The following is a 144,179-nucleotide window of genomic DNA, read 5'->3' on the forward strand; positions in this document are numbered from 1 at the left end:
CATACTATAACACACAGTGACATCATACTATAATACACAGTGATGTCATACTATAACACACAGTGACATCATACTATAACACACACAGTGATGTCATACTATAACATACAGTGACGTCATATTATAACACACAGTGATGTTATACTATACTACGCACAGTGACATCATACTATAACAGAGTGACATCATACTATAATATGCAGTGATGTCATACTATAACAGTGACGTCATACTATAACAGTGACGTCATACTATAACACACAGTGAAGTCATACTATAACACACAGTGACGTCATACTATAACACAGTGACGTCATACTATAACACACACACTGACGTCATACTATAACTCAGTGACGTCAAACTATAACACTCAAAGTGACGTCATACTATAACACAGTGACGTCATAATATAACACACAGTGACGTCATACAAGATTCAAAGAAGCTTTATTGGCAGGACCAAATACACATCAGTTTTGCCAAAGCAAGTGTATAAAGGCAATAGGGATAGGGACTGTGGGGATGTTGGGTAGGAGCTGTAGGGATGGTGGATGGGGGCAGATCCAGGGTGGGGGTTATAGTCCATGGCATAGGGGAGGTGGATGGGGCAGGTCCATTGTGGGGGTTATAGTCCATGGCATAGGGGAGGTGGATGGGGGCGGATCCATTGTGGGGGCTATAGTCCATGGCAAAGGAGAGGTGGATGGGGCAGATCCAGGGTGGGGGCTATAGTCCATGTTATAGGGGAGGTGGATGGGGCAGATCCAGGGTGGGGGCTATAGTCCATGGCATAGGGGAGGTGGATGGGGCAGGTCCAGGTTGGGGGCTATAGTCCATGGCATAGGGGAGGTGGATGGGGCAGGTCCAGGTTGGGGGCTATAGTCCATGGCATCATAGTTCTCTTTCTCGCAGTCTATGACATTCGCTCACCACCACTCTCTCTTCTCCCAGCAGGATATATGTTTTCTCTTCCTCCTTCATGGTGATGAAGTCTGGGAAGAGATGTGAGAGTCTCCTGAAGTGAGTGTCCCTCACTGCTGAGTATTTGAAGCAGTGTAGCAGGAAGTGGGTTTCGTCCTCTATGGCCTCCTGATCACAGTGTTGGCAGTCTTTCCTCCCTGGGCTTGTAGCTCTGCCTGTGTCGGCCACATTCGATGGCCAGACTGTGGGCACTGAGTCTATATCGGCTCAGGATCTGGCGGTCTCTGGGGTCCGGGAGTTTCTCCAGATATGGCGCCAGTCTGTAGTCTCTCTGTAGGCTCCGGAACATGGTCAGTTTCTGTGAGGTGATGATATCATTCTTCCAGTCACTGACATACCTCTCCTGGCCTTCGTCTGCCATCTTCCTAATTCCGGCTTTTGTCAGGTTGTTGTGATTGGTGTTCTGGTCCGGTTGGGTTTGGCTGGGCTGTTCCGAGGGTTCTGTTTTTTCTGTTTCACCTACATGTATCAGGGTTTTATGGTGATGGGAGCTTGGATTGCTCCTATGCAGGTGAGCCCGAAATGACAGCGCCCTCTTTAGAACTGTTAGGTGTAGAGGGAATCTGCCCAGCTCGGCCCGACAGGCACTGTTGGAGGTGCTCCGATGGACCTGGAGAAGGTGCTTGCAGAATTCCAGGTGGAATATTTCTGTTGGACTGGAATCCCACTTTGACCAGTCTGGGTAGGTGTGAGGACCCCAGACTTCGCTGCCATACAGGAGGATTGGGGCGAAGATTTTTAGCCAGACCCTCACTGGTGGCTTCAGATGGTAGAGTGTCCTTCGGATGGCATAGAAGGTTTTGCAGGCCTTGTCTTTCAGGGTCTCTATGGCTTGTTTGAAGCTCCCTGACCGGTGAATCTCTAGGCCCAGGTAGGTATATTTGTCAGTTCCTGTGAGGTCGCAGTTGTTGAGGACGAATGGTGGGTGTTGGTCTGATCTTCTCTTTCTCCTCTGGAACACCATGGTGTTGGTTTTCTTTAGGTTGACCGGTAGAGCCCAGGTGGAGCTGAATTTCTCTAGGATTTTCAGGTTGTCCTGGAGGCCTTTCTCGGTTGGTGACAGCAGCAGCAGGTCATCTGCGTACAGCAGGAATTTCACCTGGGCGTCGTGGACGTCATACTATAACACACACAGTGGCGTCATACTATAACACAGTGACGTCATACTACAACACACAGTGACGTCATACTATAACACAGTGACGTCATACAACACACAGTGACGTCATACAACACACAGTGACGTCATACTATAACACAGTGACGTCATACTATAACACAGTGACGTCATACTACAACACACAGTGACGTCATACTATAACACAGTGACGTCATACTATAACACAGTGACGTCATACTACAACACAAAGTGGCGTCATACTACAACACACACTGACATCATACTATAACACACTGACGTCATGCTATAACACACGGTGACGTCATACTATAACACATGGTGATGTCATACTATAACACACAATGACGTCATGCTATAACACACGGTGACGTCATACTATAACACATGGTGATGTCATACTATAACACACGGTGACGTCATACTATAACACACACAGTGACATCATACTATACCTCGCAGTGATGTCATACTATAACAAGCACAGTGACGTCATATTACTATAACACAGAGTGACGTCGTACTACGACAATGCACTGATTCACTACAGTAATATAATACACAGTTGTTACATTATGAACTGTACATTAGGAGCTGACAACCCCACTGTCATCTTCTCAGTGACGCACAATCTGCAATCTTCCATTAATATGTAGTAATCTGAGGTATGAGAAGTGTGAACAGTGACAATTCCCTCACACCCTACCACAACAGCGACAATGGCGACCAGCAGCTGCCTGTTCCCTAGTCCTGAGACTGCCGGTCGCCATCTTCTGATTGGCAGTGCGGCCGCTGGAGGGCGCTGTGTGACGGTGACGTCACGCCCTGTACACAGGAAGAGGTGTTGGTTGTGGACAGTGAGGTTCTCCGCTCCGGTGACTGGATGTGGATGCTCCGTTGTTCCCTGGAGCGGAGATAAGGTGATGTGTGCAGCTGCTGTATACGGAGGGAGCTCTGTACATGGCGGTGACCGACTCCCGGGGAGACCTGCACTGTTCATTCCCGGTGTATCTGTAGTAGGTTGGATGAAGAGCTGCGTTTCGCACGGTTATTGTTGTCGCCGTTTTCTTATACACTGTATGTTCAAGACCAAGTGCAGACCAAAGGGCAGCATTGCAACCAATCAGGTTCCTGCTTTCATTTTTCCAGCAATTGGAAGGTAATGAAAGCTGTGTTCTGATTGGGTTTTGCAGCAGCATTTGGACAAATTGTAACTGAGAAGCCTGTCTATTATATGTGCGGCACGGTGTGTGCTCCGTATAGTGTGCGGCGCCGTGTGTGCTCCGTATAGTGTGCGGCACGGTGTGTGCTCCGTATAGTGTGCGGCGCCGTGTGTGCTCCGTATAGTGTGCGGCACGGTGTGTGCTCCTTATAGTGTGCGGCGCCGTGTGTGCTCCGTATAGTGTGCGGCACGGTGTGTGCTCCGTATAGTGTGCGGCGCCGTGTGTGCTCCGTATAGTGTGTGGCACGGTGCGTGCTCCGCAGTATCGTGTGCGGCACGGTGCGTGCTCCGTATAGTGTGCGGCACGGTGCGTGCTCCGTATAGTGTGCGGCACGGTGCGTGCTCCGTATAGTGTGCGGCACGGTGCGTGCTCCGTATAGTGTGCGGCGCCGTGTGTGCTCCGTATAGTGTGCGGCACGGTGTGTGCTCCGTATAGTGTGCGGCGCCGTGTGTGCTCCGTATAGTGTGCGGCACGGTGTGTGCTCCTTATAGTGTGCGGCGCCGTGTGTGCTCCGTATAGTGTGCGGCACGGTGTGTGCTCCGTATAGTGTGCGGCACGGTGCGTGCTCCGCAGTATCGTGTGCGGCACGGTGCGTGCTCCGCAGTATCGTGTGCGGCACGGTGCGTGCTCCGCAGTATCGTGTGCGGCACGGTGCGTGCTCCGCAGTATCGTGTGCGGCACGGTGCGTGCTCCGCAGTATCGTGTGCGGCACGGTGCGTGCTCCGCAGTATCGTGTGCGGCACGGTGCGTGCTCCGCAGTATCGTGTGCGGCACGGTGCGTGCTCCGCAGTATCGTGTGCGGCACGGTGCGTGCTCCGCAGTATCGTGTGCGGCACGGTGCGTGCTCCGCAGTATCGTGTGCGGCACGGTGCGTGCTCCGCAGTATCGTGTGCGGCACGGTGCGTGCTCCGCAGTATCGTGTGCGGCACGGTGCGTGCTCCGCAGTATCGTGTGCGGCACGGTGCGTGCTCCGCAGTATCGTGTGCGGCACGGTGCGTGCTCCGCAGTATCGTGTGCGGCACGGTGTGTGCTCCTTATAGTGTGCGGCGCCGTGTGTGCTCCGTATAGTGTGCGGCACGGTGTGTGCTCCGTATAGTGTGCGGCACGGTGCGTGCTCTGTATAGTGTGCGGCACGGTGCGTGCTCCGCAGTATCGTGTGCGGCACGGTGCGTGCTCCGCAGTATCGTGTGCGGCACGGTGCGTGCTCCGCAGTATCGTGTGCGGCACGGTGCGTGCTCCGCAGTATCGTGTGCGGCACGGTGCGTGCTCCGCAGTATCGTGTGCGGCACGGTGCGTGCTCCGCAGTATCGTGTGCGGCACGGTGCGTGCTCCGCAGTATCGTGTGCGGCACGGTGCGTGCTCCGCAGTATCGTGTGCGGCACGGTGCGTGCTCCGCAGTATCGTGTGCGGCACGGTGCGTGCTCCGCAGTATCGTGTGCGGCACGGTGCGTGCTCCGCAGTATCGTGTGCGGCACGGTGTTGGAGACATTGTTGCTCTCACTGTTATGTGTTTTATAGTCATGAACTTTTATTGTTTTCCTAAACTAATTTCTTGTAGCGGTCGTCCAGCTGATGAATGTGCTGAACTTCAATCACTTCTCCAAGTCGTAATGACCTTTGTGTGACAGGTGCCCGATCCTTAGCTCCAATCTCTGGCCCCGGCAGCTCCTCATCCAGTTTGTGTGAGGCTGGGCAGCGATTTGTGTGTATATGAAGGGGGCTGGCCGACTGCTCCTGTCAATAGCTGAGCCAGCCCCTTCTCAGACAAAACGCTGCCCTTTCTCAAGTGCAAACCAGAAGATGACCTGCCAGGTCCGGAACTCGCAGCCGAAGATCGGAAATATATTAGTAAGTAAAGTAATCGTATCTAACTACAATTTTGTTAGCGAGACGAGGATGAGGTCGAACTAGGAGGCGCCTGAGCAATGTGATCGGATAGAGGATGTATATGCATCGCCGTGCTCTGTAATGTAATGACCCCCTCCGCTGTGCCGATGTGTATACACATGTAGATCGCACACATCCCCACAAGTGCAGGCTTTTCTATTATTCATTCACTTCTTCTCATACTGAAGTTAGTGGAGGGCGACCTGGGACGTTCCGGTTTCTTACAGCTTTTGAAAATGGAAAATTTACATCACTTTGTGATAAGTGATACACAATGCTAGAAAAGGGGGAGAGAGCAATGTGTCGCAAGTCACACCGGAATGAAGAATTTTTGCACAAATTGTGACATTTTCTGCATGCAAAAAAGTGATTGCAGCCTAAATGTTTTTATTCCATGGCCTTTTATATTTGTAAGGACGGCTCTGGCCTGTCTGGAATATGCTGCTTTTTTTGTGACTTTCATATAGAAATTGTAAACATGTCGTTTTTTTCTTACCAAAAAAGTTAGCCGGGCCTTCTGTTCTCATCATGTTTATGTTTTGCTGCAGATACTGAAAAACCTGGTGTTGATAAAATTGGCCGATTAATTGACGACAATAGAATGTTGAAAAAATGTTGGCACCAATGCAGTGATAAATGTCCACCCTATAGTGTGAGAAATCAACATATCCCCTGCAAAATGGTCGTCAGGATACAGGCTGCTGTTTATAGGGATCGTGCTGCCAAAAATCACTCTGTGCCGCTGCTACAATGCAGCATGATGGGGGCACATTAGGACCTGCATGGTGCCACAAGCAGCTTGCAAAAATTTGGAACCAGTTGGATTTTTTTTCAACATGATCCCGCTCACAAGCATACTGCTGTATGATGATGGACTGGGTGTGATTTCTCCTTTCATCTAGTTTCCTATGTAACTGGAAACCTCCAGTATTGTAATGTAGGAATGCATTGATTCTCCCAGCACAGTCATATCATCCTGCAAGGGCATTTCCTGCTCAAGACCAAACAATTGTAAATGTAACAGTGGCCTCATTAGGCTAAAGTTGATGACAATGGGCGATTTTTAACCAAAACCATGATTTGGTGAGTGAAGGGATGATCTGAATGTTCCATTCATTGGGTGTGTGCCATCACCCTACCTATGTCTAATGTTATGTCACTAAGCGCTGCTCATACGTTTAAATAGGAGCGATCTGCACAACTAAATACAGCCACTATGAAAAGTACGGGAGAAATGTAAGCGATGAAACGCCCACGAAACCCCGCAACAATTGATTACGGTATTATATCAATGGCCTGTCAATTCTGAGATCCCTTTTAAAGGGGATATTATTAACTTTTTAAATTGGAATAATTGCAAAATTCTTGTCAAAACAAGCAACTCTACAATTTACCTCTGGTTAAAAATCCTCTCTGTTCTCTAGAACAGAGGTCCCCAACTCCAGTCCTCAAGGCCCACTAACAGGTCATGTTTTCAGGATTTCCTTTGCATTGCACAGGTGATGCAATTATTACCTGGGCAAGACTAAGGAAATCCTGAAAACATGACATGTTGGTGGGCCTTGAGGACTGGAGTTGGGGACCCATGCTCTAGAACACAGAGATTTTGAATAGTTTAGTTTTCTGCTCGTTACCTAGACAGCAGCGTTGGCTGTAGACCTATCGGAGGTGGCCGGTCTCCTAGGAAAGGCGGGCGCTTGCAATCTCTTTGCTTTACAGCTCTGAAGTTGGAAGGATCGTTGGTTTCACCCAATGTCAGTGACCCTGCGCTCTTCTAACGCTGCGGAGGCAAAGCTGTCTATGCTCGCAGCGTGGCCCAGTGCACAGTTCAAGCTTACGGCAACGTTACCATGCCATTGGCTCGAACTGTCAATCTTCAGGAGCACATAGCTTCCCGGATTTGTAGGAGCACACTTCCCCCCCCCCCCCCCGCTATATTGCTCTTGCTTATGTAACACCAACATATTCCAGAAATGTCATCACTGTCCCCATTGGGGCTCACAATCTAGATTCCCTTTCAGGATGTCTTTGTAGTTTAGGAGGAAACTGGAGAACCCAGAGAAACCCCACGCAAACACGGGGAGAACATATAAACTCTTTGCAGATGTTGTCCTTGGGATTTGAAACCAGGACCTCTGTTTGGCAAAGCAACAGTGCTAACCACTGAGCCTCAGTGCAGTGCTAACCACTGAGCCACTGCACTGCCCAGAGACAACCCCTTTTAAGTTCTGAAAGGCTGCTTTGTCTAGTTGTGCAGTTATACTTTGCTAACTCATTGCTGTATAATTTTAGGCAAGCAGGGTGAGCTATACAGACCTAGTAATACTATATGATGCCTCCATGCAGCACCTCGTTTTTGATAGAAACAAAGAAGAACATCATTGTATACAGCATGTGATAAAAGATGGCACTGTTAATTGTAGGCACAAAGAGGAATGAAATAGACCAATAGATTTCTGAGGATATTACAACGTGGATCAGTAATATAATTTCAGGCCATGATTGTAGAACATGTGTGACCTGTGACGAGCACAAAACTGGAGGCATAATGGCTCTATTGTGAGCATCATGCCGGCTTCCCTCGCCTCTCTGCTCCACTATTTGTGAATGAATAATAGATTAGAGGAAAACTGGTAAAAACTATAGAAAATGTAATCTGCCAATCAGTCAGACTATGATGGTTTCTGTACACTGGCCGAGCATTCATGTATATTCAATATGGCAGGAGCAGACAAGCAGCTACAAGACATTTCTGGTGGAGAGAAACAAAGCGTTGGACACGTTCAAATCCATCAATCTTCTTTTCTCTTGATATCTGCCATCGGGGAATAGTCAGAAGGTCCCCATAAGATAGTGGGTTGCAGAAGCCCCTGACATTAATCTTATTTATAGGCCTCTTTAAAGCTCCACATACACATTAGACTACCATCGGCTGAACCCGCCGATATCGTGGAGATTGGGCAGCTATCTAATCTATATGGGACTCTTGACAGATGATGTTGGAAAAGATAAGAATTGGATTGCTGATCATTTTGTTCCTCAGCAAGATAAGCCGCCACCTGAGGAGTCTGTCGTAGATCGCACATGAGCGCTCAGCCCAAGCGCACACTCCTGTTAATGGAGGAGACTGCTGTTGGCTGAATGATGGTTTGGTTGATGGTGCGGCCGGCGCTATCTAATATGTATGGGGCCCCTTTAAGCCAACTGATGGTCGAGAGAAATGTCGATTATACTCCCTGAGATAAGCCACTGGCCAACATGTCAGTCAGTGGTTTTCTCATAGAGGGTTTGGCCTGAAGCTCCAGTGTATGGGGGAGTTGGATGAGATGGCTGTCGGTTGACAGTCGGCCCAAGCATCATTCATCCAAGAGCCATCTAATGTGTATGGCTGGTTGGAGCCAGTGCTCCTATGTATGGAGGAGTCGGGAGAGAGCTCTTGGCTATACGTTGGTTTGGTCATTGGTTTGGGCGGCAGCTATCTATTGTGTATGAGGATCCTAAGCTCCTACAGACAATAGCACCAGATATTTCCTGCTCAGCAAGTGTGGTGTATCATTGTATTACCACAGCCCCATTCCTTATCAGTAAAACTGTCCCATTGACATCAGGGACAGAACAATGGTTTTCTTGTCCTCTTCCTCCTCCATGCTGTAATGTGGTATTCTGTTATTATGGACTACATTGTGAGGATAGAAGGTGATAAGCTGAGAGAAAACATGGCCTCCCCTATGATTACATAATGTGCATTCAGCTATCTCAAGGTACTTCGCAGATAGTGACACTAACCCTGAGCCGCCATTGTGTTCTATGAACATCTGACATGGAGGGGAACTCTGGAGATCCCGATACGCGTGGGACGGTCGGCCGGTTCTGTATTTTATGTGTATGGCCAGCTTTAGGATAAGGCACCTGAGGTCTATATTAGCTGTGTCCGCATTTGCTGGCTTGACGGTTCAGTTGTTCCACAGGTTTGATGCAGAATATTAATAAGTAATGTTTTATCTCGCTGACATGGTTGGATTTTGTTAGAACTTGTTTGACAAGGACACAAATGGCAGGAGACCTCCTCGAAGTTTAGTGAGGAGCAGAGAGACTGCATTCTCTAATTCCTTCTGAGCTGGTGACATATTGAACTGGACTGTGCGCCTCCTTTATTTCCTATATAGCGGCATATTCCATAGCCGTGTACTCCCCTCTTTATTTCACAAGCAAAACATTTTATTCAAGTTTTGCAAAATACCTAATGACATTTATGCCTCATCAAGACCAACCTTGTCTGTGCTACCTTTTTGGCATTTGGATGGCATAGAAATGGGTTTACATGCGGGGAAGAGAACAGCTGACCGCACTACCGCTACTCCGACCCGAAATGCATAGAACTCACAGACTTCAGCCAGCCGGCAGACCTTAGGTGCTACAGCCAGAACAACGACCATCAACGATGCAGTAATGAAGAAGAAACTTGGCGGCACTCACCGGTCTTCTAAAACAGGTATTTATTTCAAAACTTCATGGCACGGGGGTGTGTACAAAGAATGCAGCAGCCAAACGACGGCCGTTTCGGCCTTCGTTCGGCTGCTGCATTCTTTGTACACACCCCCGTGCCATGAAGTTTTGAAATAAATACCTGTTTTAGAAGACCGGTGAGTGCCGCCAAGTTTCTTCTTCATTACTGCATAGAAATGGGTTTATTTCATTTATTTTACTGACTTGTATAGCGCCATTAATTCCACATCACTTTACTTATCATTATCATCGCTGTCCCCATTGGGGCTCACAATCTAGATTCCTTACCAGTATCTCTATGGAGTGTGGGAGGAAACCGGAGAACCCGAAGGAAACCCACGCAAACACTGGGAGAACATACAAACTCCTTGCAGATGTTGTCCATGTTGAGATTTGAACCCAGGACTTCAGCTCTGGCAACAGTGTTAACCATTGAGATACACAATCAATAACGGTCTCTCTACAGCCATACACAGGATCACTGGGCTCAGCCAATCGTTCCTGTGTTCTCTATGGGGACAACAGAAAAAGCTGCCCACAGAACAAAAAGATTGGGCGATTAAATTCCAACTACCGGATTCCTCTACATCCATTATATGTGTACGGGGGCCTTAAAGAAGTATTCCCATTTCCAAGATCCTATCCCAATATGTAGTAGTTGTAATGATAATAATATTAGTAAATGCCAAGGTCCTGCAATGCCTGCACATGAGGAAAGAGTCATAGCAAATCAGAAAAACTTTACTACATTTCTAATTGGAGGTATTAGCTAATATTATTTATTATTATTGTTGTTATTATTAAATCTACTACATATTGGGATAGGATCTTGGAGATGGGAATACCCCTTTAAGGGCATTGGCGCACAAATGTCTTCTACACGCGGATGAACCGGACATGTTTTCCAAGAGAAAAATGCATCGCGACACATCAACATTTTTTGTTCTAGAAGCATCCTTTTTATTTGTCATTTTAGTCATTTATTAAGCTCTTGTTTGATGTGTTTTTTAGAGTTTTGGGTCATGTTTCTTATTTAAATTTTTGATGTTTTTTTTATTTCCATTCAACATGGAATAGCTAGCGGTTTCGGAGGTAAAAACGTTAGTACAGGCTATAGGGCATCTTCCTGGTGTTTTTTGAGCCTTCCCGTTGACTTCTAAAGTACAGAGCGACTTCTCTATTGAAGCCGCCTGAACGACGGTCAGGTCACTTCTTTTAAACGCTGGTCGTTTTTGGAAACCTGAAGCTGTTAAGTCGCGTAGAAGCATGCAAATGTGCACAGCAAGGCGTTTTTCCAAAGAAAAGCATGTGTACAGTCTTTTAATGTTCTTTTTAGGGCTTTTTCAGGTGGGTTTCTTAGCAAATCCACCTGTTAAATATCGCGTGCACGTACCCTAACAGTGGATCCCACTCTGGCAGCCCATTAAGCCCACCTGAAAGGGCAATTCATTTGAGACCATATTTGCATTCCCAGTTTTCAATTTTTTTAATTTTTATTTCCAAAAAAGCGAACCAGAGTAACCACATATTATAGACTTTTAAGAAAACGTGCTCCAGAATAGATATTTTATACAGTCATTTAGTAAAGTAGAGGAAAGCTGACAAATTCCTATAGTAAGTGTTTGATGAAACATGGGGATTGATCCTAGTTTTTTTTGTTTTCAGTTGAATTAGGAGGAACCTCATCATTCTGATTGATGGTGTCCAACCTTTACAAAACTACCAGTTTCTTACTTTTTCAAACCCCTTTTTAACTCTTGTGTAAAATTGATTATCTGAGTATGTTCTTCTTCATTTTACCTTGCAGGGAGGAGATAGGCTATATTATGCCTAGAGAAGAGTTTCCAGATTAATGAACATGGATTCATGTAGAGAGAAGACCTTCTCATCAAATGCATCCGGCTATCAGAACATATACAGCCCAGAACATAAAGCTTCAGGAGCAAAGCCTACAAGGACAATGTCTGAGGACAGTGATGATCTTCAGCAGGACAGACCAAGATCGAGGACTATTTTAGACTCTTCATGCTCTGCGTGTGATATTTCAGTGGCACATGCTAAGTATAGGCCACATTTAGGGGCATGTAGATCTTTAAAATCTAATTTTAACAATATCAGTTGTTCTGAAAAGTCCCAGACGTTAGCCGAACAATATTGGGCCTGTGCAATTCCAAACACGCTCCCTCCTCGCCCTGACCGAACATCCCCTCACTGGGATCCAAATAAAGAGTATCAGGACCTGTTAGATTATACATATCCCTTGAATCCAAAGTATTTCCTTAATAGAGATGAGGAGGATGAGGCCGATGCTTTTTTACATGACTCTGGCATTGACCTCGATAGTTATAATGCTTCTTGTGACAGTAAGTTTGGCTCTTTCGCTTGTACTTACAGAGACGACCACAAAGTAAAGACTGATCGATACTTACATGCCAATAATCCGAGTTTGCCATTTGCCTTTTCAACACCTTTACTGAAAAGAACTGATTATCATGGATTACAAAACCCACCAGGGTCCTCGAATGTGACTTTGTGTGGGGAGTTCTCACCTTATGCCAGTAAGTTGGATCTTGCCAAGGTGTCCACCACTAGTGTTCCTTCCCCCAAATATGATGTGATTGACAAGATATTCTCTGAAGATGAGTCCTCCAGAGGTCATTCTCACCGGTCAGGACAGTTTTTATCTACAACCAGTGTTCTTCCACTCCACAAAGACCTGGACACTGATGAGGAGTATCTGTCCTTACCACCAACTCTGAAGGAGTTGGAGACTCTAGCTACACATTTGAGGGACCTGTCCATGACTGTAGGTGACAAGGATCAAGAATCTGGTGCCAAAACAAAAAGCAGAGTCTCTGATGATGGCCCCAAAGACCAGAAATATATCTTTGATGTTTTTAACTATGATGAAGTGAAAGTAAATAGGTTTTCTTCTCTGAGAGACATGCTTGATGGAAGAGTGACATCCGAAGTCTTGGACATTTCTGGATGTGCATCAGTCAAGGAAACTAAATCTCTTGTTCAAAGAATTCAGGTAAAAAAAAAAATCTTTACTAGTTTGGTAGTAGTATGTTGCTTTATACTATTGAATTACTATATTAGGCCTCTTTCACACGTATGTCTGATGACGACCGTTTTCACAAGTACCGGAGACACTTACCACACGTAGACCCATTCAAGTGAACGGATCTGTGCACATCTCAGTGCGTTTCCACGGACCGTGCGTCCGTTGGCAAACCACGCTGACATGTCCGTTTTTTACCATCAGCATGGGCTGCAAAACGTCCCACACATGTGCAAACGGATGAAACACTTGGATGTAATCCGTGTGACACGCACCAGGGAAGAAGCAGTACAGTAAGTCCTGTTTCCCAGCGTCGGGTGCTGAAGACGTCTCTCATCATTCTCCCCTGCTCTGCCGATGATCAACGTGAGCAGAGGAGAATGGTGAGAGTTATATTTAAGGGAGAACAATGACAGCAGGCAGCGGCTGTTGGGACTATTGCTCCCATCAGCCTACACCTGTTGCCGCTAATAACAGTGAAAGAAAGAGCGGCTGATGGGAGTATTCATCACCGGCCACCTGTGCAATAAATAAATAAATAATCTGGCGAGGGTCCCCCTGTATTTTCTCTTATCAGCCAGGCATAACGCACAGCTAAGGTCTGCAACTCCTGTCAGCTTCAGCAAGGCTGGTTATCAAGACTAGAGGTTCCCCATGATGTGTTTTTTTTTTTTTAAATCATTTAAATAAAGTAAGGTGGGGTTCCCTACATTTTTGACAACCAGCCTTGCTAAAGCTGACAGCTGGTATGCTCAGGCTGTTAAGAGGCCATGGATATTGACCCACCCCCAGCCTAAAAATAGCACAGCTGCCCAGAAAAGACGAATCTATTAGATGTGCTATTTCTGGCACTTTGCCCGGCTCTTCCCACTTGTCCATTAGCAGTGGCAAGTTGGGTTCATATTTGTGGGATTGTTGTCAGCTTTCTATTGTCAGATGACATCAAGCCCACAGCTTAGTAATGGAGAGGTGTCTATAACACACCTATCCGTTACTAATCTAATAGTTATATGGTAAATAAAGACACAGCAAGAATTAAGTATTTTATTAGAAATAAAACAAAACACAGTTTTTTCCATTTTTATTTAAAAATAACAATTATACTCAATTCCACTGAATCCCTCGTCTCCTGTAACAACAACCCCATTAATAGGGCTTCCACAGACAGAGTTTGAGAAAGCCACTTATCTTGTAAGGTTCTAGTGCAACTTTTGACTTCAGCCTTTAACTCCTATACTGGGATCTGGACTTACAACAGAGCCCTCTGGATTGTGCCAAGGATAAGATGCTGGCTGGAAAAATGAGCTAACAGAGGAAGGATGACTAGCCGGGTCAAAACCAGAGGGGGCAGAGACAGTGAGTGACGAAGTCAGGAGATAGCTTAGGTCAGAACCAGAATGATGGAGTCAGAAGTGACAGGCAAATGGAGGGTAAAAATCAGCCTAGGGTTAGCAATGGGAATCTAGCTAGCAGGATTTGAGAAGATTTACAGGGATATCAACCAGGGTCTGTATAGACTTATAACTGGCAACTTCCAGCAGTAAGCTATAGACCAGTGATATTTCTAAATATCGCCTATGAGCAAAAGTGGTCACAAGAGTCCCTATTTGTTCCCATAAAGGACCCAATATTCTAGCCTTCAGAGTGATCTGTCTCAACCCCATCGCTCACAGTAGGGAGGTGATAACTCCTGCCAATCTGCTGGACTCCACACCCATGTACCCTCTCTGGAGCTGCCCTGGGCATAACACGGGGTGTAAGATTTGCCTGCCATGTCTGTGATGACCTGTGAATTGTGATGGGTGCTGGGACGGACATTTGTAATCTGCTGTTCCCTGTTGTACACAGAGGTTTTGCCAGCATCTGGACCGGCTGATTGAATGGTTGTACAGTGCTGCAGAAGTAACTGACAACTGGACGGCTCCAAAGCCTAATGTGGAGAGCATTCAGCTGGCCCTCAGCCTTTACCTGGTAAGAGACCCTCTGTACATAATCCGGTCACTGCACATTTCCATTCTAAATTATATTTTCAGTTTCACTGCAGCACGATCACGGGAAAAAATAACTTTATAATCTACGGACAAGTCCTGCAATGCGAGGGTTATCCTGGCTAATCGATGACCTTGCTGAGAAAGGGAACCCCCATAGTCATTCAGAATTGCCTAATATATTATGTTGAGTTTACTTTTTTTTTTTTTTTTTTAAAGACCAGACAACCCCTTTAATTCCTTCCTGTCATATGGTGCCGGGTATAAGGAGTTGGCTCAGTGTCTGAGTCTGCTCCATACGAGATAATGGCTCCGATCGCTGCTATTTAACCACTTAAATGCTGCAGTCCATCCCTGGTGCGGGGGCCAGTGGGACATTAGTTTCAGCGTCCATTCCCCTCATATAAAGTGATTGCGTGGTAAGAGGAGTTGTAATGTCAGCTCGGGACGGAGATCAGTTTTGTACTTCCATGAAGCTCAGTCCGTGGCTGTGCTTCATAGGACACCATGATTTTCGCCACATACGAAGACACTGAAGCATTGCAGTATCTAGTAGAGCAAACAGTCACAAGTTCCCTTAGGGGGACAAAAAAAAAGAGAAATGGAAAAATAAAAAATCTAAAGATTTTTGGTAAGTGAAGAAGAAAAAAAAAATGAAATGTAAGAATTGTCATTTTTCGGTCACCAAACCTCTCTCAACAATGCAATAAGAAATTATCAACATCTTGGAAGAAGGTGAAGAAAAAACTTTTTTTTTTTGCCGGAAGAATGTTCTGATACTGCTCTAAATCATATGTGCACACAAAGAGGAGCAATAAAATGACGAGCAGGAAGCAAACCGGAACAGTAAGACAATGGCTTCATTTAAAGGGATAGTACACAGGGCTCTAAGTTCTTTTAAAGGGGGTAAACGGCTGCGTTAGCATCATGTTGTACAGGATCTATAGTCAGATGTGTTTAGCGCTGCCTGTAATATTCCAGTATTGTATATTCAGTTTATCACTTTCCTCCAGAAACTGAAGAAAGATGTAGCGGAGCAGCAGCTTCTCGCCAACACCGTTATAAGGGACGGAGAGTCGCTGGAGAGATGTTTGGCCCTTAATTGCTCAGGTAGGTGCGGGGTCCGCTATCATACTACCCCAGCGCTGCATAGAACTGTGGTGGGCTGGGATGGGGGGTACATGTAATATCCGCACATAAAATAACTGGTCTTTGCTCTTTAACTGTTGTGTAACTACAACTCTCATCGTACAGTTATTGGTCGGAGACCACTTCTATAGACGACTGCCCCTGGAATATACAGCACATGACATATAATGCAAGAAGTATGGACATCCACTTGGACATGGGGCAGTCGTGGTCCAGTCCAGTATGCAAACTGGAGATTAAAAAAATAATAATAATATAGGAATACTTGGAGGTTACGTTCCCATACAGCACCTCCGTATAGCAAAGGGTGGAAAGGGCAATGACATCTGCAAGATAAATAGATGTGCTGCGGATTTCAGATCTACAGCATCGGTCAGGATACACTGGAGCAAGTACATGAGATTTCTTATATGTGTTGGAGCGATATAAGGCCAGTACACAGCGGAAAATCTGCTGCGTTTTTGTTGCATGGGAAGGTACCTTCGAGACTTAATCCGGTGATAACTACTAGATCCGTGATGGCGCCCCATAAATCGCCTGAGTAGGGACTTGCACTTCCCATGTAGATGGAGCAGAGGTCACACAAGCTCCGTGCCGCTCCATTAAAGGGGTGAAACATTGACTATTTGACAGTAGGTCCAAGCCTCTCCTGGTGCGTCACCATTTTGGATGGTCGACAGTAAAGGAATCCACCTGTAGCCCGGCAGGGACTGTTAGTGACTTGCTTCTTTGCAGACTTTCCTGTTTCATTACATTTTTTTTTTTGTAATCTTTTAGCTTTGAAGGACACGCTGACATTAATCTCCAAACAGTCCGGAGAGCTGGAAAGACACGCTGAGCGTCTGTACGCCTCTGTTCTTGAAGCTATGGATACCATCACCGAGGAAAGCTTGGCGAAGAACGGTAACCTAAAACAACATGTTTCCCTGGAGATGGAGTCACATTAGGTAAGAAAGAGGACAGCAGAAGCAGAGGAGGAATGTCGTCTGACACACGCCACCCCAGAGGAAAACACTTCTCGTAGTCAGACGCCTAATGAAGGCGAGGCAGAGGAAGCCTGCTGTTACAGAACACTACTGCATTGTCTGTATAGTCTTGGCTCGGGCTCGCTGCCTGCTTCATGACATGGAGATTGCAGGTCCATGACATATCCAAGGTGACTGACTCCAGCAACAAATCCATCTAGAAAACTCTTATGAGTCCATGTGCCAGTCAGCATGTGGACATGTACCACGCATTTGTGAATGCGGCCTTATCCTGGGAATGACGTGGCCACAGTGCCAAGACCGGCTGTGGGGCTTTCATTCCCAGGATCGGTGGTGGTCCTGGTCCTCTGACCCCCAACAGGTGACATATCCTAGTGATGAAGGGGAAACCTTGCCAGGCTACAACTACACTCACTTTTTGTTGCTTTTTTCTTGGCTAAAACATCATATCAAAGAAGATTTAAAAAAAAAATTTAAATTGATTGTTTTCTGCGCTTTTTTATGGTTTATCTATGAATTACATGACCTGTGAGATGAAAATTCCTAGTTTCTGAGACCCATAACATTTGTATTTCTCCATTGATGGAGCTGTATAAGAGCTTTTTTTTTTCTTCCTCTTTTATTGGTACCATGTTGGCATTGATAGTATGTTTTGGTCGCTTTTTGTTGCATTTATGGCAAGAAGTCTGGCAACTGAAGGAAAAAAAAAAGGCATTTTGGGCGATTCAGTTTATGTTTCTGTCGTGAGTGGGTTAAATAATATTTTAATCGAAGTTTTAAAAACTCGGAAATGCCAAATATGTCTTTTTATATTTCTTTAATTTTTACACAGGGAAATTGGGGGGTTGATTAAAAGTTTAAAATGTTTAAAAACCATTTTGTTTTAATCTATTATTTAAGTCGCCATATGAGCTTGAGCCGGAGATTGTTTGATCGCCTATACTATACTTCATCATGATTTTTCTCTGATCGCCCATGACGGCACCACGGAGAGAGGGGATCCGCCCACCAAGGACAGGAAACCTACGGATAAAAAGGCGGTACCACTCTCCTGCATCAGTTGGTTTCCTGTCCTTGATGGGAGACCTACGGACTTACCGGTTCAACGTTGGAATTCCGGGGCCAACCAGTCCGACTCAGGCAGCTGGGGTCCCTCTGCCTCGGCTGGGGTGGTGACCCGAAGCACCACCGCTGGGGGCTAGTGGGCCTCTAGGGTGAGTGGGGGAGGTGACAAGGAGTTCGCGGTCACCTCCCCAGGTAAGATGCAGCAGCTGCAACATCCAGGGGGGTCCCTCTGTGGTTGCGGGAGGTGCGGCGCGGCCCTCCCCTAGTACGCGTCAGCCTGCACACTGCACTGCCATCGGGCATGCAGAGCCGCGCGGTAGGGTCTGCATAGGACCGGGGGTGCCGGTCAGCAGCGCCATATCTGCACTCCGGGCGGCCATCTTGAGAGTCCGGCGCATGCCCGGAGTTACGCTGGTCTCGCGAGACGCTGGGGCTTGGATCTGCGCAGGCGCCGCTGAAACCCGACTGCGCAGGCGTCGGCGCTCCTCGCCGTCGTCTGGACGCCACTGCGCAGGCGACGCCGATCTGACGCTTGGGCGTTCCAAAGGCGCCGCAGAAGCGTCTGCGCAGGCGCCGGCGTGCAACGCTCCTCGCCGTCGGCTGAGCGCTACTGCGCAGGCGCCGAGAAGAAAAAAAAAAAAAGCGGCGGGAGCTTTAAAAGGGAGAATTTACTTCCTCCCAGTGGCTCTGCAGTATATCGGCAAGAGCCTTAGGAGCCACTAGTTGTCGCAGCATCAGCGCAGCGTTATTGGCAGTGACAGCAGACCAGCAGCAGTATGAGCGACCCGGCATCTCCCTTGCCTGAATCACCTCCACCTATAGCATCGCCGCAGCAGCAGCAGCAGCTAAAAAGGCGACAGCAGAAAGGTCACCAGGACACCAGCAAAGAACGCCAAAGGTCTCAACACAGCAAGGAGTCCAGCACGGCGTCGGGGAAAAAGCCAGAGGCAGAGAATCCCCAACCGGTATTTATGGGTCCTGGAGGTGGTAAGTTGATCTTCGTGAAAGTTAGAGACAGTAAGATTATTATTTGTCTCTTTTAAGGGAGGAAAAGCGTAGGTAAAACAAAGCACAAAATCTGTGCCATCTGTAAAGAGGATCTTCCACCCGCATGGGAGAAGCAGCTATGTAATTCCTGCATACAGCAGACTGTATCCGAAAGCCTGCCCGGGTTTGCAACAGATCTTAAAAACCTGATTAAAGAGCAGGTGGGAGACACCTTTAGATCCCTTAAAAGGGGAAAAAAACGGAGAAGGACCAGACACAGGTCCCCGTCCCCAGTCTCTAAATCTGACAGCGATAGTGAGAGTTCAGTATCCTCGGACTCCTCCTCCTCATCTTCATCATCCACTTCTTCCTCAGGAGGTCACAATTGTTTCCCGCTAGAGGACACCGATGGCCTCATAAAGGCAGTGAGGAGTACTATGGGAGTAGTAGACTCCCACCCTAAAAAGTCAGCACAAGACATCATGTTTGGGGGCTTAGAACAAAAAAAGAGAAGAGCTTTCCCGCTTAATGAAGCAATTGCAGCGTTAATTAAGAAGGAATGGAAAAAACCCATGAAAAAGACTCTCCTAACTCCAAAAAGGAAATACCCCTTCGAGGATGAATCCTGCTCCTTTTGGGAAAAAGCCCCCAAATTAGATGTAGCAATAGCTAAAGCATCAAAGAAATTCGCTCTCCCGTTTGAGGACATGGGGGTCCTAAAAGACCCTATGGACAAGAAGGCGGACGCCTTCCTCAAGGGCTCTTGGGAGTCAGCGGGAGGAGGCCTGAAACCGGCAGTGGCAGCAGCTTGCACATCCCGCTCCCTAATGATCTGGTTAAATCAACTAGAGGGTCAATTAAAGGGGAAAACTTCCCGAGACTCGATGCTGAAGACATTACCTGTAATAAGGGGAGCTGCGGCTTTTCTGGCTGACGCCTCGGCAGACTCTATCAGATTAGCTGCCAGGTCAGCAGTGTTTGCTAATGCGGCCAGGCGTGCCCTCTGGCTTAAGAATTGGCCTGGCGATCTGCAAACAAAAACAAAACTGTACTATCCCCTGCGAAGGAGAGTTTTCGTTCGGTTCCACATTAGACGACATCTTGGAAAAAGCAGGGGACAAGAAAAAGTCCTTTCCCTCTCTAGGTCTCCCCTCTTACCGGAAGCCCTTTCGGAACAAGAGGTTTTTCCGCAAGAACCCTGGGAGAGGCCAGGGAAAGTGGGAGGATAAGAGGAACAAAAACAAGGGGTTCATCTTTAACAAAAACCCCAGCGATAACAAGAAACCTTCTCAATGAAGGTTCACCCCAGGTGGGAGGGAGATTATCTCTCTTTCTCCCAGCCTGGAAAAAGATTACCTCCAGTCAATGGATTCTGAACATTATAGAATCAGGTCTGAGGCTGACATTCAAAAGATGCCCCCGTCCCTCTTTTACGATGACCTCTATAAGATCAGAAGAACAGCTGGCACTGGAAAACGAGGTCATCGGGTTAGTAAAAAAGGGAGTACTCCTGGAGGTTCCCCCACAAGAAAAGGGCAAGGGTACTATTCCCCTCTATTCCTGAGGAAGAAACCAGACGGTTCCTTCAGGACCATTATAAATCTAAAGAAATTAAACGATTACCTGGAGGTTCAAGCATTCAAGATGGAAACGATAAAATCATCTATCAAGATGTTGTTTCCCCAATGCTTCATGGTGGTCCTGGACCTAAAGGACGCATATTATCACGTCCCAATACACAAGGATCACCAGAGATTCCTCAGGATGGCAGTTCACATCAGGGGAGTCCTAAATCACTTCCAATTTGGTCTTGCCATAGCCCCGAGGGTTTTCACAAAGCTGATAGCAGAGGTAATGGCTCACCTCAGGGAAGAAAATACCCTAATCGTTCCATATCTGGACGATTTCTTGGTGATAGGCTCCTCCCCGCAACATTGCGAGGATCAACTGGCAATAGTGATGCATTCTTTGAAGGAATTGAGTTGGCTAATAAACATAGGAAAATCCAGACTAATGCCTTCTCAGGTCCAGGAGTACCTGGGTCTCACTCTAGACTCCAAAAAGATGGAATGTTGGCTCCCGGAGAACAAGATACAAAAACTAAAAAGTTTAGTATCGAGAACCCAATCTCTCCCCTCCATAACACTCCGTCTGGCCATGTCCCTCTTAGGCTCCATGACCTCTTGCATCCCCGCAGTCCAGGGGGCCCAATTACATTCAAGAGATCTTCAATGGCAGATATTGTCGGAGCAAATCCATCTAGGAGGGCATTTAGACGGGCAGTTAACTCTTATCTCCTCGGACCAATCACTCTCTGACATGGTGGAAATCGCAGGAAAATCTTTCCCAGGGAGTCCCGTGGGTAATTCAGATCTCGAAAGTCCTGACTACGGACGCAAGCCCCTCAGGGTGGGGGGCTCATCTGGGCGACCTAGTAGCCCAGGGCATTTGGTCTCTGTCTACAGTAAACAAATCCTCCAACATGAAGGAGCTCCTTGCAGTAAAATTTGCCCTTCAGGAATTCTTGGGGGTCCTTCACTCTCACCATGTAAGAGTAATGTCGGACAATCGGGTGGTAGTATCTTACCTAAATCACCAGGGGGGTACCCGTTCCAAAAATCTAATGGAAGTGACCAACTCAATCCTGCAAATAGCCGAGAGCAACCTCTTATCCCTAACAAGCCTACACATAAGGGGAGTAGACAACTACAAAGCAGACTTCCTCAGCCGGTCCAGTCTAAAACAGGGGTAATGGGAACTAAATCAGGCGATATTCACCCAGATCACAGAAAGATGGGGTGTTCCCAAAATAGATCTCTTTGCGAGTCATCTAAACAAAAAAGTAACCTCCTTTTGCTCCCTATCTCCCCTGGGGAACCCAGTAGCTGTGGACGCTTTCCTGATATCTTGGGGTCACTATCTAGTCTATGCCTTCCCTCCTCTTATTCTGATTCCAGCAGTGCTGAGGAAGATTCGGGAGGACGGGGCGCTGGTCATCTTAATTGCCCCGTTCTGGCCGAAGAGACCTTGGTTCTCATGGATGAGGAAGTTATCAATATCCGACCCTTGGGTATTACCAGATCTCCAAGATCTGTTGTCACAGGGCCCAGTCTGTCATCCGCAGGTCAAGAACTTGCACTTGACAGCTTGGCTCTTGAAAGGAAATTACTAGAAAGCAGGGGGTTCTCTCCGGGCTTAATCTCAACTCTGTTACAAAGTAGGAAGCCGGTTACAACAAAACAATATGGCAAGATATGGAAAAAGTTTCTGTCATCATCAGGTGCAACAATAGGGAAAGAAATTCCCCTTAATTCCATATTAGAGTTCCTACAAAACGGGTTGGAGATGGGTTTAGCCACTAACACCCTAAAAGTTCACGTGGCGGCTTTGGGAGCCCTATTCAATTTTGATTTAGCCTCAAATAGGTGGGTCTCTAGATTCATCAGGGCGGCAGGAAGATCAAGGCCTCTTCCAGTAAAAGTTGTTCCTCAATGGGACTTAAACTTGGTCCTTAAAGCCCTGACTAGTTCTCCATTTGAACCATTACACGAATCTACAATAAAAAACCTATCTCTCAAAACAGCTTTATTAGTCGCCCTTACTTCTGCCCGTAGGGTGAGCGATTTACAGGCTCTCTCAGCTAACCCTCCTTACACACAATTTCTAGAGGATAGGGTCATTTTAAAAATAGACCCAGCATATCTCCTGAAAGTGGCTTCAAAATTTCACAGGTCTCAAGAGATATCTCTCCCCTCCTTCTGTCCCAATCCTAAAAATGAGGAACAAACACTACATACACTAGATGTAAGAAGATGTCTCTTACATTACCTAGAAGTCACTATAGAGAGTAGGGAGGATTCCTCTCTGTTTGTGTGTTTTCAGGGTCCCCGGAAGGGGAAAAAAGCATCTAAAGCCACCATAGCAAGATGGATCACGGACGCCATCAGTCTCTCATACTCGGCAAGTGGGATGTCCGTTCCCGGGGAGGTTAAGGCTCACTCAACAAGGGCAGTAGCGACTTCCTGGGCGGAGAAGGCTGGAGCTTCCATTGACCAGATATGTAGAGCTGCTACCTGGTCCTCACCATCCACATTCTATAGGCACTATAGATTGGACCTAATCTCCTCTTCAGACCTTACTTTTGGTAAAAGGGTTCTGGAGGCGGTGGTCCCCCCCTGAATGTACTATCTATGCAATTCTCTCCGTGGTGCCGTCATGGGCGATCAGAGAAAAATATAGTTCTTACCGATAACGGTATTTCTCTGAGCCCATGACGGCACCCGTACATTCCCTCCCTTCACTTGTGGGTGCTCACATCAAAATAGTGCCATAGTCTACTCATAGTTTTAAAGTCACGCGGTATCTAGTTATGATAAACAGTTAAAATTAACAAATGTTTAGTAGTCTCCCATCGTTCTCTATGTAAAACAACTGATGCAGGAGAGTGGTACCGCCTTTTTATCCGTAGGTTTCCTGTCCTTGGTGGGCGGATCCCCTCTCTCCGTGGTGCCGTCATGGGCTCAGAGAAATACCGTTATCGGTAAGAACTATATTTTTTTTTACTATATAATTTAATACTAATCCATGAAGCCCAGCCAAAGATGTTGGTAACCAGCCCCCGTTTTTTTTTTTATTTTGGCAACTGATCGATCGTGTTATGGGGAAAAACCAATGGTTATCCGAACAGGACAGGTTGCCCAGCTGGATGGTGCCACTTGTATGCCGACGCTGGAGATTAATGGTGCCATTTAAGTAGTTAAATAGCAGCTATTGGAGCTAAATCTGGTCGCTGCTGCTAGAGGCAAGTGTTGCCTGTATGTAATGGTGCCTGCAGGGGACATTTTAATTTTGTTTACGTGATAAGCATCTGCTTTCAGGGATCTGTAGAGTGATCAGGAAATTCACAGCTTTCTCGGAATGATGGGGGTACATCAGAGGGCATCATTAAGCCCCGGAGAAGTGGAGCAAGTGGTCTGTACATCCCCTTCCCTCTATATTCACCAATGCATCGTGTGTATTGTTAGTACCCAGGAGAAGGTGTCCTCACTAGGTTCTCGATCACCAACTGGGGGACAATTATCAAGCTAAATGCCCCATAATTCTGCCGTAATTTACGCCAAGACACTGTCTTTCATGACTTGCACCATATTTATGATGTGTTTTTAGAAACTTTTTATGACTAGTAGGCTCCCTGAATAATCGGAAAGCCGTGGCTTAACATGCGAAACAAAGAGCCAATATTGTGGCACACATTTCTGCCACAAAGTCAACTAATATGTTTGTAAACTTAGCACCCGATTTCATGAAGACCGGTGTTTTGTGCGGGAGTCATGATGAACTCTGCACTACAGGATGCGCCACATTCATTAAGATGGATGCGCCTCTGGCAGGAATTTCACTGCAGACAGAGACTATTAATCATAATTTAGGCCAACTAAAAGAGTTGCCCAAAAGTAGGCAAAACTGGCTGGGAATGGCGAAAACACACTGAAAGTTGCAAAATATATGCACAACTTGGAGTTGCACAAACAATTTTGCAACATTCCGATGTGTTTTAGGCCAGAAAAGTGGAGAAAACACCTTGGATGAATCGGATCTTAGCTACACAGTCTTCAGATTAGGTTTATCAAACAGCATGAACCACTTTGATGAGTCTGGTGCAGTATAAGATTGTCTAGTCTGTCTGCATGTATCCAACGTTGTATCACTTAGACTCCTGGGTGCCGCAGTTCTCACTGTTGTGAATTCTGTGGCTGAATTCACTCCTGTGGTCACAAGTGGTACTGCAGCTTCTGAGCTTCCTCCCTCAGGTGTTCTGGTGAGCTCGTTAGCTGCTTCATTACTTAACTCCGCCTGATGCTGCTATCCTTGCTCCTTGTCAATGTTTCAGTGTTGGATCTGAGCTTCTCCTGATTGTTCCTGTGACCTGCTGCTCTGTATAGCTAAGTGCTTTTTGTTTTTTTGTTGCTTTTTTTCTGTCCAGCTTGTCTTTTGTTTTGCTGGAAGCTCTGAGACGCAAAGGGTGTACCGCCGTGCCGTTAGTTCGGCACGGTGGTTTTTTTTTTGCCCCCTTTGCGTGGTTTTGCTTTAGGGTTTTTTGTAGACTGCAAAGTTCGCTTTACTGTCCTCGCTCTGTCCTAGAATATCGGGCCCCACTTTGCTGAATCTATTTCATCCCTACGTTTTGTCTTTTCATCTTACTCACAGTCATTATATGTGGGGGGCTGCCTTTTCCTTTGGGGAATTTCTCTGGGGCAAGTCAGGCCTATTTTTCTATCTTCAGGCTAGCTAGTTTCTTAGGCTGTGCCGAGTTGCCTAGGTAGTTGTTAGGTGCAATCCACAGCCGCTATTAGTTGTGTTTAGGATAGGATCAGGTGTGCAGTCTACAGAGTTTCCACGTCTCAGAGCTCGTTCTTGTATTTTTGGGTATTTGGCAGATCACTGTGTGTGCTCTGATCGCTAAGCACACTGTGTTTCTGGATTGCCTTCATAACACCTGTCATTAGCAAACATAACATCTCACACAATCAGAGCTTTTAGATTTAGCAATGCAGCAGAGCTTACAAAGTTAACCCCGCCCATGTGCATAATGTATAGACAGTGAGCTGCTTATCACAGGGGGGGGCGGAGTAGGACTTGTAAGCGCGCACCAGCTAGGCACAGCAATGATAATCACCAGGTGATAAAACCATCAGTGTATGTAAATAGCACACAGCCGGACATGTGACACATCATTGTTGTTTTAACGCCTACCTCATGCTCTCTTCAGATAAAATAGCAAAAACCTTAAACGAGATCCAATTGATTAGTTGTTCACCCCTAGTGCAAACAGGCCAACAATCAGTGATGTGTAGAGGACAATGACAAATACAATTATTTGGTCCCCATACAGCATTCTGTGATTGGTAGCACATTCCGTATCTACACCGTACGTACGGTGTGCTCCTGAAAACAATTTTTTTTATTTGTTCATTGTCATGTTTTCACAGGTGGATAATCGGGAATGAACTTTTGCGAACGCTCATTTGCCAATTGTGTAATAAATGCCCCATATAAGCCAAGGTGTCTGTGTTGTCATATATGTAAGGATCAGGCATGCTGAAATCCATTATGCCTGTTCTTTTATTTATCTCCATCATTCAACACTTCTCCATTCATATCAAATTAGCAGAACGATCCTTTTAATATTTCAGAAAGCACAAAAGTGCAGTACAGGTCCTTCTCAAAAAATTAGCATATAGTGTTAAATTTCATTATTTACCATAATGTAATGATTACAATTAAACTTTCATATATTATAGATTCATTATCCACCAACTGAAATTTGTCAGGTCTTTTATTGTTTTAATACTGATGATTTTGGCATACAACTCCTGATAACCCAAAAAACCTGTCTCAATAAATTAGCATATTTCACCCATCCAATCAAATAAAAGTGTTTTTTAATAACAAACAAAAAAACCATCAAATAATAATGTTCAGTTATGCACTCAATACTTGGTCGGGAATCCTTTGGCAGAAATGACTGCTTCAATGCGGCGTGGCATGGAGGCAATCAGCCTGTGACACTGCTGAGATGTTATGGAGGCCCAGGATGCTTCAATAGCGGCCTTAAGCTCATCCAGAGTGTTGGGTCTTGCGTCTCTCAACTTTCTCTTCACAATATCCCACAGATTCTCTATGGGGTTCAGGTCAGGAGAGTTGGCAGGCCAATTGAGCACAGTAATACCATGGTCAGTAAACCATTTACCAGTGGTTTTGGCACTGTGAGCAGGTGCCAGGTCGTGCTGAAAAATGAAATCTTCATCTCCATAAAGCATTTCAGCCGATGGAAGCATGAAGTGCTCCAAAATCTCCTGATAGCTAGCTGCATTGACCCTGCCCTTGATGAAACACAGTGGACCAACACCAGCAGCTGACATGGCACCCCACACCATCACTGACTGTGGGTACTTGACACTGGACTTCAGGCATTTTGGCATTTCCTTCTCCCCAGTCTTCCTCCAGACTCTGGCACCTTGATTTCCGAATGACATGCAAAATTTGCTTTCATCAGAAAAAAGTACTTGGGACCACTTAGCAACAGTCCAGTGCTGCTTCTCTGTAGCCCAGGTCAGGCGCCTCTGCCGCTGTTTATGGTTCAAAAGTTGCTTTACCTGGGGAATGCGGCACCTGTAGCCCATTTCCTGCACACGCCTGTGCACGGTGGCTCTGGATGTTTCCACACCAGACTCAGTCCACTGCTTCCTCAGGTTCCCCAAGGTCTGGAATCGGTCCTTCTCCACAATCTTCCTCAGGGTCCGGTCTCCTCTTCTCGTTGTACAGCGTTTTCTGCCACATTGTTTCCTTCCAACAGACTTACCATTGAGGTGCCTTGATACAGCACTCTGGGAACAGCCTATTTGTTGAGAAATTTCTTTCTGGGTCTTACCCTCTTGCTTGAGGGTGTCAATGATGGCCTTCTTGACATCTGTCAGGTCGCTAGTCTTAGCCATGATGGGGGTTTTGAGTAATGAACCAGGCAGGGAGTTTATAAAAGCCTCAGGTATCTTTTGCATGTGTTTAGAGTTAATAAGTTGATTCAGAAGATTAGGGTAATAGGTCGTTTAGAGAACCTTTTCTTGATATGCTAATTTATTGAGACAGGTTTTTTGGGTTATCAGGAGTTGTATGCCAAAATCATCAGTATTAAAACAATAAAAGACCTGACAAATTTCAGTTGGTGGATAATGAATCTATAATATATGAAAGTTTAATTGTAATCATTACATTATGGTAAATAATGAAATTTAACACTATATGCTAATTTTTTGAGAAGGACCTGTATGAGGTGACCATTATTCCTAGCACGCCAATACTACAGTAATAGGACTGCTAATTCTAAATATGTGACTTCCCATTATCATGGAGCTCATGCCATGCATAGTTTTCTGGGGTCAGGCTGGTATGCCCCTCACACAGCTTCAACCAGGCTGCGAGCCATGTGGTCAGTGACTGACAGCTGCCGTGGTCGGCCATATTGGGCTCATACACACTGAAAGTGGAGCAGTGCTGTAATCTACCGCTCTTATAGGACGTTCTCGCCATTCAACACAGCGGACACGAGTGTCTAAAGTAAAGGCGAGCAGTGTGAAATGGAGTCCACCAAGCTCCCCCGGTACCTCCTGCATCCTCCGGTGCTGTCCCCCGGCCCTTAGCATCTTCTTCTAGGAAGAAAATGGTGGGCGCATGTGCAGTGCACCCTCTGAGTTCTGCGGGACCCGGCAAGGATAGATTTCTCCTATTTGTTCATTTTGATTACTGTGTTAGGGTCTATCACAGTGATCAAAATAAAAAAAAAAATTGGAAATCAACCCCACCCCCTTAGTTAGCTAAAATACGAAAATAAAAAAAAGTATTTTCCAATTTTTCCATTAGAGTTAGGGTTGGAGCTAGGGATAGGGTTATGGTAAGGGTTGGGATTCGGGTTAGGGGTGTGTTGGGGTTAGGGCTGTGTTGAGGTTGGCGTTAGAATTGGGGGGGTTCTCCAAACGTAACATGGCGCCCGCCATCGATTCCAGCCAATTTTGCGTTCAAAAAGTCAAATGGTGCGCCCTCCCTTCTGAGCCCTGCCATGCGCCCAAACAGTGGATTTCCCCCACATACGGGGTATTGGCGTACTCAGGAGAAACTGCACAAGAAATGTGGTCTATTTTCTCCTGATACCCTTGTGAAAATAAAAAAGTTTGGTTCCAAAGTAATTTTTTTGTGGAAAAAGTAAAATGTTAATTCATTTTTTCTTCCACATTCAGTTCTCGTGAAGGGTTAATAAGCTTGTTGAATGTGGTTTTGCGCACCTTGATGGGTTCAGTTTTCAGAATGGTGTCACTTTTGGGTATTTTCTGTTATATTGACCCCCCCCCCCCCCCCCAAATGTGAGGTGGTCCCTAAGAAAAAAAAATGGTTTTGTAAATTTTTGGGAAAACTGAGGAATCGCTGGTCAACTTTTTAACCCTTATAACGTCCTAACAAAAAAAAAAAAATTGTTTCCAAAATTGCGCTGATGTAAAGTTGACATGTGGGAAATGTTCTTTATTAACTATTTTGTGCGATATACCGTATTTTCTGGTGTATAAGACGACTGGGCGTAAAAGACGACCCCCAACTTTTCCATATAAAATATGGAGTTTGGGATATGCCCGCCGTATAAGATGGGGGTCATCTTATACGCCCAGTCATCTTATACGGCGTATGGTTCCCAGGGTCTGGAGGAGAGGAGACTCTCTCTCCTTCAGGCCCTGGGATCCATATTCATGTAAAAAATAAAGAATAAAAATAAAAAATATGGATATACTCACCCCTCCGACGGACCCTGGCTCTCAGCGCTGCTAGCGTCTGCCTCCGTTCCTAAGAATGCAGTGAGTGAAGGACCTTCGATGACGTCACGGTCACCTGACCGCTCACGTGATCGCGACGTCATCGAAGGTCCTTCACTCACTGCATTCTTAGGAACATAGGCAGACGCTTGCAGCGCTGAGAGCCAGGGTCCGTCGGAGGGGTGAGTATATCCATATTTTTTATTTTTATTCTTTATTTTTTACATGAATATGGATCCCAGGGCCTGAAGGAGAGTCTCCTCTCCTCCAGACCCTGGGAACATCCAGGATCGCTCCGTGCACCCGTACCCGGCGTATAAGACGACCCCCGACTTTTGGGCCAATTTTTAGGGGTTAAAAAGTTGTCTTATACCCCGGAAAATACGGTAACTCTGATGTAAGGGCACAAAAATTAAAAGTTTTCTATATTTTTGCCAAATATTTTTTTCATAAATAAACGCAAGTCATATCGAATACATTTTACCACTAACATGAAGTACAATATGTCACGAAAAAACAGTCTCAGAATCAGTGGGATCAGATGAAGCGTTCCAGAGTTATAACTAGGGTTGAGCGAAACGGGTCGTTCATTTTCAAAAGTCGCCGACTTTTGGCAAAGTCGGGTTTCATGAAACCCGATCCGACCCCTGTGCGGGGTCGGCCATGCGGTACGCGACTTTCGCACCAAAGTCGCGTTTCAATGACGCGAAAAGCGCCATTTCTCAGCCAATGAAGGTAAACGCAGAGTGTGGGCAGCGTGATGACATAGGTCCTGGTCCCCACCATCTTAGAGAAGGGCATTGCAGTGATTGGCTTGCTGTCTGCGGCGTCACAGGGGCTATAAAGGGGCGTTCCCGCCGACCGCCATGTTACTGCTGCTGATCTGAGCTTAGGGAGAGGTTGCTGCCGCTTCGTCAGAAGCAGGGATAGCGTTAGGCAGGGTCCAAGAACCACCAAACCGCTTGTGCTGTAGCGATTTCCACTGCCCAACACCACCTTCGGTGTGCAGGGACAGTGGAAGCTACATTTTTTTTTTCCTCAGCGCTGTAGCTCATTGGGCTGCCCTAGAAGGCTCCCTGATAGCTGCATTGCTGTGTGTACGCCGCTGTGCAAACCAACTGCTTTTTTCAAAGCACAAATCCTCTTGTTCCTTCCTTTCTGCACAGCTATCTTTTTTGTTTGTCCACACTTTTTATTTAATTTGTGCATCAGTCCACTCCTTATTGCTGCCTGCCATACCTGGCTGAGATTACTGCAGGGAGATAGTAATTGTTGGACACTCCCTGTTTTTTTGTTTTTTTTTTGTGGGAGATTAAGATTGACATTTCTGCTAGAGTGCCATCCCTGTGTGTGCCATCTCTCACTCAGTGGGCCATAGAAAGCCTATTTATTTTTTTGCTTGATTTGGGTTATAAAATCTACCTGAAAAAATCACTACATCAATCAGTGGGAGAAAAATATTGGCCTCAGGGCTTGTGTGCCACTCTTGACTCCTGTGTGTGCCATCTCTCAGTCAGTGGGCCATAGAAAGCCTATTTATTTTTTTGCTTGATTTGGGTTCTAAAATCTACCTGAAAAAATCACTACATCAATCAGTGGGAGAAAAATATTGGCCTCAGGGCTTGTGTGCCACTCCTGACTCCTGTGTGCATCATCACTCACTCAGTGGGCCATAGAAAGCCCTTTTTTTTTTTTTTTTTTTTTGCTTGATTTGGGTTCTAAATTCTACCTGAAAAAATCAATAAATCAATCAGTGGGAGATTAATATTGGCCTTTGGGCTTGTGTGCCAGTCCTAAGCGTGCCATCTCTCTCTCTCAGATAGTGGGCCATAGAAAGCCTATTTATAATTTTTTTTATTGGGTTTATAAATTTTCCCTGGAACAAAAAAAAAAAAAGTGGGAGATTAATATTGGCCTCTGGGCTTGTGTGCCAGTCCTGAGCGTGCCATCTCTCTCACAAATAGTGGGCCATAGAAAGCCTATTTATTTATTTTTTTTTTGGTTTTATAAATTCTCCCTGAAAAAAAAAAAAGGGAGATTAATATTGGCCTTTGGGCTTGTGTGCCAGTCCTAAGCGTGCCATCTCTCTCTCTCAGATAGTGGGCCATAGAAAGCCTATTTATTTATTTTTTTATTGGGTTTATAAATTTTCCCTGAAAAAAAAATAAAAAATGGGAGATTAATATTGGCCTTTGGGCTTGTGTGCCAGTCCTAAGCGTGCCATCTCTCTCTCACAAATAGTGGGCCATAGAAAGCCTATTTATGTTTTTGGTTGATTTGGTTTCTAAATTCTTCCTGAAAAAATCATTTTATTCTATTATTTTTTTTTCCTAAAGTCTACCTGAAAAAAAAAAAAAATCAAATCAGTGGGAGATTAATATTGCCCTTTCTGCTTGTGTGCCAGTCTTGACTCCTGGGTGTGCCATCTCTCTCTCTCTCTCTCTCCAATTGTGGGCCATAGAAAGCCTATTATTTTTTTTAGCTTGATTTGGGTTCCAAAATCTACCTGAAAAAATCACTACATCAATCAGTGGGAGATAAATATTGGCCTCTGGGCTTGTGTGCCACTCCTGACTCCTGTGTGCGTCATCTCTCACTCAGTGGGCCATAGAAAGCCTTTTTTTGTTTTATTTGTTTTCTAAATTCTCCCTGAAAAAATCATTTTATTTTATTTGGTTTCTAAATTCTTCCTGAAAAAATCATTTTATTCTATTATTTTTTTTTCCTAAAGTCTCTCTGAAAAAAAAAAAAAAATCAAATCAGTGGGAGATTAATATTTACATTTGTGCTTCAGTGACAGTCCTGCGTGTGTGGCATCTCTCTCATTTGTTGCCACCAACAACAGAGTGTGTAACATTGTGCCTGATTTTCGTTGTGGTCTCACTCACCTGTAAAGGGGTAGCTAAATCATACTGAAGTTATAGCTCACCGTGTAAGTTGTGTGACAGCAACAAATACCGTTAGTTTGTTTACGTTTTTAAAACAATGAGGAAGTCTGGTGGAAGAGGTCGTGGCCGGGGGCGTTCATTGTCAGCTGGTAATGAGGGTAGTGGTAGTGGTGGAGCATCAGCTGGTCGTAGGAAAAAAAATATTGCACCTAAGTCTGGAGCTGTGGAGCCAGGTTCGTCGTCTGGCTACACAAGGCCTCGAACGCTCCCTTTTCTGGGAGTAGGAAAACCGCTTTTAAAGCCGGAGCAGCAAGAGCAAGTTTTGGCTTATCTTGCTGACTCAGCCTCTAGCTCTTTTGCCTCCTCTCGTGAAACTGGTAAATGTCAAAGCAGCGCGTCGTTAGTGGATGTTCACTGTCAGGGACAAGTCGCTTCCTTGTCCTCTTCAGCAAAAACAACAACAGAGAAGAATGCAGCAGGCGACACAACGGGTTACTCCATGGAGCTCTTTACACATACCGTCCCTGGCTTAGAAAGTGAAGCAGTTAACAGTCCCTGCCCATTACAAGTTGAATCTGACATGGAGTGCACTGATGCACAGCCACAGCCAGACTACTATGCTGGTCCTTTGACTCAGACCACAACATTGCCCTCGCAGGGTAATGATCAAGAATCAGACCCTGATGAGACTATGTTGCCCCATCACGAACGCTATACCACCGACGGACACGGTGACACAGACGAAGTTGCACACGAGCTACAAGAAGAGGTAATAGATGACCCAGTTCTTGACCCCGATTGGCAGCCATTGGGGGAACGGTGCAGGCGGCAGCAGTTCTGAAGCGGAGGAGGAGGGGCCGCAGCAGGCATCAACATCGCAACAGGTTCCATCTGCCGGGCCCGTATCTTGCCCAAAACGCGTGGCAAAGCCAAAACCTGTTGGAGGACAGCGTGGCCATCCGGTTAAAGCTCAGTCTGCAATGCCTGAAAAGGTATCCGATGCTAGAAAGAGTGCAGTCTGGCATTTTTTTAAACAACATCCAATTGATCAGCGCAAAGTCATCTGTCAAAAATGTTCAACTACCTTAAGCAGAGGACAGAATCTGAAAAGTCTCAATACAAGTTGCATGCATAGACATTTAACCACCATGCATTTGCAAGCCTGGACTAACTACCAAACGTCCCTTAAGGTTGTAGCACCCTCGGCCAATGAAGCTAGTCAGCAACGCAACATCCCTTCCGGCAGTGTAGGGCCACCATTTTCCGCACCACCTGCAGTATCTGTGCAGGTTTCTTTGCCAGGCCAAAGCAGTCAGGGTCAGGGAATCACCAGTTTCGTAGTAGGAAACACTGCATCTAGGGAACCGGCGGCAACAATACCATCTCCCACCGTCTCTCAGTCTGCCATGTCCACCGGCACCCCCGCTAGTTCCACGATCTCCAGCTCTCCAGTCCAGCTCACCCTACATGAGACTATGGTTAGAAAAAGGAAGTACTTGGCCTCGCATCCGCGTACACAGGGTTTGAACGCCCACATAGCTAGACTAATCTCGTTAGAGATGATGCCCTACCGGTTAGTTGAAAGCGAAGCTTTCAAAGCCCTGATGGACTACGCTGTACCACGCTACGAGCTACCCAGTCGACACTTTTTTTCCAGAAAAGCCATCCCAGCCCTCCACCAGCATGTTAAAGAGCGCATCGTCCATGCACTCAGGCAATCTGTGAGCACAAAGGTGCACCTGACAACAGATGCATGGACCAGTAGGCATGGCCAGGGACGTTACGTGTCCATCACGGCACACTGGGTGAATGTTGTGGATGCAGGGTCCACAGGGGACAGCAAGTTTGGGACAGTTCTGCCTAGCCCACGGTCTAGGAAACAGTTGGCTGTAGCCGTTCGCACCCCCTCCTCCTCCTCTTCGTCCTCCTGCAGAAGCGAGAGCTCGTCCACAGACCGCAGTCGCATAACCACTCCATCCGCAGCTGCCACTGTTGCACACCAGGTCTCCCATTATGGGGCAGCTACTGGCAAACGTCAGCAGGCTGTATTGGCTATGAAGTGTTTGGGCGACAACAGACACACCGCTGAAGTTCTGTCCGAGTTCTTGCAGAAAGAAACGCAGTCGTGGCTGGGCACTGTAGATCTTGAGGCAGGCAAGGTAGTGAGTGATAACGGAAGGAATTTCATGGCTGCCATCTCCCTTTCCCAACTGAAACACATTCCTTGCCTGGCTCACACCTTAAACCTGGTGGTGCAGTGCTTCCTGAAATGTTATCCGGGGTTATCCGACCTGCTCCTCAAAGTGCGTGGACTTTGCTCACATATCCGCCGTTCGCCCGTACACTCCAGCCGTATGCAGACCTATCAGCGTTCTTTGAACCTTCCCCAGCATCGCCTAATCATAGACGTTGCAACAAGGTGGAACTCAACATTGCACATGCTTCAGAGACTGTGCGAACAGAGGCGGGCTGTTATGTTTTTGTGGGAGGATACACATACACGGGCAGGCAGTAGGATGGCAGACATGGAGTTGTCAGGTGTGCAGTGGTCGAAGATTCAAGACATGTGTCAAGTCCTTCAGTGTTTTGAGGAATGCACACGGCTGGTTAGTGCAGACAACGCCATAATGAGCATGAGCATCCCCCTAATGCGTCTGCTGATGCAAAGTTTGACGCACATAAAGGATCAGGCGTCTGCAGCTGAGGAAGAGGAAAGCCTTGATGACAGTCAGCCATTGTCTGGCCAGGGCAGTGTACAGGACGAGTTAGCGGGCGAAGAGGACGAGGAGGATGATGGGGATGATTATATTTTTAATGAGGAAGCTTTTCCGGGGCCACTGGAAATTGGTGGCGCGGCAAGGCCGGGTTCTGGTTTTCGGAGGGACACAAGTGACGTGGATTTGCCTGAAACTGCCCCTCAACCAAGCACAACCGCAGATTTGAGAACTGGAACTTTGGCCCACATGGCGGATTATGCCTTACGTATCCTCAAAAGGGACACACGCATAACTAAAATGATGAACGATGACGATTACTGGTTGGCCTGCCTCCTTGATCCTCGCTATAAAGGCAAATTGCAAAATATAATGCCACATGAGAACTTGGAACTAATATTAGCAACCAAACAATCAACTCTTGTTGACCGTTTGCTTCTGGCATTCCCTGCACACAGCGCCCGTGATCGTTCTCACACGAGCTGCAGGGGCCAGCAGACCAGAGGAGTTAGAGGGGCAGAAATCAGAAGTGGCGTTGGCCAGAGGGGTTTTCTGACCAGGTTGTGGAGTGATTTTGCTATGACCGCAGACAGGACAGGTACTGCAGCATCAATTCAAAGTGACAGGAGACAACATTTGTCCAGTATGGTTTCAAACTATTTTTCATCCCTTATCGATGTTCTCCCTCAACCGTCATTCCCATTTGATTACTGGGCATCAAAATTAGACACCTGGCCAGAATTGGCAGAATATGCATTGCAGGAGCTTGCTTGCCCGGCAGCTAGTGTCCTATCAGAAAGAGTATTCAGTGCTGCAGGTTCAATACTAACAGAAAAAAGGACTCGTCTGGCTACCCAAAATGTAGATGATCTAACCTTCATTAAAATGAACCACAACTGGATTTCGAAATCTTTTGCCCCACCTTGCCCGGCCGACACCTAGCTTTCCTATGAAAAGGTCTTGCCTGTGGACTATTCTGAATGCCTTTTCCAATCTCGTAATTTTCTGCACCTGATTGTCCAGCATACGACATGTTTACACCTCACTAAATGGCCAAACTCCCCACACGGGGCCGTGGTATCGACACTTGGCGACAGCACCCGTGAGAGTGCTGTTTGTCTGAAGAGGTGGGTGTGCCCGCTTTTGGTCGACGGCACTGCCACTGGGTCCCTCCTAGTACAATAAAGTGTCTCTGGCGGTGGTGGTGCGCACCCAACGTCAGACACACCGTTGTAATATGAGGGGCCCTGGGCCTGTACCGCCGGCCACAAGACAGTTCCCCCCCCTCCCCCAGCTCAAACAGTGCTCTACCACTTGCAAAATTATCTCACAGCTCCACCAATGTTTAGTCTATGCGCTGACATCCTTCAATGCCTGCCACTGACAATACCATTGTATTGACATTTTTGTTATGTTAGGCCTTCGAAGCCTGTCTGCGGTCACTCCTTCCACTAGGCCTCCACTGACCACACCACTGCTGCCCGTGTACCCCTGGAACCAATTTAAAATTGCGTACAGCCATGTGTTATTATTTTAGGCCTTCGATGCCTGTCTGCGGTCACTCCTTACAATATGCCTCCACTGACCACACCACTGCTGCCCGTGTACCCCTGGAACCAATTTAAAATTGCCTACAGCCTGCCCAATTTTTTTATTTTAGGCCTTCGATGCCTGTCTGCGGTCACTCCTTCCACTAGGCCTCCACTGACCACACCACTGCTGCCCGTGTACCCCTGGAACCAATTTAAAATTGCCTACAGCCAGCCCAATTTTTTTATTTTAGGCCTTCGATGCCTGTCTGCGGTCCGTTCTTTCTACTACTACTACACTGACCAGGCCACTGCTGCCCGTGTACCCCTGGAACCAATTTAAAATTGCCTACAGCCATGTGTTACTATTTTAGGCCTTCGATGCCTGTCTGCGGTCACTCCTTCCACTAGGCCTCCACTGACCACACCACTGCTGCCCGTGTACCCCTGGAACCAATTTAAAATTGCCTACAGCCAGCCCAATTTTTTTATTTTAGGCCTTCGATGCCTGTCTGCGGTCCGTTCTTTCTACTACTACTACACTGACCAGGCCACTGCTGCCCGTGTACCCCTGGAACCAATTTAAAATTGCCTACAGCCATGTGTTATTATTTTAGGCCTTCGATGCCTGTCTGCGGTCACTCCTTCCACTAGGCCTCCACTGACCACACCACTGCTGCCCGTGGACCCCTGGAACCTATTTTTAATTGCATAGAGCATCCTTTTTTTAATAGTAGGCGTACAAAGTCTGTCTGCGGTCCACTATTGAAATTGTCCTCCACTGCCCAGAGCACTGCTGCTTGTGTACCCCTGTAACTTTTTTAAGCTGCAGTGAGCCACATTTTTGGGTTAAGTCCTACTACCTGTGTCTGTCTGCGCCACTCAATTCAGCTGTGTTCCTTTGAAAAAAGCTGAGCGTCAATAGTCTTGTTTTCAGCCTCTAGGAATTTTAAAACTGCATTGGGGGTACAACTTTGGTAGGGCCTACTAACGGTGTCTGCCTCCCCAAGGTGTAACATAGTAACATAGTAACATAGTTAGTAAGGCCGAAAAAAGACATTTGTCCATCCAGTTCAGCCTATATTCCGTCATAATAAATCCCCAGATCTACGTCCTTTTACAGAACCTAATAATTGTATGATACAATATTGTTCTGCTCCAGGAAGACATCCAGGCCTCTCTTGAACCCCTCGACTGAGTTCGCCATCACCACCTCCTCAGGCAAGCAATTCCAGATTCTCACTGCCCTAACAGTAAAGAATCCTCTTCTATGTTGGTGGAAAAACCTTCTCTCCTCCAGACGCAAAGAATGCCCCCTTGTGCCCGTCACCTTCCTTGGTATAAACAGATCCTCAGCGAGATATTTGTATTGTCCCCTTATATACTTATACATGGTTATTAGATCGCCCCTCAGTCGTCTTTTTTCTAGACTAAATAATCCTAATTTCGCTAATCTATCTGGGTATTGTAGTTCTCCCATCCCCTTTATTAATTTTGTTGCCCTCCTTTGTACTCTCTCTAGTTCCATTATATCCTTCCTGAGCACCGGTGCCCAAAACTGGACACAGTACTCCATGTGCGGTCTAACTAGGGATTTGTACAGAGGCAGTATAATGCTCTCATCATGTGTATCCAGACCTCTTTTAATGCACCCCATGATCCTGTTTGCCTTGGCAGCTGCTGCCTGGCACTGGCTGCTCCAGGTAAGTTTATCATTAACTAGGATCCCCAAGTCCTTCTCCCTGTCAGATTTACCCAGTGGTTTCCCGTTCAGTGTGTAATGGTGATATTGATTCCCTCTTCCCATGTGTATAACCTTACATTTATCATTGTTAAACCTCATCTGCCACCTTTCAGCCCAAGTTTCCAACTTATCCAGATCCATCTGTAGCAGAATACTATCTTCTCTTGTATTAACTGCTTTACATAGTTTTGTATCATCTGCAAATATCGATATTTTACTGTGTAAACCTTCTACCAGATCATTAATGAATATGTTGAAGAGAACAGGTCCCAATACTGACCCCTGCGGTACCCCACTGGTCACAGCGACCCAGTTAGAGACTATACCATTTATAACCACCCTCTGCTTTCTATCACTAAGCCAGTTACTAACCCATTTACACACGTTTTCCCCCAGACCAAGCATTCTCATTTTGTGTACCAACCTCTTGTGCGGCACGGTATCAAACGCTTTGGAAAAATCGAGATATACCACGTCCAATGACTCACCGTGGTCCAGTCTATAGCTTACCTCTTCATAAAAACTGATTAGATTGGTTTGACAGGAGCGATTTCTCATAAACCCATGCTGATATGGAGTTAAACAGTTATTCTCATTGAGATAATCCAGAATAACATCCCTCAGAAACCCTTCAAATATTTTACCAACAATAGAGGTTAGACTTACTGGCCTATAATTTCCAGGTTCACTTTTAGAGCCCTTTTTGAATATTGGCACCACATTTGCTATGCGCCAGTCCTGCGGAACAGACCCTGTCGCTATAGAGTCACTAAAAATAAGAAATAATGGTTTATCTATTACATTACTTAGTTCTCTTAGTACTCGTGGGTGTATGCCATCCGGACCCGGAGATTTATCTATTTTAATCTTATTTAGCCGGTTTCGCACCTCTTCTTGGGTTAGATTGGTGACCCTTAATATAGGGTTTTCATTGTTTCTTGGGATTTCACCTAGCATTTCATTTTTCACCGTGAATACCGTGGAGAAGAAGGTGTTTAATATGTTAGCTTTTTCCTCGTCATCTACAACCATTCTTTCCTCACTATTTTTTAAGGGGCCTACATTTTCAGTTTTTATTCTTTTACTATTGATATAGTTGAAGAACAGTTTGGGATTAGTTTTACTCTCCTTAGCAATGTGCTTCTCTGTTTCCTTTTTGGCAGCTTTAATTAGTTTTTTAGATAAAGTATTTTTCTCCCTATAGTTTTTTAGAGCTTCAATGGTGCCATCCTGCTTTAGTAGTGCAAATGCTTTCTTTTTACTGTTAATTGCCTGTCTTACTTCTTTGTTTAGCCACATTGGGTTTTTCCTATTTCTAGTCCTTTTATTCCCACAAGGTATAAACCGCTTACACTGCCTATTTAGGATGTTCTTAAACATTTCCCATTTATTATCTGTATTCTCATTTCTGAGGATATTGTCCCAGTCTACCAGATTAAGGGCATCTCTAAGCTGTTCAAACTTTGCCTTCCTGAAGTTCAATGTTTTTGTGACTCCCTGACAAGTCCCCCTAGTGAAAGACAGGTGAAACTGCACAATATTGTGGTCGCTATTTCCTAAATGCCCAACTACCTGCAGATTTGTTATTCTGTCAGGTCTATTAGATAGTATTAGGTCTAAAAGTGCTGCTCCTCTGGTTGGATTCTGCACCAATTGTGAAAGATAATTTTTCTTGGTTATTAGCAGAAACCTGTTGCCTTTATGGGTTTCACAGGTTTCTGTTTCCCAGTTAATATCCGGGTAGTTAAAGTCCCCCATAACCAGGACCTCATTATGGGTTGCAGCTTCATCTATCTGCTTTAGAAGTAGACTTTCCATGCTTTCTGTTATATTTGGGGGTTTGTAACAGACCCCAATGAGAATTTTGTTACCATTTTTCCCTCCATGAATTTCAACCCATATGGACTCGACATCTTCATTCCCTTCGCTAATATCCTCCCTTAAAGTGGACTTTAGACAAGACTTTACATAGAGACAAACCCCTCCTCCTCTCCGATTTTTACGATCCTTTCTAAACAGACTGTAACCCTGTAAGTTAACTGCCCAGTCATAGCTTTCATCTAACCATGTCTCGGTTATTCCCACTATGTCAAAGTTACCTGTAGATATTTCTGCTTCTAGTTCTTCCATCTTGTTTGTCAGGCTTCTGGCGTTTGCGAGCATGCAGTTTAGAGGATTTTGTTTTGTTCCAATCTCCTCACTGTGGATTGTTTTAGAAATGCTCTTACCTCCCTTCTGAGTATGTTTTCCTGGGTCGTCTTTGTACGAGTCTAATGTTTTTCTTCCCGTCCCCTCTTCTTCTAGTTTAACGCCCTCCTGATGAGTGTAGCGAGTCTTCTGGCGAATGTGTGTTTCCCAGGTTTGTTGAGGTGTAGTCCGTCTCTGGCGAGGAGTCCATCATACCAGTAATTCACACCGTGGTCCAGGAATCCAAATCCTTGTTGTCTGCACCATCGTCTTAGCCAGTTGTTTGCATCAAGGATCCTGTTCCATCTCCTGGTGCCATGCCCATCTACTGGAAGGATAGAAGAAAAAACTACCTGTGCATCCAGTTCCTTTACTTTCTTCCCCAACTCTTCAAAGTCCTTCAGGATTGTCGGTAGGTCCTTCCTTGCCGTGTCATTGGTGCCAACATGTATCAGAAGAAATGGGTGGACGTCCTTGGAGCTGAAGAGCTTTGGTATCCTATCGGTCACATCCTTGATCATCGCACCTGGAAGGCAGCATACTTCTCTTGCAGTTATGTCCAGTCTGCAGATGGCTGCTTCTGTGCCTCTCAGTAGTGAGTCTCCCACCACCACCACTCTTCGTTGCTTCTTGGCTGTACTTTTTGCTGTCACTTGTTGCTGTGTGCCCTTTTCTTTTTTGCTTGCTGGTATTGCTTCATTCTTAGGTGTGCCATCTTCATCCTCTACAAAGATTTGATATCGGTTCTTCAGTTGTGTGGTTGGTGATTTCTCCATGGTCTTCTTGCTTCTTTTGGTCACATGCTTCCACTCATCTGCTTTTGGAGGTTCTCTGACACTTTTTGCACCTTCTGTGACCAGTAGAGATGCTTCTGTTCTGTATAGAAAGTCTTCATTCTCTTTGATGAGTTTCAAAGTTGCTATTCTTTCTTCCAGACCCCGCACCTTTTCTTCTAAAAGGGCCACTAGTCTACACTTCTGACAGGTGAAATTGGATTCTTCTTCTGGTCGATCTGTGAACATGTAGCACATGCTGCAGCTCACCATGTAGGTTGTCACATCTGCCATGTTGCTCCTAGATCCTGCTGACTTGCTGTGTGTTTTCCTTCTTGTGTAATCTACTCAGCCAAGCTCTCTTGCAATAATGTCCTACAGGCAAAAATTCTTGCCTTACGGCGCGCGGTTTGGTGATGCTTTCGAAGCAGCTGGTCCCGGCTGTACCCAACGATCTTCTAGCTTAGGGAGACTTCGCTTCTCCCAGAAGGCACCTGGAATATGCAAATTAGCCTCCTGAAGCTTGAATCCCTGGTTTGGTGATGCTTTCGAAGCAGCTGGTCCCGGCTGTACCCAACGATCTTCTAGCTTAGGGAGACTTCGCTTCTCCCAGAAGGCACCTGGAATATGCAAATTAGCCTCCTGAAGCTTGAATCCCTGGTTTGGTGATGCTTTCGAAGCAGCTGGTCCCGGCTGTACCCAACGATCTTCTAGCTTAGGGAGACTTCGCTTCTCCCAGAAGGCACCTGGAATATGCAAATTAGCCTCCTGAAGCTTGAATCCCTGGTTTGGTGATGCTTTCGAAGCAGCTGGTCCCGGCTGTACCCAACGATCTTCTAGCTTAGGGAGACTTCGCTTCTCCCAGAAGGCACCTGGAATATGCAAATTAGCCTCCTGAAGCTTGAATCCCTGGTGTGCCCCAGGTTTCCTCGCCATTGCTTCGATCTTAATGCTCTCGTTTAGTAGTTGTTGGAAACTACACTGCATTAGGCCTACAAATTGGGTATGGGGTGTAGAGAGATGGTGTGTTCCACTCCAAGGTGTTCTCCAGGTTGCCTTTCCTGAGCTTCGATCTTCCGGCTCTCGTTTAGTAGTTGTTGGAAACTACGCTGCATTAGGCCTACAAATTGGGTATGGGGTGTAGAGAGATGGTGTGTTCCACTCCAAGGTGTTCTCCAGGTTGCCTTTCCTGAGCTTCGATCTTCCGGCTCTCGTTTAGTAGTTGTTGGAAACTACGCTGCATTAGGCCTACAAATTGGGTATGGGGTGTAGAGAGATGGTGTGTTCCACTCCAAGGTGTTCCCCAGGTTTCCTCGCCAATGCTTCGATCTTCATGCTCTCGTTTAGTAGTTGTTGGAAACTACACTGCATTAGGCCTACAAATTGGGTATGGGGTGTAGAGAGATGGTGTGTTCCACTCCAAGGTGTTCTCCAGGTTGCCTTTCCTGAGCTTCGATCTTCCGGCTCTCGTTTATTAGTTGTTGGAAACTACGCTGCATTAGGCCTACAAATTGGGTATGGGGTGTAGAGAGATGGTGTGTTCCACTCCAAGGTGTTCCCCAGGTTTCCTCGCCAATGCTTCGATCTTCATGCTCTCGTTTAGTAGTTGTTGGAAACTACACTGCATTAGGCCTACAAATTGGGTATGGGGTGTAGAGAAATGGTGTGTTCCACTCCAAGGTGTTCTCCAGGTTTCCTCGCCAATGCTTCGATCTTCATGCTCTCGTTTAGTAGTTGTTGGAAACTACACTGCATTAGGCCTACAAATTGGGTATGGGGTGTAGAGAGATGGTGTGTTCCACTCCAAGGTGTTCTCCAGGTTGCCTTTCCTGAGCTTCGATCTTCCGGCTCTCGTTTTGTAGTTCTTGTAAACTACACTGCATTAGGCCTACGAATTGGGTATGGGGTGTAGAGAGATGGTGTGTTCCACTCCAAGGTGTTCTCCAGGTTGCCTTTCCTGAGCTTCGATCTTCCGGCTCTCGTTTAGTAGTTGTTGGAAACTACGCTGCATTAGGCCTACAAATTGGGTATGGGGTGTAGAGAGATGGTGTGTTACACTCCAAGGTGTTCTCCAGGTTGCCTTTCCTGAACTTCTATCTTCAGGCTCTCATTAAATTGTGGTTAAACGGAACAACTGCATTTGGCGTACTAGTTGGTTTGGGGCCTACTATCGGTGTCTGCCACTCCTTGCTGTTCTCCTGGTTTCCTGTCCTGACATTCCATTTTCAGGCTCTCGTTAAGTAGTTGTTAATGTTAGACTGCATTTGGCCTACTAGTTGGGTTGGGGCCTACTATCGGTGTCTGCCACTCCTTGCTGTTCTCCTCCACTGAACAAAGCTGTGCCGCCTGTTTACTACGGTTGCCAATTTTGAACTGCATTTCGACTACTTACTGATTTGGGCCTACTCTCTGTGTCAGCCTCTCATTCCAGTTGTCCTCCACTGCAATGCCCCCTGGTTAGTCCTGTGTTACCAATTTTTAACTGCATTTAGCCCACTTTATTCTTTGGGCCTATATCTGTGTTTCCTCCTCATCCTGCCCATTGCCCAGCCAGTGATAGATGAGTCTGCTGGTACATTGACCCATAACGCAAAATTCCCCGTGCACGCTACACAGCAAGATTGTGACCCTGCTGAAAGTCAGGTTCCTCTTCCCGCATACCATACCACCTTACACGGGGACAAAGAGGAAGGTGCAGATGAAAGTGCAGGTTCCTTCATCAGGTGGGGGGAGGAATACTAGTTGGCGACGTCACTGGCACAGGGCCTCTCATAGTACGCAAAAGTGTTGCTGCCGGTGGGAGGCGCCCCCGCCATGCAAACACACCGCTGTACTTTGAGGGGCCCTGTGCCAGTGCCAATGCCAACGAGTGGGCCCCCCCTGCTTGCTCAGGATCACAGCACTTGCAAAGTTGAAATAGTTACCTCTCCCTGCTCCACTGCCGTGACGTGGTCCAGATTTACTGGGCCCACTAATTACTTGAACCAGCCCTACCCCCCCACAACTTTAGCCAAATGACCCCCAATTTCAAATGCCTTCCAATTATTATAAGGTAAATTACGATTGACAAGCTTCTTTAACAAGAATGGATGTTTTTGCCATTAAAATGGGCAGTGTAGGTGTTTTCCTGGCCTCCACTCACTGCCGACTATGCTCCCCCATTGACTTGCATTGGGTTTCGTGTTTCGGGCGATACCCGACTTTTCGCGATAATCGGCCGATTCCACTCGACTCGACTTCTAAGATAGGCTGCTTTCACACATCAGGTTTTTTGCCGGATGCGGCGTCGCGCCGCATCACCGGATCCGTTTTTTTTTTAAAGAAACCGGATGCAACCGGACGAGCCGGATCCGGTTTTTTAGCCGGATCCGTTGTCCGGATCCGGCAAAAAACCTGATCCGGCTCGTCCGGTCGCATCCGTTTCGTCCGTTTTTCTTTCCGGTTTTTTACGGATCCGGCTTTAAAAAACGCCCCCTGAAAGGCTAAGGTGATTGGCCGGCTGAAAACTATATATACAGTGTTCTTAACATCTGTGACGGGTTGGAGAGGAGCAAGCTACAGAGCAAGATGGAGGGCATTATTGCAAAGATTCTGCAGAACAACGTGGATTTCATCACAGAGGCGAATCGATTAAAAGCTATTGTGATTGAGAAAGAGGAAGAGAGACAGCGTGTCATGCGTCTGCGACGACGCCGTTTGTGGATCCACCCCATTACGGCACAGAGAATGACCCGGGGAGTCTTTTCAACGTTGTATATGGAGCTTCGAGGTGACCCTGAAAAGTTTTTCTGCTATGTTCGGATGAAAGCGGAGAACTTTGATATATTGGTGGAGCGGGTTCAACATCTGATAAGGAGTGATACCTATTGCCGATTCTCCATTACCCCAGCTGAGCGTCTGATGGTGACTCTTCGGTAAGCATTCTTTTTGCATCAACTTTTGTTGTGGACTCTTTATTTGATATTTTGAATTTGTAGTAATTTCTTCCTTCCTTTTCTTCACAGATTCCTAGCAACCGGTGAATCCCTGTCTTCCCTACATTTTCAATTCAGACTGGGCATTTCCACAATATCAGGAATAGTGAGGCACACTTGCCGTGCACTGTGGGACTGTTTGCATGAAGAATACATTCCACATCCCACAATGCAGACATGGTTGGAAGTAGCTGACAGATTCCTGGAAGTGTGCCAGTTTCCCAATTGCTTGGGTGCGGTGGACGGGAAACACATCCGTATCGTGAAACCGGCTGGTTCTGGATCTCAGTATTTCAACTAGAAGAAGTACTTTTCCATCGTGCTGATGGCCATCGCCGATGCGGATTACAAATTTGTAGCGGTGGACATTGGGGCGTATGGTCGTTCTAATGATTCGCAAGTTTTCAAACTGTCTTCTATGGGGCGGCATTTATATGGAAAAACCTTTCAATTTCCCCCCCCCAAGACCACTGCCTCAAACTTCCGATCCACCAATGCCATTTGTATGTGTTGGGGATGAAGCTTTTCAGCTTTCAGAGCATCTTTTGAAACCCTACTCCAGCCGTGGTTTAACCAATACCAAAAAAATTTTCAACTACAGACTCACACGTGCAAGGAGAATGGTGGAGTGTGCGTTTGGGATCCTAACCGCCAAATGGAGAGTTCTCTTGACATCCATAAACTTAAACACAAACACTGTGGATGAGGTGGTGAAAGCGTGTGTTGTCCTCCACAATTATGTTATATCCAAGGAACAGCTTTCCATTGAGGACCATTCTGCCGAAACCACTTTGATGGATTACAGCATCCATACATACAGAAGTTCTGCCACAGTGTCCAGAATACGGGATCACTTTGCAGAATATTTTATTTCACCCCAAGGAAGAATACACTGGCAGGATGATATAGTTTAAACACTTTGTGTATACCTAGTAATAACTTTAAACTTTACCCATGTTGCGTACCTGTTGTTTTTACCTTACCCATGTTGTATACCAGTTTGGTTTTTACCCTCATGTTGCGTACCTGTTTGGGTTTACCTTTTAACCATGTTGGGTACCTGTTTGAGTTTATTTTTAAATCAAGATGTGCATACCCAAAGTTCTACTGTTACCAATAAACCTTTTTTTTTACAAAAGTGTTATTTGTTCCTAATGAATAAATACAAGAGATTTTTCAACCAAAAACTTTTATTAACAATGTAACACACAAAAAAATGGGGTACTAAATGTTTTCATACGTCGGGGTGGAGATACTATCGGAGGCACTGTCTGATAGGGACACTTCGACAGTGGGAGTGTGGAGAGAGGAATGTGATGGTGGTGGAGAATGTTCACCGGTTAGGGGTGAAGGAGTGGAGAAAGCTATTGAGCGGGTGGACAAGAAAGTGGGATTGGGGTTAGAAATTTGGTAGGGTGGAGGGGTGTACGAAATGTTTTGGGAGGACTAGGTGGCAGAATGAGTGGTGTGTAGAAGATGTTTGGGAAGAGGGTGATACAGTCTGTTGGAAGTGGGCAGGGAGAGGAGGTGAGGATGAAGTAGATGGGAAGTTGTATGGGTCTGGATCATCATATGGGTGTGAAGTGGCACGGGAGGGATGCTGATAGTGTGGATGGTGGGAAGGGGCACGGGGCTGGTGGTGTGGCTGGTGGGACGGGGCACGATGTGGATGATGGCGAGTTGGGCGTGATGGGGCAATGTCTGTTTGGCGATACGGGTCAGGAGGATGGTACTGGCTGTAGTGGTGGACAGTGGAGGAAGGGGGGCAAGTTGGAGGATGGTTGGAAGAACTATCTGCTCTAGAGGCAATTAGCGCTAGAGTAGACTGGCAGGATTCCATTACTTGCATCTGCTGAGAAGTAGATAGCGTCTCCATTTGCTCAAGCACCGACTGAAAAAAAAGTGTTGTTCGGGGACTGTTTTGCCTCTGAACGCATCGTTACCAGAAGTGTATGCATCTCGAGCATACTTTAATTTATGAAATTGAATCCTGCAGCCATTTGCTCGGACAAAACTTTCAGACAGTTCTGGAACGATGCGTTCAGGTGCAAGAACTCGGGAGCATAACTATGTATCTGACCCCTCTGGCGAAACCGCCCCGATGCTACAGGTGTACTAGAGGTGGCTGCAGCGGAAGGGTGGGGTACAGGAAACGCTATGTTCTCACCAGCAGCTACATGCAATGGAACCGGCCAGGATGCTCCAGTGCTCGTGGATGGGAAAGAGGGATCGGTAGAGTGGGAAGGTGCAGAGTGGGAAGGTGCAGAGGGTTCCTCACTGTCAAAGTGTCCCTCGGTGGCGGCCTCTTGAGGGATCGCCCCAGAAGTGTTCAATTGTGCTGCAGGCTCCAGAGTGCTCCCAACGGTACTGTGGAAAAAGAGAGAAACAAACAATTAATATACTGTCATTGCATGGCCCTGGCTGAAAGAGCAAAAGAGGTTAGACATGTAAAACATTAGTGCATGTGGTGGGTAATATTTACCTTCGGGTGACCATCGTTGACCTGAGGAACGACAGGGCCCTTGCGTATTTGTACGTGCTCCTGCGTCCTCCAGATCCACTAGATCCACTCCGGGCCTGCATCTCTTTATTGAACTCCTTCTTAAAGCGATCCCTGATCGACCGCCACCTTTTCACAATCCGCTCACCTGTTAAAATAGGAGAAAGACAACTTGGTTAGAAACAGCATATTAGAATGCATCACCAAAACTGAACTGAGGATACTTACGTTCTTGAATCTGGGCCTGAACATCTAGGTCCTCCCACCTCGGAATCAGTTCACAGCAGATTTGCTCCCAGAGTCGACGGGTCACTGAGAGATCAGCATGGCGGCGGTCACCCATATTCCACAACGGCTCCCTGTCTCTGACAAGATCGATGAGGAGGTCAATATCAAGGCCGACCTCCTCACCGTCCGAATCTGGAGCACGCTGTGAAACCTGTTTGAAAAGGGGGAAAAAATTAACACCAAATTTGAAACATTGCTAACCTGCACCCAAAAAATAACAAAAAACCTACATGACGACGGCCGCCACGTGAATGTCGCCGACGACCCCGGGAGCCACTGGAAGGACCTATTGCTTGGGCACCAGATTCAGAACTCTAGAATACAAAAATAAAAAATTATGGGGTTGTTGGTAGCCATTCTATGTGTTGTGTGCCATGTGATATATATGTTTTGTATGTGTTGTGTGTGGTTTGAAAGTATCAGTTTCTATGTATTTTGTTGTAAGCATCTAGTGTTATGTTTTGTGTGTAGTGTAGGGTGTGTTTCCGCAATACATCACAGATACATACCAATTGTGAGCCCTCTCCGTGGGTTTCTCCACCCCTTCCCTCATCTTCGGGGACCACCTCTTCTCCGGGGGACTCAGCCTCATCAGCTTCCTACGATGAAACATAAAAGAATAGATGATACACACACACCTTTGGTTCATACTAACCTCTGTGCGTGGACGGCGAGGAGGAGGAGGCCTCCCCGGAGACATGGCTCTCAGCTCTGTGGAAGGCTCTCGGCTCCCGGCTCTGTGGCAGGCTCTCAGCTCTGTGGCAGGCTCCCGGCTCTGTGGCAGGCTCTCAGCTCCCGGCTCTGTGGCAGGCTCCCGGCTCTGTGGCAGGCTCTCAGCTCTGTGGCAGGCTCTCGGCTCCCGGCTCTGTGGCAGGCTCTCGGCTCCCGGCTCTGTGGCAGGCTCTCAGCTCCCGGCTCTGTGGCAGGCTCTCAGCTCTGTGGCAGGCTCCCGGCTCTGTGGCAGGCTCTCAGCTCTGTGGAATCGGCTCCCGGCTCTGTGGAAGGCTCCCGGCTCTGTGGCAGGCTCTCGGCTCCCGGCTCTGTGGCAGGCTCTCAGCTCCCGGCTCTGTGGCAGGCTCTCAGCTCTGTGGAATCGGCTCCCGGCTCTGTGGCAGGCTCTCGGCTCCCGGCTCTGTGGCAGGCTCTCAGCTCTGTGGCAGGCTCTCAGCTCCCGGCTCTGTGGCAGGCTCTCAGCTCTGTGGAATCGGCTCCCGGCTCTGTGGCAGGCTCTCAGCTCTGTGGAATCGGCTCCCGGCTCTGTGGAATCGGCTCCCGGCTCTGTGGAAGGCTCCCGGCTCTGTGGCAGGCTCTCAGCTCTGTGGAAGGCTCCCGGCTCTGTGGCAGGCTCTCAGCTCTGTGGCAGGCTCTCTGGCTCCTTCCGTCTTGGCAGGGTGTTGGCTCTTCTGCTTTTGGGCTGGAAATGGCTGAAGGCCTCATGGCCCTGCTTTATATATAGTCCAGGGGGCTGATCAAAGTTTTTTGAGCATGCTCAGTGTAAAAAGCTGGATACGGCCGCCGGATCCGATTTTTTCCGGATCCGGCGCTTTCCGGCATCCATAGACATGCATTGTTGTAAAAAGCCGGAAAGACCGGATCCGGCCTTTCCGGCTTTTTCGCCGGAGACAAAAAACGTTACAGTACACGTTTTTTCCAGACGCCGGAATCGACTTGACGCCGGATCCGGCATCAAACCGGAAGGAATGCTGGGCTATCAGGCGCCATCCGGCACCAATAATATTCAATGGGGGAAATGCCGGATCCGTCTTCTCCGGTTTTCTATTCCGTTTTTTGTCGGAAGAGCCGGAATTCGCCTGAAACAAAAAACCTGATGTGTGAAAGCAGCCATAGTCGGGTTTCGCGAAACACGGCTCGACTCTAAAAATGTCAAGGTCGCTCAACCCTAGTTATAACCTCAAAGTGACAGTGGACAGAACTGTAAAAATTGGCTCGGTCCCTAAGGGGTTAAAAGGGTCAGATCTGTTTTTTTTTTTTTTCCTTCTTCTTCTTTGCCTTCACAACTTTGCAATTTTCCATTTTTGTGTTTTCATTTTTTCCTTCCCTTCTTCCCAGAGCCATAACTTGTATTTTTCGGTATGCCCATGTGAGGGCTTGTTTTTTTGCGGGACGAGTTGCATTTTAACACCATTGGTTTTACCATATCGTGTACTGGAAAACGGGGAAAAATCCAAATGTGGTGAAAATGAAAAAAAAAATGCATTTCCACAATTGTTTTTTTTATTTATTTATCATGTTCACTAAATGCTAAAAATGATGTGACAATATCATGCCCCAAGTTAGTACAAGTTCGCTTATACCCAACATGTATAGGTTTTTTTTTCTTTTCTCTTCCAAGTGGTGAAAAAAAAAATCCAAAATTTGTAAGAAGAAAAAAAAAATTGCTCATGTTGCCATTTTCCGAGATCCGTAGCATCTCCATTGTTCAGGGTGAGGGTTTATTTTTGCGCGCTGAGCGGACGTCTAAATTGATACCATTTTGGAGTAGATTCAATGTTTTGATCACCCATTATTGCAATAAGAAGCAATTGGTTTGTTTTTTTCTCTCGTTTCACCTTTTACTGATCGGATTAATTTATTTTATTTTGATAAATCGGACATTTCTGAATTTCAGCAATACCAAATACGTGTATTTTAATTGTTTTATTTTCAGTGGGACAATTGAAGGTGATTTTGAACTTTTGTGGTTTTATATTTTTAGCAATTATTTATTTTATTTTTTTTACTGACTTCCGCAGTCCCCTTAGGAGACTTGAAGCTGCGATTATCCGATCGCCTAAGCTACACCGAGCAGGGCTTCATCCTTACCATTTGTAGCAGAAATAGCTATCTCCTGTGAACGTCGTCCATGACCCAACGTTCATAGGAGATTCACAACGACAGGCACGGGGTCTTAAGAGAATCTGTCACCAATATTCACCACACATTGCAGACATTATTAAAGGGAACTGGTCATGTCCCCAGTCGCTATTAATCTGCATGTTAACAGCGCTTCAAAGCTATCTGGGCTGCTGCCAAACCCCTTTGACATTGGTCAGGAAAACTGGGGTCGGTCCGGAAATCGCAGTCATACATGGACCGTGAAATACAAAAGCGTGAAACTAACCCTATGGAGACTTGGCCGACTTTGATCCGAGTCTGACCAAACTAAATAATAAACAATTATGATACATTTATGAACAAGAAAAATCACTAATGTCTGAACGAGACCTAAAAGGCATCTTCTCGGACACATGACTGATAATATGTAACAAATTATAGTCTTTCTTTGAAAAAGTTGTTTCCCAGTTTTGATATTTTTATTGTATGACAGCTTGTATACAGAGATGGAACAATACACGGATAGATAAGACTTTACAAGCACATTCATTGTCATGGCAGTCCCTACTCACGCTTACAGTCTAAAGATGAAAGGACGGACACTTATGGTAGACAACATGGTGGATGGAGGGTCATGAACCTGCTCGCGGTGAACACAACGTCCCCTTGAGGGCATTTCCTGTCATTTCTATTAGAGACAGGCAATAGTCAAAAACCTGGGATTCGCAAGCCAACTGCGCCAGTATATTGGTGCTATCATACAGGATTTATACAGTGACTTACAAGAAACTAAGAAAACAGAATATAGGACGGTGCACACGGGTCATATTGATAATGATGTCCCTCACAATACGAATCCTGAACAGAATAATGGATGTGATCACAATACAGTAATGTCCACAACACAACTGCTCACAATAGAAGCAATCATGGTTTCTCAAAGGGGTATTCCAGCATCAACATTATGCACCGGATAGGTGAGGAGTGTGGGTCCCACAGAACGGGATCCACACTCCCGTATTCTCACCTGGCTGCAGTCTTGGCTTTGGGGGGTGTAACATGCACCCTGCTGCTAAACTATAGTGGTATCACACAGTTGCATTGAGCTGCAGGCATGAATTTGTATTGCCGATATTGAAATCAATGGAGGGAAGGACAGGAGTCCAGTTTTTGTGATTAGTTGGGTCCCAGCGGTAGGACATACAACCGGCCTATCTGTCCAGTGAACAGAGGACAATTTACTTGTAAGATGGAGACTTTTATTTTTAACCTTTTTAAAGAGCTAAGCCCACCAGCATTAGGGGCTTATATACAGCATTCTGCAATGCAGTAGATAAGCCCCCGATGAATCCTGAAAGATGAGAAAAAGAGGTTAAATTATACTCACCCAGGGGCGGTCCCAGTCCGGGGCTTCCCATCTTCTTACGATTACTTCTTCTTGTATTCACGCTGTCGCTCCGGAGCAGCCGTTCTTTTCTGCCCTATTGAGGGCAAAGTACTGCAGTGCGCAGGAAAGGTCAGAGATGCCCGGCGCCTGCGCACTGCAGTACTTTGCTCTGCCCTCAACAGGGCAGACAAAGTACGCCTGCTCCAGAGCGTGAAAACAAGAAGAGGACATCATCGTAAGAAGATGGGAGGCCCCGGACCACGATGCCCATCGGACCGGACCACCCCTGGGTGAGTAATCTAACCTCTCTTTCTCATCTTTCAGGATACATTGGGGGCTTATCTACAGCATTACAGAATGCTGTAGATAAGCCCCTGATGCCGGTGGGCTTACCTCACCCGCGACTTTGGGGGTGACAGGTTCCCTTTAATACACGTGATGTGTGAGAAAAGAAATCGGAGGCGCTCCCCTCTGGTGGAATGAATCCCCAAACAGATGTCAGATGTGAACCACTTCTTCGGGCGATGTCCAGAATGGAGAAGACACTTTGCATTTGTCAAATTAAATTTATTTACAAAACCTGAGTAATAAAGGTTTTTGTATAACACCTGAGGAAGGCTCTGCTAGCGCAGATATGCGTTGTGATTTTAATACCTATTTTAAAGTTTTCATGTTTTTCTAAATAAATTTAATTTGACAAATGCCCAAAGGAGTGGTTCACATCTGACATCTGTTTGGGGATTCAATCCTCCCAATTTTCTTTTCTCACATATCCCTTGGAGTTGTGACTGCAACAGGACCAGCACAACTCCACACTAATTGGAAGGGCGGCATACCACGAGGTTGGATTCCCATTTGTTATCAAATTGCTACATAGCATTGCACAACCCCCAAAGGTGAGCATATATATGGATAACGATTGTTTTCTATATGTAATTTATTGCACTAAGGGTACCGTCACACTATACGATTTACCTACGATCACGACCAGCGATATGACCTGGCCGTGATCGTAGGTAAATCGTAGTGTGGTCGCTGGGGAGCTGTCACACAGACAGCTCTCCAGCGACCAACGATGCCGAGGTCCCCGGGTAACCAGGGTAAACATCGGGTTACTAAGCGCAGGACCGCGCTTAGTAACCCAATGTTTACCCTGGTTACCAGCGTGAAAAAAAAAACAAACAGCACATACTTACATTCTGGTGTCCATCAGGTCCCTTGCCGTCTCTGCTTCCCGCACTCAGTGACTGCCGGCCGTAAAGTGAAAGTGAAAGCACACGTCACCGCTGTGCTCTGCTTTCACTTTACGGCCGGCAGTCACAGTGCGGGAAGCAGACGGCAAGTATGTGCTGTTTGTTTTTTTTTAGTTTTACGCTTGTAACCAGGGTAAACATCGGGTTACTAAGCGCGGCCCTGCGCTTAGTAACCCGATGTTTACCCTGGTTACAAGCGAACGCATCGCTGGATCGCATCGCTAGATCGGTGTCACACACACCGATCTAGCGATGACAGCGGGAGATCCAGCGACGAAAGAAAGTTCTAAACGATCTGCTACGACATACGATTCTCAGCAGGATCCCTGATCGCTGCTGCGTGTCAGACACAGCGATATCGTAACGATATCGCTGGAATGTCACGAATCGTGCCGTCATAGCGATCGAAATGGCAGTGTGTGACGGTACCCTAAGGTAGCATTATCTGGTTTTCTGTCTCCTGCAAGATTTTCTAATACATGTGATGTGGGCATAAAATCTATTTGCAATTGGGCGTCATTAATCCTTTTCCACAGTTTTTCTTTTATGGTCTTTTATCTCCCTACTCATTGCCGGCTGCAGAGTTAGGGTACCGTCACACTTAGCGACGCTGCAGCGATACCGACAACGATCCGGATCGCTGCAGCGTCGCTGTTTGGTCGCTGGAGAGCTGTCACACAGACAGCTCTCCAGCGACCAACGATGCCGGTAACCAGGGTAAACATCGGGTAACTAAGCGCAGGGCCGCGCTTAGTAACCCGATGTTTACCCTGGTTACCATCCTAAAAGTAAAAAAAAAACAAACACTACATACTTACCTACAGCTGTCTGTCCTCCAGCGCTGTGCTCTGCACTCCTCCTGTACTGGCTGTGAGCACAGCGGCCGGAAAGCAGAGCGGTGACATCACCGCTCTGCTTTCCGGCTGACCGACGCTCACAGCCAGTGCAGGAGGAGTGCAGAGCAGAGCGCCGGGGACGGACAGCGGTAGGTAAGTATGTAGTGTTTGTTTTTTTTACTTTTAGGATGGTAACCAGGGTAAACATCGGGTTACTAAGCGCGGCCCTGCGCTTAGTTACCCGATGTTTACCCTGGTTACCAGTGAAGACATCGCTGAATCGGTGTCACACACGCCGATTCAGCGATGTCTGCGGGGAGTCCAGCGACAAAATAAAGTTCTGGACTTTCTTCCCCAACCAGCGATCTCCCAGCAGGGGCCTGATCGCTGCTGCCTGTCACACTGGACGATATCGCTAGCGAGGACGCTGCAACGTCACGGATCGCTAGCGATATCGTCTAGTGTGACGGTACCTTTAACCGAGAGTCTACAGTTGTGCTCAAAAGTTTACATACCCCGGCAGAATTTTTGCTTTCTTGGTCTTTTTTCAGAGAATATGAATGATAACACCAAAACATTTTTTCCACTCATGGTTAGTGGTTGGGTGAAGCCATTTATTGTCAAACTACTGAGTTTTCTCTTTTTAAATCATAATGACGACCCAAAATAACCAGATGACCCTGATCAAAAGTTCACATACCCTGGTGATTTTGGCCTGATAACATGCAGAGAAGTTGACACAAATGGGTTTGAATGGCTACTAAAGGTAACATCCTCACCTGTGACCTGTTTGCTTGTAATCAGTGTGTGTGCATAAAAGCTGAGTGAGTTTCTAGGATCCAGCCACTGATGTTTCTGGATTGTGAGTCATGGGGAAAGCAAAAGAATTGTCAATAGATCTACGGGAAAAGGTAGTTGAACTGTATAAAACAGGAAAGGGATACAAAAAGATCCAAGGAATTAATAATGCCAGTCAGCAGTGTTCAAAATGTGATTAACAAATGGAAAATTGGGGGCGCTGTAAAAACCAAACCACAGTTAGGTAGAACAACAAATGTTGTCCACAACTCCCAGGAAAATTGTTTGGGAAGCAAAAAAAACCCCACAACTATCAGCTGAAATAATGGCTCTCTGAAAACTAGCGATGTGGCTGTTTAAAGATGCACAATAAGGAGGCATTTGAAGAAAAATGGGCTGCATGGTCGAGTCACCAGAAGAAATCCATTACTGCGCAAATGCCACAAAGTATCTCACCTACAATATGCAAAACAGCACAGAGACAAGCCTCAAAACTTCTGGAACAAGGCAATTTTGAGTGATGAGATCAAAATTGAACTTTTTGGCCACAACCATAAACGTTACATTTGGAGAGAAGTCAACAAGGTCTATGATGAAAGGAACACCATTCCTACTGTAAAACATGGAGGTGGATCGCTGATGTTTTGGAGATGTGTGAGCTACAAAGGCACAGGAAACTTGGTCAAAGTTGAAGGAAAGATGAATGCAGCAAGTTATCAACAAATCAGCCCGGAAGCTGTGCATAGGACGTATTTGGACGTTCCAACATAACGATCCAAATCACAAGGTCAAATTGACCTGTCATTGGCTACAGCAGAACAAGATGAAGGTTCTGGAGTGGCCATCTCAGTCTTCTGACCTCAATATCATTGAGCCACTCTGGGGAGATCTCAAGTGCGCAGTTCATACTAGACAGCTCAGGAATTAACAGGAACTGGAGGCTTTTTGCCAAGAAGAGTGGGCAGCTTTACCATCTGAGAAAATAAAGAACCTCATCTACAACTACCACAAAAGACTTTAAGCTGTCATTGATGTTAGATGGGGCAATACACGGTATTAAGAAATGGGGTATGTGAACTTTTTATCAGGGTCATGGTTTGGATATTTTGGGTTGTCATTATGATTTAAAAAGAGAAAACACAGTAGTTTGACAATAAATGGCTTCACCCAACCACTAACTATGAGTGGAGAAAAAGTTTGTGTTATCATTCATATGCTCTGTAAAAAAAAGGCCAAGAAAGCAAAAATTCTGGCGGGGTATGTAAACTTTTGATCACAACTGTATCAGTGAGCTTAATACACAGGCAGCAGTATGCATGGACGCAAAGAGTTTGTAAATTCCAAACTTGGCACCATTATCCCAACATCCATTTTAGGTAAAGTGAAAAAGATTAAAAAAAAAAAAGTATGCACTCCAGAGGTGTCCATATTTTTTTAAGCGGACTACCCCTGTAAAGATTGTGATCACAATATTTTATGAAATTGCCTCGTGTTTACCAAATTTTTGTAAACAAGAGTTGTTCTGATGCCGCAACGAAGCAAGTCTTTTCTTTCTCATTAATAAATGCTTGTTTACAAATTGACCATAACCCCCAGGTCCAACAACCCAGACTAACAGAAGCAGTAGTCACTGACATTGGGCCGACGTGGGGTCAGCCGGGGTGCACATACTCCCTAGAGGAGGTTATTGTGCAGACACGGGTGCATTTCCTATCTACACGTTTCATAGACTCCTGTAAATTGTTTCCCATGGACAAAAACAAATCCTTACTTACAGATGCCATACATTACACAGGTTTCATTTCAAACCCATAACCACCTTGCTATCGAGACATTAAGATTGTTTATGAGGCCATTTATCATGTCCACAGACCAACATGAAGAACGGAAAAGCTTGTATTCATTATTCCCTGCAATAAGTGGCACTATCCCTAAGGTTTTGTTCACATTCAGCACTTCTGCTGCGTTTTTCTCTGCAGCCAAAGGCCGCTTTCATAGCAGGAAAAACATGTTCAAAACCACCAGTTTTTCACTTTTTTTTTTTTTGGGGGGGGGGGGGATGCAAATTACATGTGTGCTGTGGCTACAGTACATGTTTAATAGTTAGCAGTGAATAACATTCTTGCAGTTTTTTTTTCACTTCCATTGGGGTGGAAAAAAGAAACACCGAATGAGTTGATTTAAAAAACTTTGCAGTTTTCAAATTTTGTCAAAAAAAAAAAAACACGTGTGAATGAGATTTCTGCCATCTGATAGCTTTTGCTGGAAATGTAAAAGGGAGTAACGATGCAACGTATGAACATAGCCCAACAATTGTGCGAGACTGGTTCATGCTCCTCTACATACAGCTGGCCAGTGATGGCAGCTTGGTGGCCAGCGGCAGTGATGGGATACAGGTGAATTACAGCGACCTGCTTCCAGGTGCAATCTGTAGTGGGGCCTATGGCACGGACGCAGCATGTGAACACAGGCTAAACATTTTTTTACTTCCATGAAAACTGAAAACGGTTGGCACAGTTTCTGTGCATGCCTGATTAATAAACAGAAGGAATTCGGAATGGTTAAGGATTTGTAGACCGCAGAGCTGTGGCGTTATGGAATCGGAGCCCATTTTGGTGGTCAGCGGTTTGGCTTCCTGACTCCACAGCCCTGGTTGATGGTGGAGTAGCAGCAAAGCAAGGAAGAGAATCCAGAGAACTTGTCAGGTTTCACTTACTCTAAATGCCAGTGAGATTGGTAGTAGTCATGGAGGGAATATGCGCTACTTTAGCCTAATTATAGTTTTATCATGCATCGGTAGAGAGTACATGTTGGATGCCTGCAGCCACCACTAGGGGGCGTCTTAAGAGCCGACGTTTCATTAAATGTTCACAGTGCAGTAATCTCCCCTCAGGGTAAGTTCACACAGGGCGTTTTCTGCTGCTTTTTTATACTAATTTTCAGCTGCTTTTTACAGTACCAGCAAAGCCTATGAGATTTCAGAAGTCTCCTGCGCACACATTGGTTTTTTGTCTGATCAGTATTTTGTGCTTTGCTGCACTTTTTGGACATAGAGCACATCACTTCTTTCAGCATTTCTCACCCATTGACTTGAATGGGTGCTGCAAAAACACAAGTATCATTATTCGCGGCTGTCCAAATCCAAGGACATTAGCATTTAAAAAAAAAAAAAAAAACCCCCACCAAAAACACACCTAAACCTGCGTTTTTGACGCAGCTTCTTTCCTGCAGAAAAAAAAAGCCCTATGTGAACTTACCCTTAATGGGGTCTCATCTCCAGGTGCAGGAGTATAATTCTAGAATATAAATCACCCCACAATGTCTGTAATTTGCATTCTGTGCTTTTCTTTTAGATAACACCAGTGAACTTCAGACACTACCTATATGGAATGGTTAATAGAAAAGCGCACTCCCAACACTCAGCGAGGAGACACAGACCGCTTTGTACTGGTTAATGAAGATGCCACAAGCCGTGCTCACTGAATGTGGCCACAGCACTCGCCAAAAAACCAACATGGAGATCCTCATTTATCAGTGGGTCAACAATTCAACAGTTCAGATTTGCCAGTGTTTTTCAGGCTGGGGTCGCACACAGCATTCGCCGCATGTAGCACAGGTCAGGGGTACATTGCTTAAACATCGCAAGGGATTTAATTAAATGGATAACGTCCTCAGTTTCTGCAAAACTCCAGGCATTACTTTCTGGAGCACTGGAGAGCCGTAACATTTAGGCTATGTGCACACGTTGCAGATTAGGCATAGGAATTTCTGGTGCGGATTCTGCCTCTCCTGGCAGAAAACGCACCTGCGGTTCCGCAGTGTTTTTTTGCTGCGGTTTTTACCCTGTGGTTTTCTATAATGGAATGGGTACAAAAACGCTGGAGATTCACAAAAAAGTAGTGACATGCTACTTCTTTTAAACCACAGCATTTCTGCAGCGGATTTTCTGCAAAGTGTGCACAGCATTTTTTCTCTCTCATTGATTTACATTGTACTGTAAATCAATTGCGGATCTGCAGCGTTTCTGCACCGCAAAAGACGCTGCGAATCAGCAACGTGTGCACATAGCCTTAAGAAGCCACATTGCAGCGAATGCACCTGCCATATACCGCTACATGTGATTACAGCAACTTCAGTCTTTGGTCACTTAGGCCACTTTTCATTAAAATTAGAAATTGGCAGCTGTTGTGTGATCCATGCATGGATACTAGGAATGGGGGTTCTATGGTCAGTGACTGTTACTTGGTATTTGCTGACCTAGTGGATCATACAGAACAGATAAGTTATAATTAACCTTAAAGACAGTAATTCACTTTACATCAATGCTTGCCCACAAAAAAACAGCCATTCCTCCACTGGTATCCATGCACGCTGTCCACAGGTGAGCAGGCAATGGCTCTATACACCAAATGGTCATCTTTGCCTACTAAAATAAGCCGGTTTGGATGCCATTCATCTAATGTATGGCCACTTTAAAGCAAACCAATCCGTACTCCACAATTAATATAATCCTGCATGTTTATGTATTTTGTATTGTCACATTTCTACTGATTTTTTTCCAACTACCTATTTTATGAGTTTGTATTGGATTTGTCTGTTTTTATAGCAGCCATAAAAAGTTGCACACAGATGCCTTATGTCATTGTTTTTATTGGAGACAACATACTGGATGGAGAGGAATGCATAGATTGGATGATAGGTCCAGTAACAAGTCATCAAGAACAGGGCACAACATATATTCCACTCAGAAGTGACAACCTTGTGAATGGCTTTCCAAAACAAATTGCTCCCATCTATTGTAAACCGCCAAGTTGACCAGAAGAGGAGTCATTGAATGGGTGTCAATATATGTGATGGAAAGGACACTGGGACAAGAACTGGGAAGGGGCAGTCTGAGGAGCACCTTCCTGATGATCCCTCCAAAGCTGGAGTCCTGTAAAGAAGGCCCATGGGCTCAGCTAACTTACCCTTTAAAGTAACACATGCAACTCTTGTAACAGATTAGTTACTCCAAGATGTAAAACACATGCGAATTGTGTTCTGCTTAGAACTAGAATCCACATACCGCACTATTCTGGTCTTGCACAAGACATTACACAGCACAAGTGTTCATTTTAAAGGGCTTGTCCACTTTTGGGGACAGCGTTTTACCTAAATGTATAAGGTGCCAAAAAATGTTTGCAATTGGGTTTAATTAAGAATGCTGCACCATTCGCCGGCTGCAGAATAAGCTACCGGGGTCGGCCGCATGATCTTTATTTTATCAGATGTGTTTAGTACATTATTTAGTGGCACTTATAGGTACGACAGGTTCTCCTCCTGCTTTTGATAGTGCAGCTTTCCGGTCCATACAGTGGATCTGGTGGAGGAACATGTGACCAGACAGGTCCATCAGTCTCCTCCAATAGAAAAGCTCACATGGGAAAACAGCTTTTCTATTGGCGGAGGCTGATGGACCTGTCTGGCACATGTTCCTCCACCAGATCCACTGTATGGACCGGAGAACTGTGCAATCCTATGAGGAAAGCTGCACTAACAAGAGCAGGAGGAGAACCCGTCATACCTATAAAATAGTAAGTGCCACCAAATAATGTACTCAACACATCTGATAAAATAAAGCATGTGGCCGACCCTGGAGACTCATTCTGCAGACAGCAGTAAGTATAATACGGCAAAGTGCTACATTTTGAATAAAACCCAACTGCAAAAATTATTTTTAGCCCCAATTACATGCATTAAAGTAAAAAAAAAAAAAAAAAAGTCCACAAAAGGGTGGAGAAGCCCTTTATCCTCAGTTGATAAACACCTTTATCATGAATCCACACTAGAGATGATTAGTGAGCATGCTCGTGTGCCAGAGATATCTTCGGCGTGCTTGAAAAATATGTCTGAGTCTCCGCGGTTGCATGTCCCGTGGCTCTTAGACAATCCCTACGTGTTGCTGCCTTTGTACAGCCAGGAGACATGCAGCCATGGAGACTCCGACATTTTTTGAGCACGCCGAAGATACTCTATTAGCACACGAGCATACTCGCTCATCACTAGAGATGATGCCAAGTGATTCTCAGGACCACCGGAAGGACGGGAGCCCTGCGACCCACCTCGTACCAGACACCATCCCTGACTATTAGCCAGCCATGACATCACGCCAGCTAGTCAGAAGAAGAGTCCTGATAACTCTAGGACATTTATGGCAAACCCCACAGCCATCCAGTGGTTTTACCCAATATCCGAGCAGGTTTCAAATCCTTAATTCCCATACGATTGACCATGCCGGATTAACAAGCAATTTGAAAACTGCTCTTTTGCAGTAAAATTGCATACCGATGCAGATTAAGGCTATGTGCACACGTTGTGGATTGATGTGCTGATTTTTCCGCACTGTTTTTTTGCAAAATCCACAGGTAAACCGCACTGCGGATCAGCCGCAGATTTACCAGTTTTTGTGCAGATTCCTATTGAGGAGCAGGTGTAAACAGCACAAAATTGACATGCTGCGGAAAAAACACCGCTGCATTTATTTTCTGCAGCATGTGCACTGCGGATTTTGTTTTCCATGCGTTTACATGGTGCTGTACAACGCATTGAAAACAGCTGCAGATCCGCAGCTAAATCCACAACGTGTGCACATAGCCTTATACTCTGTGGCGGCCAAGCCTGGCCTTACCCTTGATCAGAAAATCCTGTTGGATCAGTGATCTGTAGTGATGAGTGGGTGTTCTCCATGTATCTTGGGCGTGCTCATAGATTGTTAATGTCCCCGCAGCTGCATGATTAGCGGCTGTTAGACAACCTGAACACATGCAGCAATTGCCCGTTAGGGAACATGTATTCAGGCTGTCTAGCAGCCGCTAATCATGCAGCTGCGGGGACTCCAATATAATCTACGAGCACGCCCAAGATAATCGTGAACACCCAAGCATGCACGGAAAACCAGAGTAACGAGCACACTCGCTCATCGCTAGTGATCTGTACAAGGCATTGAGTTTTACCACCATGACAGTCACCAATGCATGAATGTCACAAGAGCTGTGCCTTTTTACGAGACCTCCATACTGAGGATCCTGTACGCCATGACCACGTTTGACTACACAATTCAGTGTTAACATGTTTTATTTTCAGTAAGACAAACACATGGGTTTCCAATTTCCAACCTGTATAGGTAGCATAAGTTAGCAGATTTAGACACCATCCACAGAAGTATAACTGCTATATACATAAGAGGACTGATTATCCAATACTGAGAACCACTGTCGGGTACACGCTGTCCTTCCTTTCTACATAGTGATTTTCATTTTTCTGTCGATAATCTGCGCGCTTGCTATTTCTACGTTACATGTATTCTTATACTTGTAGCTTAGGACAGAGCTGGCTTTTATGCATCTGGGATGACTTTTCTGAACAGAGTGAAAAGGTAAAGTGTCCTTGTCTTGGGTTTTTGTTTTCCCCCTTGGTGGAATTCTTATAAATAATGGCTTAGACAACAAGATGTCCGCCATCAATGTGCGGGTATATATATATATGTATATAGATAAAGAATACATTTTCAATGAGGAAAAAAAAACAAAAACATAAAACAGCATAGACTTAATGGCAGAAATGAAATCACCGTCACGCTTGCACTGCTGTACGCCTCTTCAGAATCTAGATAGAAAACAAAAACTGTGGATCGGGCAGGGGGAGACCGAATGTCTGAATGAAGAAAATGGGGCAAACACTGCACAGTCACTAACATTTCTCCCTCTCATACAGATTTACTAATTAACCTACTTTTTGTTTTATATATATATAGACATTTGAAGCAATAATAGTGGTTGCAAATGATTGGGTTAGTTAAGCACTTGTTAGTTTCATATACAAGTTACCCCTATGTAAAACTTCCATTACATGCAGGGCAGTGTTGGCCAAAAAAAAGACTTAATACCTTCATACTCCCCATTACTAAAGACAAATTAAGACAATACTTATCACCGTACAGCTTGATATTACTTCCAATAAGTACAATATTTATTAAACATTTCTTCAGTTCTTGTTACATTGTTCTGCAGCCACAAATTATATGCAGAGGATGGAAAAGAAAAAACAAAAAAACTAGTTGCGCTTCAATCGTCAGAGGGCGAGGAGGGTCCGCGGGGCACATTGTGCCACCAGGATCCTCTGGGCCAATCAGTGTAAATCTTTCCATTCACAGCTCTACGAGAAAAAGGAACTAGCAAAAAAAATCAGATCTTACATATAACATCTCACTAAACTTTATTGATGCATGGAAACTTGACAGACACTGTTGTGCTGTTTGATACAAAATGGCTGAACTTCATCTTCAGAAGACTAAACCAGACTCCTAAATGTTGCCAAATGATATGGGGGAAAATAAAAAAAAAAAAAAAAAAAATTATATATATATATATATATATATATATATATATATATATATATATATATATATATATATATATATAGTATGGTGGAGGGGGAGGGTGAATAGATAGCTTAATCACAGGGGGGATAGTGCCATTAGTAAAGCAACATAGGTTACACATTGAGAGACCAGCACACATTGGGGGGGGGGGAATGAGAAGGTTTAAAAAAAAGTTCTGAAAATGAAGTTAGCTGTCTTGAGTCAAGGGCATAAAAAGAAAAAAAAAAGTCAGTATTGAGCGTTTACAATCGCTGACCTTTGGGGAGACGGTAAGATTCTGTTGTAGTGCGGCTACATACAGTACAATTCAGGCAATTTTTTTTTTGTTTTGTCACTTAGGTTCAGATTGAGATTTCACTGCTGTGAGGAGGGAATGGGGTATTCGAGGGGGCAGGCTGTTTTAGCAGCAACCTCCGCCAGTCTGCTTGACTGGAGTGCTGGAGTTGAGTTTGACATTGGGCTTGTCTGGACCTCCAGCTGTGGCTCCGGGACCCATTCGCTTTTTGATCTCAGCAGCCATTGTCATGAAGGCCTGCTCTACGTTTGTCGCATTCTTTGCACTCGTTTCCAAGAATGGAATTCCCAGGGAATCTGCAAATTCCTAGAGGGGCAAAAAGAATAATAATTAGGATGCATGAGGCGCAGAACGTCTTCACAGCGAGTCAAATAAAACATTTCATTCCATGAAGGGATTATCCATTTTCATTCAAAGCGGAGGTTGATCCGCTACTCACTGGGCTATGCACAGTCATGTCTACACGTGACCGCTGCAACCAATCGCTGAGCTCCAAGGTAATGGAGATGATGACTCACGTGACTGCAGTATAATGTATTGAAACACAGATCAGCCCCAGAGAGGTGGGACATCAACAGGCAAGTCATGCTTTTTCTTTTACATTTTAAAGGATCAGCAGCAACAATTATGTCTGATCTTGGACAAGCTTTAAACTTCAAAATGAAAATCACCCTTGTTTGCTGCAAGCAGCGCATAATATATCACTATAGACACAGAATACTGCATGTTATTGTCTGTCCATATCATATTTTGGGTCTAAGGAGGAGATGTAATAGAAAAGATCTCTCTTCAGAAGAAAGGCTGGAGTGGCGGCACCTGTAACCTCCGGCGCTCCAGCTCTTGTGAATCACTGACAGAAAATGCTGAGCGTAGCAGTTTTATTACTGCTGGAGTACCGAAGGCTACAGGCTATACTTTTTGCTAACAAACAAGAAGATGGTCAGCCAAGGAGCCCATTACCCACCTTTGCTGTTGTGTAGTCGACTACTTTCTTTGTAGTCAGGTCACATTTGTTTCCTACCAACAACTTGTTAACATTTTCACTGGCGTAGCGGTCTATCTCCTGAAGCCACTGCTTTACATTGTTGAAGGATTCCTGAAAGGAGAAAAGAAAAATGATTTCATTCTCTCTCCACTCTGATAGTTGTGACAACCCATGCCCACTAGGGGCAGAAAACAGGACTCCTGCAAAAGTTATCCTCAAAAAGCAAATTTCAGAAAAAACTATGCACCCGTGATAAAATTTTAACCTATGACCGCTATGAGACCCTCATTGATTTCTGGAATCAGTGGGGGTACCATGCTTTTCACCAGGCACCTTCCAGGTGAATATTTGTACCTCTGATCATCGGGGTTATTGGGACTCAGATTCTCATCCAAAAATTAAAACTCCTGCAATGTGTCTGACATGTCAAAACATTTCATGAGCTACTTGACGATCGGTTCGGGAAAAATAGGAATAACCTTTCAGAGGTAGTACAGCAGTAAGCACATTCACCATTCACCCATATCCCACAAAACGTATTTCCTACGGCTTATATAGCAGCGACAGTGTACAGCGCTGCACAGATTGTCATCACACATATCTACCCCTGTAACAATGGAACTCATCATCTAAACATCCCGGTCAGACACACATAGGAAGCGGAGTAAATGTACAAAAGCCATGCAGGACCCAATGCCAAGTGCCAGCGCTGTCTGCACAAATAGTCCGGGCTCCAGCAAGAATTCTAAAATGTTGTTTTAACCAATTAGATACAGGGTGTAGGAAGTAATTAGGAGAGAATCTGATTACCTGGTCTGTAACATCGTACACAACAATGATACCGTGCGCGCCTCTGTAGTAACTGGATGTGATGGTTCGGAACCTCTCCTGGCCGGCTGTGTCCCACTGGTGAAGAAAAAGACAGATTAATACATCTGATATCGCCTAGTAATGGTTGTGCTGTATTTCACCCACAACTATAATCGTCACCTTATTACACGGCCATAAGGGCCGGCAATGTAACATGTCAGTACTGGCAAGAGGCGCAGACCTGTATCCAGGCCACAAACCTCGGCATTTTGTTAGTAAAATATTAAACCACTTAATGACCCGGGAATTCTTTTCCCCCTCATGTTCTTGTTCCAAGCACAGTCATTTTTATTTACGGTACTTTTTTTTGTTTTTGTTTCGACAGCCGCATGACCGTGTTTATTTGCAGGAGAAGTTGTAATTTTGAATGACATTCATTTTAGCATATAATGTACTGAAAAAAAAAAAGAAAAAAAAATCCAAATGCAGCAAAATTGTGGAGATAAAAATGCAATTCTGTTTATTTTTAATTTTTTTTTTACAATGTTCATGGTGCAGGAAAAATTAGCTAAAAACCATGATCATCCTGTACTATGGCAATACCAAAGCTTAAATAAGTGCTTTTTTTAATTTTTGTGAGAAAAAAAAAAAAATGCTGAGAAATGTAAAAAAAAAAAAAAAAATTTAAAATAAGGAAAATATATTTGGGAGATGCATAACTTCGTCTTTATTTTTCCCAGTAAAAGCAGCCAGGGGCTGAGCTTTACAAGAGGTGTCAGCTGCCATGGTAGTCCAGCAGCTCCCAGTGGTGCACTTTTCTTCTTACATGGGCCAAGTGTTAAAAAAAAAATTGGAAGACATTTTTACCTGACAAATAAATCCCTAGCTGAATTAAATTAAAAAGGCAGATGGCAAAAGTTTTTTTTTTTTAAATGCAAAAAGTATTTCAACTTTGCCAAGGTTCTCCTGCAGCTACAGAATACAGTGCAGACAGGAGTGTGCTGCCACCTTGTGGATGGATACAGGAAAGACTGCAATAAAAAAATCCATGTGTCAATGTCCATGATGCACGGACCGGCTGCAGATCTCCTCACCTAAATCCGCAGTCACAGGCATCTGAGGGTGTAGAGTTCGGATCAGGAGACCTGCGATCAGTCTGTCTCGTGGGATATAGGCTCAGGTAATAGAAGTAGATCACTAATTTTCAATACCATGGTGAAACCCATACATATAAAAATTGCTCTGGGTCACGGCTATATCGCAGCATAGCACAAGCGGTAAGAGAGTTAGAGCAGAATTTCTTGTGACTTGTGGGTCACACTGCATGATGCTGCGATGTAGGAGGGCACACAGCAGTTGGGGCTACACAACTAAAGAATTAAGGCTTAGTGTGTGATCCCAGAAGTACGGCTTGGAGCTCTAAGATGGGAAAGGTAGTGTCAGATTTATCAGAAATGTCCCATTCATGTGAATGAAGGTTACAGAAATCCATGCACGTGCTGCGGATATAAACCTTTACACGGATGACATTTACCAAATACGTCCAAAGTTTCTACAAATGAATAAACGCCCCTTTATCCCGCTCATGTAACTCATGACTTATCATCATGTAATAAGAATTAATGTGTGAGTTCCCCTGCAGCATTTACAGTCATCTCGCCGCCTCTATCAAGACTCCTTCCCAGCCCCGTCCCATCGGCGTACACAAGCAGATACTCCTCAGCCGGCGCGAACTGCCGCTTATCACCGATACTAGGATGTCCGCCCAGGCCTGGGACAATGCAGCAATCAGCGCTCAGCTCCTCCGCGACTCCATCATAAATAGCTCAGTAATTACTTACTATTTGAAGTTTAATCGTTTTCCCGTCTAATTCTATAGTCCTGATTTTAAAATCCACACCAATTGTACTGATGTAACTTTCCGTGTATGTGTCATCCTGCGGAGAAACAGAAACGGGCTTCATTAACAACCTGCATAATAAAGAGGCATCAGTAGTAACACAGGACAGATTTACCACTTTACTTCTTTATTAATCTGGCGGAAAGAAAACATCCAGATCTAAAATATCAAACACCACAACACTGGCGTCACTAAAAATATACATAACATTAAAGAAAAGCAGTGAGACCACATAATATATATACCAAGAGCCCAACATACGACAGTCAGTACAACAGACAAGCTCCAATATCACGGCAATACCCCAAAATATAAAAGAGCATTACATGCAGTACCTGGTCCGCACACATTACATAGCTGTCAGATGAACACCTCCAGAAGCTCAGTAGGAAGAGCGGCTCTTACCAACAAAGAACCTAAGGATCAGGCATGTTGAAATCCAACTGCCCGATCATCATGTTCCAACATCTTCCATCATGATAGAGTCATAATGTCCCATACTCTTAACAGATCCACTGAAAATCGGGCCAGGAAATACAACGCACCTAAACTGCGTATCGCTAGGAATTGTGTGCCTTTGGGAGCTACAAACACATCCTGTTACCAGCCTGGACAGTGATTACCAGGACAGCCAAGAGAGGCAGAGCTGGAAGACCCTTGTCCTGAGCCAGAGTCCTGCATGACATCCTGGGAGACCCCCTCACTGCAGGAGCAGCGCCATACATCCCAAGTACCCGGGCTAGGAAGCAAACGTTGGGGGAGATAAGTGCAGGCAGGACAGATCGGCCTTCACTTCAAACTAATTTTTCTCTGAAATGCCGCAGCGTTTCAGAGTAAAACGTTAGTTGCAATCATGCTGCCCGTGGTTTGCTCAGCAGGAACCTAATGATGGCCCCCATTTAAAAGGGTTTTCTGAGATTGGCCTGTTTTTTTTTTTTTGTTTTTTTTTTACTTTTAGATCAATATTTTACAGAAGATCTAAGCTCTGGTTAACTTAGCAAGGACCACATACTTGTGCGCTGTGCACAGTGGGGTGTAGATCGCACCCCATCTAGTAGCCGCTTCAGTGCTGCACCAGCCACAACAAACAGTGAGCACATTTTCTGTTTTCCTTCATTTTGCCTGTTCTATTATTTATTGCTGTACTGGTACCTGATCTGACCCGAGTATAATCTGATCCCAGCTACCTTCCACTCTGCTGTAACCTTATTCCATTCATTTGATAAATTGTAGCCCCCTCCGCTTCCTTCCCACGTGTCCCAGATAAAACTGGAGTACAACATTGTACATAACGAATTGAGGACAATCTCTCTCTCAGGCAAATTATAATATTATAGTGATAGGCTACTTAATATTTTGATGGCATAAGGCCATACAAAGCCCCATCTCAGAATGACTTTATGATTAATCCAAGTAAAGTGTGAGCGTATGTGTACAAATGTAGCAAGTCTCAGCCCCTCCAGCCTGTCCGCTGCAGCTTGCACTGAGCAGTGGGAGATCTCAGGGTGAGCAAGGAGGAGGGACACTGAGGAACTGTTAATGAGACTAAGTGGGAAAGATTTAGCAGCATTGTGGAGAAGGAGACACGGAGGAGCGGGCAATGTGGGTGGAGAGAGGTTCAAAATTCCGAAAAGATTTCACAGGTATTTTAACATGAGCTTTCAAAGTAAGTACACCAACCTCATCCGGCCCCAGGAAACTAACTTAATAGTATTGAATTCACACTATAGCTCTAGTTATCCCCCTTTTACACAAGGGACAATAGTTCTGGTGATCGTGCGGGGCCCAGAGATATATCAATAAATACTCTCTCCTCCTGTACCAGTTGACTTGTATTGTTTAAGATTATTGTGCTTGTTTTTCTTATGTATACCCCCTCTGACATGTAAAGCGCCGTGGAATAAATGGCGCTATAATAATAATAAATAAAAATAATTCATGCTTTAACCCCTTAAAAGGTGTTTTTTTTTTACACCACAATGACTGATGACTTGTCATAATCAGTGTTTTGACAATCAATAAGTATATGCTGACAGTTCCCCTTGCTAGCAGAGCAATGAAGTGACAGCTGTGCCCCCTTTACCCTGCTGTACATACAAGCTATGAAGCGGTGCATGGTGCCGAAACCCAGTCCCATGTACTTCGAGACTACGCTGCTGTCCCAGGCACACCTAAGTGCATAAAAGAGCAATGGGGTCATTCCATCTCCTCCCGCGATCAATGTAACCTTTTCTAAGGATAATTAATATTTTAATGAGATTTTCCAGGACGTACATATCTATGAGTTCTTGCATCCAAGTGAACAGAAGATAGCAGGACCAGGCAGTCGCCACTATGCAATGTGCAGGGCTGTAGCGTGCAACTATACGCCGTACATGCAGCCATCACCTCCCACCAGTCTCGTATTGATCATCTATGCAAAGGTTAGGTCATTAACAAGTTAGTCCTTGTATATTTAAAACAAAGAAGAAAAAAAATTCATGAAAAAAAATAAAATTCATGCGTGTTTAATTTAAGAAAGGTCATTAAGATTATACACATTAATTTGTACTTACTGCAAACCTAAGGAGAAGGCAAGATTTCCCCACACCAGAGTCTCCAATGAGAAGCAATTTGAATAAATAGTCACTGCAAAGAGAGGAGAGAACACATATTAGGCACAAGAAAGGCGGAACGCGTCAGACATTTCACAATCACATGACAATTTCCAGGGCTCCGTCCAAACGGCCGCCTGCCCAGCCCTAGTCAGCCTTATGTGCCCACGCTTAGCCAACTTCTGGGAAACTGACATGTTTTACCTGGTATGTAAACACTTGTGAGTCAGGATGTGAGTATAAGAAGAAATCACCACCACTGCAAAAAGAAACCTGTCCCTATATAATCAGTGCTGGGCTTAAAGAAGGTGACTACTTGGCTGATTTCTGCAATTTTAGTTGCACCTTCTCCATAATCAGGAACAGGAAGATTTAGAGGAATGAGGTATGGTATAAAATTATTTTTCATATAAACAAAAAATAGGTTTGATACACCGGAGTAGCGGCGACAAAAATCCAAGTATTAAAGTACGGTATATCCTGGTCATAAGTAACCCACAGCGATGGCAGCAGTCAAACATATAGGAAAAGCTGACAGCAGTCACTTTACTGGGGCGCTGGTTCCAGGTCCAAGGAACCCTCTTGGAGAAATCCAGCAAACGAAGAATGATCAGCGCCACATCCAGGGGTAGCAGTAGAATTAAAAAAAAAAAAAAAAAAAAGACTATTCTGCCGTAGAAAAATACAATGTTTCGATCAAAAGTAGATCTACTTTTGATCGAAACGTTGTATTTTTCTATGGCGGAATAAAGTCTTTTTTTACACTACTACACCAGGATGTGGCGCTGTTCATCTCTCGTTTGATAGATGGCAGCAGTCAGACCCCCACCACTCCACGAGACCCCAGACTATGCCTATGTAAAGCATCCCCTGGGCCACACGGATGAGATGACCACCCGATCAAATAGAAAAAAAAAAAAAGTTCCACGCTCTTGTTTACGTTAGAAAATATTAAAAATACAAATTTAAAAATGGACATACCGGTACCTTTGATATATTTTTTTTTCCATATAAAAAGGCATTGTTTATTATTTCCATTACTTATATTAGTATTCTCAATACATTTATGTATACACACAATCCACTGTTCTCTGTTATCAGCCACTCCATAATTCAAGACAGAAAAAAAAAAAGTCCAGATTCTCCCACCAGAAATGCATTCCTGGTATTGGTGAATTTGCAAATGTTCCTGTATGTACCACAATTGTAATAATAAACAGGTTTATTACGTGGTAGTCACAAAGATTGTGCTGTACCAGTGAAAAATTCTGATAAGGTCCTCTGAAGTTTGTCAAGGACCAGACTATTGATGACCCAGCCTACAGATGGAAGGGTGGGTGTCTGATCCCTGCTGGAGTAGACTGCTGTGTATCTGATATAAGCCGTGTATGGGGAAGAATACAGCAGCTTCATACACTATTGCTTCACTATATCTCCTATTAAGGTGAATGAGAAGCTGCAGTACCCAGGAACGGCCACTAAGCGGTGTGTGGGGCTGCAGAGTTCCGCCCTGTACATTGCTTGCATGTGGCCATTGCTATTTTCAGGTGATCGATGGCTGTGCCGGGGGGTCGGACCCCCACCAATCTCAGTGATGACCCATCCTCATTAATAGTTTAGTTCCGGACAGAGAAAGCAACAGAAAACTGTAGTGGTCTTCTGCTCTCACATTGTTTGATTCTGCAGTCTTCGTTACCATGGTAATGAGATTAGACCCCCAAACCAAATAAACAGGAAAGGGCAGCATACATGTAAAGCGGCAGTACCACAAACTACAGGAGAGTTCTATTTTCATAATCCATGCTCCTGCTGTACAGATGTTAACGCCTGGCTACAGCATGTGACTATAATCTCTAGATCTATCCTAGAAAAACTAGATTGGAAAAGAAATACTGGCTGCAAGTGACTGAGAAAATAAGAAAAAACAACTTACAAAACGCTAAAGATAAAAAAAAAAGAAAGAAAAAAAAAAAAAGTCATGCATTACATTATAAAAAGTGCGTCCATTACAGCACTAAAGACTTGTGTGATGAGCAGGGAAGGTTCTGGATATCCAGCGACCATACAACACTCCTAGATAGAATAAAGTCCCTATATGACAGCGGCGAATATCCAAAGCTTCACGACTGACCCTCCCCGAGCGCTGTATAATGAGGTATGACATGGTTACCATGGCCACACAGACCCCCGTCACCTGCAGTGAGCACATACAGTGTGCGGGTGACAGCCCAGACAAAGCCCCAGGACTCTACATAGGCTCTCCAGTCTTCACAATAGAAGGCATTCATAGATGTATCTGGGAGCCATGTCCATGATGATGTGTTAGCACAAACACATGGTACCATGTAATATGTATATTCTAAAAGAGGAAAAGGACCAGAACTCTAGCGCCACCTATTGGAGGCAGAAATCCTAAAAGTCAATAGTGACTAAGGAGCCTTGCCACATGATTGAAGATAAGCAGCCAAACCAGACACTGCATTTGAAGACACGTTACCAAATTAGGTGGCAAGGCTTGTTAAAGAGTCCATAGGTGGCGCTAGAGTTCCAGTCCTCTTCCTTTCTGAAGAGGCCATTTGCAGGTTTATATTCCCCAGGAGCATTGCTTGACCCATAAGGCTATGTGCACACGTTGCAGATTTCTGTGCGGATTTTTCAGCTCAGTTTTTGAGAACGCACTGCGTTTTACCACCTGTGGATTCCTATAAAGGAACAGGTGTAAAATGCTGCAGAATCCGCACAAAGAATTGACATGCTGCAGAAAATACAACACTGTTTCCGCGCAGTATTTTCCGCAGCATGTGCACTGCGGATTTTGTTTTTCATAGGTTTACATGGTACTGTAAACCAGATGGAAAACGGCTGCGAATCCACAGGCAAATCAGCGACGTGTGCACATAGCCTAAGGCTACTTTCACACTAGCGTTTTCTGCAATCCGTCACAATGCGTCGTTTTGCAGAAAAAACGCATCCTGCAAAAGTGCTTGCAGGATGCGTTTTTTCCCCATAGACTTGTATTGACGACGCATTTGCGACGGATTGCCACACATCGCATCCGTCAAGCGACGGATGCGTCGTGCTTCTGCGGACCGTCGGAGCAAAAAACGCTACATGTAACGTTTTTTGCTCCTGACGGACCGCTTTTTCCGACCGCGCATGCGCGGCCGGAACTCCGCCCGCACCTTACAATGGGGCAGCGGATGCGCCGGAGAAATGCATGCGCTGCCTCCATTGTGCAATGCGTTAAACGCTAGCGTCGGGGAGATTCTGACGCTAGTGTGAAAGTAGCCTAAGTCTCCTTACACCAGCTTAACACGCTGCACAAAGAGAAACATTACACTTAGACCTTCCCCTTGCCAGAGCCCCTCTCCCAGCCAAATCAGTCCATGCACTCCACTATACTGAGGATACCAGGTATAGAGGGCAACTCAGGATCATTTCTCTCCAATAAAGGACAATAACTTCCATTCTATCTGTTGAAGACCAGGAATGGTGGATAGCAGCTAGTCAGAAATGGATGCTGCACAAAGGAGAACAAGTCCTCCCTTTATATTTCTCATTCGTCGTCAACCTACTCCTAGCCTGGACTCTGGAAAAGGCATCAAAATCTGACGCAAAACCCGCACAAGTGACTCAGCCCAAAGCTCGTCCGGACCAGGAAGCCGTTTCTCATACACCAAGGCAGGTCCGAAGCTTCGGATCCTCATCTATTGCAGTAGAGCAGGCAAAGAGGGCGTCTGTGGCTCTGGCGGACCTGACCGGGTACACAGGCAGCACATGGAAGCCTTCTGCTGCAGGCCCCAAACTCTGCACAATGCCTTTAATAAAATTAAGGGATCTGTCAGCGGTCGTATAAGCCTGCCAGAGATGTACTCCAGTCCGGGACAGGTACAGACGTCATATCGTACATTTTCCATCGTACATCATTCCTTATGAATTTGTGGGGCGCACTTGCTGACACCTTTCAGCCGAGCAACGCTCACTTTTCAAAACGTGAGCAGAGCTGGGCAGGACTGATGTAAAAACATCAAAAGTTGCAAGATGTTGCACCATTTCTAGCCGTTATACACTAGAAAACGAGCAGGCTGCTTGATGAATGGGCCTCTCACTGCAAGGTTTCTTTGTAGATGACATTTGACCTCTAAGCTCATTAGTTTCCTATCAAGGGACCTTTTTAAAAACTAGGTGTATATCAAGTGGAGAGACCTTGTAGTCCGTCAGCCAAGAAAGAAGAAAGCAAAATTGATTTAGTACAAGTATGTAGGACAGTGCTCTGAACCGTCTGACCACATCCAGGGTGCGGACAGACTTCCCTGTGAGTCGGAATGGAAAGTGTGCGATGCTGAACCCTTGGTTGCCATCCTCCAGATGTAGTGATCCGTCCAAAGGTCGGGGAGAGTGAAGCCAGCACTGATTGGCTGCAGGCACCTCCTGACCATGTCACTCAGATCCCTGGGAGAGCAAGTGCCAGCACAGCAGGAGATTATAGGCGTTATTTGTCAAGGAGGAAACATAGGGACTGAGGTGAGGTTGTTCGAGTAGTGGACAAATCCTTTAAAACTTTCTCATTTTTTCTCATTTAGCCCAATTTGATGCAGAGCAGTAATAGTCCGGCTGTGCTCGCGGGGAGGTCTCAGTCACACAATGGCCATAGCAGTAATAAGAGGACCCCCTCCCCCAGTGATCTCAGCACATGTACAGTGCCTGCAGAAACCACAGTACACACTAATAAAGGCCACAAACACTACAGTAAATGTGAGGCCCCTCCGGGCGCAATCTGATGGTGCTGCACTGTGAACCGTGATTACATGACCGTTCCCAACAATCACTTCTACCAAGTTCTAGTAGTGTCCGTGTATGTGATCGATAAAACTGCTTGTATTTCAGGTTTAGAGACTGAATGGTCGCCTCCCTCCCCAAAATCTGGTTATTATAGGTCCAAACAAAAATATCTCAATTACTGTCCCCGAGACTATTTTCTGATCTTGCGAACAGTGTTAAAAGCATTCTCCTAGGATGTCCTCTATAGTCACTGTATAAGGCTCTGTTCAAAGCACGTCTTGGACCTTCTGTAGGAGATGCACATCACGAGGATCTTCGGACAAATAGAAAAAAGGAGACTCCGCAGCCTTCTGCAAATAGGCTCACGTTCTAGAACATATAGGCTATCCCACACTAAGTGGTCATCCACTAGTCAGACAACCCCTTCTTAATCTCCAAGTCTCCCCCTTGTAAAATAACACTTATACTCACCTCCAGTGTCAGCACTCTTTCTCCAGGGTAACAATGTGACACGACCCGCGAGGTTAATCAGCGCTGGCTTCACCCTCCCCCGGCCTCAGACAAATCACATCCACCCTAAGGATGTCAGAACTGCTGCTCTCACTTCCTCAGAATGTATACAATACGTCCGAAGGCGTGGAGGGTGAAGCCGGTGCCGGCACCATTGGAATGGTCCCGGCGAGGAGTATAAGGGTTATTACTTTATAAGAGGGACACAGGGCTATCCTCAGTGTACAACCCCTTTAACCCCTTCATGACCCAGCCTATTTTGACCTTAAAGACCTTGCCGTTTTTTGCAATTCTGACCAGTGTCCCTTTATGAGGTAATAACTCAGGAACGCTTCAACGGATCCTAGCGGTTCTGAGATTGTTTTTTCGTGACATATTGGGCTTCATGTTAGTGGTAAATTTAGGTCAATAAATTCTGCGTTTATTTGTGATAAAAACCGAAATTTGGCGAAAATTTTGAAAATTTCGCAATTTTCACATTTTGAATTTTTATTCTGTTAAACCAGAGAGATATGTGACACAAAATAGTTAATAAATAACATTTCCCACATGTTTACTTTACATCAGCACAATTTTGGAAACAAAAATTTTTTTTGTTAGGAAGTTATAAGGGTTAAAATTTGACCAGCGATTTCTCATTTTTACAACGATATTTACAAAACCATTTTTTTTAGGGACCACCTCACATTTGAAGTCAGTTTGAGGGGTCTATATGGCTGAAAATACCCAAAAGTGACACCATTGTAAAAACTGCACCCCTCAAGGTACTCAAAACCACATTCAAGAAGTTTATTAACCCTTCAGGTGCTTCACAGCAGCAGAAGTAACATGGAAGGAAAAAATGAACATTTAACTTTTTAGTCACAAAAATTATCTTTTAGCAACAATTTTTTTATTTTCCCAATGGTAAAAGGAGAAACTGAACCACGAAAGTTGTTGTCCAATTTGTCCTGAGTACGCTGATACCTCATATGTGGGGGTAAACCACTGTTTGGGCGCACGGCAGGGCTTGGAAGGGAAGGAGCGCCATTTGACTTTTTGAATGAAAAATTGGCTCCACTCTTTAGCGGACACCATGTCACGTTTGGAGAGCCCCCGTGTGCCTAAAAATTGGAGCTCCCCCACAAGTGACCCCATTTTGTAAACTAGACGCCCCAAGGAACTTATCTAGATGCATAGTGAGCACTTTGAACCCCCAGGTGCTTCACAAATTAATCCGTAAAAATGAAAAAGTACTTTTTTTTCACAAAAAAATTCTTTTCGCCTCAATTTTTTCATTTTCACATGGGCAGTAGGGTAAAATGGATCATAAAATTTGTTGGGCAATTTCTCCCGAGTACGTCGATACCTCATATGTGGGGGTAAACCACTGTTTGGGCACTCGGCAGGGCTCGGAAGGGAAGGCGCGCCATTTGACTTTTTGAATGGAAAATTAGCTCCAATTGTTAGCGGACACCATGTCGCGTTTGGAGAGCCCCTGTGTGCCTAAACATTGGAGCTCCCCCACAAGTGACCCCATTTTGGAAACTAGACCCCCCAAGGAACTTATCTAGATGCATATTGAGCACTTTAAACCCCCAGGTGCTTCACAGAAGTTTATAACGCAGAGCCATGAAAATAAAAAATAATTTTTCTTTCCTCAAAAATGATTTTTTAGCCTGGAATTTCCTATTTTGCCAAGGATAATAGGAGAAATTGGACCCCAAATATTGTTGTCCTGTTTGTCCCGAGTACGCAGATACCCAATATGTGGGGGTAAACCACTGTTTGGGCGCACGGCAGGGCTCGGAAGGGATGGCACGCCATTTGGCTTTTTAAATGGAAAATTAGCTCCAATCATTAGCGGACACCATGTCACGTTTGGAGAGCCCCTGTGTGCCTAAACATTGGAGATCCCCCAGAAATGACACCATTTTGGAAACTAGACCCCCAAAGGAACTAATCTAGATGTGTGGTGAGGACTTTGAACCCCCAAGTGCTTCACAGAAGTTTATAACGCAGAGCCATGAAAAAAAAAAAAAAATTATTTTCTCAAAAATGATCTTTTAGCCTGCAATTTTTTATTTTCCCAAGGGTAACAGGAGAAATTTGACCCCAAAAGTTGTTGTCCAGTTTCTCCTGAGTACGATGATACCCCATATGTGGGGGTAAATCACTGTTTGGGCACATGCCGGGGCTCGGAAGTGAAGTAGTGATGTTTTGAAATGCAGACTTTGATGGAATGCTCTGCGGGCGTCACGTTGCGTTTGCAGAGCCCCTGATGTGGCTAAACAGTAGAAACCCCCCACAAGTGACCCCATTTTGGAAACTAGACCCCGAAAGGAACTTATCTAGATGTGTGGTGAGCACTTTGAACCCCCAAGTGCTTCATAGAAGTTTATAATGCAGAGCCGTGAAAATAATAAATACGTTTTCTTTCCTCAAAAATAATTATTTAGCCCAGAATTTTTTATTTTCCCAAGGGTTACAGGAGAAATTGGACCCCAAAAGTTGTTGTCCAGTTTCTCCTGAGTACGCTGATACCCCATGAGTGGGGGTAAACCACTGTTTGGGCACACGTCGGGGCTCAGAAGGGAAGTAGTGACTTTTGAAATGCAGACTTTGATGGAATGGTCTGCGGGTGTCACGTTGCGTTTGCAGAGCCCCTGGTGTGCCTAAACAGTAGAAACCCCCACAAGTGACCCCATTTTAGAAATTAGACCCCCCAAGGAACTTATCTAGATATGTGGTGAGCACTTTGAACCCCCAAGTGCTTCACAGACGTTTACAACGCAGAGCCGTGAAAATAAAAAATCATTTTTCTTTCCTCAAAAATTATGTTTTAGCAAGCATTTTTTTTGATTCACAAGGGTAACAGGAGAAATTGGACCCCAGTAATTGTTGCGCAGTTTGTCCTGAGTATGCTGGTACCCCATATGTGGGGGTAAACCACTGTTTGGGCACACGTCAGGGCTCGGAAGTGAGGGAGCACCATTTGACTTTTTGAATACGAGATTGGCTGGAATCAATGGTGGCGCCATGTTGCGTTTGGAGACCCCTGATGTGCCTAAACAGTGGTAACCCCTCAATTCTACCTCCAACACTAACCCCAACACACCCCTAACCCTAATCCCAACTGTAGCCATAATCCTAATCACAACCCTAACCCCAACACACCCCTAACCCTAATCCCAACTGTAGCCATAACCCTAAACACAACCCTAACCGCAACACACCCCTAACCACAACCCTAACCCCAACACACCCCTAACCATAACCACAACCCTAATTCCAACCCTAACCCTAAGGCTATGTGCCCACGTTGCGGATTCGTGTGAGATATTTTCGCACCATTTTTGAAAAACCCGCGGGTAAAAGGCACTGCGTTTTACCTGCGGATTTTCCGCGGATTTCCAGTGTTTTTTGTGCGGATTTCACCTGCGGATTCCTATTGAGGAACAGGTGTAAAACGCTGCGGAATCCGCACAAAGAATTGACATGCTGCGGAAAATACAACGCAGCGTTTCCGCGCGGTATTCTCCGCACCATGGGCACAGCGGATTTGGTTTTTCATATGTTTACATGGTACTGTAAACCTGATTGAACACTGCTGCGGATCCGCAGCCAAATCCGCACCGTGTGCACATAGCCTAATTCTAAAGGTATGTGCACACGCTGCGGAAAACGCTGCGGATCCGCAGCAGTTTCCCATGAGTTTACAGTTCAATGTAAACCTACGGGAAACAAAAATCGCTGTGCCCATGCTGCGGAAAAACTGCACGGAAACGCAGCGGTTTACATTCCGCAGCATGTCACTTCTTTGTGCGGATTCCGCAGCGGTTTTACAACTGCTCAAATAGAAAATCGCAGTTGTAAAATCGCAGTGAAATGCGCAGAAAAACCGCGGTAAATCCGCCATAAATCCGCAGCGGTTTAGCACTGCGGATTTATCAAATCCGCAGCGGAAAAATCCGCAGAGGACCAGAATACGTGTGCACATACCGAAACCCTAACCCTAACCCTACCCCTAGCCCTAACCCTACCCCTATTCTAACATTAGTGGAAAAAAAAAATTTCTTTATTTTTTTATTGTCCCTACCTATGGGGGTGACAAAGGGGGGGGGGGTCATTTATTATTTTTTTTATTTTGATCACAGATAGATTATATCTCAGTGATCAAAATGCACTTTGGAACGAATCTGCCGGCCGGCAGATTCGGCGGGCGCACTGCGCATGCGCCCGCCATTTTGGAAGATGGCGGCGCCCAGGGAGAAGACGGACGGGACCCCGGCTGGATCGGTAAGTATGATGGGGTAGGGGGGGACCACGGGGGGGGGGTCGGAGCACGGGGAGAGGAATCAGAGTGCGGGAGGGGTGGAACGGAGCACGGGGGGCGTGGAACGGAGCACGGGGGGGCTGGAATGGAGCACGGGGGGGTGGAACGGAGCACCGGGGGGGGGGGTGGATCGGAGTGCAGGGGGGGTGATTGGAGCACGGGGGGGTGATTGGAGCACGGGGGGAACGGACAAGAGCACGGGGGGGGAGCGGAGCACTGGACGGAGGGGAGCCGGAGCAGTGTACCGGCCAGATCGGAGGGTTGGGGGGGCGATCGGTGGGGTGGGGGCACACTAGCATTTCCAGCCATGGCCGATGATATTTCAGCATCGGCCATGGCTGGATTGTAATATTTCACCCGTTATAATGGGTGAAATATTACAAATCGCTCTGATTGGCAGTTTCACTTTCAACAGCCAATCAGAGCGATCGTAGCCACGAGGGGGTGAAGCCACCCCCCCTGGGCTAAACTACCACTCCCCCTGTCCCTGCAGATCGGGTGAAATGGGAGTTAACCCTTTCACCCGATCTGCAGGGACGCGATCTTTCCATGACGCCGCATAGGCGTCATGGGTCGGAATGGCACAGACTTTCATGACGCCTACGTGGCGTCATGGGTCGGGAAGGGGTTAAGGATACATTTATTCTACTCACTCACAGACATCAGGGAACTTGGCTTTAGGGAGCGTTCACATACCCGTGAAATGTCTTAAATTATTATTTTTTTATGTATCAGACAGCCCTTGGACTTCCGAGATGGAAATTACAAATACGAGAATTCGATCAGTGAAGCTCAGAGCAAGTCCTATTCTGATTCAATGTTAAATATCGCAATAGTGATAGGTCTGTGTGCTATCCAAAAAAAATTAAGAATCTGCGCAGCACCCAGACATTCTCACATGTGAGAGCAGACAGCTGTCCCATTACACAGGCTCCCCCATCTCAGACAAGTGCAGCATCACCATGGGGTGACAGGAGGTCCTGGCATGTGAATATATCCATATATTAATATTTTCTGAGCACTGACCGCAGTCTGAACCCTTGTGCTTCCCCATATATCACCACCAGGCCTGGGAGACGTCAGGGTGCAATGTTTAAAGCAGAGCTCAGTAATTGTAGGAGTCCTGCAGAACACAATACAGTGGCTGACAAGACTCGTGTCTGGATGGTTATTGATAAAACAGGTGCTCAACACTGTAGAGAAACATATGGGCTTAACAAATATGGCTATTATACGCATTTATTAATACATATAAATATTTGACATCAATGAGTTATTAGAGCCAATCTAAAAATCAAAGTACAAAATCTGCAATTTGCATCAAAATCCAGTGTGAATAAATATGCCACGTGGGGACCAACCCTTAAAAGAGGTATTCCCATCTCCAAGATCCTATCCCAATATGTAATAGACGTAATATTAGCAAATATGTCCAATTAGAAATGTAGTGTAGTTCTATTAGCTGTCACTTACCCCTTGTGCAGGGCACTGCAGTAGCTTAGGTATCCATGGTTACGACCATTATCAATTGTCACCGAGTGGTCGTAACCATGGATACCCAAGCTACTGCAATGCCTGCATATGGGGTAAACCGAGCTAATCAGAAGAACTATTCTACATTTCCAATTGGATGTATTTGCTAATATTACACCTTATTAAATATTGGGATAGGATCATGGAGATGGGAATACCCCTTTAAATAGAATCTGTCAGCAGATTTATGCTATGAAATCAGAGCTGCATGATGTAGGGGCAGAGAGCCTGATTCCAGCGATGTGTCACTAACTAGACTGCTTGGTGCAGTTTTGAAAGAATCTTCTCTGCAGTAGATGTAGCCGTCTTCTGAATGCCGAGCCCTGTACAACCCACACCACTGATTGGCAGCTTACTGTGTACACTGTACGTTGTCAGAAGGATGTCACATTAGCTGGCAAGCTCCACTCAGTCCTGCAGTGATAATCTGCTAGTAATAAAACAGTGCTTGTACTGAAACCACTGCAAATTGCTGAGCAAATGACATCCCTGGAATTCAGCTCACTGCCCCTACATCTGCTGCTTCCCTATTAGGGTATGTTCACACGTTCCTGATTTCCATCCTTTTTTTTTCAGGACTTTTAAAAAACTGCAGCTCTTGGCAGAAAACGCAGGTCCTTTTTTTGTCCTTTTTTGATGCGTTTTTTGATCCTTTTTTTTTATGCAGTTTTCTATGCAGTTAAAATGGCTGAAAATACCCTAACCCTACCCCTAACCCTACCCCTAACCCTAACCCTACCCTAACCTTAGTGGAAAAAAAAAAAAATTCTTAATTTTTTTTTATTGTCCCTACCTATGGGGGTGACAAAGGGGGGGTGGGGGGGTGTCATTTACTATTTTTTTTTATTTTGATCACTGAGATATAACCTATCTCAGTGATCAAAATGCACTTTGGAACGAATCTGCCGGCCGATTCGGCGGGCGCACTGCGCATGCGCCCGCCATTTTGCAAGATGGCGGCGCCCAGGGAGAAGACGGCCGGATGGACACCGGGACGCCGGGTAAGTATAAGGGGGGGAGATTAGGGCACGGGGGGGGGGGCATCGGAGCACTGGGGGGTGGGGCATCGGAGCACGGGGCGGTGGGATCGGAGCACGGGGGGGCGGGATCGGAGCACGGGGGGGGGGGGGCAGCCACACTCCGCCCACGCACTTCCGCCCGCTTCCCCGCACTTCCTGCTGCAGCGGTTCGGCACCACAAACCGCAGTAAAACCCGCAGATATTTTTTTCATCTGCGGGTTTTACTGCGGGTTTGACCTCACAATGGAGGTCAATGGGTGCAGAACCGCTGCGGCTCCGAAAAAAGAAGTGACATGGTACTTCTTTTTTCCCGCAGCTATTCAGCGCAGTTTTTTTTTTGATTTTCCGCATTGTGGGCACAGCAGTTCCTGTTTTCCATAGGGTATAATGTAATGTACCCTGCATGGAAAACAGCTGCGGACCCGCAGCGGGAAAATCGCGGCAATTCCGCATGAAAAAAAGGATCGTGTGAACATGGCCTTAAAGGGATTATCTGCATGGAATGACTGTTCAAACTAGGTCCCGCTGCTCAGTGCTTCATGGTGGGTCCAATCATCCTACTACACCTTCCGACATGTTTTACCTCAATCTTCTCCCCTCTCTTCGATTGATAACTTTGGCTTCATAGAGCTGGAGAAGGGTGGAGATAGATGGAAACCAAGCAGGTGTAATGTATAAAAATGGCCCCACCATAAAGCACCAAGCGCCTGAACTTGGCTTGAACAGTCATTTTGTGCTGAAAGTCCTTTTAAAATGCAAAAACCTACTGACCGATTCCCTTTAAATGGGGTTGTTCACTTGACTAGTCACCCGAGAGAAAAAAATCAGTTTCAAAGTGGTCAGCGTCTGCTGTCCCAGCACTCACATGACATTATGCCACGTAAACGCTGCAGCCAGTCAGCAACCGCTAATGGACTGCTTCCTTAACATTTGCCTAAGATGCTGATTGGCTGCACCGTTTAAGAAGCATTTAAGAAAAGTTTGTCCAAGTAATGGAGAACCCCTATAAGGTTGTCTTACACATTACACAACACGTTCTATCGACTGCTCTTCTGATTTCATAGAAATATGAATGGGAGGGTCAAAGGCTCCTGAACACATTGGATGGTCAGCCTGGGCCCAAAAAACATTAGCTTCAGGCACCTATTGTAGAAAGTTCTAAAACCAATTTTCACACTCCGAAAACCCTGGCAGTTAATCTGGCCATAGAAGAGATAGACGTGTCTCCCATCTCCCCCATACATGAGCACACAATCGCGGGACTGATGCCGATTTTCCTCTGACAACAGCTAACTTGCCGCAGGTTTTCTGCAGTGTATGAAGGGGATTTTGGAAAACTTATTTGCAAAACCCACTCCACAAAAGTCCCCAGTAGCTTGCTGCAGATTTTAGTGCTGACTGCACAGGAACATTTATCCAACAGACAAAACCCAAGTAACACATTTTTTGGTAATCATTATTGCATATAGGAATATAATTATATATGATAAACAGTGTGTGATAAATGTAGTTATTGAGCAGTTCATTACCATACTTCACTTAGGAAACTGACTGCACACAGACGTCCATGCAAATCGGTCAGGAATCGGACCCCCGACGCACAGACTGGCTGTGGGTCTGCCGACCAGAGTGTGCCAGCTTTATAAAAATATAGCAAGCTGTCACAGCTGGGTCAAGAAAGCCCATGGCCAGTCTGATTTTATACCAATTTGAACAGACGTTTTAAACAGCCTTTAGGCTATGTGCACACGCCAGGATTTCTTGCAGAAATCTCCGGAACAAAACCGGACATTTTCTGCAAGAAATCCGCATGGGTTTTTTGCGCGTTTTTTCCCGGAGCTTCCCAATGCATTAAATAGCGGGGAAAACGCAAAAAATCCGCAAAATTAATGAACATGCTGCGTTTACCGCTATGCGTTTTTTTTCACAGAAAAAAAAGGCATCATGTGCACAAAAACTGCAGAATGCATTAAAAATGATGGGATGCTTATGTATGCGTTTAAGCGTCTTTCCAGCGGAAAAAGGCCAAAAAACGCAAAAAAAAAAAAAACACTGCAAAAAATCCTGAACGTGTGCACATAGCCATAACCTAACTTTACTGAAAAACAGACTTTTTCCTTAGTGGTACAAGTGTAGAAAGTTATTAAAATCATCAACATTCACTATATTCTTACACCGACTACTCTATACACACTAATATACCGTACATACATATACACACATACATATATAAATATATACATACAGTGTCGTGTAAACGTTTAGGCACCCCTGGTCAAAGTTACTGTTACTGTGAACAGGTAAGCACATTGCAGGTGAAATAATCTCAAAAACAGCTAAAGTTAAAGATCACACATTTCCTTTGTGTTTTAGGCAAAAGAAAAAAAAAATTATAGATAGAGAGAGACAGAGAGAGACAGAGAGAGAGAGAGAGACAGAGAGAGATAGAGAGAGATAGATATAGAAAATCATATATACAGTATATAAGCATATACACACCACTTTTCACATTTTATGAATGACTAAAAGGAGAATAGGCCTATGCAAAGGTTTGGGCACTCTGCACGGTTAGTACCTAGTAGCACTGAGGGCCATTATAAAACCTTCAGCTTGCGCCTTTTGGAGGTCATCTATTGTGGATTTTAAAGTGCATTTAGGATCATTATCCATTAGTAGAAGAAATCCCATTTCAACTTCAGCTTTTTTACAGATCGTGTTATGTTTGCATCAAGAATTTGTTGAAATCTCATTCAATCCATTCTTCCCTCTACCTGTGAAATGTTCCCTGTGCCATTGGCTGCAACACAACCCCAAAACATGAATGATCCACCCCCCATGCTTAATGGTTGGTGTTTTTTTCCCCTGAAATTCTGTGCCCTTTTTTCTCCACACATAACTTTTATCATTGTGGTCAATGAGTTCCATTTTAAACCTCATCAGTCCACAGGACTTGTTTCCAAAATGCATCAGGCTTATTTAGGTGTTCTTTTGCATACTTGTGACACTGAATTTTATGGTGAGGACGCAGGAGCAGTTTTCTACCGATGAAGGCCATATTTGTGCAGATGTGTGAACAGTACAACAATGTACCACAACTCCAGTCTGCTAAATCTTTCTGAAAGTTTTTTGCAGTCAATCTTGGGTTCTTATTTGCCTCTCTAGCAATCTTACAGCAGCTCACTGACGTTTTCCTTGGTCTTCCAGACCTTATCTTGACCTCCACTGTTCTTGTTAACTGCCATTTCGCAATTACATTTCAAACTGAGGAAAAGGCAACTTGAAAACTTTGCTATCTTATAGCAGTCTCCTGGTTTGTGGGCCTCTGCCATTTTCAGAGTGCTAGGCAGCTGCTTAGGCCTCTTTCACACTTCCACCTTCTCAGATCCGTCGCAATGCGTCGTTTTGGGGAAAAAAAATGGATCCTGCAAAAGTGCCCGCAGGATCTGTTTTTTTTCTCATAGACTTGTATTAGCGACGGATGGCCACACGTCGCATCCGTCGTGCGACACAACCGTCGTGTTTTGGCGGACCGTCGTCACAAAAAAAAAAGTTCAAAGTAACTTTTAGTGTCCTTCGCGTCTGCCATTTTTGACCGCGCATGCGCGGCCGGAACTCCGCCCCCTCCTCCCCGGACTGCATAATGGGCATCGGTTGCGTCGAAAAACTGTATCCGCTGCCCATGTCATGCAAAACATTCGCAACGTCCGTCGGCCCGACGCATTGCGACGGACCCGTAGTGACGGAAGGATGAAAGTGGCAATAGAAGAACCCATGGCTGCTCATTTTTTGACACAAGGTTAGAGGAGGCTGACATTCCTAATGAACAAGCCATAACCCTATCAGCTTACCGTATTTTTCCGACCATAAGACGCACTATTTTTCCTCCAAATTTGGGAGGAAAGTGTGGGTGCGTCTTATGGTACGGATGTAGCATGTGGGGAGGGGGGCAGCAGTGAGTGGGATCGCACTGTTATGCCACTTCGGGATGTCTCTGCTGCCCGGAATCAGCGCTGGGGAAGCCATGTGTGTCCCTGCTTAAGTGCAGTGAATATTCATTAGCGGCTCCCCGCCCACCTATCAGCTAAGTGGTGAGCCAGGAGCAGCAAATGAATACTGCACTTAAGCAGGGACACACATGGCTTCCCCAGCCCTGATTCCTGCAGCAGCTGGGGAGGTCTGTGTCTCCGGGGGAGGAGGAGGCAGCAGCTGCAGGGGCCAGAGGAGAGAGGAGATCGCTGCATACCTACCTGCCATGCCTGGGCTGGACATCAGTGCTGTGCACAAACAGGACCTGTTTTATGTCAGGAGTGGGCGGGCTGGAGCATCACCTGGCAGCTCAGAGCCCTCCCTCTTCTTGACATCATCACAGGTCCTTCAGGCTCTCCACTAGAATCTGCAGCTTCCTCATAACCTGTGCTGTGGAAAGGAAACAAGAGGGAGGGCTCTGTGTGCAGTCATGGGATGCTTTTACCTCACCACAGTGTGGCTGCCACAATTAAGAGGTTAGTCTTTACAAAACACAGTAAAGCACTCTGCCACTCCTTTGGTGAACTATAACTCCTAGCATGTCATAGGATCTGCAGGACATGCTGGGAGTTATAGTTCTCCCATGGGATTTTAAAGCAGCACTCCAGTGTTATTTTGCAGTGCTGGAGTGGTGCTTTCAATATAAGCCCTGTGCCCCCATTCTTATACTCACCCTCCAGCATCTTCATATAGTACTGTACAGACACCACACTGGTCCCGCAGCTTCCAAAATAACATACTATTATATGTGGTGTTATTATATATAATAGTATGTTATTAAATATTTTACCACATTTTTTGCTTCAAATATTTTTTTCCCCCTATTTTCCACCTCTAAAACCTGGGTGCGCCTTATAGTCCAGTGCGTCTTATAGTCCGAAAAATACGGTAATTAAGGTTTGAAACCTTGGTCAAAGTTATCTGAACACACAAATCTCCAAGGGGGCTTACATTTCTCAATCTGCCCATTTTCCTTTTTGCAATTTTTAAAACGCAAGATTAAAAAAAATCTATTTTTTTTGCATAAAATACAAAGGAAACGTGTCATCTTTAACTTTAGGCCTTTTAGAGATGATTTCATCTTCAACTTGCTTAATGGTTCACAATAACAGTAATTTTCACCAGGGGTCTCCAGACTTATAATGCCACTGTATGTACACATACGCACACACATGGAATTCACTATAATGTACTCCTTTGAAGAAAGTCACTGAAAAACAGGGAAAAAAACTACAGTGTTAAAGATGGTGTCCTGGTATTCCTGACATTCCCCAGCGCACACTGTGGAGGGAGTACCAGCTACACACAGGCATTGCTCAAATAGCTAAAAGCACAGGACAGTAATCCTAAATATTTATATACAGCATAGTGTGTGTAGACAGGCTGAAAAAAAATGTCACTGCGGCAAACTATAGGCTACAAAAATGAGGGAGAACCCTCACAGTAATACCTAGAATGTAAAATTCATGGCCGAATTTAAAAGGCTGGTTCAGTTAATAATAATGAAAAAAGTTAACTAAAAAGTTTTATTTCCCTTACCAAACAGGGCCAGTCTGTTTACGAGCTGCCAGGTCACGCTGTACATACGGTAAATAAAGACAGTCAGGGCATCTCGGACTGGTCAGAGGGGAATAAGTAGAATTAATTTTATTTCTTTTCTTTTTTAGGAATTTTATTTTATTTTCAAGGTTTATACTCCTTTGTATTCCAAAAAAATGGAAACAAAAAATCTTGCAATTTTCACAATTGCCAGATGCTGCATACACTTTCTGTTCTGTACAGATCATTTTTCAGCAGTCTCATAATCAGACATCACTATTAGGCCTCTTTCAGACAAGTGTCGCATATACATATTCTATTCAGGTTTTCAGATACAACACATACCGGTACTTATGTTCACATGTCCGTGTTTTTTTTTCTAGCAGCATGAAAATTGCCATTACAAGTCTATGGCTCTGTGAAATGTTGCATTTTCTCCCAATCATTTGAATGGGTGAAAAATTCTGCAATGGATCACTGAAGAACACAATATTACTTCTGTGTTTCATCTGTTTTATGTGGATCTCCATAGACTTTAATGGCAGAGTCCGATCCGCAAAATGGATGAGAATCGGACGCGCTCAGAGTCTCAGACAGGAGATGGATCCATTTTTAATACAGATGCCAACATTCATGAAACTATTGGTCCAAAAACCATACAGCACATGTACGAGTTAGATGCATGTGTGAATGCAGCCTTACGATGAGCCATATGTAGCCTTCCCTGAAGCCCCCTCTTAGCTGAACCTTGTACTGCAACATATTTAATTTGGATCAATAAATCATCTGAATGAGGCTTAAGAATATTAGATTTTCTATTGTTGCTTTTTCTTATAAGCCAAAAAAAGTTGCAAAGTTGACAGGATGCATATGCGTTGTATGAGCCATGTATTTAAAAAAAAAAAAAAAAGCTGTAGGTGGCAGAATTTAGCCTGTAACTAAACTAGGATCCACTTTCGACAGCGGACCCTAAAAACATTACATTAGTGACATTAGTGGAATCTTGCCTACTGTGTACAACCAGCTTTAAGGTATTGCCATAATGAAGACAAATGCACGGTGAAATATGGGCGCATGTTTCGTACTCCCAATGTTTTTTTGCACAAGGTTACAAGTAAATCCTAAAAATAGGGGTTGCTCGCTGAATACACACATGAAAGGCGTGCCCAGTTTTTGGTTTAGGCCCATGTCTTTGATGACTATGAAATTAATTGGGAAGCCTGCTCTTTGGGAACCATCAATTACTGGTTTTGCTTGCAAAATGTGAGTAGGTAGAAAGGTCACAGGTAAAAACTGCTAGAGCAAGAAAGGTGACCTAAAATGTCCAGATGGTAAAAAAAAAAAAATGCAGCCAGGAGCAGTGTGTAAGGCCTGTGTACAGAGACAGATGGAAAACAGGCAAACTTCCACCAGATGACAAGATAGAAGACCGGCCTCCAGAACAAAGGGGCAACACTGTCCTTTCTTCCTCTGGCTTCCTAGTGCTAAATAATTAATGCTGCACACACAGAGTTGACCAAGCATACACACATTCAATGTCAAGAGGAAATTTCTGCTCATGTCCACAAACTATCAGCCCCACTACAGACAGAAGACCCCCTCATACAGCACATTATGCAGCTCCACCTTTCCATCTGCCATTAAATACGTTTCCTTTGGAATTATTTACCAAGGAGTCAAACTCATTAAATAATCATTTTTGCAAACACTGCTCGCTAGGCAAAAAAAATAAAAAAATAAATATAAAATATATATATATATATATATATATATATATATATATATATATATATATATATATATATATATACATATATATACATATATATACATATATATACATATATATACATATATATACATATATATACATATATATACATATATATACATATATATATACATACATACATACATACATACATATACACATACATACATATACACACTATATAATTGTCTAAGGGTCACTTCCGTCTGTCTGTCTTTCCGTCACGGATATTCATTGGTCGCGGCCTCTGTCTGTCATGGAAATCCAAGTTGCTGATTGGTCGCGGCAAAACAGCCACGACCAATCAGCGACGGGCACAGTCCGGCGGCAAAATGGCCGCTCCGTCCTCCCCGCAGTCGGTGCCCGCTCCATACTCCCCTCCAGTCAGCGCTCACACAGGGTTAATGGCAGCGTTAACCGACCGCGCTATGCCGCGGTGTCACGCACTCGATTAACGCTGCTATTAACCCTGTGTGACCAACGTTTTACTATTGATGCTGCCTATGCGGCATCAATAGTAAAAAGATCTAATGTTAAAAATAATTTAAAAAAAATCGTTATATACTCACCGTCCGTCGGCCCCTCGGATCCACAACAGGCCTTTCCCGCTCGCGACGCTCCGGTAACCGGTACATGCTGCGATCCTGCAAGATGATGACGTAGCGGTCTCACGAGACCGCTACATCATCTCGCGAGACCGCAATGCACTCTTGAGACTGGAGCGCGCGAGGAGCGTTGGGAACCACTTCGCTTGGATCCAGGGGCTCCGGAAGGTGAGTATATATGTAGATATGATGCCCACATTGCTATATACTACGTGGCTAGGCAATATACTAGAATACCCGATGCATTAGAATCGGGCCACCATTGTGTGTGTGTGTGTGTGTGTGTGTGTGTGTGTGTGTGTGTGTATATATTTATTTGTGGCAAGGGGTGCAGCGGCGAGCAGGCGACTACTCATCTACTATGTAATTGTCTAAGGGTCACTTCCGTCTGTCTTCCTGTCTGTCACGGATATTCATTTGTCGCGGCCTCTGTCTGTCAAGGAAATCCAAGTCGCTGATTGGTCGCGGAGAAAAGCCACAATTAATCAGCGACGTGCAGAGTCCGGAAGAAAATGGCAGCTCCTTCCTCCCCGCAGTCACTGCCCGGCGCCCGCATACTCCCCCTCCAGCCATCTCTAACACAGGGTTAATGCCGGCGGTAACGGACCGCGTTATGCCGCAGGTAACGCACTCCGTTACTGCCGCTATTAACCCTGTGTGTCCTCAACTTTTTACTATTGATGATGCGTATGCGGCATCAATAGTAAAAAATCTTATGTTAAAAATAATAAAAACAAAAAACCTGCTATACTCATATGGGTAGAAAGGAAAAATCTGTAATTTTAAGCACACAGTGCCATATAATATGATTGTAATATATTAAAAGGATAAACACTGATTCTTATTTACTTTTTTAAAGTGACCAGCCACAGGAGAAAAAATATATATATATATATATATATATATATATATATATATATATATATATATATATATATATATATATATATATATATATATATTACACACACGCACATATATACATACAGTGGGGCAAAAAAGTATTTAGTCAGTCAGCAATAGTGCAAGTTCCACCACTTAAAAAGATGAGAGGCATCTTTAATTTACATCATAGGTAGACCTCAACTATGGGAGACAAACTGAGAAAAAAAAATCCAGAAAATCACAGTCTGATTTTTTAACAATTTATTTGCATATTATGGTGGAAAATAAGTATTTGGTCAGAAACAAAATTTCATATCAATACTTTGTAATATATCCTTTGTTGGCAATGACAGAGGTCAAACGTTTTCTGTAAGTCTTCACAAGGTTGCCACACACTGTTGTTGGTATGTTGGCCCATTCCTCCATGCAGATCTCCTCTAGAGCAGTGATGTTTTTGGCTTTTCGCTTGGCAACACGGACTTTCAACTCCCTCCAAAGGTTTTCTATAGGGTTGAGATCTGGAGACTGGCTAGGCCACTCCAGGCCCTTGAAATGCTTCTTACGAAGCCACTCCTTCGTTGCCCTGGCGGTGTGCTTTGGATCATTGTCATGTTGAAAGACCCAGCCACGTTTCATCTTCAATGCCCTTGCTGATGGAAGGAGGTTTGCACTCAAAATCTCACGATACATGGCCCCATTCATTCTTTCATGTACCCGGATCAGTCGTCCTGGCCCCTTTGCAGAGAAACAGCCCCAAAGCATGATGTTTCCACCACCATGCTTTACAGTAGGTATGGTGTTTGATGGATGCAACTCAGTATTCTTTTTCCTCCAAACACGACAAGTTGTGTTTCTACCAAACAGTTCCAGTTTGGTTTCATCAGACCATAGGACATTCTCCCAAAACTCCACTGGATCATCCAAATGCTCTCTAGCAAACTTCAGACGGGCCCGGACATGTACTGGCTTAAGCAGTGGGACACGTCTGGCACTGCAGGATCTGAGTCCATGGTGGCGTAGTGTGTTACTTATGGTAGACCTTGTTACATTGGTCCCAGCTCTCTGCAGTTCATTCACTAGGTCCCCCCGCGTGGTTCTGGGATTTTTGCTCACCGTTCTTGTGATCATTCTGACCCCACGGGGTGGGATTTTGCGTGGAGCCCCAGATCGAGGGAGATTATCAGTGGTCTTGTATGTCTTCCATTTTCTAATTATTGCTCCCACTGTTGATTTCTTCACTCCAAGCTGGTTGGCTATTGCAGATTCAGTCTTCCCAGCCTGGTGCAGGGCTACAATTTTGTTTCTGGTGTCCTTTGACAGCTCTTTGGTCTTCACCATAGTGGAGTTTGGAGTCAGACTGTTTGAGGGTGTGCACAGGTGTCTTTTTATACTGATAACAAGTTTAAACAGGTGCCATTACTACAGGTAATGAGTGGAGGAAAGAGGAGACTCTTAAAGAAGAAGTTACAGGTCTGTGAGAGCCAGAAATCTTGATTGTTTGTTTCTGACCAAATACTTATTTTCCACCATAATATGCAAATAAAATGTTAATAAAACAGACAATGTGATTTTCTGGATTTTTTTTTCTCAGTTTGTCTCCCATAGTTGAGGTCTACCTATGATGTAAATTACAGACGCCTCTCATCTTTTTAAGTGGTGGAACTTGCACTATTGCTGACTGACTAAATACTTTTTTGCCCCACTGTATATCTCACCCATACGCAGAAGTAGCTAGAGTGCCCAATGCCCCATAATGGACTCCGATTTGGCTTTTAACATGAGTCCATGTTGCAAAACTCATTAAAGGGTTGATGGTGATTTGTTGCTTCCAACAGGTGGCACTAAAGAATTAAGTCCCCTTCCTCTCTGAAGAGGCAATTTGCACCCATAATAGACAATTTTTTTTAGCAGAAGTTGAGTCTGATCTTCAGGGTTACTTTAGGGGTGCCAGCATGCAGAGCGGGATCCCACAACTATCCTTTATTTTTGCACCAATCCAGTGCTGCTAAATTAAAAATTGGTAACTGGTCTAATGAAGTTACTTTGTAAAGTATGCGGCAGTGCTGGATTTCAGCAAAATGTGAGATCTCGCGATAACATATTAGATCTCGCTGTTTCACAGTGAGGACGACATGTGGAGGGATGTGGGATCCCAGCATGCCACGTGCTGCTAATTACCACCACTGCTCATGATTAACATGCATTAAAGACATTTAGATGTAAAGGTCATAAAATCAAAGCAGCAGGTTAACTTTTAAATGGATCCCACTAATAAAGAAAATGCAGAGAACAGGAGAGACCGGAAAAGTCTGCAGGAAAAAAAAGGAACCCAGGTTAAACCCCAACCTGTTCTGCTGGAACAACCGGCCTGGGGAGGGGTTGATCGCCAGCGTTTGATATTTGCTCTCCGGTCAATGTGAAAAAAGCTTCCATTAAAAATATGAAGTAACAGGACTTTATAAAATGCCCCAGAAGTGTAATCCTACTTATGATAGTCTATGGGGCCGTTAAAAATGTTTGACAAACAAAACACACACACAAAAGCAATAGGTGCATTGAAAAATAAACCAGACACATGAATGTCATCTACGGGTCATGCAGAAGCTGTCGTTTTGGATTGTTCAATGGGTCAAGGGCATGTCACACTGATAAAAATAAAAAAACAGCCAAAAAATTGACTAAAAATGGATGAAAATCTGATTCGGCATACTAAAAAAAAACAAAGAAATGACTTTTCTTTAAAAAAATTTTTTTAAAAAAACGTGCATCTGAATGAGGCCTAACAAAAAAACTTGACAGCCGAAACATGCTGGCCTTAAATCAGACAGCATGCAGATACTGGCTGCACTATTTCCGCCAAATAGATGTGTGAAATGCTGCAGTGTTTCAAAGAAAAACATACGTTATACGCTGCGGGGTATAGGGCAGCACAGGAGACTAGTCGGACAGGCGGGTTCCAAGCAGCTTATTCCTGCTCCCCCTTGAATGATAGCAGCCTCCATATACAGACATGCAGGGAGAAACTCCACACTCCATGGAAGCCGGCGAGGAAACGACAACAGGGACCCGCTTGTCTAACTCTTCTCCTATGCAGTTTGGTCCCCGGCGGCTATTAAACTGTTTTCTCTCAGAAATGCCACACTGTTTCATAGTTAAACATATATGGCTTAAATCATGCAGCCAGTGTATGATACATGCTCCACTGGATAGGGCCGCAGGTATCAGCTGTCAGTTTCCTTTCAAAATGTAGCTCCAAGTCCATGGAGCCTCCTGCAACTGACTCTCAAATCAATTACCGTATATGAGTGCTTTGCAAATAATTAGTTATGAAAAGGTCTGTCCCCACTTACAGCAGAACATTAAAGTACTGCATGATGACTTAGGAAACCAAGCTGCATCATCATCATTAGAGATGTGGAGAGGAGCGATCGACCAATCAAAATACCAGACGTCAGCAGCCCAGTATTGGGAGACCAAGTACAGCACTGGAGAGCAGCCATTAAGCAACATACAGGGCCGCTGTGTCCTGCCCCAGGCATCACTCAGTTTTGACAGATGCTGAAGCAGTTTTCAGCTGATTAGTGGGGGTTCCAGATGTCAGACCACCACTGATCTGAAATAGAAAGACCAGTGTGTTATACAATATAGTCAAAGTTTAAGAAGTTTGGCTTATTATTTCCGCACCAATAGTAACAAAAACAAAAAAAAACAACAAAACATTACATTGTTGATTCTGCTGCAATTTTCACTCTGGATTCATAGGGACATTTTTGTTGATGTGTGCACATACCCTACATAAGCCTTTTTCTCAAAAGCTGCACTATACTGTCCATGACTTGTGTCTGGTACTGCAGTTCAGACCCATTCACCTAGATAGGGATGGCCTATACTACCATACACCAGAGGCTTCTGGAGGGAGAAGCAGATCCTTGGCCGCCAGCCCTTTTATCCAACAGGCATAGAAATGGAATAAATAGGTCAATATACTTCTCTTGCCCAACGAAGCCTCCCGTAAGTCAATGCTGGAGAACACAGACGTACACTGCCCGCAGCAGGGGAATCACGGCCTTGTACGCAGAGTCTGGACTGCATTTACTATTAGGCTTCCTTTCTCTAGAGGTCTTGGTTATTCAGCCTCCACATAATTTATATAAGAGGAATTGCCGTTCCTGCAGCTAACTATTATGGGAATCAATCATTTTACAAGTGGGAGTGATCCAATAATAGAATAGGGCAGCAGCTGGGAAATTCTCCACCGTTCCCCTGGAAATCCATTAGCAGAATAAATCCAGCCTGCGTATGGCTCATTGTACCACAACTTCAGGACCTCTAACGGGCAACCAGGGCAGCTGCGGTGAATATAAAACCCCAATGGCCTCTGTATTATCAGGCTTTATCCAAGCTGATACAGTATACTGTTCTCTAGCCTATAATGCTGTGTGCACAGTTCGTGTGGATTTTCATTGTGGACTTTGCACTGAAAAGCCACTTAAAAAGTACAGCAAGTTCAGGTAAATGGGGTCCTTACTAACCCTACTTACATGTGCTATACATATCTATGTAGAGTTTAGAACATCCCGTGGATTCCCTTCTGCAGAAAAAGGGTTTTTTTTTTTTCGAAAACTGGTCAAGTTTCCAAAATCTTTGTGGCATTACTTCTAAACTGAATGTAGTTGGCACCGTGTTGCAGTTCTGGGACCATTTCTGTAGGATTGAATTGCAGTTTCTCTGCACACTTTAAAAGGAACCTTCTGCAGTTTGGAGCAGCATGAATCGCCTTAATTGTTATATGCAGATTATTCTTGAAAAGATAAGACTAGTCCAGCGCTGTCCCAGACTAGCTATTCCCAGCACCACTGCAAGTGAATGACAGAACTATAAGTGATACCAGCAGCAGCAAAGGGAAGAGCCGGCCTGGGGTAGCGCCTGACTAGTCTGCTCTCCGGCTGTAGTCCTTGACAGGACCTTCAAAATATATTTTCTCTGAAACGCTGGAGCTTTCCAGAGTACTGTACTTAGCTGTGATCGGGCAGCCAGGTTTCAATTCATGCTGCCCGCGGTCTGGGCAGCTGCAGTCACCTGACAGGTTACCTATAACGCAGAATGTATTTTAAATACTTACATTACACCAGGGCTATGGAGTCGGAGTCTATTTTGGTGGAGTCGGGGTCATGGAAATTGAGGAGTCCGAGGTTCGGCTTACCGACTCCACAGCCCTGCATTACACAATTATGTACTACTACAGAGATCAAGACCTACAAAGTCATAGCAAGTTATCAGACTTAACAGAAGACGGCGTATATATTCTAATACACAGGTAAAATCCACACTGCATTGCCGTTGATTGGCAAATTACCAGAGTATGCAAATGGATTATTAAAGGCTGGACAATACTGTGGGTAAAGAGCACCTAGGTGCAGTTTACACCGCATGGCAGCATCACCTTGAATGACCGGGGTGCGCTACTTGTTGCCACGTTCACGTTCCTCCCTTTACTAGCTGGCATCCTCAACACCTTTCCTAAATATTAGACCCAGAGTGATAATACTGTTGTGGTGCAACGCACTCAAGGCGCCATGTCGGGCCTACTAGTCAGAAGAGGCACCAAGGATGTCAGCAGGTAAGAGGAGGGCTCCGATCCAGCTGCCGAGGACCATCAATGAGGCAGTCGGAGCAGGGTACTGCCAATCGTTCTGCTTATTATTATTATTATTATACACCATCCACACGCAATGCATAAAAGCTATATGAAACAGTTGCGGAGCAGGTTGTAATAGCCGCAGCATTTTTTTTGTGTATATTTTGTATGTAAAAGTTACAGTGTTATGAGGCTAATCAGCGGCTTTTCTACAAATCTGCTGCAGAAATCTGAGTGTCCGCTTCAGATGCTTAGAAAATACAAATCAGACTTTCCATAGACAAATCTAGGACATATGCACACAGACTAAAAGTTCATTGGTCACGTATGAAACAGGTCATGAAGTGGACAGCAGAAGTCAATTTACACCTCTAACGCTCATACAAAGCCATATAAAGAAGTCACGTCTGTCATCAATAACGCATGTCCGGTAAAATGAACCTGGAAACCTTTTCCTAATGTAAAGCACTTAGCACGGCTCAAAGACAACAAAGTGAAATATCAGAGGCCGAGCAGAGGACTGCTAGGCAACAGGCCAGTCAGCCCTGCTACATTTCTATCTGAAATGATTCAAAGGCAAGATCACTTACCACAATGCACCTTCTGGCAGGGCTCACACAATGGGCTCCTTAGCATGCTGACTCAATGCAGGTTAACCGCTTAGCTGCAAGCAAAAGCTAGGAATACAGGACTGCACAGTGTGAGGAAAACTTTAGGACAGAAGAGTCAGAATCCGAAAGCAGAGCTTTCTTCTTAAAACCAAACTCAAACCTAGCATGTTAGATAGCCCCCACGAGTGCAATGAAGAACCAAGATAGAAAGTGATTAACAAATGCATCGTGAATCCTGACCTTGCAGAAGAGCGCACTGAAACAACCATCTGATGCTAGATAAAAAAAACTAATAACTTAAATACATCATTCAGATAATTCAACATCTCTCAATGAGAGAACGCCTCCAGGAACAAAAGAGGGCGGACTACGGGACGTGGAACAATGACATCAAAAACATATTCAAGAGGTGGCCCAACCCAATTCTGAAGCAAAGCATGACTGCCGAGCCGCAGCAGATCCCTGATGAAGGATCCTTCTCTTACGCTTGTCGCCAGCATCCTGGAACAAAGACACAAGTAAAGACGTAGAGATTTAGAGAGAAGGGCAGCCTCCCGCAGGTAGGGGGAACCTTCACTGAGCACATAAGCTCGCTTACACTGGATGATTTAATCTCAGTAATTATGTTTCCAGAATGACACCTATGCTAAGTAATCCTATAAATCACATGGTCACAAGTAACCAGGGAAAGGACACTGGCTATTTTACTTTAGCTTTCTCATTAAGACAATCTCACTCCAAATGGCCAACAAAGACACCATACAGCCACCATGTAATCCTACATTTCACCTTAGGGTACCGTCACACAGTGGCACCTTTGTCGCTACGACGGTACGATTCGTGACGTTCCAGCGATATCCATACGATATCGCTGTGTCTGACACGCAGCAGCAATCAGGGATCCTGCTGAGAATCGTACGTCGTAGCAGATCGTTTGGAACATTCTTTCGTCGCTGGATCTCCCGCTGTCATCGCTGGATCGGTGTGTGTGACACCGATCTAGCGATGGGTTCGCTTGTAACCAGGGTAAACATCGGGTTACTAAGCGCAGGACCGCGCTTAGTAACCCGATGTTTACCCTGGTTACCAGCGTAAATGTAAAAAAAAAAACAAACAGTACATACTTACATTCCGGTATCCGTCAGGTCCCTTGCCGTCTGCTTCCCGCACTCACTGACTGCCGGCCGTAAAGTGAAAGCAGAGCACAGCGGTGACGTCACCACTGTGCTGTGCTTTCACTTTACGGCCGGCAGTCAGTCAGTGCGGGAAGCAGACGGCAAGGGACAGACACCGGAATGTAAGTATGTAGTGTTTGGTTTTTTTTACGCTGGTAACCAGGGTAAACATCGGGTTACTAAGCGCGGTCCTGCGCTTAGTAACCCGATGTTTACCCTGGTTACCCGGGGACCTCGGCATCGTTGGTCGCTGGAGAGCTGTCTGTGTGACAGCTCTCCAGCGACCACACTACGACTTACCAACGATCACGGCCAGGTCGTATCGCTGGTCGTGATCGTTGGTAAATCGTATAGTGTGACGGTACCCTTACACCAGCAGTGACCTGTCAGGCTGGCTATTCTCTTTTCAGGCTCAAACGTCTAATTTTTGTATATGACAGGCTACTTTCACACATCAGGTTTTCGCCACCGGGCTGATTCTGGAGACTTGGAAAAAAAAAAAAAAAAAACGGATTTGTTGAAAATTGTAAAAAACTGATGAGCCGGATCCGTTTTTTTTTTTTTTTTTTGCCGGTTCCAACTGGCTGATATCGAGGCACTAGCGAGAGAGAGAACTACAGAATTGAAAATGCTGCTACGGGGCATGATCAACTGAAAAAAACGGAATCCGTTGCCAGCTTCAGTCATTTGACTGATCCGGCACCATAGGCTTTCATTATAGCAAACTCCAGCCGCCGCCGATTCCGGCGCTGTACGTTTTTTCGACGGACAAAAAAAAAAAAAAACTTTACTATGTCTTTTCTCCAGCCACTGGAAAACAAGTTTTCGACGGATCTGGCAAAAAACGGATGAGACGTGAGGCCATCAGTCACAATCCGGCACTAATACAAGTCTATGAGAAAAATAAAAAACACGGATCGGCCAGCAACTTTTGCCGGCTACTTTTTTTTCAAAATTCGCCGGATTAAGCCTGACGGCAAAAACCTAATGTGTGAAAGTAGCCTTATACATAACTTTCATAGACAGCCCTCGCACCTGTGGTATTCTATGGGACCATGCACATGTATGTGAAGACAAGGCTGATTTTGAACCGAGGGTCAAATCAAAATGGACAATCCATGTCAATGGGTTCGTGAAAAAAAAAAAAAAAAAAATCAAACTGCACATGGATGACATCTGATGCAGTCCGATTTTCATGAACGGTCAATGGAAAAAAGAAATTGTAATTTTTTTTTTTTTAGGGTATGTTCCCATGGTCAGTAAACGATGTGGGTTGGACGCTGCATACATCCGCAGCGTCCAGATGTTACAAAATTTCAAGAAATCCCATCTCCACTATGCATGCACTCACAACCATAACTTACCTGCGGAGATGGACATGTGGCACTTCTTTCCAGACCACAGCATGTCAATTTATATTGCGGAGATGCGAGTCTCCGCAAGATAAATTTCACACAATGAACACACTGGATGCGGGGATTCCGCACGGTTCAATGAACACATGCATTCAAAAGCCAACAGCACTTTGGAGGAGCGAACATGTGCTGGATCCAAAGCGCTGCCGACTACGGACCGTGGGAACATGCCCTAATGCCTCCACCAGAAAATCGGTTGAAACTCATACAACACACTGATCGGATTCTAATCAGAATAATTGGTCCGTTTTTCTTGTACGTGGAGAAGTCGGACGCGTGAATGAGCCCAAAGGCATAGTTTTCACACTGTGGCCAAATTGATACCCACATACAGTGACCAATGACTGCAATGTATTACCTTCAAGATAGTGCAGCAGCGACCACCACAAGCCTAAATGGTTTTAGCTGCTGCAGTGTGAAAACTGAGTGTAAAGGTACCTTCACATTAAGCGACGCTGCAGCGATACCGACAACGATCCGGATCGCTGCAGCGTCGCTGTTTGGTCGCTGGAAAGCTGTCACACAGACCGCTCTCCAGCGACCAACGATGTCGGTAACCAGGGTAAACATCGGGTAACTAAGCGCAGGGCCACGCTTAGTAACCCGATGTTTACCCTGGTTACCATCCTAAAAGTAAAAAAAAAAACAAACAGTACTTACTTACCTACAGCCGTCTGTCCTCCAGCGCTGTGCTCTGCACTCCTCCTGTACTGTCTGTGTGAGCACAGCGGCCGGAAAGCAGAGCGGTGACGTCACCGCTCTGCTTTCCGGCTGACCGACGCTCACAGCCAGTACAGGAGGAGTGCAGAGCACAGCGCTGGAGGACAGACGGCTGAAGGTAAGTATGTAGTGTTTGTTTTTTTTTACTTTTAGGATGGTAACCAGGGTAAACATCGGGTTACTAAGCGCGGCCCTGCGCTTAGTTACCCGATGTTTACCCTGGTTACCAGTGAAGACATCGCTGGATCGGTGTCACACACGCCGATCCAGCGATGTCAGCAGGAGTCCAGCGACGAAATAAAGTTCTGGACTTTATTCAGCGACCAACGATCTCCCAGCAGGGGCCTGATCGTTGGTCGCGGTCACACATAACGATTTCATTAACGATATCGTTGCTACGTCACAAAAAGCAACGATATCGTTAACAATATCGTTATGTGTGAAGGTACCTTAAGGCTATGTTCACACGTTGCATTTTGCCTGCGTTTATTCTGCAGGCAAAACCTGCTCTCATGGCAGTAAAGACGCTGCTTAGAAAAAGCAGGTTTTGACCATGTTTGCTGCATGTCTCTTGTGTATGTTGATAATGTTTAGTGCCTCCAAAAAAACATGATGCAACTTCCTTAGATTTTTGCACCAAAAACGCAGCAAAACCTGATACCTGCGTTTTTGCGGCATTTTTGCACTTGCCCAATTCTTCCTATGGTTGAAAAAAAAAAAAAAAAATGCCAAAAAAACGCTGAAAAAAGTGAGATGCTGCCTCTTTAAAAAATGCAGCAGTTTTCCAAATCAGTCAGTTAACAAAACTGTGCATGAGATTTATGAAATCTCAGCTTTTGCTGGCACTGTAAAACGCAGCTTAAGATTTAAAACGCTGCAAAAACCCAAAGTGTGAACATAGCCTTAAAAGGAATCAGTCACCAGGTTTTTGCTATAACATCTGAGAGCAGCAAGAGGTAGGGACAGAGACCCTGATTCCACTGCACCACTTACAGGGCTCCTGTAGATTTAGAAGGTCTCTTGCCGAGCTCTGTATAACCCAACCCTCACGAATTTGCAGCTTTTTGTGTACAATGTGCATAGGAAGAAAGCTGCCAATCAATAATGGGGGCATAGTTGGACTACCTAGCAGCAGATTTACTAGCCCTGTAGTGAAATTATCCTGCTCATAAGCGATCTGATCAAAAACTACAGCAAGCAGCTCAGTAAGCAACATAGCGACAAACAGCGTCTCAGGTATCCAACGGACATATAAATTTGCCAGAACTGATTTAATTCTGGAAAGTATTTTATTAAACTATACAGGCCTTGTATCATGCAGACCCTGGAAGTAACAGATTTGCTCACCACTTATCTACTCAAACACTAAAAACAAGATCATTGTTTCTGTCAAGGCCATCTTCACCAACTCATCTATATAACAAGTTACATTCTTTATTACTAAACTTAAAGGGGCCGTCCACTTAATGGGCCATAGGAGGGGGTGTTACTTACCTCACAGACCAACAGGGCACCTCCGTACTCACACCCCACGGCCTGTGTGCTGGATTCAGATCAACATTCGGCAGGTGCCTCATGTGAACACAATTTAAAGAGCAAAATGTGAACGCTGCGGCTGATCAGTGGCTGCCGATTGGCTTAAGGATTCACGTGTCACACTGAACCATGAACAGTGGCCTAGCAGACTGCCACTGATTACAGAGGAATGATGCTGGTCAAGGACAAAGTATCCCCCACCCCCCGGTCTATTAATAATGGATTGTCTAGCAGTGGACAATCCCTTCGAGCACATCATTTATCCAGACAACAGTCTCACAAGGTCATGAGATCAAGAAACTAAATACTATATTATCCACTCATTTCAGTACAGGGGTCTAAAACCAGCAGCGTAGGCCACTACAATTCAGACTATAGCAGCAGCACCATCCAGGACTTCTCTCTGGAAATCCCATCCAACTACAAGCAGGGGCTTCTGCACAAACCACCTTATCAGACAGATTGGACTCAACCCAATCCAGGTGGCTTGGTGCTGCCACATTTGCCATGGCCCTACTAGAGGGTTAAGGTAAGTCTAGAAGAAGTCCACACCAGTCACCTCCGCTGTGTGCAAGTATTCCAGGTGCCACCAGGCAGTAGGTGCTGGAGAACATGTCACTAACCTCTACAGGGTGCAGATTACAGATGGTGCGAATGAATAAGCAGAACCTGGTCCATCGGCCACATCAGTAATCCGTGGCTGCTGGGCAGGAAACCTGAGAATGGCCTCTTGCCCGAAGGCATCAACAACTCTCCCCATATGTGACGCTGCACCAGGTCGGCAAATCAAAAGAGCCGCAGATGGCGTCCCAGTAGGAAATGATACTCACGATGATGGACCGAGTTTAGGAACTAATTGTAGTCTAAAAAGGAGCAAAACAACCTGTGCTACAAAGTGTACGCATAAAAGGAACTGATCAGAGTAGATTGATATGAGACCAGTACACAGTTTGCCACAGATCAAAAGATCTATCACAACTACTTCTCAATAGAAAAAGAAGCTGCAATAAACAAAATGGGTGCAAAAATTGGGACAGGACCATAAGATCTTACAGTCTAAATGATTAGCAGAAATGTAGCTGTCTCTACAAACAGACGTATGATCTGACATTGATGCACCAGTTCAAACTAGAAGATTAGGAAGAAAATAAAAAAAATAAAAAACAGAATCAGCTTACACAAAGTAGCATGTTTGTATATTCAGACATGACATAGCTGACAAAAAAAAAATCCAAACATCTTTGTTTACAATTTCCAAGACTGTGCCCACTCTGGGGCAGCATTTCAGTCCATTCTGTACGACCAGCTTTGAAGGGTGGCTATACATATAGTAATTAATCCCACAATACACTTTTATATTTTAATTACACCTTACCACAATGAGGGCATTAAGTAACTGAGTTCTTAGGATAGTTTTAGGCCACGGATGATGGGTGTAGTTATACTGCGATCAGAGGTTGCAGATGCACCAGGCCTCGAGTCTAGGGAAAGTGGATGAAAAGCTCCCATATAATGAGCCCAATATTATTAAAGATCTGTGATGCTTGGGGGACCAGGAGCTTCAAGTCAAGCTACTGCTGACTGGTAAGATCACTATCAAAAGTAATCCTGCCCCTCAACACTTCCTCATTAGACAGGAGATTGTAGTTTAAGTACTATGCACAAAATTGCTGCATATACATACACAAAAAGCTAGGCCTTTGACAAAAAAAGGAACAAAAGCATCCTAGTATGCAAAAAAAAAAAAAAAATGACTAAAAAGTGTACTGAACTAACCCTTGTGCTACATAAACTAAATCTGCTGAGTGGTACAAAGTGCTGGAGGTTCATTTCAGAGGAATGCAAGAGTGGATGTGGTGGGAAAAAAAAAAAAAAAGTTAATGTCAGTCGTAGTCATCCTGACCTAACCATCACTTGATCCTGACAGGAAGTGTTAACGGCAGCTCTTGGCAGAAGATTGCAAAATCTGCAGTACATGTAATAAGTGTTTTTGCAAGAATCATGTGACACACACATGACTCGCTGCTCCACTTACAGAGGGCATTCTGCCATCCCAGTGCCACCCATCTGTGCCCCTCTGTATCCAGTGTCACTGTGTGTAACACACTATATCTCTCCCCGTCCTGCTCTCGGGGACAGGACTACCACTTCCTGCGTGATTCAGAGCCGGCACACAAACTGGTTTCCGTTTCCCTATTCCCCTTTAGGAGCAGAGTCCATGGTGACAGCTCAGTCTCTATTGTAGACAGGTCATATGGGCAATAAAGGTTACTTACAAAAGGACCAAAAAGCTGTGGATCACCATCATAATATGTCACTGCTTCTCAGGACCAGATGCCAGAATAAAGAAGGCAGGAGAGGCCTGGAAGGATTTATCATATGACTGTCATAACAAATTAGAATTTTATCTTGAACTTTCACATTGACAACACAACCTCCTGTACCAGAATGTGGCCACTGCTGCTACCACCACAGATCGGAGTAAAGTCACTGCGATTATTGGGGTCGTCTGGTCACAGGATATTGACGAGCTATGCCAAGGATAGGTTGTCAGATTGGTGGGGTCCGACACCCTCACTGACCAGCTGCGACAGCCGGGTGTAAACACAGTGACCGGCGCTACCATGCGCAGCTCCATTCTAAGTGTAGCAGCCGCTGCCGAGTCCTGCAGAACAGCTACCTATCTTGTGACCGGAGAATCCTCACACCTTTAGGCCTCACTCAGACATCCTGTCATTCACATACATGCTCCCCCCGTGCCTTTTTTGGACAGAACAGATACCCATTATAGTCTATGAGGCTGTTCACATGTGTCTTAATGCAGACAGTGTCCGCACACAAAAAAAAAATAAAAAAAATTTTCATTCTCAATCCAAATAATGGAACAAACGCAAATATGCAAGTCTGAGGTTGGCCATACACATTAGATGGCTCCCTGCCCGAAATATGCTTCCGCCGACTGCTCAGCCAACTCTCCCGTACACCGGATCACTCGCCCAGCCAAGTGCTCCTGTGTTCTGTATGGGAAAGCCACCGACTAATAAGCCGGGCTTATCTTTGGGAGACCAAGGCATTCAGCAGTCTGAAATCCAACATGGCCGACTGACCATCATGCGGCCGGCGCCCCATACACATTAGACCATCAGCTGATTCAGCAGACATTAGCCTAATGTGTATGAGGGCAGGAAAAAAAAAAAAAACATGACATGTATAAGCCACCCAGGTGCTGTGCAGATTTTACTGATGAATAGTTAGCGGGAAAAAAAAATGCACATTTTTCTTCATTTTGCCCTCAAAAGAAAAAAAAATGATAAAAGTAAAACAGCAAAACTGGATGAAAAAAAGGTTAATTCAATACGTGTAGAAGTGAGGCCTTCCCCCGGCTCACTACTACCACCCCCAGCAGTTGTGTTACTAGGCCAAACTGCCCTTGGGCAGACTGACTGATAGTAATCCAACCTACAAAGTGCAAACTGGTTGTAAGTAGCGCAATTCATTATGTGTTACCGGCAGCTTACATGGGACTGCAGGTAACAAAAGTGTATTCCTAGAAGGAAAACAGCAAACTAGAGGGGGGCTATGGCATGGCTGTATGTAGCGGAGTATCTAGTGGGGAAATCATGTGTAATTTACATAGGACTGCAGATAAAGCTACTCCAATACCTAGAACAAAATACAAGGGGTTATAGCACATTAGTATGAATAATACTGAGTTACATGGGACTGCAGGTGGTCTCGGGGCAGCAGGTCACCTGCCTGCACACTCCAGCTCTGCTACATCCAGGCGGCGTAGTAGGCCTGCGAGCCCCATTAGAGCCCCCCGGCAGTGACAGTGTTAATGCCGGTTGCCATGACAGGGCGGGTATGTGCCCAGTGCTGCCCCCCAGCGGAGCCCCCCACCCCGGCCCACACACAGGACATGGCGGATACTCACTACTCGGGATTCATGCTGGACATGTCACTGAGCTCCCCGCCGCTTCTGCAGAAAACACACACACACAAAACACCGGAGACCCGACGCCTGCCAAGCAAAACCGGCCCCGAGAGCCAAATTTAAAAAATAAAAAGAAACCAAAAGCGACAATGTAAAAAAAAGAAACAATCTATTCACGAGCGCTACACTCCCCCAACGGCCCGGGAATAACCCCCCAAAAAAGCCAGCAGAGCCACCGCAAGCCCGAGCTCTCTGTAACCCCAAAATGGCTGCCAGCTGAAACCAGGAAATAGTGAATCCTCCAACTCAGGAAGGCTTCGTACTGCTGACTGAAGGCCGGCCCCGCGCCGCCTTCTGGGAAATGTAGTCCCGCGGTGGCCGCAAACACCAGTCATTAGCGAAGGCAATGGGCGGAGATTAAACTGCGTTTCCCAGGAGCCAATGGGGTTACTCGCGCATGCGTAAGACGATGGCTCACCCCTCCCTCAGCAGTTGGCCGGCCCCTCCCCGTTCCTTGTCCTGGTTCCTGGAGGAAGCTCCGGCTCCCCCTAGCGGATCTGCTTGATTGGGCTGACGTCACCACTGAAACGTGGCAGCTGCCGGGCAGGTCCAGGGGTGAGCCGGGCCAGTCACGGGGAGCGGAGGAGAAGGAGGAGGAGGAGGAGGAGAAGGAGGGGACGGCCGATAAGCAGCTGTGCTCACGGCTGCAGTGCACTCATTGATCATTGCAACACGTCACCTCGTCATGTCACGGCATCTTCATGGAGGTGGCACAGTGGCCGGCTATCGGGTCGGTGATCCCGATCTGATCGTGTCCAAAGGTCGATCAATGCGGTGCAAATCAAAATTGCAACAATCACCAACCGATTATGTGAAATGGTTAATAAATGTGGCTGGAAATGGGGCACTGCGACCCCCGGGACCTCCCTGCGCCTCCTGCTGTCATCAGGGACCCTTAACCCCTTCCTGACCGCGCCTTTTCCCATTTTTGCGGTTTCGTTTTTTTCCCATCTTCTAATTCTTATTCTTTTCCGTTTCCACCGCCGCACGAGAGTTTGTGTTTTGCTTCTGAATGACTCCATTCATCTCCTCATGTGATGTACTGGAAAGCAGGAGAGGAATTCCAAGGGTGGCGAAAAAAAGCCCAATTCCACAATTAGGTTTTGTTTTTTCGTTTTTTTTACGTGTCGGGAAAAATAATGTTGAAATTTGTAAAACCAATTTGCTTGTGTCGCCATTATCCTAGGGTGAGGGCTTATTCTTTTTCGCCCTGAGCTGATGTTTTTTACTAATACTATTTTTTTTGGGGGTAGATATGACTTTTTAATCGCCTATTATTACGTCTTTTTGCAGTGTTGCGGTGGCGAAAAAAACAACTCTGGCATTTAGATTTTTCCTTGTCACGCCGTTTACTGATCAGAGTAATTAATTTTATATTTTGGTCGGACTGTTACGAACACAGCGATACCAAATGTGTGTATTATTTTAATTTTTTTCTATATATTTTTAATGGGGCAAAAAGAGGACGATTTGAACGTTTATATTTTTATCATTTTTCTAAACCTTTTATCGTAGTTGTTAATCCATTTACAGGACTTGAACCTGTGATCATATGATTGCCTCAGCTATAGACTTCACTACCACGTACTGCTGTATATAGCGGTCTCCTATGTACACCGGCCAGAAGCTGACGTCATGACAGGCACGGGGGTCTTTAGCTGACCCCTGGAATTACACCCTCCCTGTCAAGAGATTGACAGCGGCATTCAGCAGGTTAACAGTCGTGGGTGGAACTGCGCTCCATGCGCGGCAGATGATAGCTAAATATCACAGCCATCATCTGCCAGGAAAGATGCGGGCTCAGTTCCTGAGCCTGCATCAAAAGCAGGGGACCCGACATATGACGTAACTGTATGTCATATGTCGAGAAGGGGTTAACATTGAACTTGTGAAATCTGGGACAAAAAATCACAACAGATACTGATTGTAAAATCTGCCCCGCCGCAGGTCTCTCATCCACAAGGCTGAAGCTATGAATGAGAAAATTCGCCATTTCTCTGCTCCACATAGTAGAAAAACACTACGGATTTCAGGCTTTCTTTTTTCTTTCTTGCATTTCTGAAACACTTTTATTTTCTGTTTCATTTTCTTTAAATATAGCCAATAAGGGAAATTTTTTGAAAAAAATGCCGCACCTAGAGCATGAAAAAAATGCACCAGTGGGCCAAAAAAAGCTCAACGAATCAAAAATCTTATTACATTTCATTCAGCTTACGGTTTACCGCACATCTTTTATTAAATTAAAAAAACCACCATAAATTAGATTGCTTTTTCCAAAATCACGTTTAGCCTCGTTCCTTTTGTTTTGCACTCTATTTTCTTATGTAAGGTGCGCTGGAGTAAGATGCGGCACATTTAATAGGAGGCGTGCGCCACCGCCAGAAATGTTACTCTGATCAGGATGGCGTACACTTCAGTGGTGACTTATGGGGTTAACTACGATGAATTTGATGGGCCCGCTTGACCATGTCCGACACTTTACAAAAAGTTGCTGGAGTCGTTAGAAACTGGTGTAAAAGTGCTAAATGTTGCAAATATTTTTTAAGCAGCTTCAAGCCTGAAAATTGTCAAAAACTGCTTGATGAGTCGGGTCCTGTATGTGAATCCACCACACACAGGGGCCCCGAGCCATCATTGTAGTTTCTCCACTTTTCTGGAGTTTTGAGCCATTTTTTTAAATTGCCTTTATTTTTTTAAGTCCTTTTTTGGTTCAAATTTAGTTGAACCAAGGAAGGTGAAACCTTTTTTGATGAGGATTTTGAAGAAGAAAGAGTCCTTTTCAGACGGATTCTGCCTGAACCCACCTGGTGCCAGGGGGTTGTCGGGCCGAGCTCAACATATCGCTGGAACACAGAAATAAAAATCGGACTACAAAGTGCAATAGTTTACAACAATTATGGAGCCCCAACCATTAACACAAGTTCTAGGATGACCCTCCGGCACCTCACAATCTACAAATATCAAGGTAATATTCTGACTATTTAGCTAAAAGTTTAGTAATTACGTTTCATCTAAACTGTAGAGATATTGGAAGATTTTTGCAGATGTTCCTGTGAATGTGACGACAGGAAGTGGTTGTCATTCTGAACTGGCTTTTCACAAACTGGCGATTGACATAATCAGCAACAGAATCAAAGTTATTTTGTCAGTTCTGTTAGTAACAAATTCACATCTCACTATTAATCGCTGAGAAGAAGATTCAGAAGTGATGTCTAACCAGAGGGATTTGTTGGCAATAGAATTATCAGTTAAAAAAAACTCCTTGTGTACCTACAGGGTCGCCATGTCAAGATTCTTTTGGACAACCAGGTGGCAGTAGCCTATGTCAACTGCCAAGGTGGAACACGTTCCAAGGCTCTGATGCAAGTAGCAGAACGTCTATTTCAAACAGCCGAAAGACATTTTCAATCTTTGACAGCGCTTAATGTCAGAGAAAAAGACAACATAAAAGCAGACTTTTTAAGCTGCAATATTCTAAGACAGGGAGAGTGGTCCCTGAACATGGACATCTTCAACTAGATTGTCCGCAAATGGGGTCAACCGGAGGTAGACCTCTTTGCCAACAGAGAAAACAGGAAAGTGAGAAAAGTCTGCTCCCTGAATCCCAGGGAAAATCCTCTGGTAGTGGATGCCTTCCTAACAAAATGGGGCTTCTCCCTGGCCTACGTGTTCCCGCCATTAGCTCTGTTACCTCTGGTAGTGAGAAAAATCAGGGAAGACTGAGCAAGGGTCATACTAATAGCCTCATTTTGGCCCAGGAGAACCTGGTTCGCATGGCTCAGGACCATGTCGGTATGCCATGGGTACTTCCAGACCTTCCGGATCTTCTCTGCCAGGGGCCAATCAACCATCCACAAGTGACGGGGCTTCATTTGATGGCATGGAGTTTGAGAGGTCATTGTTGAGGAATAGAGGCTTCTCGAATTTGGCTCGCACCCTTCTGAAGAGTAAAAAACAGATTACAACAAAAATGTACCCTAGAACCTGGAGGCGATTCCTAGCCTCCTCTGAATTTAGTCTTGAAGAGGGGGTACAGTTATGACAGATTCTGGAATATCTTCAGAAGAGTCTGGAATTACCGTATTTTTCGGACTATAAGACGCACCGGACCATAAGACGCACCCCAAATTTGGGGTGAAAATTGCAGAAAAAAAGATTTTTTATAACATGGGGGTCCGTCTTATTGTCCGAATTTACAGTATCTTATGGCGGTGGCAGAGCAGGGTCACAGGAGGCAAGGTGGGGTGATGCTGGGATGAGGAGGTGCTGGGATGAGAAGGTGCTGGGATGAGAAGGTGCTGGGATGAGAAGGTGCTGGGATCAGGAGGTGCTGGGATCAGGAGGTGCTGGGATCAGGAGGTGCTGGGATCAGGAGGTGCTGGGATGAGAAGGTGCTGGGATCAGGAGGTGCTGGGATCAGGAGGTGCTGGGATCAGGAGGTGCAGTGAGAGGTATGGCGTGAGAGGGGTCCCTGGCGTACCATGCAGGCTTACCTAGGTGGCAGAGGTGCGGTGGCAGAGGTCCGGTGGCAGAGGTGCGGTGGCGGGGGTGTGGCAGCAGAGGAGGCGCAGGAAGCGGGGTCCCTTTCCCCGGTATGGTGATGCAGCAGGCCCGGTATGCAGCAGAGCCGGGTGAATCCTCTTGTTATCGGTGGGCGCGGCCATCTTCCTGAGGCCGCGCGTGTGCAGATGAAGCGCTCTGCTCCCGGGGCTTCAGGAAAATGGCCGCGGGAGGCCGTGCGTGCGCAGATGGAGATCGCGGCGGCCATTTTCCTGAATCCCCGGGAAGCAGAGCGCTCCATCTGCGCACGCGTGGCCTCCGGAAAATGGCCGCCACCACCGATAACAAGAGGATTCACCCGGCTCTGCTGCATACCGGGCCTGCTGCATCACCATACCGGGGAAAGGGACCCCGCTTACTGCGCCTCCTCTGCCGCCACACCCCCGCAACCGCACCTCTGCCACCGGACCTCTGCCACCGCACCTCTGCCACCTAGGTAAGCCTGCATTGCGACTATTAGACGCACCCCCCATTTTCCCCCCTTTTTTTGGGGGGAAAAAGTGCGTCTTTTAGTCCGAAAAATACGGTAGGTCTTTCCATGAGTACACTAAAAGTGCAGGTCTCAGCCCTGGGTGCCCTATTTTCCTGTGATATTGCCAATAACTATTGGGTTTCTAGATTTATTAGAGCAGCTGGTAGGTCTAGACCCGTACACAAAAATAAAAGCATGCCATGGTGTGACGGTTCACGGAGAAAAAAACAGAAAGTGGAACCTCTAGACCGCGATGACGAACCCCCCACGGACGAGCTGACCAGATAGACCGCCCCTATACAGGGAGTTAGGGGCAGGCCCGTGAGGAACTATCGCCACGGAAGCTGGAGGACCGGGACTGGAGAAGACTAGGGAGTAGCGGAGAGGGTAGGAACACAGGATAGGCGAGTACCGCAGAGACACAGAGCCGATGGACACGACAGGGACAAAAGGATGGCGGGAACACTGCTGCAACACAGACACTGTCGAAACGCTACAGAGGCACGGGAGCTGACAGAGATATTGCAGCAGTACGGAGAATGACGGGGAGACTGCAGAGACACAAGGCTAGAAGAGATGCTGCAGGGGCACAAGTCCTGGTGAGGCAAAGGCGAAAACACAGAAACTGGCAGGGGGCTGGAAAGACAAGATAAACCCAAGGTCAGAGAGTAACGAAAACACAGAGACCAAGAGCGTCCGGAAGCACTTGAAAGTACAAATGATCATCAGGCACAGAGGGGCAGACGGAAGCAGTTTACATACCAGCGCGGCGCAGCACTTCCGGGTGAAGGTCCTCCAGGACGATAGAGAGGATGGGAAGAAGCGCCGGCAAGAAAGATTAGAAGTGCGCACGCGCAGTGCTGAACCTGGCGTGCGCGCGCGCCCGACGACCAGCAGAGGGTGGAAGTGCGCACTGAGAAGAAGACACTGCAGGAGAGGAGATGCGCCTGGACGCCGAGGACAGGTAAGTATGACAGGGCGGAGGAGGCGGCAGCAGCGGTATGATACATGGTATCTCAACCTAGTCCTTTCAGCTATGACAGAGGCCCCATTTGAACCCCTGCAGTCAGCCTCGATTAAGATATTATCCCTTAAAACAGCATTTTTGATAGCAATAACATCTGCTCGTAGAATAGGGGATATTCAGGCACTTTCCAGACTTCCCCCTTATACAGAGTTCTTACAGGACAGAGTAGTCCTAAAGCCAGACCTAGCTTACTTGCCCAAAGTAGCATCTCACTTCTACAGGTCACAAGAGATAGTCCTACCTTCTTTTCTCCCTAACCCTTCTAACCCTAAAGAAGACAAACTTCATACATTAGACGTTAGAAGACACCTACTAGAATATATCTCAGCTACTAATCCTTGGAAAAAGGATAATGCATTATTTTTATCCTTCCAAGATTCTAGAAAAGGGCTCATAGTATCAAAATGCACGTTAGCCAGATAGATTAGGGAGGCTATCTCTCTGGCTTATACAGCAGGTGGAGGTCCGGCTCCGCAGAATCTGAGGGCGCATTCCACCCGGGCCATGGGATCGTCTTGGACAGAAAGATCTGGAGTGTCAATCGACCAGATATGTAAGGCGGCCACATGGTCATCTCCTTCCACCTTTTTTAAACACTATTAGTTGGACTTGGGGAACTCCTCAGATCTCACTTTCAGGTTAAGGGTACTGCAGGCTATAGTCCCTCCCTAGGGTAGCTTACATTTCTGTAATTCTCTTGTGGTGCTGTCATGGGAGTCCGAATAAAGCATTAAGTAACTTACCGGTAACATCATTTTTCGTAAGCCCATGACAGCACTGTTGGTTCCCTCCCTTTTCACGTGGGGGCTGCACTTCTTATAAGGTTTCACGTGTGTTAATTAACCCCTTCCCGACCTTTGACGCACCGTATGCGTCATGAAAACCCGTGCCAATTCGACCTGCAGGCCGGGTGAAAGGGTTAACTGTAATTTCACCTGGCCTGCGGGGACAGGAGGAGTTGTACTTTAGCCCAGGGGGTGTGGCTTTCCCCCCCCCACCCCCCGGTTCTACGATCGCTCTGGCTGTTGAAAGTGAAACTGCCAATCAGAGCGATTTGTAATATTTCACCTAAAAAGCTGGTGAAATATTACAATCCAGCCATGGCCGATGCTGCAATATCATCAGCCATGGCTGGAAACACTGATGTGCCCCCACCCCACCGATCGCCCTCCCAGCCCCCCGATCTGTGGTCCTCTCCCCTCCATCCTTCACTTCCGAGCCCCGACGTGTGCCCAAACAGTGGTTTACCCCCACATATGGGGTACCAGCATACTCAGGACAAACTGCGCAACAATTATTGGGGTCCAATTTCTCCTGTTACCCTTGAGAAAATAAATTATTGCTTGCTAAAACATCATTTTTGAGGATAGAAAAATTATTTTTTATTTTCACGGCTCTGCGTTGTAAACGTCTGTGAAGCACTTGGGGGTCTAAAGTGCTCACCACATATCTAGATAAGTTCCTTGGGGGGTCTAGTTTACAAAATGGGGTCACTTTTGGGGGGTTTCTACTGTTTAGGCACACCAGGGGCTCTGCAGACGCAACGTGACGTCCGCAGACCATTCCATCAAAGTCTGCATTTCAAAACGTCACTACTTCCGAGCCCCGGCATGTGCCCAAACAGTAGTTTACCCCCACATATGGGGTATCACCGTACTCAGGAGAAACTGGACAACAAATATTGGGGTCAAATTTCTCCTGTTTCCCTAGGGTAGCTTACATTTCTGTAATTCTCTTGTGGTGCTGTCATGGGAGTCCGAATAAAGCATTAAGTTACTTACCGGTAACAGCATTTTTCGTAAGCCCATGACAGCACTGTTGGTTCCCTCCCTTTTCACGTGGGGGCTGCACTTCTTATAAGGTTTCACGTGTGTTAATTAACCCCTTCCCGACCTTTGACGCACCGTATGCGTCATGAAAACCCGTGCCAATTCGACCTGCAGGCCGGGTGAAAGGGTTAACTGTAATTTCACCTGGCCTGCGGGGACAGGAGGAGTTGTACTTTAGCCCAGGGGGTGTGGCTTTCCTCCCCCCCCCCCCCCCCCCCCGTGGCTACGATCGCTCTGGCTGTTGAAAGTGAAACTGCCAATCAGAGCGATTTGTAATATTTCACCTAAAAAGCTGGTGAAATATTACAATCCAGCCATGGCCGATGCTGCAATATCATCAGCCATGGCTGGAAACACTGATGTGCCCCTACCCCACCGATCGCCCTCCCAGCCCCCCGATCTGTGGTCCGCTCCCCTCCATCCTTCACTTCCGAGCCCCGACGTGTGCCCAAACAGTGGTTTACCCCCACATATGGGGTACCAGCATACTCAGGACAAACTGCGCAACAATTATTGGGTTCCAATTTCTCCTGTTACCCTTGAGAAAATAAATAATTGCTTGCTAAAACATCATTTTTGAGGAAAGAAAAATTATTTTTTATTTTCACGGCTCTGCGTTGTAAACGTCTGTGAAGCACTTGGGGGTCTAAAGTGCTCACCACATATCTAGATAAGTTCCTTGGGGGGTCTAGTTTACAAAATGGGGTCACTTTTGGGGGGTTTCTACTGTTTAGGCACACCAGGGGCTCTGCAAACGCAACGTGACGTCCGCAGACCATTCCATCAAAGTCTGCATTTCAAAACGTCACTACTTCCCTTCCGAGCCCCGGCATGTGCCCAAACAGTAGTTTACCCCCACATATGGGGTATCACCGTACTCAGGAGAAACTGGACAACAAATATTGGGGTCAAATTTCTCCTGTTACCCTTGGGAAAATTAAAAAATTCTGAGCTAAAAATTATTTTTGAGGAAAGAAAACTTATTTTTTATTTTCAGGGCTCTGCGTTGTAAACGTCTGTGAAGCACTTGGGGGTTAAAAGTGCTCACCACATATCTAGATAAGTTCCTTGGGGGGTCTAGTTTACAAAATGGGGTCACTTTTGGGAGGTTTCTACTGTTTAGGCACACCAGGGGCTCTGCAAACGCAACGTGATGCCCGCAAACCATTCCATCAAAGTCTGCATTTCAAAACGTCACTACTTCACTTCCGAGCCCCGGCATGTGCCCAAACAGTGGTTTACCCCCACATATGGGGTATCAGCGTACTCAGGAGAAACAGGACAACAACTTTTGGGGTCAAATTTCTCCTGTTATCCTTCGGAAAATAAAAAATTGCGGGCTAAAAAAATCATTTTTGAGAAAAGAATTTTTTTTTTTTTTTCATGGTTCTGCGTTATAAACTTCTGTGAAGCACTTGAGGGTTCAAAGTGCTCACCACACATCTAGATTAGTTCCTTTGGGGGTCTAGTTTCCAAAATGGGGTCATTTGTGGGGGATCTCCAATGTTTATGCACACAGGGGCTCTCCAAACGTGACATGGTGTCTTCTAATGATTGGAGCTAATTTTCCATTTAAAAAGCCAAATGGCGTGCCTTCCCTTCCGAGCCCTGCCGTGCGCCCAAACAGTGGTTTACCCCCACATATGGGGTATCTGCGTACTCAGGACAAACTGGACAACAACATTTGGGGTCCAATTTCTCCTATTACCCTTGGCAAAATAGGAAATTCCAGGCTAAAAAATCATTTTTGAGGAAAGAAAAATTATTTTTTATTTTCATGGCTCTGCGTTATAAACTTCTGTGAAGCACCTGGGGGTTTAAAGTGCTCAGTATGCATCTAGATAAGTTCCTTGGGGGGGTCTAGTTTCAAAAATGGGGTCACTTGTGGGGGAGCTCCAATGTTTAGGCACACAGGGGCTCTCCAAACGCGACATGGTGTCCGCTAACAATTGGAGCTAATTTTCCATTCAAAAAGTCAAAAGGCGCGCCTTCCCTTCCGAGCCCTGCCGTGTGCCCAAACAGTGGTTTACCCCCACATGTGAGGTATCGACGTACTTGGGAGAAATTGCCCAACAAATTTTAGGATCCATTTCATCCTATTGCCCATGTGAAAATGAAAAAACTGAGGCGAAAATAATTTTTTTGTGAAAAAAAAAGTACTTTTTCATTTTTACGGATCAATTTGTGAAGCACCTGAGGGTTTAAAGTGCTCACTAGGCATCTAGATAAGTTCCTTGGGGGGTCTAGTTTCCAAAATGGGGTCACTTGTGGGGGAGCTCCAATTTTTAGGCACACGGGGGCTCTCCATACGCGACATGGTGTCCGCTAAAGAGTGCAGCCAATTTTTCATTCAAAAAGTCAAATGGCGCTCCTTCCCTTCCAAGCCCTGCCGTGCGCCCAAACAGTGGTTTACCCCCACATATGAGGGATCAGCGTACTCAGGACAAATTGGACAACAACTTTCGTGGTTCAGTTTCTCCTTTTACCATTGGGAAAATAAAACAATTGTTGCTAAAAATCATTTTTGTGACTAAAAAGTTAAATGTTCATTTTTTCCTTCCATGTTGCTTCTGCTGTTGTGAAGCACCTGAAGGGTTAATAAACTTCTTGAATGTGGTTTTGTGCACCTTGAGGGGTGCAGTTTTTAGAATGGTGTTACTTTTGGGTATTTTCAGCCATATAGACCCCTTAAACTGACTTCAAATGTGAGGTGGTCCCTAAAAAAAATGGTTTTGTAAATTTCGTTGTAAAAATGAGAAATCGCTGGTCAAATTTTAACCCTTATAACTTCCTAGCAAAAAAAAATTTTGTTTCCAAAATTGTGCTGATGTAAAGTACACATGTGGGAAATGTTATTTATTAACTATTTTGTGTCACATAGCTCTCTGGTTTAACAGAATAAAAATTCAAAATGTGAAAATTGCAAAATTTTCAAAATTTTCGCCAAATTTCCGTTTTTATCACAAATAAACACAGAATTTATTGACCTAAATTTACCACTAACATGAAGCCCAATATGTCACGAAAAAAACAATCTCAGAACCGCTAGGATCCATTGAAGCGTTCCTGAGTTATTACCTCATAAAGGGACACTGGTCAGAATTGCAAAAAATGGCCAGGTCTTTAAGGTCAAAATTGGCTGGGTCAAGAAGAGGTTAAATTACAGTTAAAACAATATGTTTTGTATATAGTTGTATATATATTTGTGCCATTAACCGTGGAAGTCCTCTCAAGCTCTGAAATACAACTGATGCGTGGGAGAGGTGCCGCCCTTTTTGTATCTGTAGATTTCCTGTTCCTGAAGAGCTGATCCACTCTCTCGTGGTGCTGTCATGGGCTTCCAAAAAATGCCGTTACCGGTAAGTAACTTAATGCTTTTTGATGATATTCTAATTTGGTGAGAAGCACCTGCATATATACATTTTTAATAATGGACCTTTTTGTTTCTTTCACAGTTAGAGGCAACCTGACAGGTCCCCGTGCCCCCACCCCAACAGCATAGGTGTATTTGTTGCTAAATACCCTGCCTAGTCAGCCCTTTATAGTGATTATCATATAAGTACATGTATAAAAAAAACTAGTTATAAGGTTCACTTTTCCTAATCTAATTAGGCCTTTGACTAGTTGTGTGGGGGTGATATCATGATTTGCATGAGCCAGGATCATCGCCAGCTGTCTTCAAATCTCGCTCATGTTTGCGACTTTCCTTGCCCACGACATTACAACTCTGAAGCCGGGTGTACTCTTCACAGCTTCAGAGACGCACTGCGCATGTCCAAAAGTGTTTCGTGCGCGAGATTTGCAAAGAGCTGGCGATGGCGTAAATCATGTTATCACGCCTTTTAACCTCTTTATCTCTCAGTTCATTTTCATTTTTTCGTTTTTTACTCCCTTTCTTCCCAGAGCCATAACTCTTTTGTTTTTCAGTCAGTATGGCCATGTGAGGGCTTGTTTTTTGTGGGACGAGTTGTACTGTTGAACGACATCATTTATTCTACTACATAATGTACTGGAAAATAGGAAAACATTTCCAAGTGTGGTGAAATTGCAAAAAAGTGCAATTCCACTTTTTTTTTTTTTTTTTTAACCATATTCACTAAATGCTGAAACTGACCTGCCATTATGATTCTCCAGGCCATTACGAGTTTGCAGATGCCAAACATGTTTAGGTTCTTTTTCATTTAAACAGTGAAAAAAAAAATCCAAAGTTTGTAAAAAAAAAAACCAAACATGGCACCATTTTCCGATACCCGTAGCATCTCCATTTTTCTGGATCTGGGGCAGGGTAAGGGCTTATTTTTTTGTGCACTGAGCTGATGTTTTAATGATGCAATTTTGGGATAGATACGATCTTTTGATCGCCTGTTATTACACTTTATTGCAATGTTGCAGCTAAAAAAAAAAAGCTTAATTCTGTCGTTTAATTTTTTTTTATCGTTACGCCGTTTACTGATTGCATTAATTCTTGTATTATTTTGGTCGAGTGATTCTGAACTCAGTGATACCAGATATGTGGATTTTTTAAAATTATTGTTTTATTTTGAATGAAGCAAAAGGGGGTGACTTGAACTTTTATATTTTTTCATATTTAAAAAAAACATTTTTTACACTTTTAACTTGCTTCAATAGTGTCCTCAGGAGACTATTGAAGCTGCGATCTTCTGATCACTTGTTCTACACTTTGCAGGGATTCAGACAGTCCCCTCAGCATCGGCTCCTTCGCAGGCATGCGTCTCTTTCCTGACGAGGGCAGAGCAATATGCAACCACTGGCAAAAATTATGGAATCACCGGCCTTGGAGGATGTTCAATCAGTAGTTTAATTTTGTAGAAAAAAAAAGCAGATCACAGACATGGCACAAAACTAAAGTAATTTCAAATGGCAACTTTCTGGCTTTAAGAAACACTAAAAAAATCAACAACAAAAAATGTGGTAGTCTGTAATGGTTACTTTTTTAACCAAGCATAGGGGAAAAATTATGGAATTCTGAGGAAAAAATTATGGAATAAAAAACAAACAAACAAACACAAAAGCACTCCAAAACATAGTATTTTGTTGCACCACCTCTGGCTTTTATAAAAGCTTGCAGTCTCTGAGGCATGGACTTAATGAGTGTCAAGCAGTACTCTTCATCAATCTGGCTCCAACTTTCTCTGATTGCTGTTGCCAGATCAGCTTTGCAGGTTGGAGCCTTGTCATGGACCATTTTCTTCAACTAAAGGTACCGTCACACTAAGCGACGCTGCAGCGATACCGACAACGATCCGGATCGCTGCAGCGTCGCTGTTTGGTCGCTGGAAAGCTGTCACACAGACAGCTCTCCAGCGACCAACGATCCCGAGGTCCCCGGTAACCAGGGTAAACATCGGATTACTAAGCGCAGGGCTGCGCTTAGTAACCCGATGTTTACCCTGGTTACCATCCTAAAAAGTAAAAAAACAAACGCTACATACTTACCTACCGCTGTCTGTCCTCGGCGCTCTGCTTCTCTGGTCTGGCTGTGAGCGCCGGGCAGCCGGAAAGCAGAGCGGTGACGTCACCGCTCTGCTTTCCGGCCGCTGTGCTCACAGCCAGACCAGAGAAGCAGAGCGCCGGGGACAGACAGCGGTAGGTAAGTATGTAGCGGTTTTTTTTTTACTTTAACGATGGTAACCAGGGTAAACATCGGGTTACTAAGCGCGGCCCTGCGCTTAGTTACCCGATGTTTACCCTGGTTACCAGCGAAGACATCGCTGAATCGGTGTCACACACGCCGATTCAGCGATGTCTACGGGGAGTCCAGCGACCAAATAAAGTTCTGGACTTTCTTCCCCGACCAGCGACAGCACAGCAGGGGCCTGATCGCTGCTGCCTGTCACACTGGACGATATCGCTAGCGAGGACGCTGCAACGTCACGGATCGCTAGCGATATCGTCTAGTGTAACGGTACCTTAACTTCCACTGCAGCCTGAGCCCAATTCTATTCAACATCTACATAAATGGACTGGCAGCAGCCCTGGAATCCTCCTCCACCCTAGTCCTCAGTCTGCACGACCAAAAGGTGAAGTTCCTGCTGTACGCAGATGGTCTCCTGCTACTCTCCCCAACTGAGAGAGGCCTCCAAGATAGTCTGGCAGTGCTGGAAACATTCAGCACCACCTGGGTACTGCCCATCAACCAAAAGAAGACTAAAGTCATGGTGTTTCAGAAGAGGAACCAGAATAAAAACCCCACTCACTCCCTCACATTAAATGGTTCCACACTGGAGAAGACCAACAGCTATACATACCTTGGTCTGGAGCGAAGTCAAAATGGGAGCCTCAAGCAAGCAGCAGAGGCCCTGAAAGGAAAAGCGTGCAGAGCCTTCTATGCCATCAGAAGACAACTGAATCACCTCAAACCACCAGTGAGAGTTTGGCTTAAGATATTCAATAGAGTCATCGCTCCTATTCTGCTGTATGGTAGTGAGGTTTGGGGCCCAGCGACTTACCCAGGCCACACAAAGTGGGATTCCAGCCCAACTGAAGTCTTCCACCTGGAGTTCTGCAAATATCTCCTCCAAGTACATTGCAGCACCTCAAATATAGCCTGTCGGGCAGAGTTGGGATGATTCCCCTTATGGCTAACTATAAACAAGAGGGCGCTATCATACCAGGCGCACATACAGAGCAGCAACCCCAGCTCCTACCATCACAAACCCTACTGAGCCAAAGCCCAGAGCAAGCCACGAACCCCAGCAGCCAGTCCCGCCAAAGTCAGCAACACAACAAAAGCCAAATTAAAGAAGATCTCAGAGAGCTGCAAGATACAATATATATAGAGTTGGCAGAGTGAATTAGAGAACTCCCAGAAACTCACTATCTACCGGTCACTGCGGAGGGACTACACTCTGGCCCCATATCTGGAGAGGTTACATCACCCCAAAGACAGGCAGACCCTTAGTCTATACAGACTGAGTGCCCACAGTCTAGAGGTGGAATCAGGGCAGCACCGACAGACATACAAGCCACGGGAGAACAGACTGTGCCAGCACTGCCAGCAGGGGGCACTGGGTGACGAGGTGCACTTCCTGCTTCACTGCAACAAATACTCAGCAGTGAGGGCCTCGCACTTCCAGAGACTTTCAATTCACAATCCGGACTTCCCATCCATGGACGAGGAGAGGAAACTCTGCATCCTACTGTGGGAAGAGGAATCAACACCATACGTCACCATATGTCATAAGCTGAGAAAACCCCAAATGGACTATTATTTACCAAATTGTGCCCCAACACCCCATTCCTATAATCCCTAAATCCCCTCCGCTTTTACATTTATTTTCCTTGCTTTTTCTATACTAACTTTATTTTGGTCCTGCCAATAAAGCCTATTTGAGTTGAGTTGAGTGTTTCTTAAAGCCAGAAAGTTGCCATTTGAAATGACTTTAGTTTTGTGCCATGTCTGTGATCTGCTTTTGTTCTACAAAATTAAACAACTGAATGAACATCCTCCAAGGCCGGTGATTCCATAATTTTTGCCAGGGGTTGTAGTACTGCAGGTGCTGGGAAAGGTCAAAGAGGCCCAGCACCTGCGCACTGCAGGACTCTGCTCTGCCCTAGTCACCGCAGAGAAGTACGCCTGCGAAGGAGCTCAATGCCAAGGAGACTGTGTGGATCACGTAGGACGCATCATCCACATTAAGCAAGAAGGATGGCGGCATCGCAAGAAGCAGGGAGGCCGGACCAAGATCAGCGACACCCCTCGGACTGGACCGCCCCACAGGTGAGTATAATAAAAGATATTTTTCTTCTCTTGCTGGTCGGGTTTTGAGCATATATACAGCATTATAGAATGCTATTTATCAGACCTGAAAGGTGGTGGCCGTATCTCATATCGGTTAAATCTGGTGACATGTTGCCTTTAAACCTTCATTGTAAGTGAACAACAGCACACAGCCTGATAAGTGGCACATTGTTGAAATTTTTAATCCCTACTAGTGATGAGCGAATGTGCTCAGATAGCGTCTTATTTGAGCATGCTCGGGTGTTATCCAAGCATCTGGGCGTGCTCGTATAATATGATCGAGTCCCTGCAGCTGCATGATTTGTGGCTGTTAGAGAGCCTCAACACGTGTGGAGATTCCCTAACAAACAGGCAATCCCCACATGTGTTGAGGCTATCAGCCACAAATCATGCAGCCGCAGGGACTTGAACATAATATACGAGCATGTCCAGATACTCAGATAAGACATTATCTGAGCACATTCGCTCATCATTAGTGGGGGCTAAAAATGTAAACCATGATGCCGTCCTGCATCAATAGTCCCTACCTCATGCTGTCCTCAGATTATTAAACAAAAACCTGCTGACTAGGGTTGAGCGACTTTTACTTTTTTAGGGTCGAGTCAGGTTTCGCGAAACCCGACTATCTCTAAAGTCGAGTCGAGTGAAATCGGCCGATTATGGCGAAAAGTCGGGGATCGACCGAAACACGAAACCCAATGCAAAGTCAATGGGAATTTTTTTTTTCTCTCTCTCTCTCTCTCTCTCTCTCTCTCGAACAGAAAAGCTGGTGTTACACATTTCAAATCGCTACAGCGCACAAGCGACAAGATGACGATAGGCGTCCACGCCCCTAAGACCTATGTCATCACTCTGCCCACGCTCCTTCATTGGCTGAAAAAATGGCGCCAAGCGCGTCATACGAAACGCGACTTTGGCGCCAAAGTCGCGTACCGCATGGCCGACCCCACACAGGGATCGGGTCGGGTTTCATGAAACCCGACTTTGCCAAAAGTCGGCGACTTTGGAAAATGAACGATCCGTTTCGCTCAACCCTACTGCTGACATATTACCCCTTTAATAAAGCCCAGTCTGTATGTAAAATAGGTAGTTAGATTCCTAGCAGAAAACAGCAGAATTTCTTATCGTGTTAAAAAAAATATATAATTGGTTTAGATTTAACCCCTTTCTGACCTCGGACGTGATAGTACGTCCGAGGTCAGATCCCCTGCTTTGATGCAGGGCTCCGCGGTGAGCCCACACCAAAGCCGGGACATGTCAGCTGATTTGAACAGCTGACATGTGCCCGTAATAGGCGCGGGCAGAATCGCGATCTGCCCGCACCTATTAACTAGTTAAATGCCGCTGTCAAACGCAGACAGCGGCATTTAACTACCGCATCCGGCCGGGCGGCCGGAAATGACGTCATCGCCGACCCCCGTCATATGATAGGGGGTCGGCGATGCGTCTCCATTGTAACCATAGAGGTCCTTGAGACCTCTATGGTTACTGATCGCCGGTGGCTGTGAGCGCCACCCTGTGGTCGGCGCTCACAGCACACGTGCAATTCTGCTACATAGCAGCGAATATCAGATCGCTGCTATGTAGCAGAGGCGATCGGGTTGTGCCTTCTTCTAGCCTCCCATGGAGGCTATTGAAGCATAGCAAAAGTAAAAAAAAAAAAAGTTGAAAAAAAAAAAAAATACAAAAGTTTAAATCACCCCCCTTTCACCCCAATCAAAATAAATCAATAAAAAAAATATCAAATCTACACATATTTGGTATCGCCGCGCTCAGAATCGCCCGATCTATCAATTAAAAAAAAGTATTAACCTGATCGCTAAACAGCGTAGCGGGAAAAAAATTCGAAATGCCAGAATTACGTGTTTTTGGTCGCCGCGACATTGCATTAAAATGCAATAACGGGCGATCAAAAGAACGTATCTGCACAAAAATGCTATCACTAAAAACGTCATCTCGGCATGCAAAAAATAAGCCCTCAACCGACCCCAGATCACGAAAAATGGAGACGCTTTGAGTATCGGAAAATGGCGCAATTTTTTTTTTTTAGCAAAGTTTGGAATTTTTTTTCACCACTTAGATAAAAAATAACCTACTTATGTTAGGTGTCTACGAACTCGTACTGACCTGGAGAATCATAATGTCAAGTCAGTTTTAGCATTTAGTGAACCTAGCAAAAAAGCCAAACAAAAAACAAGTGTGGGACTGCACTTTTTTTGCAATTTCACCGCACTTGGAATTTTTTTCCTGTTTTCTAGTACACGACATGCTAAAACCAATGATGTCGTTCAAAAGTACAACTCGTCCCGCAAAAAATAAGCCCTCACATGGCCAAATTGACGGAAAAATAAAAAAGTTATGGCTCTGGGAAGGAGGGGAGTGAAAAACGAACACGGAAAACGAAAAATCCCACGGTCATGAAGGGGTTAAATTGCTTAACTCACCACATACATTGGTGAGACGGAGATACGTGACCAATGTCCAATCAATGGGGTCTGATCACTGTGGCACTCGTTGAGTAATTGCAGGAAGGCTGTCGGCTTCACTTTGAAGTAACATGGATGACATGACCGTTGACTAGTATGGTTCCAACAGTGCTGCCATTTGGGGGTGGGGACAATTTTCAACAGAAGCGATCAGCAACTGACAATGGAGAGATGTCTGAATGGAGTGGGAGTCTTTGTTTCACAGGCTGTAATAACATTTTCAGCCATCTGTGCTGCAGTAGCTCTTTGGAATCAGATTAGATGAGTTATCCTTTATTTCTCGAATATATCAGTGACCAGTGGCGTACCGCTAATGATGGCAGGCCACGCGGCTGCTATAGGACCTATGATGTCAGCATCGGCATCAGGTCCCCCCTCCACCCATCACCGCATATTCAACTGTATCGGCATTATGGATGTAAATACAGTTGAAATCAATGATGGAGGAAGGAGCATCAGTTGACACTCCCTCTCCCATTTTTCCCCTCTGCATATGACATCTCAACACAGCAGACACGTTGACATCATTAATATAATCAGCCCGATTTTCTTGCAAGGAACTAAGTGACTATGACCGGCCTGAAAACCATGTCTAACATCTTTGATGCCTGTACGTTGCTCCATATTTGCATTCTACTGTTACAAATAGTGATTGGAATAATGTTTAGTGATAAGAATAAACCACTTTGCTTTGTGTCTCTTTTGAGTTTATGATTCTCTACTACTGTACCTTTTGAACTAAAAGGAAACTGGCCTAGATTGTACCGATCTTATTGTTTTTGATATTGCTGATGGGGAAGCTAATACATTCGTGCCTCAAAAAGGTTTCCAAGAATGTAATAAAATGACCCTATCACGTAAATCAAACAGTAGCCTATCTTAGTCACGTGTCAGGATGGGCTGAAGTCTGAAGAATCACAGTTCCTGAGACCTGTGTCTCAACTGACAGAAGTGTAGTATCGTAAGAACATGTACTTCCAAGAGCTGAGGAGAAGAACTGAGACATGAAAAGAAGTGTCTTCTCAGCTGACTGTACACAAAGGGTTTTTTTTCCCAGCCTCAGTCCCCTGTGCTCAGTCAGTTGAGAAGATTTATTTCTTCTCTCGTCAAACCCTTCTGCTGCAGCTCCAGTATGTGTTATTAAGATACAGCTTCTCTGTCTGCAACCCATCCTGATCAGTGTCTAGGACTGGCTGCCATTTAAATTATGTGACAGGGGCCATTTTATTACATTCTTGCAAAAAACATCTTTAACCTAGGCCTCAGAGTTACACTATGTCTAGTTTTGTACATAGTTGTGCAGTACTTCAAAATAAGGTATAACATAAATACAAAAATATAAGTAGGAGCAAGTATCGTTTTTAGCTTTTCTTTTTGAAACTTTGGATGTCAGACCCCTTTAATAGTAGATGCCATGCCCAGAATTATAAAAGTATACATCGACACTTCTAATAGTTTCTTACCTGAGTTGTTCATGTTTAGACAGGCATTAGGTCCACATAGTCTGGGTGATTCATGGTTATGTTGTAATGCTCCTCAACCACCACAGTGAGTATGCACATGTTGACTGTGTAATAAAAGTGAGTCATCAACTCAGGAATACATAATTGGTAGCAAAAAAAAAGTATTATGAAACTAGGATGGAAGCCAAAACATGGCTAAAGTTGAGGTCCTGTTCACACTGACTCCTGTTAATGTGGAATTGTTATAAAGTAGATCCCATTGACTTAAAATGGACCCATCAATTTTACATTCTTTTTTCTAGAGAGGAATAGTTGAAAAGAATTGTGCACCCTTGGCTCTAAAAATGTAATTTTCAGAATGATTGGCTTTTAGCAAAAGTAAGACCAAATAAATCACGTGTTTAGACCATATTTTACTTTACAATGTAAAACCCTTTAAACTGGGGCCTGTCTTATTTACTGGTAAAAAGTGGGGAAAAAAAAGTTTTCATGTATGTGTCTTCTCCTTCGACGGGGGAATATGTCTCTACATACAGCAAAGATGGAACCATTTTTATGGGACGTCTGTACATTTAGCAATAGTCTACGTAAATTAATAGCTGTATATTTAAAGGGCATAAAGAAAGCCTGATCAGAGTGTATTACTGAGGATATAACTCCATTAAGTCTTCTTGCGAGGTGTCAAGCTGGTGGGTGTGGACGGGGCCGGTCTTACCCTGGAGTGGCATGACTAAATGTGTCTACCGGGTCTTTACTAGAGCCTCTGACGGTGACTCGGATTGGCTTGTGCTGCAGGCAGCCACAAGATACCACTCCAGGACAGTCCCCGATAATGCAGCAGCTGACCCCAAAGGGGCAGGGATGCAGGCATGAATTTGGAGAGTTAGGCAGGTCAGGATCAGATTCAGACTGGAAGGATACAGGGACCTAACTAAGTAGAAAGCAAGAACTAACAATGCACTAAGTAGCAAAAGAAAAAAGCAGGATGCACTCACCAATCTTCAAAGTAGCAAATTTTATTGAGTCTTCACAATTAAAACTTCATGGCCGGGGGAGAAGAAAAGGAGCTCGTGCGAGCAGGGGAGACGACGGCCGTTTCGCGCGGTCCTTGCGCTTCAACGCAGACCCGTTGAAGCGCAAGGACCGCGCGAAACGGCCGTCGTCTCCCCTGCTCGCACGAGCTCCTTTTCTTCTCCCCCGGCCATGAAGTTTTAATTGTGAAGACTCAATAAAATTTGCTACTTTGAAGATTGGTGAGTGCATCCTGCTTTTTTCTTTTGCTACCTGGGACACATATGTTATTTCATGGTTTTGCACCCGATATCTTTTTTGCCATGGCTGTTGCTGTCATGATATAGCTTTTTAGTACCGGCTTTCCTGAAGATTATGGATTTAGTTGGAGCAGTGCCGTCCATATGCTATTTTCTCTCTTTTATTCGCTAACAATGCACTAAAGTTGCTTAGGCACCTCCCTACAGGAGTAGGTTCCTCAAATACTTAGCGACTCCCAGCTATTAGCTGGGGACACATCTGGAGTGTGCGCTACCCCTTTAAGAAGTGGGGAGCATGTGCCCTAAGCATGCAGCCAGGAGACCTGTGCGACGTGTACAGGCCCTGAGACACGAGAGCCGCAGAGAGAACTGGAGTAGAGGATGCAACTAGGCAGCTAAGACAGTAAGCATGTCGGCATTCCTACCAGGAAGAGGGAGAGGAACCATGCAGGAACACTGGTATTACACAAGTATTTTGGCCTGAATCTTGACAAATCCGATGTCAAAAGCGAAATAGGCATGTATGAGTCTGGTGATTCCTTATCCTTACCCTCTTTGGGTAGCACTACAATCACCACCTCATATATGGATTTTTAATGTTCCCCAGACAGAAACGCACTATTAAAGGGAACTTGTCACCCCCAAAACGAAGATGAGCTAAGCCCACCAGCATCAGGGGCTTATCTACAGCATTCTGTAATGCTGTAGATAAACCCCCAATGTATCCTGAAAGATGAGAAAAAGAGATTAGATTATACTCACCTGGGGGGCGGTCCCATCTTCATAGAATGACGTCCTCTTCTTGTCTTCACCCTGCGGCTCCGGCGCAGGCGTACTTTATCTGCCCTGTTGAGGGCAGAGCAAAGTACTGCAGTGTGCAGGCACTGGGCCTCTCTGACCTTTCCCGTCACCTGTGCACTGCAGTACTTTGCTCTGCCCTCAACAGGGCAGACAAAGTACGCCTGCGCCGGAGCCGCAGCGTGAAGACAAGAAGAGGACGTTATCGTATGAAGATGGGAGGACCGCGGACCGCGACGCCCATCGGACTGGACCACAGTGGGACCGCCCCTGGGTGAGTATAATCTAACCTTTTTTTCTCATCTTTCAGGTTCCCTTTAATCACTTCCGAATATTGTTGCAAGTTTTCCCCTCAAAAAGCTTATAAATGTCTAATGGAAGGCCATCTAATCTAGAGACCTTATCATTAGACATTGAACCCACCGCTTGTTGGATTTCTTCCAACAGGATCCAAGAAATCTTTATTTTTAACTCCCAGAGAAGGGAGACCTATACCTGCTAATTACTCTGAGAAATTGTACTGAGATTAGTTAACTCTACAGGAATATAGACTAAAGACACAAAAGAGAATAGTAAAACCAAAAACACTCAGCTTGAAAAAATGTTGCAGTAATCCGCAAGTGCTAGTAAAAGATGTAAAAAACAGGGCATTTGGTTGATACGTTTTTTTGCAAAAAATGTATACCAAGCTGCTCCACCAATCCTCACGGTATACCCTCATCAGAGCAGTCCTAACTAAGTCCATGTAGAATCCTGAATATTATAGAGGTTTGGCTAATGATATTTCCCTCTATATCCCTTAGTTGATAGATAAAGGCATTTTCTTTGTGCCTGCGCTAGCTTAGCTAACCTAATAATCGGACATTAGTTTCTCCTTCCTCATAAAATTGTTATTTTGAAACATGTGTTTATTATTTTTTTTCCAATACGAATGCCTTTAGATGTTTCTGGGCCTCCTGTCATGACTAATTTTCTAGGCACTTATGTTGAATATAGGCCAGTACGGTTGCCTGTACTGTATCTCCAGCTTCACCCCCCCCCCTTTTCCACGAATTACACTGTTCTACATACTTTCAAAAGTTTTCAGGTTAAGTTATCAAATGAGCCATTTTTTAGTGATTTTGACCTCCTGAATTCAAATCTGACAATGAAAACATTTAGTTGCTACTTGTTTCTATCTTGGCAAGTAGTTTTCCTTTTCTGCTACATATATCTAATTCATAAAAGTTTCATTACTTTGAAACATTAATATTTTTGCAAATACAAAGATGCAGAATATTTTGTTATGCCAGTTTTTGCTATTTACTTAGAGGAAACTTAGCGACAATTCAAATACCTAAAACCTGTCTAAACACTACTGTGAGAGGTAAACAGTTACAGAAATTGTACTACAAAATGTGGTCCTCATTCAGTGACAACTCTTTTTTGCTTGTCTCTTGTACTCCTGCGTCAGATCATGTCTTACAAATGTCCAACAGTAATCTGCAAGAATTGATGGATTCTATTTCCCTTGATATCTTTTCTCCATAACTGCACTATCTTGGAGAAATCTCTCTCCGTGCGTGTCGCTCACTGTTCCGCAGGTTTGGTGTAGAAAAGTCTAGACGCGAATGTAAGAAATTAATCTTTAAGGACAAGTTACACCCAAGATCCTTATATGTTTTGAGGAAATTTTCCACCAACTCTACATAGCTATCTGCTCTTGAGTTTCCCAAAAAATGAGTTTCCACTAATGAGAATGCTGAATGCTACCCATTCAGCCTTTTCCTTGTCCTGCAACAAACGGAGAAACTCCTCATCTTGAAAAATCTTACGAATCTGAGGTCCAATAAAGATTCCTTCCTTTATCTTTGCTTCACTGAATCTTGGAAATGTATCAATGAGATACTTGAATGCTTTTGCATTTTTAGCCATTGCCTTTACATAGTTCTTCATTAGGTCCAACTTGATATTCAATGGTGGCAACAAAATCTTTTAAGTGTCAACAAGTTCTGGATGCAGGACATTTTTTACTCCCCGACTGAAGTGAATGTCAGAGAGGCCAGTCTCCTTTATTAACCCCTTCAAGACCCAGCCTATTTTGACCTTAAAGACCTTGCCGTTTTTTGCAATTCTGACCAGTGTCCCTTTATGAGGTAATAACTCAGGAACGCTTCAACGGATCCTAGCGGTTCTGAGATTGTTTTTTCGTGACATATTGGGCTTCATGTTAGTGGTAAATTTAGGTCAATAAATTCTGCATTTATTTGTGATAAACACGGAAATTTGGCGAAAATTTTGAAAATTTCGCAATTTTCACATTTTGAATTTTTATTCTGTTAAACCAGAGAGATATGTGACACAAAATAGTTAATAAATAACATTTCCCACATGTTTACTTTACATCAGCACAATTTTAGAAACAAAATTTTTTTTTGTTAGGAAGTTATAAGGGTTAAAATTTGACCAGCGATTTGTCATTTTTACAACGAAATTTACAAAACCATTTTTTTTAGGGACCACCTCACATTTGAAGTCAGTTTGAGGGGTCTATATGGCTGAAAATACCCAAAAGTGACACCATTCTAAAAACTGCACCCCTCAAGGTACTCAAAACCACATTCAAGAAGTTTATTAACCCTTCAGGTGCTTCACAGCAGCAGAAGCAACATGGAAGGAAAAAATGAACATTTAACTTTTTAGTCACAAAAATTATCTTTTAGCAACAATTTTTTTATTTTCCCAATGGTAAAAGGAGAAACTGAACCACGAAAGTTGTTGTCCAATTTGTCCTGAGTACGCTGATACCTCATATGTGGGGGTAAACCACTGTTTGGGCGCACGGCAGGGCTTGGAAGGGAAGGAGCGCCATTTGACTTTTTGAATGAAAAATTGGCTCCACTCTTTAGCGGACACCATGTCACGTTTGGAGAGCCCCCGTGTGCCTAAAAATTGGAGCTCCCCCACAAGTGACCCCATTTTGGAAACTAGACGCCCCAAGGAACTTATCTAGATGCATAGTGAGCACTTTGAACCCCCAGGTGCTTCACAAATTGATCCGTAAAAATGAAAAAGTACTTTTTTTTCACAAAAAAATTCTTTTAGCCTCAATTTTTTCATTTTCACATGGGCAACAGGATAAAATGGATCCTAAAATGTGTTGGGCAATTTCTCCTGAGTACACCAATACCTCACATGTGGGGGTAAACCACTGTTTGGGCACATGGTAAGGCTCGGAAGGGAAGGAGCGCCATTTGACTTTTTGAATGAAAAATTATTTCCATCGTTAGCGGACACCATGTCACGTTTGGATAGCTCCTGTGTGCCTAAACATTGGCGCTCCCCCACAAGTGACCCCATTTTGGAAACTAGACCCCCCAAGGAACTTATTTAGATGCCTAGTGAGCACTTTAAACCCTCAGGTGCTTCACAAATTGATCTGTAAAAATGAAAAAGTACTTTTTTTTCACAAAAAAATTATTTTCGCCTCAATTTTTTCATTTTCACATGGGCAGTAGGATAAAATGGATCATAAAATTTGTTGGGCAATTTCTCCCGAGTACGCCGATACCTCATATGTGGGGGTAAACCACTGTTTGGGCACACGGCAGGGCTCGGAAGGGAAGGCGCGCCATTTGACTTTTTGAATGGAAAATTAGCTCCAATTGTTAGCGGACACCATGTCGCGTTTGGAGAGCCCCCTGTGTGCCTAAACATTGGAGCTCCCCCACAAGTGACCCCATTTTGGAAACTAGACCCCCCAAGGAACTTATCTAGATGCATATTGAGCACTTTAAACCCCCAGGTGCTTCACAGAAGTTTATAACGCAGAGCCATGAAAATAAAAAATAATTTTTCTTTCCTCAAAAATGATTTTTTAGCCTGGAATTTCCTATTTTGCCAAGGATAATGGGAGAAATTGGACCCCAAATATTGTTGTCCAGTTTGTCCTGAGTACGCTGATACCCCATATGTGGGGGTAAACCACTGTTTGGGCGCACGGCAGGGCTCGGAAGGGATGGCACGCCATTTGGCTTTTTAAATGGAAAATTAGCTCCAATCATTAGCGGACACCATGTCACGTTTGGAGAGCCCCTGTGTGCTTAAACATTGGAGATCCCCCAGAAATGACACCATTTTGGAAACTAGACCCCCAAAGGAACTAATCTAGATGTGTGGTGAGGACTTTGAACCCCCAAGTGCTTCACAGAAGTTTATAACGCAGAGCCATGAAAATAAAAAAAAAATATTTTCTCAAAAATGATCTTTTAGCCTGCAATTTTTTATTTTCCCAAGGGTAACAGGAGAAATTTGACCCCAAAAGTTGTTGTCCAGTTTCTCCTGAGTACGCTGATACCCCATATGTGGGGGTAAATCACTGTTTGGGCACATGCCGGGGCTCGGAAGTGAAGTAGTGACGTTTTGAAATGCAGACTTTGATGGAATGCTCTGTGGGCGTCACGTTGCGTTTGCAGAGCCCCTGATGTGGCTTAACAGTAGAAACCCCCCACAAGTGACCCCATTTTGGAAACTAGACCCCCAAAGGAACTTATCTAGATGTGTGGTGAGCACTTTGAACCCCCAAGTGCTTCATAGAAGTTTATAATGCAGAGCCGTGAAAATAATAAATACGTTTTCTTTCCTCAAAAATAATTATTTAGCCCAGAATTTTTTAATTTTCCCAAGGGTAACAGGAGAAATTTGACCGCAATATTTGTTGTCCAGTTTCTCCTGAGTACGGTGATACCCCATATGTGGGGGTAAACTACTGTTTGGGCACATGCCGGGGCTTGGAATTGAAGTAGTGACGTTTTGAAATGCAGACTTTGATGGAATGCTCTGCGGGCGTCACTGTTGTGAATTCTGTGGCTGAGTTCACTTCTGTGGTCACAAGTGGTATTGCAGTCTCTGGGCTTCCTCCCTCAGGTGTTTTGGTGAGCTCGTTGGCTGCCTTGCTATTTAGCTCCACCTGAGTCTGTCTTCCTTGCTCCTTGTCAATGTTCCAGTGTTGGATCTGAGCTACTGCATCTTTCCTTGGGCCTGCTGCTCTGCTAGATAAGTGCTTCTAGTTTGTTTTCTGTTTTTTTCTGTCCAGCTTGCTATTGTCTTTTGCTGGAAGCTCTGAGAAGCAGAGGGGTGCACCGCCGTGCTGTTAGTTCGGCACGGTGGGTCTTTTTGCCCCTTTGCGTGGTTTTCGTTTTAGGGTTTTTTGTAGACTGCATAGTTCTCTTTGCTATCCTCGCTCTGTCTAGAATATTGGGCCTCACTTTGCTGAATCTATTTCATTCCTACGTTTGTCTTTTCATCTTGCTAACAGTCATTATATGTGGGGGGCTGCCTATTCCTTTGGGGTATTTCTCTGAGGTAAGTCAGGCTTGTATTTCTATCTTCAGGCTAGTCAGCTCCTCAGGCAGTGCCGAGTTGCATAGGTAGTTGTTAGGCGCAATCCACTGCTGCTTATAGTTGTGTGAGGATAGATCAGGTACTGCAGTCTACAGAGATTCCACGTCTCAGAGCTCGTCCTATTGTTTTTGGTTATTGCCAGATCTCTGTATGTGCGCTGATTACTGCACGCTGTGTTGCCTGATTGCCAGCCATAACAGTACAAGGAGCCAAACCAATGATTCCCAATAGAGGGAAAAAAAGAAATCCTGACATCATTTTTTTTTCTTAGCTCTGTCTTCAGTCTTTTTTTTCCCCTAGACATTAGAGTGCTTCAGGACACAGTTGTGGACATGGATATTCAGGCTCTGTGCTCCTCAATGGATAATCTCGTTGTAAATGTACAAAAGATTCAAGATACTATTGATCAGAAATCGATGCTAGAACCAAGAATTCCGATTCCTGATTTGTTTTTTGGTGACAGAACTAAGTTCCTGAGCTTCAGAAATAATTGTAAGCTATTTTTGGCCTTGAAACCTCATTCTTCTGGTAATCCTATTCAACAGGTTTTGATTATTATTTCTTTTTTGCGCGGCGACCCACAGGACTGGGCGTTTTCTCTTGCACCAGGAGATTCTGCATTGAGTAATGTTGATGCATTTTTCCTGGCGCTCGGATTGCTTTACGATGAGCCTAATTCAGTGGATCAGGCTGAGAAAAATCTGCTGGCTTTATGCCAGGGTCAGGATGATGTAGAAGTATATTGTCAGAAATTTAGGAAATGGTCAGTACTCACTCTGTGGAATGAATCTGCACTAGCGGCTTTGTTCAGAAAGGGTCTCTCTGAAGCTCTTAAGGATGTAATGGTGGGATTTCCTATGCCTGCTGGTTTGAATGAGTCTATGTCCTTGGCCATTCAGATCGGTCGTCGCTTGCGCGAGCGTAAATCTGTGCACCATCTGGCGGTACTGCCTGAGAGTAAACCTGAGCCTATGCAGTGCGACAGGACTATGACTAAAGTAGAACGGCAAGAACACAGACGTCTGAACAGACTGTGTTTCTATTGTGGTGATTCTACTCATGCTATTTCTAATTGTCCTAAACGCACTAGGCGGTTCGATAGCTCTGCCGTTATTGGTACTGTACAGTCCAAATTCCTTTTGTCCATTACCTTAATGTGCTCTTTGTCATCGTATTCTGTCATGGCGTTTGTGGATTCAGGCGCTGCCCTGAATCTGATGGATTTGGATTATGCTAAACGTTGTGGATTTTTCTTGGAGCCTTTGCGGTGTCCTATTCCGTTGAGAGGAATTGATGCTACACCTTTGGCCAAGAATAAGCCTCAGTACTGGGCCCAGCTGACCATGTGCATGGCTCCTGCACATCAGGAAGTTATTCGCTTTCTGGTACTGCATAATTTGCATGATGTGGTCGTGTTGGGGTTGCCATGGCTACAAACCCATAATCCAGTATTGGATTGGAACTCTATGTCGGTAACCAGCTGGGGTTGTCAGGGAGTACATGGTGATGTTCCATTTTTGTCTATTTCGTCATCCATTCCTTCTGACATCCCAGAGTTCTTGTCGGACTTTCAGGATGTATTTGAAGAGTCCAAGTCTGATGCCCTACCTCCGCATAGGAATTGTGATTGTGCTATCGATTTGATTCCTGGTAGTAAATTCCCTAAGGGTCGTTTATTTAATTTGTCCGTACCTGAACACACCGCTATGCGCAGTTATGTGAAGGAGTCCCTGGAGAAGGGACATATTCGCCCATCGTCGTCACCATTGGGAGCAGGGTTCTTTTTTGTAGCCAAGAAGGATGGTTCGCTAAGACCGTGTATTGATTACCGCCTTCTTAATAAGATCACTGTTAAGTTTCAGTATCCCTTGCCATTGATTTCTGACTTGTTTGCTCGGATTAAGGGGGCTAGTTGGTTTACTAAGATTGATCTTCGTGGTGCGTATAATCTGGTGAGAATCAGGCAGGGAGATGAATGGAAAACGGCATTTAATACGCCCGAGGGTCATTTTGAGTATCTGGTGATGCCGTTCGGACTTGCCAATGCTCCATCTGTTTTTCAGTCTTTTATGCATGACATTTTCCGTGAGTATCTGGATAAATTCTTGATTGTTTACTTGGATGACATTTTGATCTTCTCAGATGATTGGGAGTCTCATGTGAAGCAAGTCAGAATGGTTTTCCAGGTACTGCGTGCTAATTCCTTGTTCGTGAAGGGATCAAAGTGTCTCTTCGGTGTGCAGAAAGTTTCATTTTTGGGGTTCATCTTTTCCCCTTCTACTATCGAGATGGATCCGGTTAAGGTTCAGGCCATCCAGGATTGGACTCAGCCGACATCTCTAAAAAGTCTGCAGAAATTCCTGGGCTTTGCTAATTTTTATCGTCGCTTCATCTGTAATTTTTCTAGCATTGCCAGACCATTGACCGATTTGACCAAGAAGGGTGCTGATTTGGTTAATTGGTCTTCTGCTGCCGTGGAAGCTTTTCAGGAGTTGAAGCGTCGTTTTTGCTGTGCCCCTGTGTTGTGTCAACCTGATGTTTCTCTTCCGTTCCAGGTCGAGGTTGATGCTTCTGAGATTGGTGCAGGGGCGGTTTTGTCACAGAGAGGTTCTGGTTGCTCAGTGTTCAAACCATGTGCTTTCTTTTCCAGGAAATTTTCTGCTGCTGAGCGTAATTATGATGTGGGCAACCGAGAGTTGCTGGCCATGAAGTGGGCATTCGAGGAGTGGCGTCATTGGCTTGAGGGTGCTAAGCATCGCGTGGTGGTATTGACTGATCATAAGAACTTGACTTATCTCGAGTCTGCCAAGCGCTTGAATCCTAGACAGGCCCGTTGGTCGTTATTTTTTGCTCGTTTTGATTTTGTGATTTCATACCTTCCGGGCTCTAAAAATGTGAAGGCGGATGCTCTGTCTAGGAGTTTTGTGCCCGACTCTCCGGGGTTATCTGAGCCGGCGAGTATCCTCAAGGATGGAGTCATTGTGTCTGCCATCTCCCCTGATTTGCGGAGAGTGTTGCAGAAATTTCAGGCTAATAAACCTGATCGTTGTCCGGCCGAGAAACTGTTCGTCCCTGATAGGTGGACTAGTAAAGTTATCTCTGAACTTCATTGTTCGGTGCTGGCCGGTCATCCAGGAATCTTTGGTACCAGGGAGTTGGTTGCTAGATCCTTCTGGTGGCCATCTCTGTCACGGGATGTGCGTGCTTTTGTGCAGTCCTGTGGAATTTGTGCTAGGGCTAAGCCCTGCTGTTCACGTGCCAGTGGGTTGCTTTTGCCCTTGCCGGTCCCGAAGAGACCTTGGAAACATATCTGAGATGTTTTGTTTCCGCTGACCAGGATGATTGGGTGTCATTTTTGCCGTTGGCTGAGTTCGCCCTTAATAATCGGGCCAGCTCGGCTACCTTGGTCTCTCCATTTTTCTGCAATTCTGGGTTCCATCCTCGTTTCTCTTCAGGACAGGTTGAGTCTTCGGACTGTCCTGGTGTGGATTCTGTGGTGGACAGGTTGCAGCAGATCTGGACTCAGGTAGTGGACAATTTGACCTTGTCCCAGGAGAAGGCTCAGCTTTTCGCTAATCGCAGACGCCGTGTGGGACCCCGACTTCGTGTTGGGGATTTGGTTTGGTTATCTTCTCGTCATATTCCTATGAAGGTTTCCTCTCCTAAATTTAAACCTCGTTTTATTGGTCCGTATAGGATTTCTGAGATTCTCAATCCGGTGTCTTTTCGCCTGACCCTCCCAGACTCCTTTTCCATACATAATGTATTCCATAGGTCGTTGTTGAGGAGATACGTGGCACCTATGGTTCCATCTGTGGAGCCTCCTGCCCCTGTTTTGGTGGAGGGGGAATTGGAGTATATTGTGGAGAAGATTTTGGATTCTCGTGTCTCTAGACGGAAACTCCAGTATCTGGTCAAATGGAAGGGTTATGCTCAGGAAGATAATTCCTGGGTTTTTGCCTCTGATGTCCATGCCCCAGATCTTGTTCGTGCCTTTCATGTGGCTCATCCTGGTCGGCCTGGGGGTTCTGGTGAGGGTTCGGTGACCCCTCCTCAAGGGGGGGGTACTGTTGTGAATTCTGTGGCTGAGTTCACTTCTGTGGTCACAAGTGGTATTGCAGTCTCTGGGCTTCCTCCCTCAGGTGTTTTGGTGAGCTCGTTGGCTGCCTTGCTATTTAGCTCCACCTGAGTCTGTCTTCCTTGCTCCTTGTCAATGTTCCAGTGTTGGATCTGAGCTACTGCATCTTTCCTTGGGCCTGCTGCTCTGCTAGATAAGTGCTTCTAGTTTGTTTTCTGTTTTTTTCTGTCCAGCTTGCTATTGTCTTTTGCTGGAAGCTCTGAGAAGCAGAGGGGTGCACCGCCGTGCTGTTAGTTCGGCACGGTGGGTCTTTTTGCCCCTTTGCGTGGTTTTCGTTTTAGGGTTTTTTGTAGACTGCATAGTTCTCTTTGCTATCCTCGCTCTGTCTAGAATATCGGGCCTCACTTTGCTGAATCTATTTCATTCCTACGTTTGTCTTTTCATCTTGCTAACAGTCATTATATGTGGGGGGCTGCCTATTCCTTTGGGGTATTTCTCTGAGGTAAGTCAGGCTTGTATTTCTATCTTCAGGCTAGTCAGCTCCTCAGGCAGTGCCAAGTTGCATAGGTAGTTGTTAGGCGCAATCCACTGCTGCTTATAGTTGTGTGAGGATAGATCAGGTACTGCAGTCTACAGAGATTCCACGTCTCAGAGCTCGTCCTATTGTTTTTGGTTATTGCCAGATCTCTGTATGTGCGCTGATTACTGCACGCTGTGTTGCCTGATTGCCAGCCATAACACGTCACGTTGCGTTTGCAGAGCCCCTGATGTGCCTAAACAGTAGAAACCCCCCACAAGTGACCCCATTTTGGAAACTAGACCCCGAAAGGAACTTATCTAGATGTGTGGTGAGCACTTTGAACCCCCAAGTGCTTCATAGAAGTTTATAATGCAGAGCCGTGAAAATAATAAATACGTTTTCTTTCCTCAAAAATAATTATTTAGCCCAGAATTTTTTATTTTCCCAAGGGTTACAGGAGAAATTGGACCCCAAAAGTTGTTGTCCAGTTTCTCCTGAGTACGCTGATACCCCATATGTGGGGGTAAACCACTGTTTGGGCACACGTCGGGGCTCAGAAGGGAAGTAGTGACTTTTGAAATGCAGACTTTGATGGAATGGTCTGCGGGTGTCACGTTGCGTTTGCAGAGCCCCTGGTGTGCCTAAACAGTAGAGACCCCCCACAAGTGACCCCATTTTAGAAACTAGACCCCCCAAGGAACTTATCTAGATATGTGGTGAGCACTTTGAACCCCCAAGTGCTTCACAGACGTTTACAACGCAGAGCCGTGAAAATAAAAAATCATTTTTCTTTCCTCAAAAATTATGTTTTAGCAAGCATTTTTTTAGATTCACAAGGGTAACAGGAGAAATTGGACCCCAGTAATTGTTGCGCAGTTTGTCCTGATTATGCTGGTACCCCATATGTGGGGGTAAACCACTGTTTGGGCACACGTCAGGGCTCGGAAGTGAGGGAGCACCATTTGACTTTTTGAATACGAGATTGGCTGGAATCAATGGTGGCGCCATGTTGCGTTTGGAGACCCCTGATGTGCCTAAACAGTGGTAACCCCTCAATTCTAACTCCAACACTAACCCCAACACACCCCTAACCCTAATCCCAACTGTAGCCATAATCCTAATCACAACCCTAACCCCAACACACCCCTAACCACAACACACCCCTAACCCTAACCACAACCCTAATTCCAACCCTAACCCTAAGGCTATGTGCCCACGTTGCGGATTCGTGTGAGATATTTCCGCACCATTTTTGAAAAATCTGCGGGTAAAAGGCACTGTGTTTTACCTGCGGATTTTCCGCGGATTTCCAGTGTTTTTTGTGCGGATTTCACCTGCGGATTCCTATTGAGGAACAGGTGTAAAACGCTGCGGAATCCGCACAAAGAATTGACATGCTGCGGAAAATACAACGCAGCGTTCCCGCGCGGTATTTTCCGCACCATGGGCACAGCGGATTTGGTTTTTCATATGTTTACATGGTACTGTAAACCTGATGGAACACTGCTGCGAATCCGCAGCCAAATCCGCACCGTGTGCACATAGCCTAATTCTAAAGGTATGTGCACACGCTGCGGATCCGCAGCAGTTTCCCATGAGTGTACAGTTCAATGTAAACCTATGGGAAACAAAAATCGCTGTACACATGCTGCGGAAAAACTGCACGGAAACGCAGCGGTTTACATTCCGCAGCATGTCACTTCTTTGTGCGGATTCCGCAGCGGTTTTACAACTGCTCCAATAGAAAATCGCAATTGTAAAACCGCAGTGAAATGCGCAGAAAAAAACGCGGTAAATCTGCCATAAATCCGCAGCGGTTTAGCACTGCGGATTTATCAAATCCGCAGCGGAAAAATCCGCAGAGGACCAGAATACGTGTGCACATTCCTAACCCTAACCCTAGCCCTAACCCTAGCCCTAACCCTACCCCTAACCCTAACCCTAACCCTACCCCTAACCCTACCCCTAACCCTAACCCTACCCCTAACCTTAACCCTAACCCTACCCCTAACCCTACCCCTAACCCTAACCCTATTCTAACATTAGTGGAAAAAAAAAATTTCTTTATTTTTTTATTGTCCCTACCTATGGGGGTGACAAAGGGGGGGGGGGTCATTTATTATTTTTTTTATTTTGATCACTGAGATAGATTATATCTCAGTGATCAAAATGCACTTTGGAACGAATCTGCCGGCCGGCAGATTCGGCGGGCGCACTGCGCATGCGCCCGCCATTTTGGAAGATGGCGGCGCCCGGGAGAAGACGGACGGGACCACGGCTGGATCGGTAAGTATGATAGGGTGGGGGGGGACCACGGGGGGGGATCGGAGCACGGGGGGGGGAATCGGAGCGCGGGAGGGGTGGAACGGAGCGCGGGGGGCGTGGAACGGAGCACGGGGGGACTGGAATGGAGCACGGGGGGGTGGAACGGAGCACGGGGGGGTGGATCGGAGTGCAGGGGGGGTGATTGGAGCACGGGGGGGTGATTGGAGCACGGGGGGAGCGGACACGAGCACGGGGGGGAGCGGAGCACTGGACGGAGGGGAGCCGGAGCAGTGTACCGGCCAGATCGGGGGGGTGGGGGGGCGATCGGAGGGGTGGGGTGGGGGCACACTAGTATTTCCAGCCATGGCCGATGATATTTCAGCATCGGCCATGGCTGGATTGTAATATTTCACCCGTTATAATGGGTGAAATATTACAAATCGCTCTGATTGGCAGTTTCACTTTCAACAGCCAATCAGAGCGATCGTAGCCACGAGGGGGTGAAGCCACCCCCCCTGGGCTAAACTACCACTCCCCCTGTCCCTGCAGATCGGGTGAAATGGGAGTTAACCCTTTCACCCGATCTGCAGGGACGCGATCTTTCCATGACGCCGCATAGGCGTCATGGGTCGGAATGGCACCGACTTTCATGACGCCTACGTGGCGTCAAAGGTCGGGAAGGGGTTAAAGTAATCTTCTCTTGCACGACTATCCCACTCACACAGAAATCGGTAGAACTTCGTGTATTCACCCTGTAGACCAAGTAAGAGGGCCACCTTTATGTCATCACAGAGGGGCCACAAATGTTAAAAGTTAACCAACATTTTCTCATTTACAAAATAATTTTTTTAGAGATCACATCACATTTGAAGTGAGGGGCCTATACGGCAGAATATACCCAACATTGACACCATTCTAAAAACTGCACCCCTGAAGGTGCTCAAAACCACATTCAAGAAGTTGATTAATCCTTCAAGTGCTTCTCAGGAACTGAAGCAATGTGGAAGGAAAAATGAACATTTAACTTTTTTTTTCCCAAAAAGTTTACTTTAGACCCAAATTTCTTTATTTTCACAAGGGTAACAGAAAATGTACCAAAAAAATTGTTGTGCAATTTCTTCTGAGCACACTGATACCCCATATGTTGAGGAAAAGTATTGTTTGGGCGCACGGCAGGGCATGGAAGGGATGGAGCACCGTTTGACTTTTTTTAATGCAAAATTGTCTGGAATCAAGAGTGGACGCCATGTCACGTTTGGAGAGCCTCTGATGTGCCTAAACAGTGGAAACCCCCCACAAGTGACACCATTTTGGAAACTAGACCCCTCAAGGAACATATCTAGATGTGAGTTGTGCTTCACAGAAATTTATAACGTTGTGCAATGAAAACAAAAAAATCAAATTTTTTCTACAAAAATGTTCTTTTAGCTACATTTTTTTTATTTTCACAAGGGTAAAAGGAGAAAATGGACCCCCAAAATTGTTGTGCAATTTCTCTTGAGTACACCGATACCCTATATGTAGGGGAAAATTACTGTTTGGACGCACGGCAGGGCTCCGAAGGGAAGTAGCACTTGACTGGGGACTACAACGTACTGGGCACTACAACGACAGTTTGTAATTTTCACTCAGCACCATCCACTACTGCTTGTTTCTGGAAAACACCCATGTAGTCAAAATCGTAACTACGCCAGTAGATAAATTCCTCAAATGGTATAATTTCCAAAATGGGATCACATCAGGGGGGTTCTGCTGTTCTAGCACTTATGGGCTCTGTATATGGAGTCCGCAAACTATTCTTGGAAAATCTGCAGGCCATGAGGCAAACAGCGCATTGTCACTCCCAAGTCACGCCTTATGGCTTAGTAGTACGGTACAGCCATATATGGGATATTTCCATGTTTAGGAGAAATTGTGGGATAGATTTTGGTGTAATTTTTACCCACTTCCCTGTGTGAAAATGTAAAATCTGCAGCTAAAACAACATTTTGGAGGTAAAAATGTAATTATTTTTTCTTCACTGCCACCTGGATCCATCCTCTGTTTCGTCCTGGGGACAAGGCCTGGCTGTCCTTTAAATATGTCTGACTCTAGATATCATCTCATAAACTTGGATAGACCATTCAAGGTTTTAAAATCGATCAATCCAGTAGCCTACAAGCTCAGACTTCTAGCCTCTTTTTGGATCCCCAATTCTTTTCATGTGTCTCTCCTCAAGCTGGTTGTCCTCAGACCTTTTTTCAGAGATCCTGGTACCACTCCTGTTCCTGTCAGCACTTAAGACATTTTTGATGTAGAGAACATTCTGGTCACCGAGAGGGTAAGAGAAAAGATTTTTTTTCTTGTGAATTGGAAAGGATTTGGTCCTAAGGAAAAGTATTGGGAGCCTAGAGAGAACATCCATGCCCTCCTCCTGGAGAGATTCCTTGCGGGCTTGAAAAAGAGGGTTCGTAAATGGGGGGTACTGTAGCACTGATTCACTCACCGCTACGGTCCTGCACTTCCTTCCTCCCCTCCTGCTGCTGATATCTGGGGTATGTGCACAGCACACATATCCCTGGGCACTGTGCTTAGGGCGCACGCGTCTCCCCTTTCTTAAAGGAGCCGCACACGCACAGTCCTACAGTGTCTCCAGCCAATGGATGGGCGACTCATAATATATAAGGCACCTACACCTGCATGGAGGTGTCTGTGGAATGTTGTAATTTGTTTCCAACACACTTGCTAATTCTCAGGTCCAGGTGCTTGTATCCCAGTATACGTGCCTGTATATCAACCACCTGCCTGCCATCAGCCGTGCTCGCCTGCCCGTCTATCATTCCTGCTCGCCTGCCTGCCTATCAGCCGTACCTGCCTGCCTATCAGCCGTGTCTGCCTGCCTATCAGTTGTGCCTACCAGCCTGTTTATCAGCCATGCCTGCCTGTCTATATATCATCTGTGCCCGCTTGCACTCGACTGCCAGAATACCATTTGTGCCCATCAGTATGTGCCAGCCACTATACCGTGCAGCCACTACTTGGTAAATCTATTATTCATGGCCACTCCTGCCTCCTGTCCCTTGAGGGTCAGCTGCCATCTATCCACGTCAGTCCTGATGTAGCTCCTGGTTCTGTCACACTCATCCCTCTTCAGGTCGCGGTATTGCCAGCCACTGTGTATCAGAGGTCAGACTTGGTGAGGCATCTAGTCACGCCCTTCCAGGCTCTCCTTGGATCATGCCACAGTGGTTCCATATCTAATCTCAGAGCGTTTACGTATCTAATCCCAGTGAGTGATACAGTCCACATAATGTATTTAATCCCAGCATGTGAAACAGCGAGCAGCACCGGCTAACAGAATAGGCACTGCCATCCGTCCTCGGTGATACTGTCCATATGTCAGTCTAATTTTGCAGTAACCAACAAAATGTCTCCGCACTGTAAGCCTACTCGTCATCCCTCCTTATCATTTAAAAAAAATGTCTAGAAGGGGAGAGCGGATACATTAGGCTATGTTCACATTAGCGTTTTGCGGGGCTGTGTCGGGCGCAGCCGCGGCGACGCATGCGTCATGCGCCCCTATATTTAACATGGGGGGCGCATGGACATGCGTTGTGCTGCGTTTTGCGACGCATGCATTTTTTTGCCGCAAGCGTAGAGCGCAGAGGACGCAGCAAGTTGCATTTTTTTGCACCCAAAATTTGGCAAAAAAGGACACATGCGTCGCAAAACGCTGCATTTTAGCGTGCGTTTTGTTGCGTTTTTGTTTGCATTGTGCGTTGCGTCTCCGACGCAACATCGCATAACGCAAATGTGAACGTAGCCTTACACACGTGAGCAGGTCCAGCACACATTACAGCAGTCGTAAGGTGAGCTAGGTTTTCATGACAAATTTCGGCCTCTGCTCCCCCTTGTGCTTAAAAGTGGAAAATATAAAAAAGTTTGAAACCCCTTAGTGACCAGGCCAATTTTTTTCAAATCTGACCAGTGTCACTTTATATAGTAATAACTCAAGAGCTCTTCAACATAGCCCATTGATACTGAGATTGTTTTTCATGACACATTATACTTTATGATAATGGTGAATTTAGATCGATATGCTTTGCGTTTATTTATAAAAATATCAGAAATTTGATAAAAATGTAAAATAATTTGCAATTTTCAAACTTTG

General features: G+C 45.2%; 3 protein-coding genes across 4 annotated transcripts; 1 reads left to right on the top strand and 2 right to left on the bottom strand.

Annotated features, from left to right (window-relative positions):
- Positions 1-2,949: 2,949 nt before the first annotated feature.
- CEP68 (centrosomal protein 68) lies at positions 2,950-59,668 on the top strand. Of its 2 annotated transcripts, none has more exons than XM_069768716.1 (6): positions 2,950-3,042; positions 11,546-12,772; positions 14,651-14,773; positions 15,804-15,900; positions 16,717-16,886; positions 58,392-59,668. In XM_069768716.1, the coding sequence occupies exons 2-5, from the start codon at positions 11,591-11,593 to the stop codon at positions 16,884-16,886; spliced, it is 1,572 nt and encodes a 523-aa protein (XP_069624817.1). In that variant the 5' UTR covers positions 2,950-3,042; positions 11,546-11,590; the 3' UTR covers positions 58,392-59,668. The 2 variants fall into 2 exon arrangements, with proteins under 2 accessions (XP_069624817.1, XP_069624820.1); XM_069768719.1 differs by lacking the exon at positions 2,950-3,042 and adding an exon at positions 5,131-5,193.
- Positions 46,314-48,643, bottom strand: LOC138681310 (uncharacterized). The gene is made up of 6 exons (XM_069768715.1): positions 48,585-48,643; positions 48,439-48,528; positions 48,160-48,243; positions 47,870-48,080; positions 47,624-47,789; positions 46,314-47,508 (listed from the first exon to the last, which is right to left on the bottom strand). The coding sequence occupies exons 1-6, from the start codon at positions 48,627-48,629 to the stop codon at positions 47,112-47,114; spliced, it is 993 nt and encodes a 330-aa protein (XP_069624816.1). The 5' UTR covers positions 48,630-48,643; the 3' UTR covers positions 46,314-47,111.
- Positions 59,669-63,023: 3,355 nt separating the features above from the next.
- RAB1A (RAB1A, member RAS oncogene family) lies at positions 63,024-106,350 on the bottom strand. The gene is made up of 6 exons (XM_069768720.1): positions 106,057-106,350; positions 70,003-70,075; positions 67,389-67,484; positions 65,548-65,643; positions 64,717-64,848; positions 63,024-64,058 (listed from the first exon to the last, which is right to left on the bottom strand). Exons 1-6 carry the CDS (start codon positions 106,077-106,079, stop codon positions 63,858-63,860), a joined length of 621 nt encoding a protein of 206 aa, XP_069624821.1. The 5' UTR covers positions 106,080-106,350; the 3' UTR covers positions 63,024-63,857.
- Between the last annotated feature and the right edge of the window lie 37,829 nt (positions 106,351-144,179).

Source organism: Ranitomeya imitator, chromosome 5, assembly GCF_032444005.1.
Source record: "Ranitomeya imitator isolate aRanImi1 chromosome 5, aRanImi1.pri, whole genome shotgun sequence".
Taxonomy (NCBI): Eukaryota; Metazoa; Chordata; class Amphibia; order Anura; family Dendrobatidae; genus Ranitomeya; species Ranitomeya imitator.

Bases quoted from the DNA above. Each gene is read 5' to 3' on its own strand.
- CEP68 (XM_069768716.1), top strand. From the start codon at position 11,591: ATGAACATGGATTCATGTAGAGAGAAGACCTTCTCATCAAATGCATCC. The intron at 12,773-14,650 runs GTAAAAAAAAAA...TGTTGTACACAG, and splicing joins CTCTTGTTCAAAGAATTCAG to AGGTTTTGCCAGCATCTGGA. The intron at 15,901-16,716 runs GTAGGTGCGGGG...GTAATCTTTTAG, and splicing joins TTTGGCCCTTAATTGCTCAG to CTTTGAAGGACACGCTGACA.
- LOC138681310 (XM_069768715.1), bottom strand. From the start codon at position 48,629: ATGTCTCCGGGGAGGCCTCCTCCTCCTCGCCGTCCACGCACAGAG. The intron at 48,244-48,438 runs GTATGTATCTGT...TTTGTATTCTAG, and splicing joins ACGGAGAGGGCTCACAATTG to AGTTCTGAATCTGGTGCCCA. The intron at 47,509-47,623 runs GTAAATATTACC...CTTTTTCCACAG, and splicing joins TCAACGATGGTCACCCGAAG to TACCGTTGGGAGCACTCTGG.
- RAB1A (XM_069768720.1), bottom strand. From the start codon at position 106,079: ATGTCCAGCATGAATCCCGAGTA. The intron at 64,849-65,547 runs GTAATCAGATTC...TTCTCCTTTCAG, and splicing joins TGTACGATGTTACAGACCAG to GAATCCTTCAACAATGTAAA. The intron at 64,059-64,716 runs GTGGGTAATGGG...TTGCCCCTCTAG, and splicing joins TCGACTACACAACAGCAAAG to GAATTTGCAGATTCCCTGGG.